Source organism: Electrona antarctica, assembly GCF_951216825.1.
Source record: "Electrona antarctica genome assembly, chromosome: 10".
NCBI lineage: Eukaryota > Metazoa > Chordata > Actinopteri > Myctophiformes > Myctophidae > Electrona > Electrona antarctica.
The window spans coordinates 43612198-43744182 of NC_136791.1; the positions used below are offsets into that span (position 1 = coordinate 43612198).

General features: G+C 42.6%; 2 protein-coding genes across 5 annotated transcripts; one reads left to right on the forward strand and one right to left on the reverse strand.

The window, feature by feature from the left end:
- Positions 1–7712: 7712 nt before the first annotated feature.
- wdr27 (WD repeat domain 27) lies at positions 7713–109635 on the reverse strand. Of its 4 annotated transcripts, none has more exons than XM_079512442.1 (25): positions 109495–109635; positions 108437–108603; positions 106096–106237; positions 105521–105645; positions 103307–103420; positions 102856–102907; positions 101672–101742; positions 101090–101219; positions 100028–100139; positions 98171–98262; positions 95467–95531; positions 92815–92951; positions 92090–92154; positions 83784–83853; positions 83149–83217; positions 82952–83055; positions 82475–82564; positions 74748–74869; positions 72079–72212; positions 69076–69170; positions 67193–67314; positions 61933–62030; positions 46637–46739; positions 38166–38264; positions 7713–8561 (listed from the first exon to the last, which is right to left on the reverse strand). In XM_079512442.1, the coding sequence occupies exons 1-25, from the start codon at positions 109541–109543 to the stop codon at positions 8478–8480; spliced, it is 2511 nt and encodes an 836-aa protein (XP_079368568.1). In that variant the 5' UTR covers positions 109544–109635; the 3' UTR covers positions 7713–8477. The 4 variants fall into 4 exon arrangements, with proteins under 4 accessions (XP_079368568.1, XP_079368570.1, XP_079368571.1 ...); XM_079512444.1 differs by lacking the exon at positions 109495–109635 and adding an exon at positions 109153–109347; XM_079512445.1 differs by lacking the exon at positions 46637–46739.
- LOC306931451 (protein KTI12 homolog) lies at positions 80397–81221 on the forward strand (the record flags this gene model as incomplete). The annotated part of the gene is made up of 1 exon (XM_079512853.1): positions 80397–81221. The coding sequence occupies one exon, from the start codon at positions 80397–80399 to the stop codon at positions 81219–81221; it is 825 nt and encodes a 274-aa protein (XP_079368979.1).
- Positions 109636–131985: the final 22350 nt, after the last annotated feature.

Sequence of the window (131985 nt, forward strand, 5' to 3'; positions counted from 1 at the left end):
CTGTAGGCCAGGGGTGGGCAACTTTGATGATGGAGAGGGCAACTATACTGTATATTTCCACACTCACTCCAGAAGGCCACATTACATATGTCGTCGGGCAGAAATCTCCGTATTTTCACTTTAAAAAAAAATAAAAATGAATGCCCTACTTCGTCATTCTATGTCACACAAAAGTAACAAAAATAGCCGATATACTCTGCGACGCCTTTTGAGCTTGTACTGTAGATCTTTATCTTTCCTATATTTTCGTTGGACATAAAAAAAAAGACGATACATTTTTAAATCTAGTCATTAAGCTACTAATATAGACTGAAGTAATTAAAGCCGGTTATGTTTGCATGTTTGGAACTGTAATAGGTGAAATCACCAACTGGCTGCAATCGTAGGTCGCAGATTACTATGAAAACATCCAAAACATGTCTGTCAGTCCGTCCGTCCGTCCATCATGCCTTGTGACACGCTCCATATATGGCCGTCAGTCCATCAGGCCACACGCTCCATATATGGCCGTCTCCATATATGAAGATCACGACACTGACCTCGTCAAACCCTGGATAGCCATACATGGAGATGACTGGATCATCACCTAGATTTGCATATAGCCGGCCAGAAACCCTACATCTAACCTCAAACCCTTAGATCTCCATATTATGTGCAGGAGCTGACCTGTTCTGACATTCCATTATTGATCCTACCCCACCCGTCCTTCCTCTTCGATGTCCCCCTTTTGTCTGATATTTGTCCATTCAAACTCTAGACGGGCCCGCCTCAAAGTTATTTGCGCAGCCAACCCCGGCAGCCAGCAAAAACTAGAGTTCTCAACAGGCCCGGAAATTAAGGCCCGGCCCTACCTGGGCCCTAACTGGGCTGGCCCGGCCCCGCCTGGCCTTACTAATTAGCACACATTTTACGCCCTACCCGGCCCGAAAATTTGAGGGAAAAAAAGGGGTCCATATATGGTACGGGCATTGCCAGACCTGTTGTTTCAGTGCGACCTTACTGGTATATCAGTACAATCGGATATTAAAGCTGCTATTTTGCGTTTTACCCATTGCTGGCTGTCTGAATACCAAAAAATATATATATAAATAAAAATGTCATTAAAATTTTGACATATTATTGCTTATAGCAGCTTTAACCAGCATTAAGTGAAGCTGGGGGCCGCCAGTTACCCATGTATGCTGTAGGGCCAGGCCCTTGGATGATACATGGGGTCATTGGGGACACAAGTGTCATGTGTTAGGCTAACTTGTAATACAATAACTTCATAATGTAATAACTTCATGTACAGCTGCCTTCTGTCCACTTAGAAACAATATAAATCACAATACATAATTCCTTTTTTTAGGAGGGGAGGAGTGACATTTTATTTACTTTATTTTATGACGAAGGCAGAAACAATATGAAACAAATCTAAGTCTGTAGCAACAAGAGTAATAAACAATAGCAACATCATGCTTTTTCTTCGAGCCATAACATCCACAAAGACAGTGGAGCTGACCTTAACAGATGCAGACAATTGTTCATCTTGGTAAACATTATTAGAGAAGAAACAAATTGCCTTTGAGAGGGAATAAAGTCAATCATAAAACCACTGGAACGTTGGAACGTTGAAAAGTCTGAGGATGAGGTTTAGGTTAGTAGACTAAACCAATGAGCCACAGTGGAGCACAGCTGTGATCTTTGAACAATCTGCAGTTATTCAATCGAATGTGCTGTAATTGAAATGTTATTTAGCTTTGCAATAACGAGGAGGATATAGGCAATGTATTTTAAAGTTACGAACCATAACCTTTTAATGAATAAAGCGCGACATTTTGGACCAATCTGTATGTTAGAGAACTATATGTTAAGAAAGGCCAAGGGATAATGTATGGCCGAGTGGTCGTTAATCAGCCTTATTACACGGCCCTACTTTAATACATCAATTAATAAATTGACCCATAGCGCAACAAAACAAGGTATTTCCTTTGTCGCGCTGGCCGGCGTCTGCCCAGCTGCAGCAGTGTCCTTGCAGGCCGTAAAAGGACCGCAGGCCGTCTATTGGGGAACCCTGAGCTACAAGTGCGACTGTGGCTCAGGAGGTAGAGTAGGTCGTCCAATGATCCATGGGTCGGCGGTTCGAATCCCGGCTCCTCCTGTCTACATGTCGAAGTGTCCTTGGGCAAGACACTGAACCCCAAATTGCTCCCGTTGTGCTGGTTGGTACCTTGCATTATCTATGTAAAGCGCCTTGGATAAAGGCGCTATATAAATGCACCATTTACAGTGCGGCCAGTCCATCCGCTGTGGTTGCATTTGGTCTCCCTGGTCTTCTGTTGAGAACAATTAGCATAACATGAAGCTCAAAATGCAATATGTCGTCTGCCTAAATGGCTTTTCTTTAGGCTATTAGCTCAAACAAATTTTAGAGTAAATCTTTAGGATACTTTTGGGAAAGTATGAAAAATGAAAGTGAGGTTGAAAGTGGTTAAGAGGGCCTGGGCCGTGGCTCAGCGGTCCAGGCACCTTGGCTGGTAATCCAGTCTGGCAGTGTGCCGCGGGTTCGACTCCCGATCCCGACGGCCTTTACTGCATGTCACTCCCCCATCTCTCTCCCTATTTCCTGTCAGCCTACTGTCTGTCCCTCTATAAAAAATATAAAATAAAGGCAGAAGCCGCAAAAAAAAACATTAAAAAAAAGAAAAAAAAGAAAGTGGTTAAGAGGTTTCAAAAACCTGGATATTTTGCTACAAACTGGCCCGACACTTACAACCAATGTTCTGGCAACTAGTGTTACGCACTCCTGTTTCAACATTTTTTTCTTTTCCGCTAACACTGTAGGTCTTTTGTTGATTTATCAGAGTGCTGAGCACTCAAAATGTTTATGCCTTGTAACCTGGATGACACCGCGCGCTCCTAATCTGTATTTCCGTCATCGAGAACAGTCCAGAACTCTTTGTGAAGCAGAGTAGAAGGCACTGATCTCACTGTCTGGACGGAGAACCTGTCTGCACTTCAGTCTGAGAATAATCACAGAGACAAGATGAGATAGCGTCTGTCGGATGGAAACCCCATGATTATGTCCAAAACTGTTACTTTTCCGCATTAAAATAATAAAAAAGTAGCTAAAATAGAAGATCGACAAGCTTTCGTTTCACGCCGCGCTTCGAGCCGGGTTTCAAGCTGTGTTTCTGGCTTGTAGATCTGCTATATACTTGTGTGTGACGCTGTAGTATGATCAGGTAAAAAAAACAAACATTTTGAATACGGAGATAAGAGCTTTCTGCAACGATATAAGATAAGACCTGCACTTAGAAATCGCCAAAGGCAGCAGTGTTTATAAGATACAGTTGCTAAAGTAGGCCTACTGTACATACGGCCACATTTTGTAATGACTCTATAATAACCATTATTATTTCTTACAGCAGTGGTTCTCAACTTTTTTTTTTTTTTCAATGACCACCAACAACCAATGGTTGCGCTACACTTGGAGAATTATCTCACATTAGAAGAAATACTGCAGATCTCGTCCATGAGATCAAATGATCACATAATAAATATCAATTCACAGATAAACATTTGCCTAATATGAAGACATCAAATCTGTTAAAATGTCAGACATTTTAAATGTGCCACTGCATTCTTAGCCACATATGATAAATGAGTTTTTGCAAGATTGGTAAATAACAAACATGCAACATTCAGCACAGAAAACTGATAGCCTACTGTAGCTCCCCTGTGCAACAGTAAATAATTACAGTATAAGACTGCAGCTGCACATACTATTCTCGTAAAAGATGTGAACAATAACACACACACACACACACACACACACACACACACACACACACACACACACACACACACACACACACACACACACACACACACACACACACACACACACACACACACACACACACACACACACACACACACACACACACACACACACACACACACACCTTTATGGGGGGAAATGAACAACCTTCAACGCTATTTTCCCCTCATTTGAAACGCTGCCTGTGTGACTCAACTCAACTGTCCTTTTGTCTGCTGTCATTTTGTCTTCAAATGTTTATTGCCTCAATTAGTTTTCGCCTTGGAATTTGAGGTCCACGTGTACTACCTACAGTATGCAATCAATTAAGGTTTGGGACTATAGTGCCTCATTTATGCTCTGTACGACAGACAACGTATCCCATCTGAAACATGTTGAGCTTCTACATGGGCTATTTTCGGTATGTGAAACCGCTGCACGGCGAAGCATAAATCAAGCTTCTCATTATCTTGTTAAATAACATATTGCATGTGTAAGTGCACGGTATGTGCTTCAGTCAAAGCAGAAGGATGTCAGTTCGTGACATGTACATAAACATTCCACATCCCCTTTCCTTTATTCTATACTGAGCCTGCATGACAACAAAAGAGCATAAATCTTCATCACTAAATCTTTTGGGAGTCGTGAAGGGACACGCGCCTCGTGATGTATATATTCTTTGGTGTATATTTCTTGTTCATGAAGGGGGTGGGTGGAGAGAGAGGTTTGAACCATAACAGTTCTGAACCCATTACAGAGGTCCCCTCTGGCGTACACAAGAAATCCATGAATTACTTAAGACATGGATTCACGAGATGTATATGGAGAACCGGGATGACTGGAACTTGGAAGCGACGATGGAGGGCTTGTCTGAGGACGACCTAGAGCAAATCAGATCATTACTAGACCTCACAACTGCTACAACTCATTTAATTAGGCTAAGGTGGGTTGGCTCAGGGTAAAGGACGACAGCCTGGTTTTCAAGATACTCGTGGGACGAGAGCCCATGAACCACCCCCCGTGGTTCATTGTTTAAGTTTTCTTTAATTAATCCTAGTATTGATTCTTGTATAATGCCTTTATGTCTTGATGAATTGAATACATATAGGACCATAAATGTTAACCTTTTAACATCTAGATGGAACACCAGGGAACGATCTCTGTTGCTCTGTTTAGAGCTGTAATATCATTTTTGAACTTTTAACACCAAGAAACTTGGTTCTTGGTGTTAAAGGTTATGGTGTATCTTCTTGACAAATATATGGTGTAGAGGGAAAATAAAGATGAGTGCCTAATATAGAGGCCTGGGGGATCCCGGTCAAGGAAGTATATGGTTTAAGTTATGTCTCACAGTAACAGGACGTCAGTCAATTCACTCCGTTATCTATAAAGACAAGGGTATGAGTGCCAGATAATGCTTCTAAGTGGAAGGGCAGAATTCCTGGAAGGTTTGGGGGGCCCAACTCCTCGAAAAAACCTCTTTTAAACATACAGTATTTGAACTTTTCCAGAAAACACACACACACACACACACACACACACACACACACACACACACACACACACACACACACACACACACACACACACACACACACACACACACACACACACACACACACACACACACACACACACACACACACACACACACACACACACACACACACACACAATAATATTACTTATCAAGCAGTCCATCAGAGGAAATGGAGGACGAAAACGAAAACATAAATTTACTCTGAAGACAATTTATGACTGCTTTATGAACGTTTTGTTCCACTAAAACTTTGCTCACAGGAACACTAAAGCCCACAGTGACACCCTGCCAGTACATACCTATCTTTACTGCATAAGCAAAACATACAATCAAATAAACAAACAACAAAAAAACATGGCATACCCAAAATCCTTATGCACACATGCTTATCCTGAAGTTCAGCCATCCCTCTCTTGTACATACGATCGGTTCCTGTCTTCTTGGGAAGGAAATCTGGTCAGCATAAATCAGAGATTTGCAGCTGCGTTTTGTCTGACCTACAGTATATGGCACTCAACATTTGTGCCTGTTTTGAGCCGAGATGTTTTGAGCGTTGACATTATTGGCCTCGGTAGAAATTGATACTGCATAATTCAAGCGCAGATCAAATAGGTAAAATGGATCTTAACCCATTTAGGCCTGACGTCGAAATAAAAAAACGTTCGCTCTGAAAGAATATATATTCAAAGATTTGTGCCGCATTTTTACGATTTTTCAAAAATAGCAGACCTACAAGCTCATGAGCTTGTAGATCTGCTATTTTTCAATAGCTAAAGTATAACATAATGCTTAGTTAAAACACCAAAAGGGGTTCCCGTCCAGAATGTGTTATATTAGTGTGTTTGAGGCTGAAATCTGGAATCGTGTCAGTGAATATACAGTAGTAACATGATTCCAACCTCTGTGGCTGAAATCCAAGTAAACATCCATGTCTTCTGTGCAGTATGCAAGTTAAAAAAATGTAATTCCTTTTTGGATTATACAAAGAGTAGCAGTACCATAATAATTTTTATCTCAGGCCACGTCCACATAGAATCGCCTGAAGAAATGTGTGTTCACATGAAACCATGCACTGAAAACGCCACACAACCACTGAAAACGCCTGGAAGTGGCGCTGTAAAGCTGCCATAAAGCAGCATGCGCAAGGGCATACAACCAAGGCCCAAGTGAGGCTCTTCAACGTTGAAGCACTGGGCCCTAGTGGTAATAGGAGGGACTACAGGTGGACCCGTGGATTCATGACCGGGAAACCCGTGCAGCTGGGCTTTAACATCGAGCGCTCGGTTGCACTTCCGCATTTGACCACCAAAATGTGTTGGTCAAATGCGGAAGTAGACGTTCTGAGACGGTTCTTCCGGGTGCTTCAAAACGCCACTGAGCAGCTTCCACTGACATGAATACCGGGGGGGGGGGCATCATCGGTTCAGGAAAGACGTGTATTTGTTGTACACACGCAGACGCAAGGGTTGGGTCTTCAGGTTTGTTCACTCTGGGACCCGGTTTAACACAATCCGATCGTGAGGCCTGTGCCAGTCAAATGCGCGAAATACCAAAGTAGAAGAAGAGATCCTCTGCAACCAGGAAGTGCAGCCCCCCAGCTCACTATGTCCACACACACACAGTGTAGGCAGCGGAGGAAACGTAATGGAGGAGTTTTCGACCGTGCGATGTAAGAACAGAGAATAATAACCTTCCAAAAACTGGATTTTGGCTCATTTTGAGCAGAAAAAGGAGTAATAAGCGCGCACCCGCGTGCACGTCGGATCATATTATTACAGGGCCTGATTCACACCTACATCCCTTCCTGCACACTTAGATCAGCTAACACAGGGCATCTGTCTCCCCCTTCACTAAAACACCCTAGCCAACGGTCCAAGCATCCTGGACTCTTCTCCCTCCTGTCTCCCAAGCCGAGGAATGACCCCCCCCCCCCCCCCCCCCCCCAAGGCATATCACAGACAGAGCATTCAATAATCTTAACCTTTGTTGAGGGCTTTCAGTAGTCTTACAGTAGCGGGGCAGTTACATTTTACCTATTGTAGGGGGGAAAGATTAAGAGGCCTAGTAGACTCAACAATGTATATGTTTAAGTGGTTAAACACACAGTACAGGGGGGCTGAAACAACATGGAGTGCTGGGTAATGACAGTATCTCTCACCGCCACAGAGAGAGTAGCAGTAGTATTGTGTATCTGGCAGCCACAGGGTTGCGCCCAGTTGATGTCATGTTGTGTTGTGCTGCTGGAGACCCATGTGGGCTGCTAAACACAGGACAGCAGGATAAAATGACGCAATGGCTGTTGGAAAAAAAAAACCCTAACAAATCAAGAATACAACAAATATAACAATGACAGGGGACACTTTTTGATAATCACTCTGTATTTGTGAGATGACAACTTTTTATTAGCAAAGAAATTGCAATCAGTTTACAAGCCCACAGACTAAACGGGAACTCTGGAATAAATCTTGCAACCCAAGATTGAATTATTTTAGCCGCCTTTCCTCTCTCCCTCAGGAGGCCTTGCCTTTTGCCAGGCCAGTTGTAAAAAAGAATGTGTTCTTAAAACTAATTTACTGCCACTGACATCTTTGACGTCTATTTTCCCCAATGCCGCTCGCTGCAGTTGACGTCTTTTTAGGTTTTTATTGATTCCGAATGGTCCGAATTGCTGATATCCACCGTCTAGGGGGGAATCAATGAAATGATTCCCCCTTGTCCACTGCCATTATAACTGCAATCTTAAAATGCCCTTTTCTCTGAATTGTGGTTCAGATTGAGGTGTTTGAACAGAACATTGATGTTAGTGGCTCATTACTATATCGTTGCTACCTCGCGGTTACAATATTAACGCTTTGGATGGACATTATCTTTAGGCGATTTTGCTTCCGGTTCACTTTGGGATACATTTTGGGGTCTTCAAAATAAAATACCATCTGGAGCCAGGGAGACTACAGCCTGCCTGGTTAACCTCTTAGCCCAGGGGTTGGACGTGGTCCAATTCTTTCTGTATTGAAAATGCATGCATTTTCAGAGCATGTTTATGATCAATTAATCGATTGTGTTGCGGCAGAGGAAGTTCCTGTAAAAAAAAAAACTCCATGAACTTTTTGTTTTACATCTGATGGAGCCAGGACGCTACGCACAGGACTCAGGAGACAGACTGGTTCCAGTGCTGGGATGAAACACACTCAGCTCCCCATCCAGGGTCCCAGTCAGCAGCTACAAGAGAACAAACAGGAATAAGAAGGGCTTTTATTAAATACTTGAACCCTAAAGCACAAAGCAGATTAAAGATTTGTGTTCATCAAAAGGTTTACATATTAATTTATGCACCTTAACGTGAGAAGTCTTGTTTTTAAAATAGATCAGCTCAGACTCCTTATTAGACCAAGTAAGGTTGGAATAGTCTGTCTCACTGAGACATGGCTTGACCAATCTATCACAGATGCTGAAATTGAACATGACAATTTTACTGTAATTAGAAAAGACCGAAATAGGAATGGTGGGGGGGTATGTATTTTTATTAGATCCGATATAAGTTTTAATCTTAGAACAGACCTCAATGATGACCTCATTGAAGCAGTATGGGTCAACATTCTACTCCCTAAAACAAAGCCAATTTTATTGGGAGCGTGTTATAGACCCCCTGATCAAAGGGACTTTTATCACCGACTTGAAGACCTGTGTGCTAAGTGCACAGATTTTATTTCGGGGGAAGTAATCTTGACTGGAGATCTAAATTCTGACGTTTCCAACTCTATAAACAAGTAAGACATGCGAACGCGGGAAGCGAACGCAGCTCGTAAATTGCAATAACAATTTGAATAAATTACGTACTTTTTTTAGTGTGTGTATGTGTGCGTGCGTGTGTTTTTTTTATTTTTTTTAATTTAAAGTTTTTTCTTTTTACGTTTTTTTTTAAGTTAAGTTTTTTTTAGGTTAAGTTGTGTGTGTGTGTGTGTGTTTTGTGTGTGATACAGCTGCGCCCTCTGGTGGCGGGCCGGTGGTGTTACAGCGTGACACACATACAGACAGACAGACAGACACACAGACAGACAGTTTAGGCCACGTGAAGATCAGATATCTTAAGAATTATAATAGCGATGATATGTCAGGTCTGTTAGGTCAAATTGATTGGTCTCCTGTCTTTAAATGCACATCTGTAGATAAAGCGTGGTGCAGTTTTAAAACGGTATTTTTATCAGTGGACGACAAAATTTCCCGAGTTAAAGTAGTCCGCATGAAAGCACGAACAGACCCATGGATCAATGCTGAAATTTTAAAGGCTATAAAGATTAGGAATGACACTTTCACTAAGTTCAGGAAGACTGGAGACCAGCAGGCATTTAACGACTTTTAAAAACTTAGAAACAAGGTTAGGAGTTTAATAGAGAAAGAAAATAATGATTTTTTTAATGTCAATATATCAAGAAATAAGTCTAACCCGCAAAAACTATGGAAATGCCTGAATCTGACAGGCTATAGAAATAAACCAAATACAAAATCGCGAAACCTTAATATAAATATAGGAGGCTCACTTATAACTGATCGTCCTAATGTAGCTAGCAATCTCAACCACTATTTTACTATACTATAGCGGAAACATTAACAAATAAGTTGCCCAGCCTTCCAGGTTTATATGGAGCAAGTCATGTAGAGTCCTTCTATAACAAAAAGGAGTTCAGGCCGATGCTTTCTCTTTCAAAACAGTGACACAAGATAGAGTTCTAAAAAACCTCAGGGCCCTAAACCCCTCTAAAGCCACGTGACAGGACAATATCCCTGCCAAATTCTTAAAGGATGCAGCTGAAGTCATCACCCCATGCATCACCTTTATTATAAACCAGTCAATTAAACAGGGTTATTTTCCACAGGACTTCAAACAGGCAAGGGTAACCCCAATCTATAAAAAAGGTAGCAAACTGGATCCTGGGAACTACCGACCAGTGTCAATATTGAGCTCTATATCGAAGATCATAGAAAGAATCATTTATGATCAAATAAACTCCTATCTGACATCTCAGAACCTTATATTTGAGTTTCAATCAGGTTTCAGAAAATCCCACTCCACCGATACCTGTCTGCTATATTTGACAGATCAGATCAGGACTGAAATTGATGGGGGAAAGTATTGTGGCATGGTCATGATGGACCTCCAAAAGGCCTTTGACACAGTAAATTATAACATTTAAGCTTAAGGCTCTAGGGTTTGACAATATGTCACTACAATGGGTGCGCTCTTATTTAGGAAGCAGAGAACAAGTGGTGGACGTTAATGGCACAATATCTTCACCTCTTCCTCTAACAAGCGGAGTCCCCCAGGGGAGCATACTAGGTCCACTCTTCTTCTTAGTATACATAAATGATATGCAGTCAGCCTGTGGCTGCAATCTGTATCTTTTTGATGATGATGCTGCTCTTCTTGTCTCACACCAAGACAAATTGGAGGTAGAAAGAGTGCTGAGTTCAGAGATGCTCAAGATCAGTTCCTGGCTAGTAGACAATAGGCTGTCTCTACATCTCGGGAAAACAGAATCGATTCTCTTTGCATCTAGAGCAAAACTAAAGAAATCCCCAGAGTTCAAGGTCGTAGCTGGTAACTATGAAGTTTCGGCCAAGGAAGCAATCAAGTACCTTGGATGTATATTGGACAATAACATATCCGGAGAGAGTATGGCACAGGTGGTACAGGTCATAAATAAGGTTAACCAAAGAGTGAAATTCCTCGCTAGAACATCCTCATTCTTAAATAGAAATGCTCTGGAAATATTAGCAGGGGCTCTGGTCCAATGTCCAAATGTCCAATGATTATGCAAGTTCTTCATGGTACACAGGAACATGTGCAGCTTTGAAAAATAAACTCCAAACCTCACAAAATAAATGAATTAGTGTTATCCTAAAACTCCATCCCAGAACACATCTTCTCCCTATAGCCTCAATTGGCTCAGGGTAGACGAAAGAGTTTCATTAATAAAACTGTGCATGGTCCACAGGATACAAAGCAACATACACCCCGACATACCTTCATAACTATTTTTCTAAGGTTAGTAACGTTCACAATCATTTCACAAGACGTAGTACCACAGACCTTATATCTGTAAATTTCAGCAGCTGTATGGGGAAAACAATATTTTTTACACTCGGCAGCGGTAAGGTGGAATGAGATGTGGAACTAATCCTGCCACACTAATAGTCAGTGCAACACCCCATCCTTTGTCCGCCTTCTCCTCCCACAACACCAACAGCATGCCTGTCCACACATCAACCACTACTTTGCATCCATGCAACTGTCATATTTACAGTACAATACCCATTTATATGAAAAAACGCATTCTTGCGCAAGACCACCAGCCTACGTCAAAATCGTCACCACTTTGCCGAGTTACGCCAACTCCGTTCACTTCATGGGGCCAGTCCAATGGCGCATTGTAGTCTACAGCCTTCACAGTGACACACGCGTTACATGAACCACGCGACCGGGATGATTTTCGACCCCTCAATGTCCATTGTCCAACCTCGCTGCCTCTGCTCCACATCAGCTCATCCCAACTCAATTTACAATTTACAATTTAGGCATTTAGCAGACGCTCTTAATCCAGAGCGACTTACATTAAGCAATAACAAAAAGCATGGCATACATCACATGTATAAAAAGTAGTTATCATGAATCATGCGTAAACTAAGAACGTAACAGTGGAGTATCTATGTAAACTATACATACTATACTATATAATATATTATACATGTGTACTATAAAGTGCTATGACTACATAAAGTGCAATTCTAGAGCTGTCTACATAACAAGCTATAAGTCTGTTTAAAATACTATCTAAGTCTACATAATGTGCTATCTAAGGGGCTAGGCTAGGGCAAGTGCTACGGGCCATGGTGGAGTCTGAAGAGGTGGGTTTTCAGACTACGGCGGAAGATTGGGAGTGAGGCTGCAGTTCTGACTGCAATGGGAAGTGCATTCCATAGTTTTGGAGCCCCCTCCCCCTCTGGCTGCTATGCCGGACACAGGCGAACAATGCACCTCACCATCGACACCATGTCGTGTTGACTACTCTACACTAATAAGGACCCATGACGGCCACCGCCAGCAACAACCCGAAAAACACATCTCTCGCCTATCGCACGGCAAACGCCACACAACTGCGCTTGGTGAACGCAGCTAAAGCAGCTGTCACAACTTCACAGTACACTATGGAGGATTTTTGTATCGCATCGGACCGGGGGGACTTGAATTGACAAGTGCCGTGCGCGAGTGAGTGAGTGAGTGAGTGTGTGTGCGCGCGCGCAGTGCTCATACTATTTACCCAGGGTGTGCGTGTGTCTACGATGGCCAGCCAGCCACACACACACACACACACACCACCTCTCATCGCCACAAAACGCGGATGCGAAGTTCTTCCGCGCATTATTTATTTCCCACCACGGATTCAAAGTAACCATCAGTGACTGTGTGTGTGTGTGTGTGTGTGTGTGTGTGTGTGTGTGTGTGTGTGTTGTGCGCGCAACAACACATAATTTAAGATTTAAGATTGAGACATGGGTGTGATAAATGGGTGTTTAAAAGGGGGTCATCCCAATGTAAACATTGTCAATAAACATATCAACATATCAACAATGCACAACAAACATAAACATAGCAACAAATTGATGTCATTCGGAACTTGTGATGGGCGGTCTCAGATATTTTTTCAGAACTCCTGCACCCCCAGGTGTTCGTAGTAGTTTGGAAAGCCTGTCAGAAATTGAATATTTTTCTGATGTTGGAAAGAGTACGTATTGACCTTAAGCCTATCATCCCTATTTTTGGGGGAACTTTCACGAGTTGTGAGTTTGTAGATTGGCTGTTTTCGTCAAAGGACCCCAGTTTGAGGTCACACTTCACAGAACCCCAATCCACGCTATCAAATCCTCAGTGTTATTTTAATGCCCTCCCGGGTCCATTTGGTTCCATTAAGTGGTTGGCGAACTTGGCGTCCCTATTTTGACAAAAACAAATCCAACAAATTTCAAAAAGGGCTCAAGTAACTTCATGGATTCCATGAAAATCCCTGACTTCATATGGCCAGACTATGAGATCAAGTCATTGATGACAGTCATATTTGTGCATAGTTTCAGCTCAATCCAATGTCCAATGACTTCCTATAAAAAGTTAAATATTTCAAAAAGTATAAAACATGTGAATACGATATTCAGGGATTTACTTCCTTAGCCTACTGGCAGCAGATGCACAAGAAACTTGGCCCTGATTGGTCAAGTGGTTTGTATGAGCGCGCGCACACACACACACACACACACACACACACACACACACACACACACACACACACACACACACACACACACACACACACACACACACACACACACACACACACACACACACACACACACACACACACACACACACACACACACACACACACACACACACACACACACACACACCTAGGCCCATCCCATACAGCCACGTCGTAAAGAAAAACCAACACGCAATACGTCATGTTCAGCTCTGCCTCCGTCAAAAGGTCAGGGATTACGCCCAGGAACTTCATCAACCTTTGCTCTCGCTGTCAACACTTACACTATATTATAAGTGGAAGACAAGAGTTGCACAACACCACACATGCTTCCCTAAAAGAAATCCTGAACGGAAAGCATTAGAAAGGCCACAATGTCTTAAAATATTGCTAGTGGCAGCAAAAAAGGCAATAACCAAGAAGTGGCTGGATAGAAGCCCGCCTAAGAAAGGAGAGTGGACAGCCATTGTACGAAACATATACGAAATGGAGGAACTTACTTTCGCAGTTAGGATATGTACAGAAAAGTTTCACAGATACTGGTTGAAATGGATATTATACATGGGAATAGACATTTTGTAAAGGATCTGTATGAATGAATAAGAGGTGAACACTGTCATTATTCTGTCATTAATGATGTCATTATTGTATCTGTTGTGCTCAAATTTTTGTTTTATTTATTTTTTGTCCACTGTTTACCCTTTGTTTCGTATTTTATTTTATTTTTAGGATTCTCTGTTTTCCCTCTGTTTTCTTTTTCACCTTCCGTCATTGTTTTTCATAATCTTGTACATTGATTTAATTTAAACAACCAAAAAGAATGGAATGCCGATGTATGGTTATCATGAACCCTGTAACTGGGAGCGAACTGACTAAAACGGACTGAAACTGCTCAAAGAGGGTTCCCCTACCCACCTGGAACTGTATGACCCGTAACACAATGAAAGTTGATAATAATGAATGTAACAAATGACTTGTAACAATTACAAAATGTACTGTGATGCCCGATGTGACCCGAAAATTCTGAATAAAAACAAAGTTAAAAAAAAAAAAAAAAAAGAAAGGCCACAATGTGCTCCCCGGATAACATTCTGGATTTTCCACACCTGTCATATATCAGCAAAACCTGAAGATGGCTGGATTGAAACTGGTTATATAACTGGTTTTCTTTTAATGAGTAGCGGGACTTGGGGATTTCGCCAGCGGTAGTCATGGAAAGTCAAGAGTTCACAGATTGATAAGGCCCAATAAAAATGACCGCCACTAGCTCGTTTACATTCATGAAAATCAACAGCAAACACGTACGTGTGTGTGTGTGCGCGCGCACACACACACACACGCACACGCACACGCACACGCACACGCACACACACACACAAGTAATAACCTCTAGACTTGTGCGTTTCTCCTTGAGGAGTGGGAGCATTATGTCATGTGTTCCCATCAGGCAGTGCACCAGACCTGGGCCACGAAGGATGACCTCAACACTCAGGCAGCCAATCAGAAGCCATAGGAATGAGATTCCATCTGGATTTAAGATTGAGAAATGGGTGTGATAAATGGGTGTTTAAAAGGGGGTCATCCCTATGTTCCCCAGGTTCTATGTTCCCCACTTACCTTTAGGGTTTAGGGTTAGTCTTAGGTTTCTGGTTTAAGGACTTCAGTGTTTTGTACTATACAATTGTTATGTATAAGTACAGAACAAAGAATTTTGTTTGTTTTTGCCATCTTTGTTGAAGAGTCTGAGCAATTATGTTTTAGTTTATTTTATGCCAGTGTTAATTTTTAGTTGGCTAAAAGACTAGATAGTTTAAGTAGCCTAGGCAGGCCTAAAGTTCAATGGATTGTTCAAAGACTGAGCTTAAATCAGAATTTACTAAAAGTAACACTAAGACTAAGGCCCTTTCCCAATTCCCCCCTTCTCCATCGCCCTTAGCCCTTCCCCTTGCTGATGCGCGTTCACGTGAGGAGGAAGGGTTATCTCAATTCTCTTTGGAGCGAGGGGTAGGGGCAAGGGCGAGGGTTAGGATCCCCTTCAAACCAAGGGATATCGCGACCAGACTTCAAACGGAGGGACATGACACAGAGGGCGGAAGGCGGACAAGGTAAGACGCCTTTTCAGTCCTTTATTATGGAACTTATGGAAGAATATGATATTAACCAATATTATTTGAATGTGTTAACAATCTGCATCGCCAAAAATATCGCAATCTCTAGCAAAGGTTAACGTTACCTCACTTGAACTAACGATATGCTACGGCGTTGCATTCATACAACGTTACGGTAACGTTACCCATTAATTTCGCATCAGCGCTTTATTATTTTTTATTTACCGCCGGTGCCCCGGTGGAACAACTCGGATGCAAACTACTAGCTTAACTAGCAGGCATCAGTCCGACCCCCCCAGACCACGATATGTCAACATTCTGCAGTTTTGGAGCTCTTAAAAGCCGTGAAATATCCTACTGTACCTACATAACGCTGTCACTGCATAACGTTGGCTACTCGCTGCAGTTATAGCTGGTATGGTATTATCATGACCAATGTTATGCTAATCCCCACAAGTTGCAAAAGTTACATAACTAATTAGCAATGGTGTTGGTTTTTCCCCCCAGGCAAACCAGCTATGGAACAGTCTGCAAGCTGCTGTACAGCCTGTACATTGGATGGAGATGAATCACGATTGTCCTAAATGTTGTTGAATTTGAAACATTATCATTCATATTATTATTAGCATACCACGACTTCCATGATAGAAAATGACTCTGTTCTTAATGATATTAAAAACAATGAACACAGTGACCACAGCCCCTTCTTTCTATACTGTAAATTGTTTTTCCTTTTTCTAACCCTGTAGGCTATTATGATATATAACTGTACCCATTCTATACAAACTGTTAATACAATAATCAATGAATCAGGTACAACTGTTGAGCAGTGTGTCAGAATGAGCTATATCTAGCTGAATTACATTCTGGTGGGCTACCAAGATGAGACAAAATTACAATATATTTATTTCATCATAACCACAGCCATACATATTTACGTTCCATCTCTTCTCCCAAAATAGCCGATCTACAGCTTATAGCAGTGGTTTCCAAAGTGGGTTATGGGGACCCCCAGGGGTCCTTGAGAGACTTCCAGGGGGTCCCCAGCTAAATGATAGTTTGGAACCAAATGGACCCATAAGGGTCCATTTGTACACTCTCAGAGTTAATTAACATTGATTTTACAATATAAATTGGGGATCCCAGAGACAGAAATGCCATCAAATGGGGGTCCATGGACTAATGCATGTCACACTGGTGGTCCGTGACACTGCTAGATTCGTAAAAATATATGGGGTGCCTGGCATATCTCTTCAAATGGGGGTCTGCGGGCTAATTCGTGTCAATTTGGGGGTCCTTGACATGAAAAATTGTGGGGACCACTGGCCTGTAGTGAGCTTGCAGATCAGCTATTTTCTGAGAACAGGTTGTATATCAATATATCAATATCTACAAGGGACGTTCAATATTTAGGGACGTTCCAATTCCTAGGGTGATGATTTATCCCCCTACCCCTTGACACTCATTATGAAGGGACAAGGGGAAGGGCCAAGGGATAAGGGCTAGGGCCAAGGGCTGAGGGGTAGGGTTAAAAAATGAATTGGGAAAGAGCCTTAGTTGCTAAAATACTTTTAGTCTTACTAGAATTACTAAAATTACTAGGTTAGGTTTCTGGTTTAGGTTTAGGTTTATTCTAAGTGGGGAAAAAGGAACCTTTTTTGCATGGTGGGGAACATAGAATCTGGGGAACATAGAACCTGGGGAACATAGAACCTGGGGAACATACGTAGGTACGCTCCCTTTAAAAGGACGCATAACTCATGGTGTCTCAATGCACTGCAGATTAACAATAAGAGAAATGAAGGGCTCAACTCCCATCACAGACTCATAAGATACAGTATCATTGCATATATAAGGCTGTGTTGATGTGTTCAGACGGTCAGCCCAAATATGATTTCTGGCCTATCAGGATTGTTGATTTTCAGGTTTGATCTATCCTGGACAGCAAATACGATTCAAATCTGATTTCTAAAGATGTGTCATGTGTCTCAGTCTGGAGACTCGGACACTGAAGCCTGGTGTTACTCAAAAATAGCCCATGTACAAGCTCACAATGCATCACTTGTACATCAGATTTCTGCGGTGAGCAACATCGTTGAGCAACAGTGTATAAATTAAGCTTTACTCACTCCTATTTTGCGTCGTTACCACAGAAACCAAGATGGCCAATTTCTCAGAGATCGCCATTTTAATTTATGAATATTAAAATTTGTATCACGTGCAAATAACAGTGTAAATAAAATAAAAATGGTGCATTCATATAGCACTTTTATCCAAAGCACTGTACATAGATGTGCATTACACTAACCCATTCACATACACAACACATTCATACACTGATGGTGTAGGAAATCATGCAATGCACCAACCTGCACATCAGGAGCAATAGGGGTTGAGAGTCTTGCTCAAGGACACTTCGACACTAACTCTGGGGGAGCCCAGGATCGAACTGGGAACCTCACTAGGGGTGTCAAAAAAAATCGATTCGAATCGCGATTCCCGTTATGAACGATTCAAAATCGATTCATAATTTCCAAAAATCGACTACATGGTGTTTGTGATATGAAATTTAAGCTTACCCTAATCACAGTAAACATCATGTCTTCAGTCATTTTCAAGTTACTGTAGTCAGTACTAGTCAGTTCAGCACAGCTGTATTGTATTGTAGTATTGAATCGAGAATCATTTTGAATAGAGAATCATTTTGAATCTGGAAACAAAAATGCTTTAATCGTTTTTGGATTGAGAATCGAATCGTGACCCTTTCGAATCGAATCGTGGGACACCCAAAGATTCACAGCCCTAAAACTCACGGTTCCCATCCGGCTGTTCTGCCCCTGAACCACAGCAGCCCCCCACAGTCAGTCCTAAAGATCGGGTTCGAGAAACTGGATTTGCCTGCAGTGTGAGCAAAGCCTGGGACCCGAACAGGTCTGACTCTGCAACTTTGCCTACAACAGTCTAAAATCCTCCCCAGATTATTGTAGACATGTAGCAACATTGAAAAAGATGAAATGCGATTTAGAAAAACCGGAATCTTCACCACACTCGTAAAGTTCAGTGCCCTTCCATGACATACCTTCTATATAACAAGACATATTTATGGAACAAATGCCGAGCTCCATCGGGACAGAGACTCATGCAAACATGCTGGGAAAGGGAGTCACAGCGGCTGAGGTCTGGGGATGACTCAAAGCGCACGCCGGCTACATGGTGGTTGATTTAATCCCCCCTTGGTGGCCATCCCTGCAGCAGCCCCCGTTTCCCTAAACCACAGAGAGCTTTTCCAGCTGGGTATGGAACGCAAGCACCAGGGGAGTGACTTCAACCTGGCCTCCCCGACTTTCCAAAAAAACGTATATAAATATAAATATCTTTAATATCTGCAAGGTCCATTTTGGCGAAGCCTCCCACTTGACCAAATTATTTGACAGCTCGTTTTTGGCATCATCTGTAGTTGAACCCTCTTTCATCAAGCCACCCCATCTCAGGATTCAAATTCAAAAGTATCAAAAAGTAGTAGATCTACAAGCTCATCAGACGCGTTGCGTATTACGCTTGTGGATCTGCTACTTTGATGCTTTCGTGCGATGCTGTGGTATGATCACGTCGTAGGGCAATATTTACATAAAAACACAAACGTTAGAATGTTGAGATAAGAGGTTTCTGCCCGACAGCAACGATGAGCAGGCTAGGCTGTCTAGGACCTGCGCCTGGGCTGGTGAGATCCTTCAGGCTAGGCTGTCTAGGACCTGCGCCTGGGCTGGTGAGATCCTTCAGGCTAGGCTGTCTAGGACCTGCGCCTGGGCTGGTGAGATCCTTCAGGCTAGGCTGTCTAGGACCTGCGCCTGGGCTGGTGAGATCCTTCAGGCTAGGCTGTCTAGGACCTGCGCCTGGGCTGGTGAGATCCTTCAGGCTAGGCTGTCTAGGACCTGCGCCTGGGCTGGTGAGATCCTTCAAAGTTAGGAGGGTCAGAGTGCAGCTCCATTAGCCAAACACAGCTCTCTTTCGTTACTGCCACCTGAAGGCATTAGACTCCTCATCGCACACACATAGTCCCTCTTCCATAGCACAGTGCATATCTCTAGATCTCTGGTTCTCAAAGTGAGGTCTGGGGACTCCCAGGGGTCCTTGAGGGTGCTCCAGGTGGGGTCCCCAGCTAAATTGACCTATAGCTAAGCCCAGTGCCATAGAGTAAGATGACATTGAGGGGGCAGTAAACAGCCTGGTCACATGGTTCATGTACTCGCGCGAGCCCATAGACTCCAATGCATTCCGTAAACTTCCGGTTCTCTCCATTCAATAGAAGTCTATGTAGAAGATCAGCCACCATTGAACATGGCCCCGTGAAGTTGTCGTACTCTGTCTTACTCTATGGCTCTGGCTAATCCCCCCCCCTTAAACTGCTATGGTCCAATCACTGCTAAGCATAACATGGGTTAGACAAACCTCTCCACCAATAGTTTTCCTATATGATAAAACATTGTTTTAAAAAAAGAAATGTCACGCACATATTTTTCCAGTGCATATGGCAGGCCTTGTTGACGGATCTTGAAGAGATTTTGAAGGTCTGGTTCCAAAAATGAATTGAATGTGTGATATTTACATTGGAATGAATTGTTGATGTTTAGGAAACAAATGGAACAAAAACAGTTCAAACACACATTTTTGGGTCTAAAACTGACGATCTACACTTTCTACAGTATAAACTCACTTGTGAGATTGTAGAAATGCGATTTTCAATTTTGTTTTGACAAAATTATGTTGATAAATCTTCTCTTATGGGGGTTCCAGGCACAAAATGACAAATTTGGTTCTGTGGACAAATACTTTTGATGAAGGAAACACTCAAGTAGGCCTATACCACTGCTCTAGTCTAGATCACTCTTTCCCAAACAGGCGGCAAGGTGGGAAAACTATAACTAAAAAAACTATACAAAATATATTGCCAATTTCGTCAACACACACGTGGTGGGCTTACATCGGCTATTTTCTGTGCTCGACTCAGGCACGTACAGTATAAATCAGTCATTCTACTTGGCTGTGCACCGTGTCTCATTTCCGAAAATAGCAGATCTACAAGCTCACAGCTCATTGTAAGCTCATAGATCGGCTTTCCTGATGCAGCTCCACGAGCACCTAAGTATGTATAAGTACAGCATTAGTACTGTAGTGTTCAGATAGTACTCAGATAGTTTTTTTTAGTAAATAAGTAAGTAAGTAGATCTGCTATTTTGGAGACGTTTGTGTTATGTGATGTATGATCAAGTAGGGCATTCATTTACGAAAAAGCACGATAAGTTAAAATATGGAGATAAGAGGATTCTGCCCGACAGCAACAAAATACTTAATTCAAGTAAAAGGATCCCTTTAAGTACGTACAGTACTTGAGTACATGTACTTCGTTATCGTTCCTTTCCACCACTGCTCCAGTGCTCTGACAAACACACGCTTGTGACTCAGTGTGTTTGACATCCAGTGTTTGAGGGGTTCATTTGGTCATGCCAGACATTCATTTAACAATCCACCAGCTATTGATATAGTTGCCGTTCCTCCCCATGCATTCCTTGCATGTTATTCACTTCTGGTAAATCGTTTTATTTTGGCACAGTACAGCATCTTTTGTCTTCTCCAAAGACGTAATCAAAGAGAGAAATAAATAAATTAATGAATACAAATAAAGATTGTTAAAATATCCTTTCTTTTCTTTGTTTGTGTAGCTTTGCTGTTCATTTTGTTTTGTACAAAAAAAAGCAACGTAAATCAGAATTAGAACTTGACCAGACAGCCACTTAATGTTACATAAGTTCCATATAAGTTATTGTCAGTCTCGCTGGCTCAACGCTATGGAAAAAAGTATCACAAATCAACAGTTCAAAGGGTGGAAGGACGGCAACAATTAAGTTTGCAATGTGGGTTGGATTTCCAGCGCTGAACACTTGGATGAGTTGTGGATGAGTTGTGGACATTGTGGATGATAGAGAACGTTGGCCAGGACACCACTGGTATGAACACAAGTAGACAGACAGACACTCAGACAGACAGACAGAACAGAACAGAACAGAACAGAACAGAACAGACCAGAACAGACAGAACAGACAGAGACAGGGCTTTGAAGGTCTTAAAGATAAAGAAGGTCTTGGGGAGATAAAGAACGCACTCCGGCGAAAACAGCTAATCTACAACCTCACAACATCACTGGTTGCAAAAGCCATGGATTTTCTCAAACCAGAGCTCAGAATTGGGCACATTTTGGACGCAAATATGCACCTACAACTTCATCTGTGCGACTCACAAAATACATTTGGGAGTATCTGTGCGACTGTTTCTGTGGTGCATAAACTGGGGGCCTTCATACTTACACTAATAAGTGTAAATGTTGCGGTCCTTGCCATGAACATATTTCCCTACCATGCATTTGTACGAATACTTTCATGTTATAGTGCTAAAAAAACACACGTATATATTATACAAGTTAAAATGAACGGCAATTAAAGATATTTATGGGGGGGGCAATATCTCACAACGGGTAAGGACTAGTGTTTATAAATGATGAGCATACTTAACCCATTTAGGCCTGACGTCGAAATAAAAAAAAACGTTCGCTCTGAAAGAATATATATATATTCAAAGATTTGTGCCGCATTTTTACGATTTTTATAACATAATGCTTAGTTAAAACACCAAAAGGGGTTCCCGCCCAAAATGGGTTAAAGGCGTAGTGAAATGAAAAATACTTTTCACACTTTTAGACCATATCCGTGGTCATCATATGGGCATACCTAACAATGGATGCCAAAAAAAAGGGCAAATTCTCATTTCTGTGTGTTTTTATATCAAAAGTCCATACAAATATTTTTTTAATTACTTCCTGAAAACGAAAACGTGCTGCGTGATGACGTGTCGAGATACACATCAATAAAAATGAAGCTCGCCAGTTTGATTCCTATGCTTCGTTCTCCTCCTCCACAGCTGGTTTTGATTAAAGAACTACTCCGTTTTTAATCTCATTCAAGATGACATCCAGACAGTGTATTACTTGTTTTAAACTTAATCATCACACTAAAATATGTATATAGGTTGTGTATAGGTTAGAAATAATCCGCTGGCTTTTTCCCCATGTCTCTCTGTCACTTTGTTTACAAACGAAATTCACGTGCAGGAAGTCACAGACTTTGAGACCCCATAGCCTGGAGGGATGCAACGCTCAGATTTGTTCAGAAACTTCAGAACCAGCGTTTCAAGCTGAAACTTCAAAATAAAATGTCCACCATTTCCGTTTCCCTACACCTTAAATTATACATTAATGATGCTATTTTCTAAATACATCGAGGAAAAACATAGACCACAAGGGGAGGTAAATGTAATTTTCCCATCTCATTTGTACCTACCTATAGTGTTTGTATTTGTTGATGACATGTATTATTGTCCCCATGACCTTTTTTGTATTATCCTTTTAGCCTTAATGTTTTCACTGTACACGTGCCGTTTACATTTATGACTACTCAAGCATTCATTCAATCATTCTAGTATGTATAGTTACACACGTCATGGACTATACCACAGTGAATAAATCTAGTATAGTTACACAAGCAATACATTTTTGCCTTATAGAGCACATTGTCAAAAAGATCAGCACTGGCTAACATCGATTCTGTCACGATAAGTCTAGTTGAAATGAAATTCAAAGTGGAAACTTTGCCATTTTCTTCCCATGCGTCTATCTTAAGACTCCCTGTCTGGCCATCCATTTGCCCCGCAGGCAGCCTCTGACAGACTCTATAGCTAGACCCCATTTATAAAGGCCCTAGACAGAACCATCTGGGTGAATGGAAGGAGAGAAAAAAAAGACAGTGGAATGCAGATATGATCAGACTCACAGCATTCCACGTGCCTTCTCCAGGAGGTGTGCTTGGAATGCCCCTTGGAAAACTCTGGAGGGCAAAACAAATAGGGAATGCTTATCATGGTTGACACATACATAGGATGCATTCGGCATAGACTTTAAGCAATTGCCATTAACCTACGACCTGTCCTACGTGAACCCTAGGGCCGCTATTGTGGGTGTGAACGTTCTGCAAAAATGGACGATCTACAAGCTCACTATGCGCCGCAACACAGCACATTGTCTATTTTCGGCTGAGATATTAGGTGTAGAGAGAAAAATCACACCCATGTGAAGTGAGGGGCGCTCTTATCATCGTACATCATCATGACGTATAATGGACACTATGCCGATTTGCTCAGACACCGACGTAAAATCCACCATTCATTGTCAATGGGAATTGAATGTTTGTGTAGGACGGAAATCTAGATGCAACCTAGTATAGAGCCCTGAGGGACTCCGCTCAACAAAGTATAATTATAGAGTTCAAGTGGTTACAGTTCACATACAATAACACAGAACAGACTATAGCCGATCTATTATGATTTTACGAATACCCCAAAATAGCAATATTAAGGCATCAATATATAACTACGCAGAACTCATGGTTAATAAGTAATAAACTCCTTAATACTATCAAGGAGTCTGAACGTATATGAAGTATACGGTGCACACACTGCTGTACAATGAAACACTGTAGTCACTCAAGGTGAACACCCTGCGAGGTACTGTAATACGACACCACGATGAACTAACGTACTGTAATACGACACCACGATGAACTAACCACCAAGTGAACTGAGAGACTGCTGTCTTCTCTGCGTGAAACTCCTTGACACTTGAAACCAGTGCCGGTGAGTTTGCAGTTGGGTCCCAACCCTTTACGCCACCACTTCCTGTTGCTTGCCAAGCTCTGTCATGTTGCAGACAGGCCGCTAGAGTTTGTCCCAGCTCAGTCTGTGTCTCACTCCCATGTGAGATTCTGGAACAGGAAACAGAGCCCCAGCTCTGTATTTGCTGTCTGGCCCCAACAGGGGAAAAACATTGTCTGCCCACTGGGATCAGCCAAAGGGGGGGGTGGGGGGAGATCAAATAATGAAAAAAGAGGCGATGATTGACGTGTGCCAAGAACATTGTTAAATGACAAATAGTTACCAATGAAACGATGCAGAAGATGGGGGCTGATGGTACAACGGCTGCGTTTTTTTTCTCCCGCCTGCAAATAGGTTGGATTTGATGATACACACACACACACGTCACACACAGACACTTGGGAGCTAGAGTAGCACTGAAATCGAAAGCCATTGGGATGATTCACTCTTTATGGGCCATAGTCAGAGAGTTGTGACTTCTGCAGACAGCTGCCGGTGTCAGGGAACGGTCACACTCCTGCACTAACTTCAACACATCAATCGCAAATGTACTTGAGGGAAAGTGTCAGGATATCTCTGTCTCTCTCTCTCTCTCTCTCTCTCCCCCCGATAATTGCTGACAGTTATAAGAAATGCCTTTATTTTTTTGGACAAGCCTTTGTAGTTTTGTATTAGCTAGAACTTTCTTTCCTTCAGAAATTCTGAATCAATAGGCTGAATGGATTGTATGCAGGCCATTGCATTTTTTGTGATTTTTACTAAATATGCACAATAATTGTGACTTGTAGTGGAGCAGGAGGGACTAGAAGGCCAAGAGACCAGCGATATATGGTGCACAGGTCACGAGCTGCACTTGAAACGATTTGGAAACCCCATGCTGACGTTTAAAACACAGTGGGAGAATGTACACCTGGTTTGGGGATCATTTGAAGCAATCTTAAGTTTCATTTGATGCTTGCAGCTCATAAAAGTAGAAGACACTATATCGTACCATCTTGCAGTTTCAGTGATAACCGTTTCATTACGTTTAGAATAAACTGAAAAGAAATACAAACAGGGCAGAGCATTCATATGAGCTGATAATGTGTTTATAATTTGCCTTCCAGACATACAAAGCAATGCCCTGCGCATTATCCTTCATGGAACCAAGAGCAATGCAGAGAAAGAATGTCAACCAAATGAAGGAAAATGCTCATCACATGAGACAATTTAAATTGCATTAACCGAACCCCGGGCCACTCACCCTGAAATGCATTAGTCTTCTGTCAATGCGATCCAGAGAGTTCCCAGTGAGGTCACGTTTGGCACACACTACTGATACGTGTAGCCGGTGTGATGTACAGCAATATAGTGGGGGCTATCAACACCTTGGGCTGACACACTGATGTGGGCTAATCCAAAACGGAGCATGGCTCCCAGGCTTTTCCTCCTCAAGTCTGACCCACTAACCCGTTTCACTGCACTCAATGTTGATATGCCGCTGGCTCCAGCTTCTCCCTCTCCTTTTACTGGTGGACATAAAGGAGTTACGGTTTAATTTAATAGCCCTGAAAGACCCTAAGAAGAAGCCAAAGAGCGGGGATGATTTTCATCAGTGGTTTTCAAAGTGGGGCCTGGTGACCCCCAGGGGTCCCTGAGGGGGTCTCCAGCCACATGAGGAGTAGTTTATTGTCACTATAATTCTATTCACTTGAAATGATTACAATAAAAAAACTAAAAGAAAAGGACTATTCTAACAATGTGTCTTTTTCATGAAGAATTGTGGCATTTTGATCAAACAAAACATATTGTCATACCAGTGTCCCTAGGACAGAATAATGAGAAATGGAATTCCATGGCTTAAAGAAAGTTCATTTGGGGATCTGTGAGATGAAAACGTTGGGAAACCTTTGTATTAGGATGACAACATAGTACCGTCACAGCCAACCTGCTCTCTGACTCAATTCTACAAAGATTCTGTGAAATGGAACATATTTATCTGCCAAAACATGAGGGTAAGGTAAGGCATGGCTGCATGGAACCACCATCACCATTAAGTGTGAAAGCACTTTCACAACAATTTGCAAGTTCACTTTTATGGTAGCAGATTTAGATTGCACACAGGGGGGATCGTAAAAGTTAGGTATGTGAAACCCAACAAGATTTTACAAGTTACCAAAGTGGCGTGACAATAAAAGCTGGGATCTCTCATTACTGCACAAAGTAGAGTATGGCTTAAAAGTCCTTGCAGGTAGATGGGCTGCTTTGATGGCCTTCAAAGTAGTGTTGGAGTAGAGAATTTGAACAGCATTATCTACCTTTCTGAGGAGTATGGGTCCATTTGGGTACATCTAACGCTCTCTGAATTAAATGTACTGTGTTCTGATACTGAATAACAGTGAGTCTGCCACTGGAAATGTGACTTTGTAAAGTAAGATGACAAAAGAGCTGAGATAAGAGTAAGACTTAATCTCAACAACATTTCTCCTACACTCATTTTGAGGACAAAACACAGGCGCAGGCGATACATGGAACCGTATTACAACTGCGATATCTCATGACCCTCGTTTGAGTCACACTGCATCGTATCTATGCTTCTTGATCTTGTAATCTCTCCATTATTTACATGTCTGTTTGTTGGCCACACACGAGAGAAGCTAAATACAGGCGCTTCAGCCAGACATTTGATCAACAGAATCGAAGTTAATCAGAAGCAGGCTCCCGAGGCTCGGCCAAACCCTCAGCGGATCAGCACAGGACAACAGGATAGCCTGAACTGAAGCGGAAGATGGAGATGGCTAAATGGAACTGTAGTTCCATTTATCTGTGTTTGACCTGAAATGTTTGACCTGAAATGTAGCATGACATGGCGTGGTATTCATACACTATTACTTAATATACTCTCATGTAAACAATGAACTTATAATCAATCACTAAATGTTTCTTTGAATCAAAAGTTCTCCAATGCTGAAAACCAAATTAACTGCATCTTAATGCTGACCTATAGTGACAATGATATTGACGGAACAACTTTTCCATCTTGTTGCTACTCTGCAGTGCTTGTCTAGTGCAATACCCTGTTTTGTGTAGTTTTGTGTTTTGTAAGTGTTTGTTTTGTGTTTTTGTTTTCTTTTCCCTTTTTTATTATCTGTTAATTACCTTGTATTGACTGTATACCTGTGGACCCTCTCGAAAACGAGATATTGTATCGCAATGGGGTATTCCAAATAAATAATTTCAATCATGACTACTGAACCAACCAGAGAAAGCTTTTCACCATCACAGATATTAAGAAAGGTGCTAATGTAAATTAATTGGGGAGGTTGCTCGTGACCATCAGTCAGTCAGAGGGAACAGCTGTTTCCGGATCCTATAGAGGGCAGCCCATCAAGGTCTTGAAAGAATTACAAATCCTCCTCAAGGTTTCCCAGATTTTCCAGATGCTGAGAATGAACTGTCGTTGTCTCTCTGGCCTATCCACTTTGGCAGAAGAGTTCCATGTGGAATCCACAGGCGCTCCAGTCATCAACAGACCACAGAGGATTAGGGGTCTTGCCATGGTCATATTATAGAACATTAGGGGGTCTTACCATGGTCATAGCTTTTCGCAAAGCCAAACATGATGCAGTGGGGGTTGAATCCATATCTTTTCATAATGAACACGTTTTTATATTCAGCAATATAGGCCACCTTTCAAATCATATGTAAGCTTCACCACCTTTCAACCTATCTTCGTATAATTGGTCCTCACTAATGTTCATGATAAAATGTCACCATTTTTTCCTACTCGGTCGATCTGTGTCTCATAGGAGAGCTGTGGGCAGTTCAGAAACCCGTCCACCGGTGACATCATCGTTAGGCAGATTGTTTTTTAAACACGATTTTAAAATATATATATATTTAGATTTGTATTATCGTGAGAACGATAGCTTCCATTTTCGCATTGCAACTTTTCAGGAATAGACAGCCTGCGGTTTCTATTAGCTTGGATTCCCCATCGATCACGTCACTGGTGGACAGGTTTCTGAAGTGCCCACAGCCCTCCTATGAGACACAGACTGAGTAAGAAATAAATAATTTTATCATGAACATTAATTAGTGAGGACCAATTATATGAAGATAGTTGAAAAGCGGTGAAGTGATCCTTTAATATAGAGCATTTGTTCAATAACAGGGGTCTTCCTGTCTCTCCGGCTCGTTGATAAACAGAAAACACATCTGCCAATTTCATCCAATCAGGAGAGAGTATACCCATTTAACCCATTTTGGACTGAGGTCGCTCAACCTTGTTCCCCCCATCTCAAAATATGCAGTTCCAGGGACCCCCCAGAAGCAAATATTTTAGTTAAAAATGTTCGTTCTGAAATATATATTCAATGATTTGCCACACATTTTAACGATTTTTCAAAAATAGCAGACCTACAAGCGTGCCACTCGGTGGCGCGCTATGAGCTAAATTATAACATGTTTAAAACACCAAAAGGGGTTCCCGCCCCAAAATGGATTAAACAGATTTTATAGTGTTCGTTTTGATCTCGTCTGCTAATGTCTTTGTGTCATCACTTCCAATTAAACATGTTTATCCTAGCCCCGTGGTGCCAGCCTCCAGGAAGAAACCCTAAATACAAAGGGAAGACATCATTGCACATAACAACCACACCAAGGGGTCTAATGAAGTACTGTCACCTCATAAGCACGTGAAAAACTGGAAAAAATAGCTTGATGTAGCCAAAACACTCCCGAGGCAATCGACAACAACTGGATGTATGATTAATTCTAACGCGACTAGTGACGTGACCGCGATGGGCCGTCTAAAACATAATCTTTGCTTAGAATTGGACGGAATGATTTAGATCAAGAGTTATTCACGTTTTAAGATTTTCGATCTGACCCGCTAAAATGGGGGGGGGGGGGACATTTTCGATGACGTCCCAATCGGAAAAAACATCGAATGTTGCACAACAGACACTCCCAGCCTGTGGAGCGATGCGATCGGTTTTGATATCAATAAATCTCCGTCCTTTTATTCATCTCCGTCCTGAGCGCTGGGCGTTCCTATTTGATAGGACGGAGAACTCTGTTTTAGAACACTTTCCCTGCGATTCGTGAGTTGCCCGAGTCATGTTTTCATTGTGTAATCCATGTTTATAACCACCAGACCGAATGGGATATGACTATGAGACGCGTTTTGATGACGTCATCGCAAAAAAGGTCCGTCGCTCAGGCGTGCAAAGGGTTATGGGAAATTGAGCCCCCATTGTTTACAATCAGGGAGAACTTCGTAGCAGTGCGCGGCTGCCGCATCCTGTCTGTTGTTGTGGTCGGCACTTTGGATTTTTCAACACTACAACAAGCGATTACACCGTTTTAAAGTGGATTTTCATGACAAGCAACTCAGCGATCGGTGCTCTGGCTGTTCAAAGGTAACTTTAAACATAGGCAGTCTAGCCTGAAAGACGAGCGTTTAATCCCGGCATTAAAACTGTTAACAAAAACAGATCACTTACCCTACCTTTAATATTCAAGCATACGTCCATTTGAAGTGCATCCAATCTTTCCAACAATTCATCTTTTCAATAACCTCTGCATGGTGGTAACGTGATACAGTGGGCCTCGCTATGGACATCACAAAGTTATTGCTTGAGAGGAGATGGGTTCAGCTTGTATCGCAGTTAATTTAATTTCCTGTTCTATTTGATATAAGATGTTCCACAAACAGTGCTTGCATTGAGTCTTTTCCAGGTAGATGATTTGTTATTCGCATTAGTGTGCTCTTCCCCCAAGCTCCAAACGTTGAGACTCAAACAAGATGATAACATGGTAATACCACCATTAATCACCCGCATCCTTTATTTGGACACGCACGCACGCACACACACACACACACACACACACACACACACACACACACACACACACACACACACACACACACACACACACACACACACACACACACACACACACACACACACACACACACACACACACACACACACACACACACACACACACACACACACACACACACACACACGCACGCACACACACGTATGTTAACAGGCATGTAGCAATTTATCATCAATCAATTCAAACTGGTGACAATTTAAATGTATTTAATAAAAAATGTATCGCGATGCAAACAGAGAAAGAAGAAAATGCAGGATCTTTGTAAGGGAAAGAATAAAAAAAAATTATCCGAAATTTGCCAGGAAAATAAATGTGTTAAAAAAAAAACACGAAAAATCGTATTGTGAACTGTATCGTTGAGTGAATCGTTACATGCCTAATGTATGTACACACACACACACACACACACACACACACACACACACACACACACACACACACACACACACACACACACACACACACACACACACACACACACACACACACACACACACACACACACACACACACACACACACACACACACACACACACACACACTTCCTTTTTCAGTCACTGATGAACAACAGATCTGTCCCTCTGGGTGGGCAGAAATTCTCACAAAAAGGTAGTTGTGCAGGGGTGGAATGCATGTGACAGGTCCCAGCTGCCTGCTAATTGCATCCAGGAAAAACCTCAACAAGCAACTGGACCAGACAGTTTACCACGACAAACTCACTAGTGTAATAAGCAGCCCTAATCTGACGCTCCACGCTAGCGTGTGAAGTGACACTTCAGATCACTTCCAGGGACATGACAGTGCACAGAGAACTGTCGGTGTTAGTAGGGTAGTTCTTGAATATACAGTGTATTGAAAACAGGTGTGGTGATTTTATTTATGGTGTGATTTTAGTTCAACTCAACCCCTACAAGGTTTAGGGGAAAAACAAAGTGCGTGCACGCACACACGCACGCACCCCCACATACACCCCCACACACATCCCATTCTCTAATGTTAACCACTTAAACACTATTTTGTATGATGTTGTTGCACAGCAAATATGGCTCGACAACAAGCAATGCCATGTGAGCTTACTGTATGGATTAGATTACTTGATTCTTTCTACAAAAAAGTATGATAAATTCAGTAGGAACTGGACAGATTCTATGCCGACAGGACTGATTATTGCCATTTATTCTGCACAAGGACTATTAGATAGTTCCACTAATTGCTCCTCGTCATTCTTACCGTCTTCTCTCCACTGCAGGGAAGACAGAAGCTCAGTAAAAACAGCAGTTTTGCTGAGTGGCATTTTAAGTAAACCAAACCCCATGTTGGGCTTTGCAGGAATAAATAAACACCACTCTCTAGGAGACACCTGACACAGCGTTTTCCACTGCCATTAACAAAATGGCAAGTCATGGGATTTCTTGAGGAAGCATATGGGCTCCTATCCCTGCAATAAGACACCAGACACATGCAGAAAACATGGGAAGGTACACTGAGGAAACTGATGGATTTTGGCATCCCAATGCCCTGTTATGTCCCCCTATTCTGGGGACAAACATATACTGTATGTTGTGAGCCTGTAAAATCTTCAATTTTGGTGAAGAGATTTGGTGTATAGGAAAAAAAGGAGTGGACCAAGTATAGAGCCCAGGGGGACCCTGGTCAATTAAGTATACTGTGGGTATAAGTTGTTGACATTATATTTGGTTGTTTCCATTGTTTTGGTGGTTACCTGTGATGTTTTATTGGATACTAGATTTTTACTTCTGAGCTGTATTTAAAACAAAACAATTCACAAACTCACATGTTATAGCCAAGGAAAGTTTCTTTCTCATAACAAAAAAGTTCTTTCGAACGTATCTCGTTACCTAAAAACGATACCTTTCCTTCGAGCAGCTTTGTTTAGCTCCAAACTGTTGACGGAACTTAATACGTGATCTGACCCTATCAGTTATCTCATGGGTTTTGGAACCTCACGTTGGAAAAACCCAATAGATGTTTGGTCTGTAGTGTAAAAGTTTCCTCATCTTTCAGAGCTCAAGGTATGAGCATGTCCTTTCTGTCTGGAGGAGAATGTGTACAAGGTTCTGGTGCAGAGAAAACATGCTCTGACTGATGAAGTGTGTCTTTGAACTCTGAACGCAGATCGCCGTAATCAAGCCAGTAAATGGCCATGGATCACAATTTCCACTTTCAGCCTTTGGGAATCTGAAGGCATCAATGTGAAGTTGATCCGAATGGAACTACACAGTCGATTCGAAACACATGCGTGCCTTAAAGCCTCAGTTCTACTGAGGTGGTGTCACGCGGCAAACATAGCCGATCTACAAGCTCAGAACACGTGACGCGTCCTGAGCTTGCAGATCTGCTATTTTTGCCACATGACACAGACGCTTACAGACCAGAATGCAATAAAGTATAAAACAGACTTAAGTCAAGCTCCAATCTAAAGGCCAGATACAATAGTACCTAGATTACTGGTCATAATAGACGAACATTTGGCGCAAATGGGCAAATATTGTGCGAACATGGCAGATATACAAGTTCAACATACACTGCATCTATTTTCAGTAAAGAGATTTGGATTAGAGGGTCAAAGGAGTGGGCCAAGCGTATAGGGAAACAGAAAAGTGGTTAGAGGGGTTATTTCCAGATCAACAGGAGAGTTTTAACTCAACCATAAAATGTATCCTTTAGGAATTGCTCCACTGTAAGGAAGGCTCTGATAGCTTTGCGGCATTAGACAATGGACGGATGCTGGTTTAATGCAGCATATTTTGTTTCACTTTCCTGTAATGACAATTCAAGATAGACAAAAGTATTTGCACACAGCCTTACGCTTTTATAAGTGTGTGTTGTCTTTGGCGTGGGGCTACCAGAGTGACTGTATTTCTAAGGATATCCATCCCTGTTCAGATCACACCAGTGTTTTTAACTTTGAATTAAAAAAGAGACCATGTTTATTTCAGCATTTAGTCATCCAAGCACAACAATAAAGAACACTGACGTTCAGCACTGACGTTCACTTTGAAACTGAAAACCTATGCTTACTTAACCAGAGTCGGGTCAATACTAGACCCCCTCTACTATTTCCCCCTCTACACAAAATATGTCTGCAAAAAAAACAGATCTACAAGATCACAATGCCATGCTGAAGCGTGTTTCGAGCTTGTAGATCTTCTTTTTCACAGAATATTCACCCCAGGATGCTAGAGTTCATGTGGCCAACTATGACACTTTATAATTGTAATGATTGACATTTTACGGCTAATATATACAGAGATATGCGCGCATGAATGCACACGCATACACACATGAAGCTCAGAGTCCGTTTATACAGCGACACGTGACGTTAGTCTGCATGCCTAAGATCAGATGTAATCAGCTGTCAGTCAGCTGATTGTATCGATCAGCCTAGCTCCTCCTCTGTTCTTTGACTATATATAGAAGTGTCTATTTGTACGTCTCTAAATGTTTTGATGAATTGAACAAGGTGGACCCTCTTGTAAACAAGTGTAATGCTTAATTGGGTTGTCCACTCAGTCACGCCTCATTCGCTCAACAAGGTGGTCCTTTCACAGATGCTGCTGCTGCTGCTGCCAAACTTGCGTCCACCACCCCAGCCTCCACCTTTTGACCAGAGTCTGCATGGCATAGGCCTATAGTCTGCTTGACTCAAGTTAATCCCATTAACAGTCTTGATATGTGCCTGTTCTTGTATGCTCATGGGGGGTTTTGCGAATGTTCTGATTTTGCTTAGCATGCTGCTTCAAGGAAATTCAGAGAATATCTCCCAGTGCGGAGCCTTTAAAGGCAAGTTTAACTGTATACCATGTGTTGCAATTTAAATGTACAATGTACGGTACTACTAGTGTTTCCTGTCTAAAACGTATAGAAGTTGAGTAGTCACACTTGTTTGACTGTTGTTTGGGTGTCAAATGTGCCACCACATTTTGGTGGCAATAAACCTCTTGTTTGAGCCAAATCTGGGTTGAACGTGATCGGTGGAGCTCCCTCTGGTGTTGACGTATTTGAAAGTAGTTTGACAGGAACATGGGTGTCTCTGTGGTGTAGTGAAACTTGTAGACCAGCATCTGTGTCATTTTAGATTTTAGCTATTGTATCTACAGTACAGCTCCTTCTAAAGAAAATATTGTGTAAAAGTTCATTTTGTTCCGTAATAGAGAAAAAAGTGAAACTTTCATATATTCTACATTCATTGCGCATAAAGTGAAGTATTTAAAACCTTTTTTTTTGTTTTAATCTTGATTATAGCATACAGCTCATGAAAATCGAAAAATCCTATCTCAAAATATTATTTTACGAGACCACTATAAAAATATATTTTTAATAGAGAAATGTCGACCATCTGAAAAGTATATTAATGTATGCAGTCAATACTTGGTCTGGGCTACTTTTGAACTAATTATTTCATCAATGGGGCGTGGCATGGAGGTGATCAGCCTTCGTCACTGTTGAGGTGTTATGAAAGCCCAGGTTTGCTTTGATAATAGACATAAGCCTATATTAATTTGTATTGTTCAGGCTTATGTCTCACACCTTCCTCTTGACAATACAACCTAGAATCTCTGTGAGGTTCAGGTCAGGCCAGTTGCAGGCTGGTCAGTTAAGGACAGTAATGCCATGGATCAGTACACCAGTTACTAGTAGTTTTGACTCTGTGGGCAGGTGGAAAAGGAAGATGAAAAATGCAGGTCTAAATGGGTTAAATGGCTAAAGCGAGTGACAGATGGCCAACGGTGGAGGCGACATTGGACTTGGAGATTGCTTTCCAGGGTTGTGTTTGTCCTCCTGATCTTAAGGAATGTGGTATCTACACAGCAATCTTTTGGGCAGATCTAGGCCTATAGATGAGTTACGGTGAAATGATCTTGGCCTGCCAAATTCTGTGGGGATCCCGGAGCGCTCACTCCGAGTGTCATGTATTCTGAGCAGTGAGATATGGTTTCTCCAGCTGTTTCACAGGCCAGGTGGAGGACAGACAGAACCATAGGCTACGTATGTGACCAAAGCTGTATGGCCCAGTAGACTCGGGCTGCAACCGTCGATTCCTTTCGTAGTGATTATTCTATTGAATACTTTTTGGATTAATCGAATGATCTTGAAGCACATTTTTTTGCGTAGATCTGCTATTTTTCAATAGCTAAAGTATAACATAATACTTAAAACACCAAAAGGGGTTCCCGCCCAAAATGGGTTCAATCGACATACACAGGTGTGTGCCTTGAGATTTTATCAATAACACACTGTTGGACAACTGGACTTTGGGTTTCCCCTGTTCATTTAAAAGTATGCAGTGCATTTCAACTTGAAAGTCCCCTCACGAAGATAAATAATAACTAACACCCAATACAATTTAACAAAGTTGCGACTATTCATATTTCCTAAATATCTCCAAGCTATGCCGGAAGGCCAGGAAACGGAGATCATTTTTTTCCGCCCCTGTCCATCTGTGTGTGTGGTGGGCTCCCTACTCAATAGAAGAGTAGGGAGACCACCTCCAAGCACCGCAGATGTACTAGTTACTGTATATTGTAGTAACATACCGTACTCTTAGTACTCTACCACAGGGGTTCTCAACCCGTGGGTCGCGACCCCTCGGGGGGGTCGCCAAAATATTTTAGGGGGTCCACAAATTAAAAAAAATAAAATAATTTTTTTTTTCAAAAATAGCAGACCTACAAGCTCGTAGCGCGCCACTCGGTGGCGCGCTATGAGCTTGTAGATCTGCTATTTTTCAATAGCTAAATTATAACAATGCTTAAAACACCAAAAGGGGTTCCCGCCCAAAATGGTTTAAGGTTATTGTAGCAGTCAATTTATATTGGGGGTCGGGAGGGGGCGGGGCGGGGGTCCCGAGACATTGCCAAAGCATTTCCGGGGGTCCCCGGACAAAAACGTTGAGAACCCCTGCTCTACCATACAGATGGGTCAAAATTACAACGTGGTATTCACCAAAATGTTCCAGATTGCAGCTTTAAGTCTAATGGCCAGAATGGAATCAAACTTTCTGATTGCGTAAACAGAGTGAAAGGCAAATTAATGTAACTTCCACTGAGCATATGTAGAATGCATTGTTGAGTGTGTGACAGACAAGGAGGCTTAGCGTGCTATTTGGCATGGTGTTTGAAAGCTCTCTGTGGAATACCAGCAGATCCCCTCAAATATGTGAATCCAGGAAAAGACTCCCCTACATCCTGACACTTCCTGGCACAGAGGTCATAGAACAGAGAGAGTTACTATGTAACACCTCACTTTGTTCTTAAAGGCCTGACTCCCCCATGCAGTTGATAATAGATACCGTTATCACTGAATTCCTCGGCTCTTCCAAAAGAACATGGTGTATGTTTTTGTAATACTCTGAGGCCATTTTAATATCGGATTAGATATCACAAGGGAAGGTAAATCATCCCATATTCTTGCTCAGGTCAATGCATTAACCTGACGTGCAAAATCACAGTCGCTTCTTTTACAATTGGTACGTTCAGACATATGACATGAGACGGTATTGCATGGCATCGCTGTCGGGCAGAAACCAGCTATTTATTTATTTTTTAATAATGAGTCTGTGTGTGTGTTTTACAAATATTGAACCAATGAAAGTTATTGAGAAAGCACTTCCGACTAAACCTCCTGACTCCATTGGATCTTCAAACTGATCTTCAAACTGATCTTCAAAATCTTCAAACCACCTAACTGGAGTTAGGTGGTTTGTCCCCCATTGACAAAGTCCGATGGGGGAAAACATTTAACATTAATAGTCAAAATCCTCCTAACTCCACTTGAGCCGTATATTTGGGTCATGTTAATATACAGTAGTCATGATAATATAAGGACAGATTCAACTTAACCCATTTTGGGCGGGAACCCCTTTTGGTGTTAGCATTATGTTATGCTTTAGCTATTGAAAAATAGCAGATCTACAAGCTCATAGCGCGCCACCGAGTGGCGCGCTACAAGCTTGTAGGTCTGCTATTTTTGAAAAATCGAAGAACCACTGACATAGAAACATAGCTTTTTCAGAAAACTGTCAGGATATAGAAGACATTTTTAGAATTTCATCTCAGGTCAAAATGGGTTAAGTATCTGACAATGTCTAAAGTCACTGTACCAACTTTGATGAGGCAGTCATTTGAGCTGTAGCCAGAAAAAGTTAATATTTTGGACATACTGTAGCTGGCGTCTGCCTGACAGAAGGAAATAAGCTCCCCATAATCATATATTTTAATGTCTTTTAACCACTTAAACCCTATACCCCCAGACTATACTAGGCCTCTCCTTTTTCTCCTCATATCGCTACATATTTTTGCAGAAAACTGCTGATCTACAAGCTCAGAACATTCTGATGCATTGACTTTTTCATCCCAGAATAGGGATGCTGTTAGGTTCAAGTGGTTATTAAAACTTCGAGGGGAGGGATAAACAAACATGTTTTGGTCCTAGACCCTTCATCAGTGTCAGGGCTGAAACAGTTGCGTCTGATAAATGCCTAAATTGTACATCGTTCTGAAAAGATGGAAAAGGTGTCCTATGAGGACATTCCTTTTATATGTATCTGTGGGTCAACGTGTGACATCTGGGGTGCAAGTGATTCCCCTGAAGATCGTAGGAAGACTGGAGATTTTAAATAAGGGGTACTAGGACCACTAAATATAGCCATAACCTCTGGCAAACAAAATTGTAAATGGGAAACCCGTTGCATTAAAATACGGAGCAGAAAAGGTATAGATGTGCTAATACTACTCACCTCTGGCATGGCAGGATTGAAGGTCACATTGAGGACTGTATCAGAGTGTCTCTGAAGTTTGTGGATGTAGCTACTACTGCCGATGTCATACACATAGGCCTGCAATAAATGAGATGGATAAAATGTACACATCAGATTACAAAGTGCTACCAGACGCCATCTAGCTAGCGTGAGCTCATATAAGTGAGTTGTTGTCTTTTAGCGGTGAATTGTAACCAGTGCAGCCCAGTTCTCCATTTAGGCTGCGAACGCAAGTGATGTGTTTCAAGCCACGTTCTTTCGGCAGCGCCATGGGCGCAGATACATCCAGATGTGGGGATGTTTGTTACCAGACGGCGACTCATCAGATTCCTGCAGCTGTTCTTTATTATAGTTTCCCTGAAAAGAGCTTCAAGTGAGCTCCCTAGGAGGGTCTTTGGGCAGGGAGTCTCCTGTCTAAAGCAGTGGTCCTAACATTTTCATGTCAGAACCACCAAATTGATATGTCCACGCCGGCCCACGGACCCCCATTAGAAAGGATGTTGAAAGAATTAAACAGTAGGTGAGTCTCAGTAACACATAGGACCCTAGTTAGACAGCTTGGGGGGAAGAGGGGGGTCTTTAGGCGAGTCTCAGTAACACATAGGGGACCCTACCCTAGTTAGACAGCTTGGGGGGGAAGAGAGGGTCTTTAGGTGTGTCTCAGTAGCACATGACCCCAGACATGCACACATGGCCTCATTCTTGCCAGATGCAGCAATAAATATCAACAACAACTGAGGCAGGCGGGGGGCAGGGGGTCTGAACCATGACAAGCCGTGCATCATTCATGACACATATGCACATTGTTTGTATGTTGAACTAACAAACCAAAGCTGCAGGTCTACAAATAACTGAGTTTCACGATATGAGAAGTCATTCCGGTTGATGAGCTCACGCCATGATATTAAACCCAAGATGAAAGCAAATCTGCGCGCGGCACGCACGCACGCAAGCACACACACGCACACACGCACACACACAAGCTTTTTCTGGTCAAGTCTGTCATTTGTTAAACTGTACCAGCTCAGTGGCCTTTTGGTTAGAATGTCTGCCCTGAGACTGAGAGGTCAGGGTTCAATCCCCAGCCAAGTCATAACAAAGACCATAAAAATGGTACCCAATGCCTTCCTGCTGCTCCCCGTGTGACATACTACTGTAGTATTAGATTACTGTGTTAGTTTGACGACTTTCAACCTGGTCTTATGTCATGGTGACAGAAGTGCCGCTGTCCCTCAGACTGTTAGCCATGTTTATTTGTTGTCTTCTTCGTATTCGTTTAATTTGTATTTATTGTGTGGATTTCCAACTGTTTTGTAAATGATTTACATTGTGTTGTTTTATTGTTTTGACCCAATGTATCCCCCTTGGGAAAAAGTCCTTGACAAAAGGCCTTAATTGCCTTTTGCCAAGCCAGTTGCAAATAAGAATTTTGTTCTTGGCCTGTTTTGCCTGGTTAAATAGAGGTTGAAGTTTCATTTCATTTCATTTTCAAAAAGCACCAAAACTGTACTTTTTTATACCCCAAAATAGGCGAGCTACAAGCTCACAATGCCACGCAATATGAGCTTGTAGATGGGGTATTTTTGCATCAATAAAAGAAAAAAAAGCCATTTCACAATAGTGGGCTATAGCCAGAGGCTATATGGCTATGTGGGGGTCCTTGTCATGGAAAGTTTGGGAACCCCTGACCACTCTACTAAAATCACATATAATAGGGTATACTACTGATTACTGAAGCATGTGCATTTCCTCTGCATGTCTTGAGCCTTAGTTTTGGTGGAAAATGTGTAATATGATCTTGGGAGTCATTCTAGAGTATGGAGGTCCTTTTTTCCATGATTGTTTTGTGAAATATCGAGACAAGTACAAATGCCTCTGGCTTATGGAAGTCTCAAGGTAGTAACAAATAAGCACGGCACAGCTCACTACCATACGCTCCGTCAAGCTTCCAAGAAACGCTGGAAACGTCCGATCTCGACAGAGATGCTCTCAAATGTCTGTGCTCTGCAGAGTCCACACAATTAATAATGAGCAGCAGCGTTCATATATTATTTTCCGTTGCTTTCACCAAACACATACACCAGAAGAAAGGAGAGATGGATAGGGAAAAGGGAGGCCGTCTTGTGAGATGCTTTGAAAGCGAGTATCAGGCGAAGTCTGGAAAAGTAATTAAAGAGTTCTGCTTCGACATGAATGTTGAATTTGACTTCTATGGAAAAAAGGCCCGTGTCCAAATGCAGATCTGTGAGTCGAGCACGAATTCTGTCCTACCCTCAAGTGGAAGGTGAAAAGTGATATCGGGGTATACGCCACTGTTTTTCTGCCATATCTTCCATCCTCCAAGCCGAATTCAGTAGAGTCGGAACACCTTGCCGTTTTATGCCTTCCGGAGAAACAATCAGTCTAAATGAACGTGCAAGCTGAACAGACACAAACGGGACTAAGATAGCAGCATTTGATCCGGGACTCATCTGGCGAAATGATTTGGCTAACAAATATGTTTGGCGAACGGTGAGACATAATGTAAATCAAAAGGGCGTAGAAGTTTTACATTGACCTACAATACAGATTTACAATCAGAGAAGGGGGTTTTGAGGCATTTAGTTTTGGATTAGTATAACAGTACAAAGCCCTGAACAGCAAAGGTCACATTCTCTCTCCACTCAGTGGTCATCAAATTGTTATGCTAAGATGTGTTAACAGGGCTAATTTACGAAGGAGAACCTTCTGTGAAAACATCTGAGTGAAAGCCGAGTGCACCCTCATCAATTTGACTCTTTTATAGCTCGTAACCCTTTCCTCTTAACCACTTCGTTGACCGGAGTTCCCCTAGGGCTCGCTACTAGGTCAGCTCAACTTCTTCCCTCAAAAATGAATGTCTTTGCCGAAAATAGATTAAAATTGATTATGTTGTGTTCAGTACTGCACATCCTCCCGTCTGCAAGAGAGCATATAAATTGCTCAATAACTGACAGTAAGTAGCCGTGGGGCCCATACGTCAGGAGCCTATCTCCTGTTTCTGTAGTGAGGCAGCTTGATGTACTGGAGAAGTACAACTAAGTATATTTACTCAAGTACTGTACTTAAGTACAATTAGACAGTACAATTCTTGGGTACTTTTACTTTACTGGAGGGTTTCCAATACTTTTATGCCAGAGGCAAATATTGTACTTTTGCTCCACTACAATAATAACTTTTAGCTTTAGATTATTATTACAAGGCACACTAACCACTTCAGACCTATACACATTACAGCCATTTGAAAATAGCAGATCTACAAGTCACAATGCGTCGCGGTGCATTATGAGCTTGTAGATCGTCTATTTTTTATATTTTGAACTTGTGAAATGGGACATTCTGCACAGTGAGTACTTTAAGCTTATTTTGATGATGTCCTGTGTCCAGGTAGCTCAGTCGGTAGAGCTCTCGCCTTTGGACCACAGGTTCATTGGTTCAATCCCGGGCACCGCCAACTCAGCGAAGGAGTAGCACGCCTTGGTGCAGCAAGACGTGCGGGGCGTACTGGGAGCTGATGGTACGGTAGGTGTGGCGCTCCACCTCAGCAATCCATCTCCCGCGTGTTTCCTGGCTGATACCAAGGTATATTAAATGGAGATAAGTCACCGACGTCATTTTCACGCAATTCCAGACGGCAGATTCGTGGCACCATTGGAGCCAAACTGCACCCGGAAATTCGGCAGAATGCACTGGAGTCAATGAGAGCTCAGTGACCAGCTCATGAACAAACATTATTTATGAATGACTGAGATCTTTTGTAAAGTAATCACTTCTGGCAAATAACAGAAGACATATAACACATTATTGTCTGCTGTGTTGCTTTTCAATGTGTACACTGTGTAATTTTATAGAGGTATCTAAAGAGCAAAAAGTATGTTTCTGAACGTGCCAAGTATCGCGAGACTGCCCACCGTTTCCTGTCTGGTAGCCGAATCTCGCGAGACCCCGGAACAGAAACGATACCTTAAATGCCAAAATAAAATGATGTACTGTGCACGCTGTGCACATCGAAAAGCAAGTGATTAGAAAGCAAACTGTGATATGTCTTCTTTCATGTGCCTGAACCGATTATATGACACAGGTCTCAATGGTGCATAAATAACGTTTGTTATGAGCTGGTCCAGCTTGCTCCATTCACTGCTTTGTATACATGTCACTTCCGGTGCGAGATTTGGCTCCCATGAAAGTGTCATGGCGCAGCACTGTCACGCGACCATGTCACTTCCTTCTCAAATTTTCCTTGGCTGATACCATAGAGTATATAAAAGGATAGAGACTGAACTGGCGCGAAGCTCCGCCCCCCCCAGCTATTCATGTCAGTGGAAGTTGCTCAGTGGCGTTTTGCAGCACCCGGTAGGTCTCAGAACGTCTACTTCCGCATTTGACCACCAAATTTTGGTGGTCAAATGCGGAAGTGCAATCGAGCGCTCAATGTTAAAGCCCAGCTGCACAGGGTTTCCCGGTCATGAATCCACAGGTCCGCCTGTAGTCCCTCCTCCTACCACTAGGGCCCAGTGCTTCAACGTTGAATAGCCTCACTGGCCCCTTGGCTGATACCCACAATAAGCCACTCCCGACCTACTTCTTCTTCCTGATGACGATACTTTTGTACCATTACTCAAGTACATTTTAAATACAGGACTTTTACTTAAATGAAGAAATGTTAGTAGCCTACTTTTTCCACCACTGCAAGTACACCCTCTGGACATGATGCTACAGTAGTATGTCACACAGGGACAAGCAGGAAGGCATGGCTACCATTTTTATAGTCTTTGTTATGACTTGGCTGGGGATTGAACCCTGACCTCTCAGTCTCAGGGCAGACATTCTAACCACAAGGCCACTGAGCACAGTTTAACAAATGACAGGCTTGACCAGAAAAAGCTCTCATTGTTCTGTGTGTGTGTGTGTGTGTGTGTGTGTGTGTGTGTGTGTGTGTGTGTCCGCGCACACACACACACAAACGTGTGTCATTCTGCAATGACTCAACACTGTATCAACCTCAAATCACAATGCCAGGCAATGCAACTTCTATAAGAGAACTCCAACTCAATATCTAACATAATGCCTATGAAGTATGAACTAAGGTTAACTAGCACTTCTATATTTATTTATCTAAATGTTAATCTACATTTCATTACATTATTATACAATATCTTTTCATACTTAAACATAAATAAATTAATTGTATTGGACCTTTTACTTAAAGATGGAGTGCCGTGATTGTTGTATTGTTTCCAGTTTTTCACGTGTTTATGAGGTGACCACTATAGGTGAGGTTGTTATGTGCAATGTCTTCCCTTTGTATTTAAGGTTTCTTCCTGGAGGCTGAAACCTTGACAGTCAAACGAGCCAATGAAAAAAACAGTGATATAGTGACATGATTGACATCACAATATCATCCCTTTTTCCATACAACAACAGTTGTGGGTGCGGCTTCAGTTCAGGTGGATCACACCCATCAGGCAAACCAGGCATACTTTATGAACTGGTGGGCGTGTCCACATAATAACAACATTTTAACAAATACTGTACTTTTTTTGAAAAAATTCTTCCTCCTTATATAACAATAATACCTGATGATCATGTTTTAGGGTGGAAAGAAATCATGGCACTCCATCTTTACGAAATGTGAAGCATTACCAAAATCATAGTATAGTATACAGGTCCAGAGATGCAGCAAGATGCACCATTGATATCATTGTATTTATAATATAATGCTAGACTGCCTATAACACTGAGGTTCAAGTTGCTGAAGATGCAGATGTCATAACTCAGTCTGACTTTTAAATGGATACCAGCTCGTAAATTATTTGCACAGAACGTGTCTCGCATTTTATTTTCTATAAAACCGATTCTATAAAAGAGATGAAAGGCAAATACAGTGTCTGTAGAGGGTGTTTTTTTTCCTTTTTCCCCAGGACTTTAGAGTTGTCTCGTGAAAAGGTTACCGCTATACGTGTGCTAGACAGGCTCTGCTACAATATAAAGAAGTGATTTGCAATTTGTTTCCAATTGTGTGTGATAGACATGATCTACGAGCCATTGTTGGGCCGGTACAGTATGTGTGTTTCTCTGTACATCAGGGGTTCTCAACCCGTGGGTCGCGAAATTATCGCCAAATTATTTTGGGGGGTCCCCAAATTATTTTCATTTTTTCTTTTTTTGCAACTGAATGGCTGGAAAGTGGAAATGAAGAGTTTACATATAGTACACGTAGTACATGCGTACACCTTCCCTAATGATTATATCTGGTTTCAGTATTTATTTATGGTGTATTGTCTATTATTAAGGTTATTGTAGCAGTCAATTTATATTGGGGGTCGGGAGGGGGCGGGGCGGGGGTCCCGAGACATTGCCAAAGCATTTCTGGGGGTCCCCGGCCAAAAACGTAGAGAACCCCTGCTGTACATTACACCATGCAGCCATTCTCAACCAGTTGATATTGGGCACGGAACCCCATTTTGATATGACTGCCATCTATGGCACAACGGGTCGCGAGACTCGCCACCCATTGTGCCATATGTGGGTCACAGACCCAGAATTTGTATGGGTTGCAAGTAAAACACACCTTTATTTTTTGTTTCCTACATTTTGTTTATTATTTTTTTCAAAAGATACAAAAAAAAAAAAAAAAATCCTGCAAAAGAATTCCAGAAAAAACTATCCATTAATTAGAGGGAAAAGTGTACTCAAAAGAGCAAATCTGGACTACAGCAAGACAGTGTATCCTCCTTGTGGACAGGGGAGGGCTGACATGAAGGTAGACAGGAACGCCCACAAACGTCACATCCGGTTTTAGCCTTGGGTTAAAGAAAATGGTCTCCCCCATAGGGTTATAACGGCGTACGATCCTTTGGATCACTTTCAGAGCGATTTGTCGGATGATGGAAATATTGACAAACCAAGAAAAATCCATCAGAAGGACATCTGGAACGCAATCGTTCAGTCGCCCTCGGAAAGTTGACTTATTATTAAGTATACGAGACGATTTAGCCATGGTTCACATGGCGCTGGTCTGTCATGGCGGAACTTCAACCTGTTGTACGCACTTTTCCCATTTACAACATTAACGTCTACATAGATGTTCAGATCAAGTGCTCACCCCCAGAGCCACGGATGTTACAATCCTCCTCGGGTGGGTAGAAGTACCGGTATCTTCCGCATTGTTCAATAAAAAGCGTTTTAATCCGATCGGTGGCCATTTTATCAGAGTTATAATGTATCTGCATGCACCGACCGATAGGGGCGCATAGTTGAAAGTGCATGGCCAAAAACTGATTAAACTTTGCTTTTTATTGAACAATACGGAAGATGCCGGTACTCAGGGACGTGGTGGGCCCATAATTCCCGGGAGGTGGAGTTGCGGAGGCCCTCTAGGCGTGCGGCCGAAGGCCGCGTGCCGGCGAAACTAAACACCGACGAATCAAGGGCGTGCAACCGCATTTTAGGTCACCGGACTGGACGTTCGGGAGTTGTCCCGAATTTCCCAATGGCCAGCACGTCTCTGCCGGTACTTATACCCGCCCTAGCCGAATTGTAACATCCATGGCCCTGGGGTGAGCACTTTATATTTGTAATCTGAACATTTGTGTAGGCGTAAGCTGTAAGGACTGTAAATGGTAGCTCGCCTGGTAGAGACACTCTATTAATCAATTCAACTTAATGGCTGTTGGTTTTTGATATTACGTTAAGTCATCAATAATGTTTATAGAACACATTGTAGTGAATTCTAAGTAGTTTAGAGACAGTTGGAACTTGGCACGGAGCCATTATCGTATGGCAAAGTGCGGTCGAAACGAATGGTGTCTGTAGCCTACTTGGAATTCACTAAAACGTGTTCTATAAACATCATTGATGAATTAATGGCTTTTTAAAATGTATATTATGATAAGTTTCAGTGATCATATCTATAGAAAAGTGGCCCATTGTGTTGTGTTGGATCATGTCCAGCAGTCAAGGAAAACATTCCAATCGGACTCTAGCTTGTTTCAGTTTCTAAATTAGCGTTCCTTGTTGAGTGGCAACAAGGATCTGTATCTGTAATCTGGCAAGCCATGACGCCTACTTTTAAATTAGTAGTATTTAAAGCATCTGCGTTTGAAAACCCAACAACCCACTGTTTATTCCGGTTGGGAGAACTCTGAACTTTACCCCAGCTCCACCCCCCAGCTATATTGACACCCCTGCTGACAACGCCGTGTGTATGTATCAGTGCACCAAAGCATTATGGGAATTGTAGTCCAGGAAGGAAGTGAGCCCAGTGTCGATGACATCAGAGACACTGGGCTCACTGCTAAAATCTAAAATATCTAAAACCACATATTACACACATAAAGACCCCCAGGGAAGTGTTCAAAATCTTCTAAATGTCATTCACATATATTTTTTTTGCAAAAAAGGGTGAAGTTTCCCTTTAAGCAGTGACTTACACAGTTGTCTTCGGAGCCTGAGGCGATGAAGCGTCCACATGGCGATATGGCCGAGCCGCATGGATAGCAGCGGTTCACGTGGCTCTCGTAACGACGCACGCACCTGATACGGAGACACAAAGTGACAAACTAATTAAGCTCGCGGATAAATAAAGCAAGCATAATCTGATTTCACAGAACAAACAGGATAATTGTTTGGTGACATCATGTGCAATTTGGATGATGATGTTTGTTTCCCTGCAAGCATGACTCAATGATACAACAAGGCAAGCAGATGTTGCACCGCGACGGACTGCAAAAGTCGAACTATTAATATGTTCCAAGAAGGGTAAGCCTGGATATGTTAACCACTTAACACCTTCAATCCAGGGGACAGTATCTGTGTCATTTTAGATGTTGTTATAGAGGTATGCACATGCATAAAGTGAGTGGCAAAGTCAGTGAGTTTAACGTCGTTTAACGTTGCTTAAAGGACCACTTCACCACTTTTCAACCTATCTTCATATAATAGGTCCTCACTAATAATCATGATAAAAATGGCAATATTTTTCTACTCTGTCTGTGTCTCATAGGAGGGCTGTTGGCAGGGCCCGTCCACCAGTGACATCATCATTAGGCAGATTTGTTTTTGAACAAGATTTGTTTTACAAAAATGTTTAGATTTGTATTAGCGTGAGAACGATGGCTTCCATTCCCCATTGGATTCCCCAGACTGAGTAGGAAAAAAATGTGCCATTTTATCATGATTATTAGTGAGGACCTGTTAATGGTTAATGGTAATGTATAATGATGATGTCACACGCATACCCTCTACTGTATATACAGTATACTGTATAAAACAACATAAGTTATGTCTGCTCACTCTGTGCCTCATTGGTGGGCTGTGGACAGTTCAGAAACCCGCTTTGACCAAACATGCCTACTGATGATGTAATATGTTGTCTGAAGATAGCCTAAAAAAAATAGTACCTGTGCACAAGATGTAACAATAAAGAATAACCTCTTAGCCAAAACTAAGAACACCTTGAACCAATCAGGTGAGGCCTATTAGTCATGTCTGAGGTGGCATGGAACACAGGTGTGTGTGATGCTACGAGGCTCTCCCATCCTACTATAATAGTATAGGCAATCTAAGGTTTAACCTCAAACAAATTGCAACACAAACTCTTTCAACTTTTTTTGTGTGTACGATTGTAATGCACGCAAGTCGAGAACAGTTCGCCCCACCGACTTCAAATTCGACACACGCGTTCCACACCCCCGCAGGGAGGGCAGTTCCCGGTATCGAGTCGGTCGGACCCACGGTTCTCCAGAACCACCACAAAAGGCTCTGGTCAGGCTCTGTCAGTGGGCCTAATCAGCCTACTGTAAATCCCCTCACCTGTGCAATTTCCAGCCTCTGCCTCAGGCAATTGATTGCCATGGCAACCCCACACCTGCCAATTGATTACTTAACCACTCCACTTTTCACAGGTAGTTTGCACTCTTCACACAGGCAGACAGACAGATACAGAGATCTCCATGTGGGACACAGACAGATAGTTAAAACGGGTGCTATGACAAAGGGTTGTTCTCAAGTAGGCCGGTGGTCGACGGGCACATACAGGTCTAGTCTATCGAATATGCTGAACAGTGACGACCAGTATGTGAGAAGGCTTGCCCGCTCTTCTATTTTCTTGGACCTAAAAAGACGCAAGGTCCCCCTGGCGTGTGGTTTGGACCCTAGCTTGGACCCTAGCTTCCTAGGCTTTGGTGTGTGGTCAGACTAGCGGTTTTCGAGTAAAAATCAACTGATCATCAATCCGAACGTAATTCCGACGGAGCATTAGTCCGACATGCGGGAACAACGGTCGGACTACCACTCGGACATGCGCTGCTCGCGTGCTCGCGGTGGTCTAGAGACTGTCGGTGCAAAACGCGATCTTATCAACGTACTGCACATGCTGGGAGCCTATACTGTGAACGACAACCCACCTCATACCCTGACCTAAACCTAACCGCAAGCACGGAGCAGCGCAGTCACTTCCATGTTTCCTAATCGCAGCCAGTAGGCTCCCAGACTACATCTAGATCAGGGGTTCTCAACCCATGGGTCGCGACCCCTCGGGGGGGGTCGCCAAATTATTTTGGGGGGTCCCCAAAGTATTATTAATATTATTGTTTTGCAACTGAATAGCTGGAAATGAAGAGTTTACATATAGTACACATAGTACATGCATACACCTTCCCTAATGATTATATCTGGTTTCAGTATTTATTTATGGTGTATTGTCTCTATTAAGGTTATTGTAGCAGTCAATTTATATTGGGGGTCGGGGCGGGGGTCCTGAGACATTGCCAAAGCCTTTCCGGGGGTCCCCGTCCAAAAACGTTGAGAACCCCTGATCTAGATGGTCTTGATGGGTAACCTACTGGTGATTATCGGTTGATCACATTCGAAGTGGGCGGTCAGACTGGCCAGACCTAAACATGTGCTGCTGGGCCGACGTAGGGTCCAACTCAGAGTTAGACCCTGGAGTGGCTAGGGTCTAACTCTGAGGCAGTGGCCTACAAATGGTGTCAATGACATCAGAGACACTGGACTCACTGCTAAAATCTAAAATATCTAAAACCACATATTACACACATAAAGGCCATTATATGTATAGCCGCTCAATTTGGAGGAGGCGTTGTTTCATCTATCCATGATGTATATCTGCTGTGTCTGACAAGTATGTCAACTATACTGTATGTAACAATGTTTTTGCCTTCTATGCACTTTGTAACTGGCTGTTCTCCTATTGTCTGACTGCACTGGCAGTGTTCATGTCCTTTGTACAAAGTATTCCCGTACTTCTGATTCATGCAGACATAAATGTGTGTGTGTGTGTGTGTGTGTGTGTGTGTGTGTGTGTGTGTGTGAGTGTGTGTGTGTGTTACACACATGCACCTGGGCGTGTGTGCTGTTGATCTTCATAAATGTAAACGAACAAATGGGTGAGTGTGTGTGACGACTGTGTCGTAAAAGAGAGAGATACAACGAGAATGTGCCTGATTCACTAAAGCTGTTTACACCCATATTTTGGGTGTAAAGGAATTTTCCAAACTTCCCATGTTAGTAGTCTAGAATATGTATCACAGAACAAACATGTTGTGCCAGTCCTTCATATGGAATGGTATCAGGACCGGGTTCTACACTGCCATTCAGACTACGGGTGCGTTCGGAAATGCGCACCGGGAATGTGGTCAGTTTGTTGAGCGTGGTGGGCGGTGACGTCACAGAGTGCGTTCAGTGTGCCTTATTTATGAACGACCACAGCTGTGGTCATTCATTCACACTGGACAACCCCGGCTTCAGGGTAGGGTCGCTCAGTGCGGGCACTTGGCACACCCGGTGCGCAGCGCACTGGATTTTCGAACAACGACGCACCAAGAGCACTGAATAAACGAACGACACCAGTGCGTTCAGGGCGCATTTCCGAACGCACCCTACGTGGCTACGGGCCTACGGCGTGCGGTTAAGGTTAGGGTTAGAGACAATAGTATTGAGCGAGTCGGAATGGCAGTGCCTCCGAATGGCAGTGCTTCGGAATGGAAGTGTGTAACCGTTCTACAAAGCACCGGGCATTAGTTTGTTAGCGGTGGTTTTCTCTGGTGTCCAAAAAGCCCATTCATTGAACTTGGAAAGGAAACTGGTGGTCCAATTAATAGGCTATTCATCACTTTCATATGTTTCTTGTTTAACATGATGAATGGATTTTGTGTAGGCGTGTTCATGTTCAGACGTAACATTCAAGACATTTGTTCCAGCACAGTTTAATGACACACACACTGCACCTGCACGGCTCAAACTAAGTTGCAACGATATTTTGTTGTTACAGAATGACGAGGGGTGCTTGCATTTAAAGTTTCATACCGAGACTGCAGTGCATTCAACAACTTCAACGGGACTGTTGGGGAATGTAAATCATAGATTTATTTTGCGTGACCCCCTGAAACTGATCCACGTATCCAAAATACAGGACCTTTACTTGGAGCGGAGCAGTGGTGGGAAAAGTACCGGTACACATTTTTTTACTTTACTTTTTTCAAAATAATCAATACGGCAATGTAGAAATACTCTGTCACATGCAAGTAAAAGTCAGGAATTAAAAATGTACTTGAGTAAAAGTACAAAAGTATTGGCATCAAAATATACTTAAGTACAAAAGTAAAAAGTAGTCATTGTGCAGAATGTCCCATTTCAAAGGTATAAAATGTTTAAAAAAATCTTTTGAAAATAGCAGATTTACAAACCCACAATGCTTGTAGATCGGCTATTTTCAGATAGGCGAAATGTGTACAGAGCTGAAGTGTGATTATTACAAAACATAAAGTAACTATAGCAACTAAAGTTGTCAAATAATTGTAGTGGAGTAAAAGTATTTGCTTCAGAGTTGTACAGGGCTAACCTGACTCCGCCAGATGGGGCAGCAGAGAGTACACTGGGTTCCCCCCTCCCAGTGTACTCTCTGCTGCCCCATCTGGCGGAGTCAGGTTAGTACAGGGCTGGACTGAGACAAAAATTTGCCCCGAATTTGGCCCAGACTGGCCCACCACAACCAGCGCGCAGATACGACTTTTCGGGTCGAGGCCCATACAAATACTTGAATTACAAGCCCTTAGCACTAGGGGTGGGACGATATGGGTTCCTCACGATACGATATATATCGCGATATTAGGCCCTCGATAACGATAATATCACGATATATTGCGATATTTGCGATATATCGATATATTGTATGAAATGTCATCAACGATATATCACGATATCTGCAACTACAAAATACTTGGAACTGAAAAAATGCAGCATTTTGTATTCCCACAAAGCTGTTTGGAGACTTTGGACACATCACCATCCAGTAATTCAGTACTTCTGGTTACTGTGGAATCTGAGTGGGATTTGCTTTATTTTAGCTGTCATGTCCTCCTTTTCTAAACATGTTGTTCATCACTTCATTATGAACAACATTTCAAATTTCAAAAAAAAAAAAAAAAAAAAGGGTTATAATCAATATTGATTATTTATCGCGGGAGGACGTATCGATATATATCGCCATATCGATATTTCAGCACACCCCTACTTAGCACCACCACATTTACAGTAGGCCTACAGCCTAAATGATACAGAACCAACAGACAACTAATTTAACATTTGGCCCAGGCTGGCCTACGAAGAGGGTCGGCCCACCGGGCATTATGCCTGGTACGTCCTGTGGCCAATCCAGGCCTGGAGATGTAGTGGGGTAGAATTAAAAGTACTAAAGATTAGAAAAACTCCAGTAAGGTGTAAAAAAATTAAATAAAAACAAAGAATAGCTCCAAATTTCTACTAAGGTACAGTAGTCATGTAAATGTACTTAGTTACTTTCCACCACTGTAGCGGAGTATTTAACCCATTTTGACCTGGGAACGATTCTACAAATGCCTTCTAAATCCTAACAGTTTTCTGAAAAAGATATGTTTCTATGTCAGTCGTTCTTCGATTTTTCAAAAAATAGCAGACCTACAATGCTACGAGCTTGTAGATCTGCTATTTTTCAATAGCTAAAGCATAACATAATGCTATCACCAAAAGGGGTTCCCGCTCAAAATGGGTTAAAACGTTGTTTCAAACCACTGTCCGAGTAGCCGTTGCCGCCGCCGCAGGGGAACAGGAAGCTGAGCATGACTCAAGCAAAAACACAGGGAAAAAAAAGAAGAAAAAAAAAGACCCTTGTAGGTGAGGAGCGAGCAAGGCCCCCCTACTGTGACTGCTATGCTCATTCATACTGGCCACAGCAGCGTGTAATGGCTTTACCATGCTGCCAGCGCAGGCCAGCCACAGCTACACACAACGCTCTTCCAAAACGGGACAGCTGGGCCCCGCCGCTGTTGTGTCCGGGGGATCTCACAGGTCCTGGGTGAGAGCATGTCTTTGGGCTTTCAGCCTGCTAATCTCATTTTAAGACGGACCCGAAACTAGGTCATATTCAATGGCGGGTGACCGTATAACTGGAACTTAATGTACGCACCGAGTGAGTTGCATTGCGTGGGGGGATGGAAATCTCTCTCACATTGACCGTGAATTTGAGCAATGCTATACTGATCGCCGCTTCTCACTGCTCTACACACATTAAATACATATAAAAGGCATTGATGTCTTGTAGGCACCTATTCGCAAATATAGGTCAAATCTTTGCTGCCACAGAGGGGGACATTTTCAACTCTCATAATGATTATGCATAGTTTAAGCACAGTCAACACTCCACGCCAACGCATACGCAACATATTTCAACTCTTTATTTTGTCTTTATTAAATGAATGCTCTAGTCCAGGGGTTCTCAACGTTTTTGGCCGGGGACCCCCGGAAATGCTTTGGCAATGTCTCGGGACCCCCGCCCCGCCCCGCCCCCTCCCGACCCCCAATATAAATTGACAATAACCTTAAACCATTTTGGGCGGGAACCCCTTTTGGTGTTTTAAGCATTGTTATAATTTAGCTATTGAAAAATAGCAGATCTACAAGCTCATAGCGCGCCACCGAGTGGCGCGCTACGAGCTTGTAGGTCTGCTATTTTTGAAAAATCGTGAAAATAAAAATTTAAAAATAAATCTTTTTTTTTTTTTAAATAATTTGGGGACCCCCTAAAATAATTTTTAAAGGAAAGGTTGACAGCTGACAGTGAACCATTTTTAGACCACTGCATAGGAAGGTCCAATCCTCTTGGTTGGAAATTGGAACCTATAAAACCTTCTGAACCCACCAGAGTCTTGAGAGTCATCAAGATAATCAGCAGGGATAATGGTGCTCATTAAATGGTTGTTGTCGGGCAGAAACCTCTTATCTCCATATCGAAAATGTGTTTTTCTTGCCCTACTCGATCTTGCTACAGCGTCACACAAAAGTATCAAAAGTAGTAGATCTAGAAATGTGGTGTGAAGAGGCATGTTTTGAGTCTTAGATCTGCTACTTTTGCTATTTTTGAATTAGAAGTTTTGGACACCCAACAGAGACGATATTAACTATCTGTCTAAATCAACACCTTAAATGACAGAAAAGTAAGCTTAACACTACTGTACCACACACACACACACACACACACACACACACACACACACACACACACACACACACACACACACACACACACACACACACACACACACACACACACACACACACACACACACACACACACACACACACACACACACACACACACACACACACACACACACACACACACACACACACACACACACAAACAGAAGAGCAGGGATACATCAGAGAGCAGGGATAGTTATCCCTGCCTCCCTTCTGGCTTCAAAACTATGGAATACACTTCCCATTGCAGATTCACTCCCAATCTTCCGCCGTAGTCTGAAAACGCACCTCTTCAGACTCCATCTTAGCCCATAGCACTTGCCGTAGTACTTGCCCTAGCCTCGACTTCCTACAGGCTTATGCATAGGCTCAATTTATGTAACTTAAATAGTACTTTACGTAGACATAGCACTCTATAGTGTATACACACATAGTTTCCTTAGATAGATAAACCTTGTGGTTTCTGCCTGACAGCGACAATATAGCATGCATGTGTATTTGTGAAAGTGGTTATAAACTGAAATGCCTGTCCAATTGTGTAATTCTAATAAAGCTTTGCTTCATTAACAGTGAGGATAACCAAACAAACTGAATTCAACACAAACCATAGTTGTTTTTGTTTTTTTACTAGACAGCCATTTATCAGCACTGTTTATCGACCGGCACAATATAGTATAATGAATTAACTCCTTTAATGATGTTCCCCAGACTAAATAACAATCGTTAATTTCCTTTTTGTCTTGCGAGGGGAAAAAAGCTGTAAGGACCCAACCGTAATGAAAAGGTCAAATTAAATATGAGTGGCATTTAAATGGGCCTCATCTTGAGAGAGAATGCAGAGTGGGTGTTTACTTAGTACGTACATTTACGCAAGTACAAATATTGAGGTACTTTTACAGTTTTACTTAACTTGCCAATGTCCCTGTACTAAATATTTGACTATTTAACTCAAATACAATTAATTGAAAACCTAAGTGACTATAGTTACTTTGTCTATTCTAAAATAACAGATCTACAAGCTCACAATGAGCTTGCAGATCTGCTATTTCAGAAAATTGAAATCTGCTATTTTAGAAATGTTGGGATAAAAGTGGAAAATTGAAAACATTGAGTACTTTCACTTTTGTACTTTTTGATGGCAATACTTTAGCACTTTTACTGCGAGTTAAATTGTGAACGTATAGGCCTTTTACAGTAGGCCTACGTCGCAACAGAATATTTCTACATTGTGGTATTGCTACTTCTACTACTAAAAAAAAAAAAAAATCGCAGTACTTCTTGCACCACAGCTTACAGCCTCCTGCGTGATTTTATGTTCCTCTCTTGCCTGCCAGGCACATTTCTAGACACTTAGAAGTTGGACTGCGGGAAAGGTATACTCTCACTTCTCTCCAGGTTCGGCCTGCTCCTCATTAGAACAACGAGATTACAAAGGCTTACCAACGGGCCGATAAACAAAATTATTTTTAAATACCCTCATATTTCCTGGATGTTTGTGTGATAGCTCAAGCAAGAAGCAACGGCGCGTACTAGTCCTCCCGTGGCGCGGCGGTCCACATGCCATCAAGCCCAAGTTCTCTGGACATTTGCTTTTGTTTTGTAAACGATAAACTGTAATAGCAAAAATGTACACGGAAAGGATTACTTCATGGCTATATGTGTAGTATATAATAATAAATAAGTAAACCCAGAAACTAGGTGCATAGTTAGGATAAAAATAATAACCCCACTGTTAAGAATTAACTTTGTTAACCCATTTTGACCTGGGAACGATTCTATAAATGTCTTCTAAATCCTGAAAAGGCTATGTTTCTATGTCAGTCGTTCTTCGATTTTTCAAAGATAGCAGACCTACAAGCTCGTAGCGCGCCACTCGGTGGCGCTCTATGAGCTTGTAGATCTGCTATTTTTCAATAGCTAAAGCATAACATAATGCTAACACCAAAAGGGGTTCCCACCCAAAATGGGTTTTAAAGCCCTACATTACCAGTGTAGCCTAGCACTCCTTTCTAGCCTGATTGTGCCAACTGGATCAGAGATGACAATAACGAGATACAACAACAGTAGACCTTTACTGTAGATACCCTACAACTGTTCACAAATCAGTGGTTCATAAACGTTCTTCATTTCACGGACCCTAATTTTTGGTATGCATTATTACGCTACGGAACCCCCATAGGCCATAACTTGAGTGTACAAAATCCATGTGTGCACTCTCAGAGTTTCAGACCTGTAAGGGTCCATTTGTCCAAGTATCAATGATTTAGCTGGGGACCCGGTTGGAACTGGATCTGACCCATTGTGTCCAACAGTGTTGGGCAATATTACTCAAGAGAGTAATATGTTACTTATTACATACTGTATTAGTCCTTAAAAAAGTAATATTAGCCTATATCACTTACATTACATGGAATCAAGAGTAATATATTACATATTATATATATATATTACTTTTACCCCCCCCCCCCACCCACAACAAAATGGGATGTACAACACAACAATTTTTTTAGAACTGAATCCAATTGTTTTTAATAAGAATAAGTCATAAATCAGCCTAAAAGGTGATAAAATAAAGCAGCCATCTCTCTTGACCTTTTAAATGAAATGTTTTCAAACGGTAGCCAACAAATCCTGAGAAATATGTAATATGTGCTATTTTTTTTACAAAGTAAATGGGTATAATATTAGTAGTGTAATACCTTACACTACTCGTTATTTCTAGTAACTAGTTACTGCCCAACACTGGTGTCCAATAGATATGCTTCACTAACCCAACAGCTGTCTGTCTCTCTATAGGACTACAACAGCCATGAATTCATAACCACTTGAACGCTAGCGTCCCTATTGTGGGGCGAACACTGGCAGAGAAAAGCTCACAAAGCTATTTTCGGTTAAGAGATTTGCAGGGGTCTGCAACTTAGTTGCAGACCCCTGCAACTAAGTGGTACCTCCAGGGTTTAAGTGATTAAAATAGGGAGGATGAACTCAAATGTCGAATGTTAATTTACAATAGAGTGAGAATATCAGCCATTGCTTTGAACGAGGAAAGCACAGGGCCATGGGCCCACACCAGGCATTCGCATTGGCTTGTAATGTAAAAGTACACATTAGAGATGGATATGAGAGCTCTTTGTGTACAAACTTAATTGGCCGTGTCTCTCTCCAAAGGCAGATTTAATTAATCTATTTGACCGTGTTGAGATAATTTCATTATCCGTTTTCTCAGAGCGGAATAAACACTCCCCCCCCCCCCTCCATAGTCATTTGAGATACGGGTTGCTGAGACATACAGTTGGAGGCCATCGATATTGTCCTTTTCTTTTTGCTGAGGTTTGCGTGATCTGCGCAAAAGGACAGTTAACCCATTTTGGGCGGGAACCCCTTTTGGTGTTTTAAACATTATGTTATAATTTAGCTATTGAAAAATAGCAGATCTACAAGCTCATAGCGCGCCACCGAGTGGCGCGCTACGAGCTTGTAGGTCTGCTATTTTTGAAAAATCGTGAAAATATTTATTTCAGAAAACTGGAGGATTTAGAAGGATTTTTTAAAATTTTGAGGTCAGGCCTAAATGGGTCAAATAATAAGGGACAATATCGGTGGCACCCAACTGTATGCCTGTGGCCCTGAACAAATGGAAACTATCTGAAGTTGGTCTGATATTTCGTGAGCATCTACAGTATGAAGACAAAATAACTGATACGGGACCAATATCATGGACATCTGTCACCTGTGCACCTAGGGTTCGCTTTATTTGGACAAAATTAATAGCAGACATGTCTCTGAGACTTTTGGACAGATCGTTGACACTATAGGGAGTAGAGCCCGGCCGATATATTGGTTTGGCCGATATATCTGCAATGCAACAAAAAAAAATCTAATAAATAGCAGACCACTAGTGTTCAAATTGGGATTGGCATCAGACCCAAAAATCTGGCATCAGTCAGGTTCTAACAGGGAGTGTCTAAAGAAAACAGAACCTTGACCTAAGCTGCTCCCATCAGCGTTATGTCTCACATATATATAAAAAGTGACACTAGAGTTTTGTGGGACAAAAGTTGTCATTCTTTGGTCAGCGTGTGGAGTAACAAAAACAAAGCAAAGATGACGTGAACGGGGAACTGTGCAACTGGGGAGATATTTCTTTCAAACATCCATATGTTTTCACCTCGGAGGAGTTACGTCTGCACTGGGCTGAACGATGACAGGCTTCTGAACCAGAAGTTGACCTGGAAACCAGGCACAAATATTTATCAGAGTGGAAGAAGGGGTTTTGACGGTGTCTGAGACGAGTAGATGAACATGGAGGCAGTCTCAGACATAAAGGAATGAAAGACTTAAGTAACGCCTTGTGCTGGGCCAAACCAAAGGTTTAAATAAATCCATCAGGGCCTACTTGAATCGTCATCCTTATATGGCATCCAGCTGATAAAAATCCAAAGAAAGGAATGCCATTCCCAGTTCATGTTCACAAAGAAAAGAGTTGTACTTATCAGCCCTGGAATTTTAGTATTAGAAATGCTGATTAATACAAGGTCTCACTCATATTGACTATTGTATAGTCCTGTGTGCAATGTCTATAACTGAGAACTTGCAGGATTTGTAATTCATTCTTAGCCCTACTGTATATCGTTGCTGTTGGGCAGAAACCTCTTATCTCCGATTGTTTAACATTTTATGTAAATTATTTTGTCAGATAGGGTGAGAAGTTCAGTCACACGAGAGAGACTCGGAGTAGAACCGCTGCTCCTTCGCCTGGAAAGGAGTCAGCTGAGGTGGTTCGGGCATCTGGTTAGGATGCCTCTCGGGCGCCTCCCTAGGGAGGTCCTCGTCACCTCGTCACGTCCCACTGGGAGGAGACCCCGGAACGTCTCGGAATCCCGTCTGGAGCACTCTGGTGGAGCTGTTGCCCCCGTGACCTGACTACGGATAAGCGGTTGAAGATGGATGGATGGATGGATATTACAGTGTGTGAACAAAGTAGCAAAAATAGCCTATCTATGTAACTTATCATCTTTAAACTATATGTAGGGCTAAAAATGTGTTTTTGTGTATTTCTAAGCAAGACAATAATAAATCTGTGGGATGGGGTGATGGCTGATTTAAGCAGTCACATCTGGCCCGAGTCAAACTAATTGGACTCAGAGCTAGGAGGTGTGACTACACACCTGTTGTGCATCGATGCACAACAGGATAAATCAGTCATCCCCACAAACATTCTGGAAGAGACGGCCTCTGTCATGGCAGGTGGGGTATATCTGCATCTGCATTTTATCTTGTTTATTTCCTGGCTCTCGACCACGTTATACACCAAGGCATGGCAAGCAGTTTGGTGGCCACATGGAAATAAAGAAAACCTTTAACTTGAAACCGGCCTCTGTACAACAATTGAGTCTGTCACAAACGCTATTTTAACCAATCTGTACGGTAGGTAGTGTATGTTAATACAATATAACTTTGACAGAGAGGAAAGAGGCCGCACAGCTCGTAGTCACGATGCCATAAACATTTTTATTTTCCCAGCCTTTCGGCAACAAGTTGCCTTCTTCAGGGTCCATGAAGAAGGCAACTTGTTGCCGAAACGTTGGAAAAATAAAAAAGATTCTATTGGGACTTTAGACCCTGGTGTCGGGTAGAAAGCCTTACTGGCTGACATGCAGTACTGCCCGACACTCATGAGCGCAATGTCCCCTGGGCTCTGCATGGCCAAGTGAGGACTGCCTCTTGGTTGGCAGGTACAAAGAACATAATTGTGTCCAAATCGGTGACTTCCGTTGGACCCGCAGACCCCGCGGAGGTCGGTGTGGGGGTCCGAATGTGTTACTGTTAAATCAGTGCGAGGTTGTGTTACAAACATACACGCAATAATCATACTAATATGGGAGGGGGGAGAACACAACGGAGACAGCGCTTCTTTCACCTGACAAATATCACTATGTGATCATTTCTTGTTTTACTTTCTTTACATGATGATTTCCTGTTTTTCATAGAAATGTATATTTGTACGTCTTTAATTGTTCTGATGAATTGAAAATGGAGGACCCTGTCTCATAGTGCTTTTCATGGTTTCATCCCCAAAGTAGCAGTTTTTGTATTGACTTTTTTTCGTATGAAATGTACCCATTGTTCTTTCTTTTCAAACAATGGATTCAAACCAAAGAACAAGATTCCTTTACAGGATCTCCTCACTGGTCAACAAAAACAACTTGAAGACTTTAACAGGAGCCCTCGTACAAGGTTTCTTTGACTATGCATGCATCTCCTGGTACCACAGCACCTCAAAGGCCCTTAAAACTAGGCTCCAGACTTCCCAAAACAAACTGGTCAGGCTCCTACTTGGCCTCACCCCCCGAACCCCTGCCCACTTTGACAGGCTGGAATGGCTTAGGGTCGACGACAGAGTACAGCATATTGCAATGGGTCTGGTCCACAAGATTTGATACACCACCAAGATACCCATGTACCTGTCTAGATACTTCCTTAATGTTAACGAAGTCCACACCCACAACACCAGAGGGAGTGCAACAAACCATGTACAACCCAGATTCGGCACAAACAAGGGACTAAATTATTTTCGCTCCTATGCCACCAAAACGCCCTACCAACAGTCATTAAGACATGCAAATCCCTGGACTCCTTCAAAACCGCTCTCAAAGGGCACCTACGGACGGCTGCAATTCGAAACTGGCCCCCGTAAAATCTGAATCCCCCCCCCCCCCCCCCCCCCCCCACCTTTTCCCCCTCACTGTATATTATTTTCCCTTTTTACCTCCTTTATGATGAATTCCTGTTCTGTTCTTTGACTATATAGAAGTGTCTATTTGTACGTCTCTAAATGTTTTGATGAATTGAACACGGTGGACCATCTTGTAAACAAGTGTAATGCTTAAATGACCACTTCACCACTTTTCAACTTCTCTTCCTATAATTGGTCCTAACTAATGTTCATGATAAAATAACACAATTTTTTTCTACTCAGTCTGTGTCTCATAGGAAGGCTGTGGGCAGTTCAGAAACCCGTCCACCAGTGACATCATCGATGGTGAATCCAAGCTAATAGAAACGGCAGGCTTTCTTTTTTTGAAAAGTTGCAATGCAAAAGTTGAAGCCATCGTTCTCACGATAATACAAATCTAAATATATTTTAAAACTAATCTTGTTTAAAAAAAATCTGCCTAATGATGATGTCACTGGTGGACGGGTGTCCGAACTGCCCAAAGCCCTCCTATGAGACACAGACTGAGTAGGAACAAAATGGGGGTGTTTTATCATGAACATTAGTGAGGACCAATTATACGAAGATATGTTGAAAAGTGGTGAAGTGGTCCTTTAATTGGGTCGTCCACTCACAGTTAACAGTCTTTGTATTGAGTTTGTGCTTGAAATGTACTGTAATTCTGCAAACTGTTAATAAATATTTCAATCAATCAATCAATCAAACATGGACGTTATGGATTGCAGCAGCAGTGCAGGGAGGCAATCTTGGTACAGTAGGTGTTTTGTTTCCTCGTTTTACCGTTCAAATGGGTAGGGCGGGATGAGTTATGGGATATATTAACCCGAGGCCGATTCTACAAAGGCCTTCTAAATAAGTAGTTATCACACTTTCAAGACTTCTCTACAATGTTTACAAAATAGCAGATGCAAGCTCGCAGCACTGCACGACATGACGCACTGCCTGTGATCTACTTGTTTTAATAGAGAGTATGCGCATGCTTAAAGTGAATGGCACATCGAGTGGCAAAGCAACAGGAAAAGTGCGTTTAACATTGTTTAATGTTGTTTAATGCAATCAGATATGACTTTTCTGTTTGGTGTATAGGCTGTCAAGGCCAGAAAGTAGTTTTTTGCCACTCATTAGGCATTCCTGCATAACTTCCGGGTTTGATGATGATGTCACACGCATACCCTCTATAGCCAATGCCAACATAAAAAAATGACACGGATGCTTTCCCGGTTTTGATGGATAGTTTTGTTTTCCGTTTGGTTAATGCATTTAGACCTCGTTTCCACACAGTGTGTTCTGTCCATTTATACAATTTATCTCTATGGAAACCCTATGTGACCCTATGTGACGTGTGCAAAACTCCTCCTTCCTCGACATACGTAGGAAGGTATATTTAAAAGATTTATTTTTTGTAGGATTTAAACCACATCAGGGGACATGTGGACAGGAACTTAAAGTACAAACCTGAGCGTACGGAGGTCCCAAAGTTTGACACCGTCGGTGACTGCACTGGTGAGGAAGAGGTTGTAGGAATCTGGAGCCTGCGTGCTGAACATGGAACCCTGTGGATGCAGCAATCACACACACAAAAAAAAGCCTCCACTACATCAGCACATATACTTGTAAATGATCCGTTTAACTCTGAACGTGTACACAATATGTAACCAAATGCACCCATTGGGAAATGGGTTAAGATGAGCCTTACATTTTTGGAAGAACAATACAACGTTCAATACAATAATGATGGAGCAATGCACACATCATGTTCTCATACACCCCTGGAAACAAAAAAAACATTTTGCCTAGAAAATGTAGTTCACAAATCATTGATCGATAGCTGACAGTGCCACTGAGGGTGGGGTGAGTTGATCTACTAAAAAATATGACATTTCTCTATGTTCCAAAGCTATAACCTTCATAGAATACAGTAAGTCAAAATGAATGAAAAAAAAAAAAAAAAACAGCTTTTCTCTCTTCATAAACAACCACTGCGTGAAAAGAGGAGTTGACGGGCAATTATGGGCACTGCATTTTGCCCGTAAACCTCAAGTTTAGCAGCATATACAGTTAACAGTTTAAGTGCCAGGGACGTTAAGACGAGCCCGTTTTCACTATGTACTGATTGCCAGGGACGTTTTTTTTCTTTTATTATTTTTTTTTCTTTTATTATTATTTTTGAATCCATGTTTTTGAAAATTCCTCTAATCTGGTGATCAGGTTATGACATGCACATTACATGCACAATAGAATTACATTTTCTTTCTTTTATTTATAATGGGAAAAGTGGCACCCCGGACCAAAACTGGTGTCCACCCCCTGGCACCCTTAATACACGGTAATATACAGGTGTGATGGTACAATTCGGGAGTTTACTGGAGTTTGTTGGACAGTTTAACGGGAGTTTCCTGTAATATACACATCCGTATTCCATGCTTTTTGCACAGTGTACATGTTTTTAATAAGCCATGTACTGGCAATGCAATGTACAGTAAACTGTAAACTACCTTGTTTTTACATGACAGATTTTTACCCAGTGGCTTGACTTACCCCGTTCTCCCAAAGTGTTTATTTAGTTAGATTTGTACGCTCTGTATTACAAATGGCTAAATGAACACTGAGGATTTGGCTGTGTAGCTTTCATTTGCCAACAGACAACATATCATTGCTTCAGGACAGGTACAATAATAGGATAGGTCGAGAGCCACAGAGAAAGTCAACAGTAGGCTTCAGTGCATCTAGAAGAAAACCTGCTCCATTTCCCTGCTGGAATGGAAACTCATCTGTCACTACATTTGTCATTCTTTTCCATCTCCTGTCCAGCATTCTGGGATTCAGACTATAATTAGACTGAATTCAAAATGACTCAATAAAACAAAGCAACATACTGTAGCAGTCTGTGACTATACAGCATGCGCCGTCCCTTGACGTTCACACGAAATTATTAGATTGCATGATGTCGGAGTATGCGTGCGTGCATATGCGTGTGTGTGTGCGCGCGTGCGTGCGTGCGAGCGACATGTGTTTGCATGCGCACATGCACGTGCGTGCCTGCGCATTGTTTGGATTTCCAGTCGGAGTGTGGGAAAGTGAAGTCTGAGAGAGCATTTCCAGTTCCATTTTCCGAGAAGTGCTCCACTCTGACAATTTCCAGGTGATCTAGGCAGCGCCGAGACGACGGAAAGTTGAAGTGGGAAAAGCTACTTCACACTGTAGCTCCTGCTGATGTTTGGTGAGCATGGGGACAGGGATGGGAGGGGGGGGTGATGTTATGTGTGCCGTCTCCAGGCAGGGGCAATCCCTTATGATCCTCAGGCATTAAACCCCCCTGAGGCATCCAGGCGAAGGGCCACACGTTGACGCAACGGTCAAGCTGAGTCAACACACCGCAGGCAGTCAGCGGTGCAGTGCACACACAATAGCTGGCGTGACAGCGAGCGAGCAGGCAACCTTGGGCGCGAGGAGAGGGGGTGGGCGCGTAGTTGGGTTGCATGGGGGAGAGACGGCGTCCCAGCTGAGCGCACAGTGGCGGGCCAGCTGAACGCACAACGGCCGACCAGCTGAACGCACACAACGGCAGGTTAAGGCATTTAATCCATGCCATGGTTGTAGTGTGTCTAGTTAATCCAGGCTGCCCCCTGGGTGACGTACTGACGGACCCCTCTGTGCACGTCAACACGTGAGCACTCTACCCAGCACTGTGAAAACGCAGAGTGTTCATTTAACTCCAAGGGGGGAAAAGGCACTCCTGGGGCTTCTTAGGGTCAGTGGGATTGAAATTAGAGAAGCATTTGTGGGATATATAGAGAAGAAATAAGGGCTGGAAATGTGTGGAAAAGATAATCCTCCTTATTGTTAGCAATGCAAAACTGGCTTGAATTCCTATGACATGGGAAGAAGTCAGAAATTGCTTTTCACCGAATAAAACGCAACATGCTGAATTAATTTGACAGCTATAAAGGAAAATTGGAATAATATGCATCAGTCTTGTATAATTTATTGGACAAGTATGTGTTTACGGCACACATGCAGTATTTCCATATGGTGCGATGTAGAAACAATCCTTAATGTATAACATCGCTCATTATGTCAGCTTGTGAATTCACTGCACTCCCTAGTTGTTAAGACACCAACTATCTGTGTCCACATTAGTCCAACGGTACATACAGTGGGAGTAGATCCACAGAAACCCAAAGCACATCATGGAATGCAATTACGCAAATGGCCATCGTCCAATCTGGAATCTCCTCCTGCCATCTCCCTTGTCAGTCTTAATCCTGCAGCACCAGGGATTTATATCCATACACTCAGCATGATGAATAACACTCAGGATGGCTCGACCCGTCCGTCTCTCATGGAAAAAACTTCACATAAAGGATTTATTTCCCCCCCCTTCGCCGAACGTCTCCTTGTTCGTTCACGGCACGCCACAACCCGACACTTTTATCCCCCCATAAGAGATATATGCTTCTTATGTAACACTCATAGATGCCTTATGTAACGTAACGCCTGGCATCTGCCAAAAAGAAATCAGACACTCCAAAGGGAAGCTGGAATATGGGTGTCACAGAGAAGAACGCGATGCCAACCCAAGCTTATCCTTCATGTTATGAAGGGCAACCTTTTTATTTGAACCACGCGAAAGCTAGCGTCCCGATTCTCCTGCAAAACGTTGGCGAAAAGAGCTGATCGACAAGCTCACAGCATGTCACAATTTGTGATCTGCAATTTTGTCAAAGATATAATTGAGGGGAAAAAGGAGGACCCATTCACTGGGGAACTCTGTTCAACTAAGTAGCCTATTAGGGTATACGATACGTGGTTAATCTCCAAGAGGCGTACGTACGCGCAAATAGGATTACATCACAAATATAATTGGTCCCCACTGCCCCACTCCTTGGGGTGTTTTTTTGTCACTGTATATTTGCACACACGTGACGTTTTTCCTCTGCATTTACCCTTCCTATAACCAGTGAGCAGCCAGGTCTTGCTCAGGGACACACAACACATTGCTGGCCTTGGCCTGGCATCGTACCTGGAACAACCAAAGGGCTCTGGGCTGGCTCCCCATGCATGCAGCCTCACTAACCACTCATACAGTATGGGTGGGCGCCCCCATTGCTGCTGTCCAAAATTAATTACATTTTAATTCATATCACTACTATAATTTACTACTTGGGCAAGAGATTCTTGCTTCCAGTAAAGTGGAGTGATACCGAAAAGGTTTAATCACTGGAAACTAGCTTCTAGCCATACGGAATTCAAACCTTCATTCCAATGCTGCCACCATAATGCATACTCTGTCGTACATACTGTAGTGTTGCCTGCTGAAAATAGGCCGTCTACAAGCTCGTAAAGCGGTGCAGTGCAATGCATTTGAGCTTGTAACATTTTGGCAAGCAACACTGACATAATGGCAAGTCTAAATCAAGCTCTATACTGTAATAATCTCTATACTCTTCCCAACTCTAACAGTCTTTAAAGACTTAAAAAAAGGCTGTCACTCAGGGAATTATTGTAATTTCCATCTTGATGACTTTAGTGTGAACTATATCTATGCATGGGAAGCAATGGAACACAGGCTACAGATCCTTTATGCAATGTCGTTTCTAAAATAAACATCAAATGACCGCAACCAGGCTGATGTTGCAGTGACATTACAAAGGACTGAGACTAGATTTAAAATGATGCTTTGACATTCCCATTTTTTGTTAGTTATTTCCTTTATCAGTCACATTGTAGGGTAAAGGTTTGTTCCATAAGGTTTGTTATTTCCCTGATTTGATGTAAGGCAGAAACCATGCAGTTTGCAACACTGTAATGTGGTATAGCTGCCTCCAAGAAATCTCTGTGCAAAAAAAGTCCTTTTCAAACCGAACAAACGGAAGCACACAGTGGCGGCTCCAGACCATTTTTACTGAGGGTGCTGAAAGGGAGCTTGACTATTAAATGGAGGTGCTATGTCCCGTGCATGCGCACGCACTGATTTTTTAAGATGTTTTTTAAAGTTTTTCTTTTTAAGTTTTTCTTTTTAAGTTTTTTCTTTTTAAGATTTTTTTTTTTTAAGTTAAGTTGTTTGTGTGTGTGTGTGTGTGTGTGTGTGTGTGTGTGTGTGTGTGTGTGTGTGTGTGTGTGTGTGTGTGTGTGTGTGTGTGCGTGCACGTGTGTTTTTGTGTGTGATACAGCTGCGCCCTCTGGTGGCGGACGGGTGGTGTTACAGCGTGACACACACACACAGACAGACAGACAGACATGATCTGCTGGGTCTCATAGTAAATGCTCACTGCGTTCGCAATTAACCCATTTTGGGCGGGAACCCCTTTTGGTGTTTTAAGAATTATGTTATACTTTAGCTATTGAAAAATAGCAGACCTACAAGTTCATAGTGCTACGAGCTTTTTTTGAAAGATTGTGAAAATGTGCCTGAAATCTTTGAATATATATAGTTACAGAGGCGAGTTTTTAACTAAAATCTTTGCTACTGGGGGGGGGTCCCTGGAACAACATATTTTCAGATGGGGGTTGGCGGCCAATGTCATATATATTTGGGGTCCTTGACATGAATATGTTTGAGAACCACTGGCATAGAAACATGGGTTTTTCATAAAACTGTCTTAGAAGACTTTTTTTTTTTCTCCGACGTCAGGCCTAAATGGGTTAACTTACGTACATAAACATCTAATCTGCATATCCTTTAATATCCATATTATGGTTCATATTGGCTTACCTTGTTTTGTGTAATGCAGTGGATGGCTCTGCTGTGGGCGTCAGACAGTTCTGATGCAACAGCGCCCTTGTTCATGTCAAACACCTGAATGGAGCGATCAGAACCGCACGCCAGTACAATGTCTTAGGAGGTGCTAAGGACGATGATGGTCAATCCAATACAGGCCTGCTGTACCTAATAATAGTACAAATGTATAGCAATGATATTGACTAGAGTGGTGCCCGTTGGGCACTGCAGGCCTACTTGGAACGATGCAAGTTGGAAATGAATGCCCCACCCAGTTATTATCTTGTGTCCCTTTTATGCCCAATTTGTACAGTTAAATGAACAACTGGGGATTTTACTGTATAGATACCAGCCAATAAGAATATAGTACATTTTACATATCCAATATCTATATCCACAGTTCAAGACAGAACAACTTTGTAAATTGTTTCTATGGATGTTCCACTAACTTTTGTTCCTACCTGAAAATGTCTTACAATACAGAGGAGACAAATCTACTCCACTGCCAAGCACACCGGTAAATACTGGCTATAACCAAAGAACGCTATTCGTCCAAACATACAGTACAGTATACGGTAGCTCTAAATGGGCTCCACGGTTCAGTGGATTTATTAGAAAGCGAATGTATTGTAAACCTTTAACAAGGAAAAATTAAAGAGACTTGGATCATTTAGCGGTAAAGTCAGCTGTGGCGGCTGGGCTGGGCTGGGGTGGGGGTGTGGGGGGGTCTCATTATGCAGAGGTCTGTGGTTGATGAGCCCTCCAGTGCATGAAGGAATATGAGTAGTATAGAGAGTATACAGTAGGTTTCTAGTTTTAATTTCAATTGATAAACTAAAGCCACAGATTTAACGAATAAACACGTTGCCGTCAAGTGTTGTAAAGATGCAAACCTTTTAAACTCATTAAAAGGAATACAAAGTTGAACTATTCTGTATGATAGAGCAGGGGTTCTCAACCTTTTTGTCCGGGGACCCCCGAAAATGCTTTGGCAACGTCTCGGGACCCCCGCCCCGCCCCCTCCCGACCCCCAATATAAATTGACTGCTACAATAACCTTAATAATAGAGACAATACACCATAAATAAATACTGAAACCATCATCATTAGGGAAGGTGTATGCATGTACTATGTGTACTATATGTAAATTCTTCATTTCCACTTTACAGCCATTCAGTTGCAAAAAAAAAAAAAAATACATTTTCTTCTTTGAAAATAATTTGGGGACCCCCCAAAATAATTTGGCGACCCCTCGAGGGGTCGCGACCCACGGGTTGAGAACCCCTGTGATAGAGTATATGTGAATACAATAGAACTAGTACATCTGCAGTGGTTGGAGGTGGTCTCCCTACTCTTCCAGTAAGAGATTTAGAACCTGGACTCAAGTAACGCTGCCTGAAGCTCATGAACACAATGCCAATCAGAAGCTACTAGAGGTCTCGATGGGCCTAAAAAAAAACATATGGAATATATCATGGATCCCGAGGCTCGGCCCGACCTGACTAATTAGCATACATTTTTGTCCCGGCACAAAAACGTTGGATGACTGGTAGAACTTTGGTCTCTCACTCACAGGCCTCGAGTTCAAATCCCCAGTACGACATAAAGGTTAATTCCCAGTGTTAACCCATTTTGGGCGGGAACCCCTTTTGGTGTTTTAAACATTATGTTATAATTTAGCTATTGAAAAATAGCAGATCTACAAGCTCATTGTAGGTCTGCTATTTTTGAAAAATCGTGAAAATATTTATTTCAGAAAACTGGAGGATTTAGAAGATTTTTTTTTAATTTTGAGGTCAGGCCTAAATGGGTTAATTATTAACACATTTATTACAGCAACACATATATTACAGCAACAGTAAGTATAAAAAGGATACAGGAGAAGAAATCGTTGATTGCAGACATGGCAGTGATTTCTGTTGCTGGTGTCTCAAGGCATCTGACCAGCTTGAGGACACTCCTTTGCTGATATCTGTGAGAGAATTATCATCATTTTCTCTATTAACCCATTTTGGGGGGAACCCCTTTTGGTGTTAGCATTATGCTATGCTTTAGCTATTGAAAAATAGCAGATCTACAAGCTCATAGCGCGCCACCGAGTGGTCTGCTATTTTTGAAAAATCGAAGAACGACATTTCTTGTCAAACAGACATTTTTAGAATCTGATCTCAGGTCAGAATGTGTTAAATAGACTAGAACAGTGGTTCCCAAAGTAGGGTTCCGGGGACCCCCAGGGGTCCTTGAGGGAGTCCCTGGGGGTCCCCAGCTAAATGATAGTTTGGAACCAAATGGACGCTCATGGGTCTGTAACTCTGAGAGTGGACAAATGGAACCAAATTGACCAGTTATCATAGTTAAATTTACAAAATAAATTGGGGTCCCAGAGATATAAATGCCATTAAATGGGGGGGTCCGTAGACTAATGGATGTCAAACTGGGGGTACTTGAAATTAAACGGGTTGAGAATCACTGCTATAGAGCTGTAAAAATCTTGTCTTATGGGGGTCCCTTGCATATCTTTTGGCTGATTAGTGCCAATTTGGGGGTGCTTGACATGAAAAAGTTCGGGAAGCACTGGGCTAGAGAGAGGACACAGTGGCACAGGCAGTAGCGCTGTCGCCTCACAGCTAGAAGGTCCTGGGTTTGAATCCCGCTGGAAAAAAGAAAAAAAAAAAGCTAGAGAGAGCGCAAAGCATGAACAGAGAGGAGCACACATGACATGCAACACAGGTCCTTGACTAGGAATTGAGCCAGACACATTGTGGTTATGTGGTCAGCATTCTTACTGGCTGAGCCAACAAGGCACTCCAACACTGGCTTAACTATTCTACCACCTGACGGCATCAAATACTCGTGATCCAGACGTGAGGCGTTGCTCACACTGCAAGCAAATCCGATTAGTTTCTCAAATCTGATCTTTAGGACTGACTGTCCACACTGGCACTGCTATTTGCAAATTGCAAATGATGAAATAGGATTTGGTTCTTACTTACCTACACTGTTGCTTTCTGAAAATAGAATCTATTTTTTTCCGTCTATTTTCGGAAAGCGAACGTGTCATAGTCTACTGGAAGCTCCCATAAGTCCCATGTTAGACCCAGAAATGTTGGTTAGTATAAACTTTTGATTCAAATGTCATCTATAGGCTTAGAAGATGATATTAAACTTGGTTGCTAAAAGTTGCACGCTGAGCAATTTGAGTAATTAGCATAATGTGACCATACCATTAACAACCTGTATAAAGCAAAAACATCAACATTTCATTATGCTTTAAGTACAGTAGCATGTGACATGTCAAACTAGGGAGTTTTCATCGTTCTAAATTCATTCCAAGCATTAGTTTTGCACAAAAAAACACTCCTTGGGCTAAAAACGTCCATAGCCGTCATCACAAATGTGATGAGGTCAGCATATTTGGGTGGCTATTGCTGAATTTCCTCCATTAGGCCTATAGATAACATTTATATCATAAAAGTTTATACTAATCACCATTTCTGGGTTCATGAAAATTCCAGTAGACATGAGAAACAATTTTAGAAATCTTTAATCGTAGCTCAGACCACCTAGAAAAGTGGTTCAAATTTCATGTTCAGAAATCAGTTTACATGTGGGTTTTATGCATGCTGTTCAGACTCCAGATTCTAATCTGAAAGCAATCTGATTACGATCTCTCATCCCTCCAGCAAACTGAAACCTGGATAAGCCCAGGTCTGTCCTCCTGTCACACCGACGGCTTGGTGACAGTTCTGTAAGTGTTCACACAAGTCGCGTGATAACAATACTGTTCCACTGATTGGGACAGGAAGAAGCAACATGCTCTTGCTGAAAGAGTATCTGGCCCTTTGCTTTCATTTCCCTGGCCTGCAGTGAAGCCCTGACAGCTTACAGTACACAGCCGGGCAGCCTGGGTGGTGTTGAGTGTCGGCGCTGTGCTTGTGGTGGGGGAGAGAGACACTGTGCTTGTGGTGGGGGAGAGAGACACTGTGCTTGTGGTGGGGGAGAGAGAACAAAAACAGCTCCCCAGAGTGCCCACCGAATCAGCCTTTGATCTGTATATATGCTCCCAATGAGCAGTCTTAATTTCATCGACTAAAACTATGACGAAAACAAAAAACAAAAATAAAAAAAACGAAATAATAATTAAGCTATGATGACTAAAACTGAGACTAAATATATCAATACCTTGATGTGAAGAAATTTGGAACCACTGGAAGCAAGCCCAAATAAGCAACTACTGTACACTTTAGAAACAGGCCCCAAAAAAAACAACAACCAGCAACTACCAATAATTTATTTACAAGCGACTTTACAGAAAAACAAGCAAAAGGTCGCTTATAATAAGCAGACATGGCAACACTGGCTGAAGGAAGTGAAGCGAACACACAAGCCCCCCAGTGCCTTTCTGCAGAAACAGGTGAATATGCGTATAGTATGCCGTGGCAGAATGTGTGAAAACAAAGCGTATACCGTCTGCTAACCATTCCATCCATTATCTCTGCATGGCACCCCAGTCTATCCTTAGACCTGTTCACACGGGGAACAATTAAGGTAGACTGTATTTATAGTTTAGCTAGCCATGTATGTGACGTGTAGGCAAGTGAATCTGAATTTGATATATATATATATATATATATATATATATATATATATATATATTTATCTTTGTTCTCTTTTTCATGCCTCTTTAATGTTTCGTTTCTTACTCTGCTGTTCTCCCTCTCCCCCCACCACCCCCTTTTCTTAGTTCTTAGTTTATACGCAAAAACTAATTTCACACACTTCTTTAGGCTACATCTATAAACCAGAAATGTAATAATACAGTAGAAGATTCAACAAGTGCAAATACTGAATATGTGGTATATATTACTAACTCTACTCACCTTTTGATGTCATCTCGCGTCCGGTCAAGGTGACACAGGTAAAGGTACAGAGAAGGCCCCGACGCCATTAACAGGAACTTGTCCAAGTAATACAACTGAGCAGCCTTGATGGGTTTGGAGAACTTGTCCGCACTCTAAATAAGAAAATAAAGGAATATATAAATGTACTAATTATCCACTACAAGCCATTCAATGTCTCCTGGTAAAAGGTTCTGTACTAGCTCTGCTTGTATTTCCCTTGACACCAAATCTCTTCGCCAAAGATATTGTAGTTTGTGAGCTTGTAGATTGCCAATTTTCACCCCAGAATAAGAATCCCAGTGTTCAGTGTGGTTAATATAAATAAGTATTAATGATTTTTATTAAACTCTAAGGGAGCAACTATAAAATGTATGTATGCTACCGTAGTCTTTACACTCTGTCCCATGAAAATGATTTCAGGCTGAGAACCTTGCTTGCTGACCACAGTCTCAAGGGTGTTAGTGCCCAGTGAAATCAGAGCTGAATTCTAATAGAGATGTATTGTAGAATAAAAAGCTAAAGTTGAACCCGAAATAAAGATATTAACATTTAGTTCATGAGTTACAGTATGGGGGCATGACCACAAAATGCTGTGATTTTTTGAGTGGTGTAAACCACTCCTACAACTGGCTTTGTTAGTGCAGAAAAAATGAGCATGGTTGCTATGTTCACCCTGTTCACCCGGGTGTGATTTCATTACGTCAGACATGATTTCATTACGTCAGACAGGCTATATAAGACCTTACACCACTCAGTTCACACGGGTGTGATTTTTTTATTGTTAATCCGCTCTGCCTGAAAATAGACTCCAACGCTGAACATGAACCACTTAAGCCCTATTTACTAAATAGCCGATCTACAAATGCACGTTGATGATTGGTTACTTTGGCTTTTTTGTTATTGGTATGACATGCCCAAGGATGCCATATATTTTCAGTGCCTCATAACATTTAAAAAAAGCAGAGGTTTTACACCATTTCTGATAACACATCGTCTCCACACTACACACTAACTTTTACTTTGGGTGTGAAACTAAGTTCAATGGTCATTTTAGGGTAAAACAAATATATGCATGATTTATACAGTTGTAATGCACTGAAAATATCAGCCTCTGCGAGCTCACAACATTGGTCGGCTATTTTCGGCTTTATGGTTTGGGTTTAACATGACAAAAGTAATTCATAAAATAGGCATCCTAAAATGTTGATGTCCTCACAAGTACAGTAACACATTATGTGCGTGCGTGCAGAGTGGTAATATGGTACTCTTCAACTCCCATGGGACATGGCGAGGGCCTCTCTTAGGGCCAAAACACAAACCACCTGAGGGGATATTAGTGTATGATTCATCAGGCACTTACCCAATTCGGATTTATGGCAGGACGACGCTTCAACTAACCGTGATACTTTTTAGCTGACAAAAAGGAAATGAAACGAAGTAGCCTACTGTGTATTCAACCAAACGCTTTCCTTCTAGAGACTATCTTCATCTTACGAATGAGAAAAGCCATGTGTACGTTGGCTTCGCCCTGACAGAGCTGCTCTCCTCCTGCATGGCAGTTTCTAAAATGACTTCCGTTTGTTTGCCAAAAGGTGTTTCATAAGATGAAAATCACCCCCCAAAAAGCTGCAACTTAATTGAGCCAAGCTTCTAACAGCCTGGGCCCCGTCTGAAGTGAGAGGAGAGGAGCCCCAAAGGTCAGCGTCGTCAGCTAGGTGGCAGTGACAATTTTTTATGGGGCGGCCATGCAAGTGAATGCCCTGTTTTTTTGTTTACCTTTCCTACAACTTATTTATTTCTTCAATTTTCCAGATATTTTAAGAAATATTCCCCAAAAATCTAAAACGAACGATCAGCAATTTTGGCTTTCTTACAAAAATAAAGGGCTTTAGTGGATAATTCATAATGTATTTTGTTTGGGTACCGGGGAAAACACCAAATTTCTGGCTTTGAGGACAGACCTATGCTTTGACTTGGCCATAGATCCAACTGTCCCGCTAATGCTTTCTGGGGAAAGTGTGAGGTCCAACGAGGAAGTGAGTACATGCTCAGTGATCTGGACACGTGGAGGTCACAGAGAGCCTCGCACATGAACTTTGTGAAAACGTCCCCAGAAACACATCTACTCAGCCTCATTAAATGAGCCCTCTCCCCCGTTCCATGAGCCTATTCTGATTAGGGTAGGACATCGTCAACGTTAATGATTTATATAATGTGTTGAAGACACTTATTTCGCCGTGTCAACATCATAGACACCTCTGTCATTATTCACACGAGTTCCGTGTTGAAGACGCTAGAATGGAAACCACTTGCATGAGCCCCATACTATTTCATTTTCACAACACATAAGCTCTTTAGCAAACAGAAAATACATGTTTAGGTTGGTAGGCCTACAGTATACACATCAGGAGAGAGAACCCCAGAGAACCCCCCCCCCACCCCCACCCCTCCCCGGGAGGGGTGGAACCCAATGCAACCCAATGCATCCCAGCTGCACAGCAGTTGGCACTCAGCACCAAGGATTGGACTGGGAGTAAGTCCATGCGACATACTAGCATCATGGCCAGGGGGTGTATTTGTACATGTGACATACTAGCCAGCCCCCCCCCCCCCCCCCCCCCCCCCCGAACACTGAACAGGACATTTACCATAGAAATGACGGGTTCTGCATTGTCACAGGGCCAGATTTGTAGTGTTTGGTCCTCTGATGCACTGAGCCACCACTGTCTGCTGTGGCTCCAGCCCACACTGCTCACTGCCTTGCCATGGCCTGCAAACACACACACGCACAAACGGTTGACGATTACCCTGCTGGAACTACAGTACAGTGGGTGTGTGACCGCAGTATTCAATCATGGTATTGTTCATACAGCCAAGCAGACTGAGGAGTAGAGAGAGGTTCATTGTGACCTCCTGGTCACCTTCCACTGCTGTCCCGTTATATCTGCTGCCCTCTTGTGGAGGGTGTATGTCTTGTGAGTTGTGACATACACTGGTGCGCACCAACGCCTGTCACAGTAAGGCTGGATGAAAATCAACAAAGATTTTCTCCATGCATTGGTGTAGCTCAGGGGTTCCCAAACTTTTCCATACCAAGGACCCCCACATAGCCATATAGCTTATGGATGCAGGCCCCCTATTATGCAATGTCTTGCAAAAATAGGTTGTGTACAAGCACACGTGTTTAAAAATTGGGATCATTATCATTATTTCTAAATTCTTAACAAGCCCAAAATATGGGATGCCAGGTGGAAAGTGGTTAACCACTTGAACCCTACAGTCCCCGATTCTGGGGGAACATTAGGCAGAAATAGTCGATCTACAAGCTCACAATACATCACGTTGCGACTCGTTGTGAGCTTGTAGGTCGGCTATTTATGGCAAAGAGCTTTACTGTAGAAGGAAGTACAGAGCCAACTCAGGTCACTTTCACTAAGGAATAAGTGGTTAAAACTGGCACAATAATTGTATGAATTGAAATCCAATCCAACTTTATTTATAGAGCACATTATAGAGCACATTTAAAACAACAAAGTTGACCAAAGTGCTGTACAATTAGGCAAAGCAGTAATAAAACATAATATAATACAGTAATAAAAACATAATACAATACAATCAAACAGTCAGGAATACAACATTAATCACGGTTTAAAAGCCAAGGAATAAAAATGAGTTTTAAGATGCGTTTTAAAAACAGGTAGTGTTGGAGCCAGCCTGACACGGCTAGTTCCACAGTTTAGGAACAATGACTGAAAAGGCTCGGTGGCCTCTTCTCTCACACCTTGCCTTAGGGATGACAAGGAGCATTTGATTAGCTGACCTCAGTGATCTAGATGGAACATATGGTTTTAGGAGATCGGAAACATAAACTGACGCTGATCCATTTAGAGATTTCAAAACAAACAATACAATCTTAAAATGGATTCTAAAACGTACTGGGAACCAGTGGAGTGCAGCTAAAACGGGAGTAAGTGTTCATATTTCCGGGTCCTGTTAAAAGTCGTGCGGCAGAATTCTGAACAAGTTGAAGACATGAGGGAGGCTTGGGTGACGCCGGCGTAGAGGGCATTAGAATAATTGAGGCGAGTTGTAATAAAAGCGTGTATCACTCGCTCTAGGTCCTTAAAAGATAAAACTGATTTAATTTGTGATAAAAGCCTCAAATGATAAAAACTAGATCTAACCACAGCATTTATTTCTGTATCAAGTATAAAAGCATTATCCATTTTAACTCCTAAATTGGAGACCATGGGAACCACAAAGGGTTGAAGTGGGCCCAGGTCTAAGGGGTGAGCATTACTAATGGCACTTGTCCAAATATTATTACAGTTTTACTTGCATTAATATTTAAAAAGGTTTAGGGCCATCCAGGGTTTAATATCATTTAAACAATCAAAGAGAGGGGACTGGGGGCTGTTGCTGTTTCTATTTAGGGACATGTATATTTGAGTCATCTGCGTATCGATGGTAGGAGATGCCATGTTTTTTTTTAAATGAGTCCTAGGGGGAGAAGGTATAGTGAAAACAGGATGGGGCCAAGAATTAAACCTTGGGGGACTCCAGATGACAGGGGGGCGGAAGAAGATGTATGATGACCAAGTTTGACTGAGAATGATCTATTTGATAGGTATGATTTGAACCAGTCTAGGGCAGTATCCCTGATACCTACACTGTGCTCCAGGCGTGATATTAAAATATTGTAGTCTATCGTGTCAAAAGCAGCAGTTAAATCTAACAGTAAAAGGATTACAGTGTCACCATTATCTGTGGAAATTAAAAGATCATTAAAAACTTTAAGCAGTGCAGACTCAGTGCTATGGAAAGCTTTAAAACCAGATTGAAAGGTTTTGAGAATGTTGAGCTCATTTAAAAAAAGACTAACTGTAAAAGTGCAGTTTTTTCAGAAGCTTGGAAATTGGCCGATAGTTGGATAATACAGAGGTGTCCAGGTTGGCTTTTTTGATTAGGGGTTCCACAACTGCTACTTTAAAATGTGCTGGTACATCGCCTGTCGCAAGACTGCTGTTGATTATGTTATGGACTGAGGGTCCAATAGTCCCCCAGACTTCCTTAAATAACGGCTGGGGATGGGGGTTACTCTAACCCATTTAGGCCTGACCTCAAAATTTAAAAAGAATCTTCTAAATCCTCCAGTTTTCTGAAATAACTTGGTGGCGCGCTATGAGCTTGTAGATCTGCTATTTTTCAATCGCTAAATTATAACATAATGTTTAAAACACCAAAAGGGGTTCGCACCCAAAATGGGTTAATACTAATAGTGGCTATTTTATCTATAAAAAGGCAGAGGAAACTTTCGCATACCTCAGGGGAGGCTTCCAGACATGTGGATAGGGGAAGATTTAACAATACTTCAATAGTTTTAAATAATACTTGTGGTTTATCAGCATTTGTTGAAATAGAGAAATATTTGGTTTTTTCAGCCTTGACAGTAATTTGATATATTTTTTATCAAACAGATTCTGAGGAATGTTTAAAAAAAGTTAAAAATAAATGTGTGTCTCTTTTCAGTTACCTCTATTTTCCAATTGTCCCCCTGGGCCCCAGATTGAAAACCAACTGGCTTAAGTCTGGCTTTTCCGACGCTGCTGCTGTGTGTGTGTGTGTGTGTGTGTGTGTGTGTGTGCCCTTTCATTTCATCTCTCATTTTCCCCGCCGCCAGTCTCTGACTTTCTGAGAAGACGGCATGTACCGAGCACCTCCTCGAATTCATGCTTGCTTTGGTATGTAACCAAAGAATGCATTTCTGGTCAAAAAGGGAAAGCTCTTTATCTATGGGCTCTGACAGCGATGGCCCACTCAACGAATATTTGGACCGGTCCGTCCTGATGAAGTCTTTCATCTCAGTTCAAGGATCTGTTATATAATATGTTACACAACCCAAGCAAAAATAAAGATAGGCCTAAATCAGTGGTTCTCAACCTTTTTCTGGATCAGGGCCTGTATACTCGAAAATCTTGAAAGCATTCGGCAACCGGATGGCTGCCGTGTTAAGTGATGGGTGGGCCACGTGCATTTTAAGAGCATGTTTACTTTAATGATCAATCAATCGACTGTGTTCCAAATTGGATCAATGGAGCTACAGTAACGTAGTACACCTTAAGTTCACTTTTAGTTCGCGTTTAGTTTACTATGAAAACCTGCAGTCAGTCACACTTCATGTCAGTCAGTCTGTCAGTCACTCATGACACGCTCGACGCTCCATATATGGCCGTCTCCATATATGAATTTCACAACACTGACCTCATCAAACCCTGGATAGCCATTCATGGAGAAGAATGGATCATCACCTAGATCTGCGTATATGGAGCCGGTCAGCAACTCTACATCTGACCTCACGGACAACATGTTGATCTGATCTCAACAAACCCTTAAATCTCTATGGAGCTGACCTGTGCTGACATTCCATATGTTGATCCTTCCCCACCCGTCCTTCCTCTTTAATGTCTCACTTTTGACTCTAGACGGGCCCACCCCAAAGTCATTAGCGCAGCTGGCGAAAACTAGAGTTCTCAACAGGCCTGAAAATTGGGCCCTAAATGGGCTGGCTCGAGGCCCTGCCTGGCCTTACTAATTAGCACACATTTTACACCCTACCCGACCCAAAAACATCAATAAAAAAAAGAAAAAGAAAAAAAGGTCCATATATGGGCATTCCCAGACCTGTTGACCTCAGGGCTGGTAATATAAATGTTATTATCATTAAAATCGTAGTGTGTTGCCAGTTATTTACAGGTTGAGAATCACTGGCCTAAAGGTTCCAGTTGACCTGACAGTGTCTTTCGTCTAAAATGTTTACACAAATCTAAATCTGACAGCAACAAACTGAATGTTAGGAGGAGAGTCGGGAGACGTGGATTCACTCAACACACAGCACACAACATAATGGGTGGCCCACTTGTGGAGGCGTTTGGATACATTTCCTGCGGGTAAAAAAATGATATGAATGGGTGTCTTCGCTATTATTGTCGCTGTCGGGTGGAAACCTTAGTATGTTCAAAACATAATATTTATAAACCCCACAGACAGACCACTTTCAAGTTCAACCTGGCATCCCTATTTTGGGCATATCATTATAGATGAACATTTGACACATCCTTTATTACATTCGCCGTGGCCCTGCCGCGCTCCGTTCCCGACGCCAGCCTATCGTTCTCGTGCATTGAGCCGTTACTCGCTCATCCACAACTGCTCTTGAGCATCCGCTGTTTCGCTATTTCCGTGTCCTCTTCCGCTTATTCCATATCCGCCGGCCGAGGAACACGAACACACACACACACACACACACACACACAGACAGACAGACAGACAGAGACACACACAGCCTCCGCACTAGCACGCTTGCCAGATCTCCCTCCCCCTTTTCACACAGCAACTCGATGTTTCCCTATACCTGAATCACATGACACGGTAGCCTGCCAAATATATCCACATGTCGCTGCAGAGCAAATTGCGCAAAATACTGTCCCTAATATTCATTACGCCAGAAGCATGCTACCATAACCACCACCGCACCACAACAAACAGGGTTGCCAGAATTCACAAGCAATGAAACGTCATAATTTGGCCACGGTTGCCAGACTTTGTGCTAACACCAAGTACAAGCAATCAGGTAAACATAAGCTGGCGGACGGACAGACTGTATGCGCACACAGCCTATTTAGGCATATATATATATATACACATATACATATATATATATATATATATATATATATATAACAGATGCCTATGAGTCTCACTGCACATACACAACATATAAAGTATAAACTACAGTACACTAGGGCTGGGTACAATAACTGCAATATTGCGGTTATGCAACGCATAGTAAGACTACAGTAACAGCACAGTAACAGTACAGTAACAGCACAGCCAACCCATAAGCCAACAAAGCACCGTGAGCTTGTAGAATGTAGATCTGCGTTTTTCACTACATGTGTGCTCCATTGTCCTACGACGATAGTATGAAATAGGATTCATTTACAGAAAAGTATAAACCGATGAAATATGAAGTTACAAGGTTTCTGCCCGACAGTGATATGTGAAATTACTCTCCTCCTATTTTATTATGGATGGGAGTCAAAGGAGAAATTGGACAGCATTTATAACAAGATGGGGCAGAATATGTGGCCAGTCTATGACATCAGTACTAGCCTAGTCATCTATGACATCAGGGAGATTACTCCCAGGTTAAATAACAACATGGCTAGTGAAGCAATTATTCTCCATCTACTTAAGAAGTTATGTCATCAGTCAAATAATAATACCTAAAAGCAACTATGCCGCTTATCGTGATGTGCGGTTATCCCTGTAGTGGTAAAACACGAAGGGCAGAAGAATTAAAAAAGTACTTTGAACAGAATACAGACAAGAAGGTTTATGTAGTAGGCGACAGGACGGCGGGCGCCGAGAAGAACACCGTTTACGCAGATTCACAAAAGGAAAAGAATGTCAGAGCGTTTTTAAGAGCTGAAGCGGAGAGGAGACTCAACAAGGATGATGTTGTAATATTGGACTCGTTAAATTACATCAAAGGCTACCGATATGAGCTTTACTGCCTCATCAAACACACGCAGACACCTCACTGCCTGGTGTACTGTCTGACCTCCGCTGAAGTGAGTTCAGCATGGAACACAAACAGGGACCCCGCTGATCGACTCGCCCAGGAGATCTTAGACGCGTTAGTGCTGAGATTTGAAGCTCCCGACTCCAGAAACCGATGGGACAGTCCCCTTTTCACTGTCCTAATGGAGGATGTGCTTCCGTTTGAAGCCATCTCTGACGCCATTTTCAAGCGAAAAGCACCACCACCAAACCAGTCTACGCGGAGTCAGCCATTGTCTTCTACAAACCTCCTGTATGAACTGGACAAGATCACACAGGATGTCTTGATGGCAATTCTCAATGCACAGAAGACGAGTCTCCCTGGAGATGTCATTTTAGTTCCAGGAGCTACAGAAAAGATTGAGCTCACCAGGAGCTTCAACATGGCAGAGTTACGGAAACTGCGGCGCCAGTTCATCAGCTATGCCAAGATGCACCCAACAGAGAATGTTGGACAGATTGCAAACATGTTCGTGCAATATTTAAACAAGAGTTCTTAAAGCAATTGTTTAATTGTTTTATATTTTTTTGTCTTAAAAGTTAAATCTTTAAAATAATTAAAAAAATCACACCCGTGTGAACTGAGTGGTGTAAGGTTTTATATAGCATGATCAGCTGTGGTCTGACGTAATGTCTGACGTTAAAGATCTTTGGCTAGGTAGACTCGTCTTCTGATGTGATGATTTGTGACCATGAAGTTGATTCAGCTGGAGTTTTTGTCCGATGTGAGGTATTATATAAGGTAAGGTATTATATAGCCTGATCAGCTCTGATCTGACGTAATGAAATCACACCCGGATGTGATTTCACAACTGGCTTTTTTTGTGCAGAGAAAATGACCATGGTTGCTACGGTCATCCAGTTCACCCGGGTGTGATTTAATTACGTCAGAAATTATTTTGAACATAGCAACCATGCTCATTTTTTTCTGCACACAAAAGTCAGTTGTAGGAGTGGTTTACACCACTCAAAAATGTATGATGTAAGTCCTATGACGTCAGTCATCTATCACATAAGTACTATGATATCTTATCAGTCATCTTGATAATATTTGATTAAAGTTTCAGCTCAACATCCATAGATTTCCAGTATAGGATTTCCAGTTTTAAAAAGTTAGTTAGTAAAATGTTTACTTCCTTGGCCTACTGGCAGCAAGAAACCTAGGGCTGATTGTTCCAGTGTTTTGCAAGATTAGCCCAAGACATGCAGACACAGACCCTCTTTTGGGCTCCCACAGGAACCATACACTGACACCACATAAGACAGGAACGCCCATAAACGTCACATCCGGTTTTAGCCTGGGGTAAGAATTTTCTATGGCTGCCAATGCAACTTGGTCCAATCCTTAATCACATACGGACAAACATCTATGCCGATGCTATCTAACTTGCGGAGGTAGCGTGCCTTGTCCACGGGCAACAGATCTTTCAACGTATGGCATTGCAAATACGTTTGATAATCGCTACTCTACTCAATATTGTTTTGAAAATGCCGCAAATTGCATTGCAGTGAACGAGCGCAAATCACAACTTCCCCCGGGGGTGGGCGGAGTCACAGTTTGAGGTGCTGTTTACGCGCCGTGGTGTCAGTGTATAGCGGGAAATGGGGCAAAGACATCCTAATTTTGCAATGTGAAATGTTGAAAGGTCAGGCCAACCGGAGGGAACTAAAGCAACCAAAAATCCCTGCAGACAAAAGCTCTGTTCACACAGAGGTTTGAATGCAGGGACACACAAGCACACACCACATGCACCTGTGTAGACAGCTGGTTTGCCGGTGAGGGAAGACTTGTATAATAATACTGAACCGTCTCCAAGTCCACAGAGGATGTGTTTCCCATTGCCTAGGAACGACAAGAAAAGAGACAATAGTTTCATTATAATTTGATGTGGATTTGAAAGCTATAACCACTGCAACCCTATTTTATACTTAATACCAATTACCATGGTGTCAGGTAGCGGAAATAGCCAAACTACTGTAGATTGGCTATTTTCCCTAGTTTTTGAACATTTTAGAAAGAAAAAAAAGTTGACCTTTTTAGATTTATTACAACATATATAAATAAATCATATGCCAAAAATATGAACACGAGTTTGAAAGAAACATTATGAAGTTAGAGCTACAGTCTTATTGTTTCATCCTGGACTCCAGGACTACTACACATATATTTATGATATTAATTTATGACTGATTATGTACAGTATTGGTGGCTGCTGCAATGGACACTCACCTGAGTATTGAAAGCAACAGACTGGTTTCTTGGCGATGCTTAGTTTAGTGTGTGGAACACTGGGTGCAGTGCTGTTTGCTGGATAATCTCTGAGCTTCCATCCTCTGACAAAGATAAATAAACAGACGTCTTTGTTCTATGAAAAATGATTTATTTGCATGTTTTTGCAAAGACGGATGGTTAGAAGGCCTACTCACATTTTCTTGTTAGTCTTTGTAGTGTGTGAAGTCTTCTGAATATTCGTCTTGGGTGAAAACATATTTCTTCTGAAAAGCAGCAGTTTAAAATGTGCACTGAGGTTCAACTACTGTACTGACATTTATTGTTCCTGTCATAACAAATGTACCAGTATAAATAAAGGATTTGCATTAAAGTCATGAGTTAGAAATGTTTGCGTCTGTTTGAGATGGAAATCTTGAACTCAACTCAGGAATCAGAAAAAGTTTGTGTTTTCCACTGAAAGCCAACATGAATAATGGTGCAACATGCACCCCTCCACCAATACATAGTGGGAGTGGTCCAAGCAGAAGTGGAAGCCCAATTAGCTGCACAACGGTCTCGCGTGCCAAAAATAGACGATCTACAAGCTCAAATTGCATTGCGTTGAGAGCTTGCACTAAAAATGGCTGATCTGCGGATCAGCCATTTTCTGTGTGCGATGCCAGCACGCAACTAAGTATAAATCAGGTTTCAGTGTTTATGCTATTCATTGACCTGGCTCCAACAAATGGAAATATTAAATAATCAAAAGTCAAAATGTGGAATATGAATCCTCCCTGAACGCTAGTTTGTTAGGAGGCCACCGGCAACGCATCCCAGTCCATGGACCTACCGAGGAGAGCTGGTGTATCCTGATGACCTCACATTGGAATGGAAGACCAGGGGCTGTTCCCTCACACCTCCTACGTCGAAACATAAGAAAGATAATGAGAACGATTTGTGAATATGAAGTACAGCTACAGCAAGAAGATGATACTCAAGCTAAAAGTAAAAGGATATACTATTCCAACTATAAAGATCAAAGACACTATTGAACAGTCAGGTCCTTTTGCTCTTACTTCATACTTGGGAGGGTGGGGTTTACCACTCCCCAGAGTATGAACCAAGTCAAAACAATCAAAAGACCTGCCGTCTCTGGTTTACATCCGGTATCTGCGTGAAGGAGACGTCCGTCCACGTTTTTAGGAGACCGGAAGCAGGGTGGAGTCTATTCATTCCAATGGAAGAGTGAACGTGAACACATTCTTTAGCCCCATTAGCCCACTTAGGAGACAATTTGTAGGATGTGTGTACCAGTTTGCCTCTAGTGGCACCAATTAGGATGGCAGATGTTCATAAATTAACCACTATTTGGTATGAAGTTAGCCTGGTGATCAGACTGAAGCTGCTTGGAGCAGTCCACTGAGAGAGTGGGCGAGGTCTGAGCAGTCTACTCAGGGGGGCTATATTCTGGATCCAGGCTAGTAATAAGAGCAACATGGCTGTCTTCTGACAATGCTCAGTAGTTAAAAAGCCTTATATAGCAACTTCTTCATTAAACCTTACTACTGTCCATTATTATTATCATCATCATCATCATCATCATCATTAGGGAAATACAAATAATTTTATTGGCATGTGATCTTCGGGGGTTGTGAGAATGGAGGTCCAAACCTGTGTTGGCTGGCCACTTAGTAAAATCCTGAGTGTTCGTTACGGGTGCATTTGGTTCCATTTTGTACACTGTCAGAGTCAAACGAACACTGAGGATTTAACAGTGCAGCTCATGCAGCCCAGGAGACAACTTAAGTGCATAAACCACAAACTCTGTGGGACTGAGCGGATTCCTCCTCCGCCCCCCCATTCGCTTGTCAGTGCCTTCGCTATACCAGTGAGCTCAGTTTTTCCACGGCCATTAAAATGCATGTGGCTTTCCAAAAGCAATCCTCCTGAATGCAGGCAGCGTCATCCCTGCCTGGTAACTCAGCAATGGAAGCTGCTAGAGAACAGAACTGAACCATTTCATCGCATTAACACCAACTCAGCAGCTACTTGTGGCGGTAAATCAATAACAAGTCGCGTGGTTATTGAAAAAGAATGCACAAAGCTCACTAAATTAAATAATGTGTGGTTCGCCTCCACAGATTATTTTTCGATACGATTATCCTGCTTAAACCACGGGCACTTACTTGCCAATGAAACAAAACTCTTCGAAAACCTTGCAATAAATGCATCACCTAATGCTTACCTTGTAGATTGTCTATTTTTGGCGTGTGACACCAGCGCACAATGGCGTATAAATCAGGCCTTACTACTACTACTAAGTGGGAGGAGCCGTACTAACAGAAATGAGTCAGTCAGCTGACATTAGGCATGTATTTTATACACATACTGTATACACAAACGTGACACAATGCAGCAGTGGTCTTGAGCAAGACACTGAACCCCCCCAACTGCTCCCAATGAGCAGGTTGATGTCTGCCATTGGTCTTTGAATGTAATACACATTGTTAAGTGCTTCGGACAAAGGCGCTATATACCGTAAATGCAACCATAAAAGCTGACACTCTTTTCAGTGAATCTCTTAGTTACATTGTTCTTGTTAAATTTAACAGAGCTCTGCCAGCTCATTCAAGCCTAATATCTCCCCTGGCTAATCCCGGGATATCCCGTTGTATAGGTGGTAGAAGTTTGGATTCCCACACAGGTTCAAATCACATATAGGACTGTACCCGACAATGACCATTTAGGCTGAAACTTGGGAGCATAAAAATCAATCTGAGGATATCTTTCCTCATGCACTATATTTAGGACGACTCACTTGTCAATTTTTTATCCTGCACCTGTTGTTGTGATGTACTTGTATTCCCTTGGTTGGACTAACTGTATATGTAGTCTATGCTGACACTGATGCCAGAGGCTGCGGGTCAGATGATACTGTGCTCAGAGAGGAAACTGTACTTCCACTCGCAAATCAAACACCTGTAATCAGGGAACCAGCTACATATACGTCCTCCATCCCTCCATAACATCCCTCTGTCTCTTTTTGACCAGAACCTTCCAACTCATGAAGTTCTGTTCCGATAACTTTCCATTATTACTAGAACCACCCCTAAACAAAATAATAAAAACAGTTTAGAAAAATAAACTAGGTCAAATTTTTAAAAAAGGTTAAAAACTAGAAACTACGGTAGACAAACAAGAAGTGGGAGGTGGGGAATAATGTAGGGAAAGCAAGTCTGAAAAGGTTGAGTGTGCTTTTGAACATTTCGAAGGTGGGAGCAGCTTTGATCTCTGAGCTGGGAGTGAGTTCCACAGTGAGGGGGCAGCCACTGCGAAGGCCCCGGTCACCCCAGGTTCATTTGTTGGACTTGTGGGGTTCCAGTTGACAGTGCTTGACCTGAGGGAGCGGGTGGGGGCATGGCGTTCGATGAATTCAGAGAGGTAGCGGGGGGCCGGATTGTTGATGGCTTTGTATGTGATGGTGAGTATTTTGAAGTTAATTCTGTACTTGACAGGGAGCCAGTGGAGTTCACGTAGGACAGGTGTTATGTGGTCCCTGGATCGGGTTCTGGTGAGCAGGCGGGCGGCAGAGTTTTGAACATACTGTAGTTTTTGGAGAACCCTGAAGGGGGAGGTACGTCATTGTGGCAGGGGGCCACAGTCTAGGTCAGGGGTTCTCAACCCGTGGGTCGCGACCCCTCGGGGGGTCGCCAAATTATTTTAGGGGGTCCCCAAATTATTAAAAAAAAGAAAAAAAATATTTTTTAATTTTATTTTCACTTTTTTTCAAAAATAGCAGACCTACAAGCTCGTAGCGCGCCACTCGGTGGCGCGCTATGAGCTTGTAGATCTGCTATTTTTCAATAGCTAAATTATAACAATGCTTAAAACACCAAAAGGGGTTCCTGCCCAAAATGGTTTAAGGTTATTGTAGCAGTCAATTTATATTGGGGGTCGGGAGGGGGCGGGGCGGGGGTCCCGAGACATTGCCAAAGCATTTCCGGGGGTCCCCGGCCAAAAACGTTGAGAACCCCTGGTCTAGGTCAGGGGTGGGCAACTTTGATGATGGAGAGGGCCACTAGATTTCGACACTCACTCCAGAGGGCCATGCACATCATCTTACTTTGATGCAGGTCCTCGAAAGTATGCAGGCGCAGTAAGACCCGGTGGCATCCTTTGAAGCCATGCGTTTTGCGATCACATGATCAGGATGGCACATGTTGTGAGATATGACAAGCATCCATCCTTTCAGTGGCCTCACGCCATATGCTGGGCCATTTGTGCATGTACAACTTGGGGTCTTACTGTGCATGCATACTTTTGAGGACCTGCATCAAAGCAAGATGGAGGCCATCGTACACGTCTTCGCTTCCAGACCTCTCTAAAAAAAAAGACCTTGCTGTAGATAAGGAACCTAATGTGTTTGTGCTTTCTGTTGCAGGGAGGCTGGGTCCAGAGCCACACCCAAGACCACACTCTCTGGCGTTTACACCAACGTGGTTGAGTGTTTGTCAATGTCACTCGGCGTCTGATTCATTTACTGTTTCTACTTTGTGCTGGATTTGGAACATTCAAATAAAAACTTCTGTGTTGTATCCCTCCTTTGCCCCTGACTGGATTTGGGACATTCAAATAAAAACTTCTGTGTTGTATCCCTCCTTTGCCCCTGACTAATTGGTCAAAGTCATAAAACATAAAAAAGAAATAATGAGATTGTTGATTACAATCTCATAATGCGTAGATTGGCCATGGAAAATATACGTTCTGGATTCCCAGAACTCAGGCTCTCCTGATCAGGGCCCAAATTAGGTTCTAAGAACCTTACCTGACAACTAACAATAGCATGGTTTGTACCCAATATCTATCTATAAATGCACCAAGTCTCTGTCTGTCTGTGTACTGTTGTAATCCACGTATCTCGAGAACCGTTCACCCCACCGACTTCAATTCGACACATGCGTTTCCACACCACCACAGGGAGTGCAGTGCCCGGTGTCGAGTCGGTCGGACCCACTGTTGTCCAGAACCACCCATACCAGGCTCTGGACAGGGCCCCTGCCCAGCGTCCATATATGGAGCGGTCCTGTTCTGACATCATTCTGACATCTGCATAGACTCCATATTTGGGCATGCCTGACAAAGAATCCATATATGGGCATACACGGGACACTGACAGACGATTTCCAACGATGCAAGTTGGAAATGAATGCCCCACCCAGACATAATATCTGGGTGGAGCATGCATTTCCAACTTGCATCGTTCCAAGTAGGCCAGTGCCAAACGGGCACCGCTGTAGAGGCTCCAACGGGCACCGCTCCAGTGCATTTTAATGAGCAACACTGACCATGCTAACAATGCTGAAACAATACGGCAATCAACTTCAGCCCTCACGCTACTGTATATCAGTAAGACATATCTGGCTCAAAAAGTGTAACAATTTATCATCACCCTCTCTAAAAGCCAATGCCTTGGCTTTACGACATGATTGTAGCATATGAGGGTATGTGGCGACAGCAGAAATCAATCCTACAGCTACGGTTCATTTCATGTCAAAACTGTTACATCAAATTGCAGCTGTCAATCAGTGCTTGGACTTGGATTCCAGCATTGTGCTCAATGGAGGAAAACGTTCCATTCCTGGAGTCTCATAATTGCACCTCTTTTGAATGTATGCACTTTTTGTAGATACCCATGGGAATACAAGGGGCAGAGCGAGGGGCTCTGTAGGAGTCAATGGATGTTTGTGGTTTGGGGGTCTGACAGTGCATGCACACAGCAGCTCCGGTCTCGCCGGGAGATCGCCTACAAGTCTGGCACCAGCATCTCCTTTCACTCCAGCTGTGGTTGAGTCGTGCTCTTTAATTCTGGCTTTCTCGACTGTCTGTAATGGCAGCATGTAAACCGCAGCATAGCTACTGTCTCCAGCAGAAGAGTTCAGAGCTGCCAGGAGCTAATGATATACAAGTGTACCAGAAATGGCCTTACAAAGGATCTATTGGTGCCCATTTCACACACACACACACACACACACACACACACACACACACACACACACACACACACACACACACACACACACACACACACACACACACACACACACACACACACACACACACACACACACACACACACACACACACACACACACAGTGTGTCAAGTCTTTACAAATATTACCTAGTTCACTATGCATTCATTGTAAATGCCAGGCCCCAAGGCAAGATCTGTCTGTGCTACAACTGCAAACCACTACACTGAAATATGCAAGTCCATATTTGGAGGTCAGTATGATGTCATATTGAGAACATCAGAGATTCTCTGGCAGAGGTATTCTCCCCCCTGAGCCTCGTACCTGACGCGTAATTATGGATCCCACTGCAGCTCCAGGAAAACCCCGCCTGTATGTTTTAATATCAGTAAGGAATCTCCTGTATTGGCCAATAATGCTATTCCGGCTTTTTGAGTGGTGTAAACCACTCCTACGACTGGCTTTGTTAGTTTACGTGTCTGTCTGTCTGTGCTCAAAAAATGAGAATGGTTGCTATGGTCACCCAGTTCACCCGGGTGTGATTTCATTACGTCAGACATTACGTCAGACCACAGCTGATCAGGCTATATAAGACCTTACACCACTCAGTTCACACAGGTGTGATTTTTTGTATTATTTGCACTGGAATAAGGTGTGTAAAATTTGATTTGGTGTGTGTGTGCGCGTGTGTGTGTCTACTCCGAGTCTCTCTCCCGTGACTGAACTTCTCACCCCATCTCTAAGGGAGATGCCAGCCACCCGTCGAAGAAAACCTTATTCTTTCGGTTATGACCCACACTTCATGACCAAGGGGCGACGGTGGCTCAGGCAACCGAAAGGTTACGATCCGGTTCGAACCCGGGCTCCCCCAGAGTTAGTGTCGAAGTGTCCTTGAGCAAGACACTGAACCCCTAATTGCTCTGGTTTCCGCTGCCATCGTTGTATGAATGTGTATGTAAAGCGCCTTGGATAAAGGCGCTATATAAATGCACCATTTACCATTTACCAAGGCTGAGAGTAGGAACGAAGATTGTGTGTGTAATATTAACATGACGCTCGTACTTAGGCCTATGTGGATATATATGGTTTTGTAGCATTATTAGACCTTGATGGCCAAATGCCCACTCTTCCTTAGAGCCCACGGTCAAAAAAAAAAAAATCACGCCTGTGTGAAGTGAGGGGCACTCTTGTCGTCGTAAATCATCCAATAAAAAAATCACACCCGTGTGAACTGAGTGGTGCAAGGTCTTATATAGCCTGATCAGCTGTGGTCTGACGTAATGTCAGTGACCATAGTAACCATGCTCATTTTCAAAAAATGAATATACTTCTTCATGAATCAATTTGTCAACTGATGTTATTATCTTTTAACCATGATACAATGTTTAAAATAACTCTTTATCTTTATAAGCCCCAAGCTGAATTAAAACAGTAGTTAGAAAAGCCGATTTGCTCGTCCACAGTATATACAGTATGACGTATATTCTCCATTCATTGTCAATAGCATTTAATGTTTGTGTTGCCACAAAAAAAAGTTGATTTGTTCAGACAGGAGGAGGTGCTGATCGTTCAGTAGGGGGTGCACGCGCGCCGCAAAATGCGCGTGCACGCACCTCGTGCACGCGCATTTTCGCTCGGAAAAGTGGCTTTTACTGTCCCTCTCCACACGCATGAGCAAACTGATTCAGGCAATTAACTAGGATAAGGCACCGATACTGTGATATACAGCATATTAAGCCTAGTAACAGAAATCTGTTTTGATTAAAATTATTATTATTTTCCCCACCTGTGCTGTGCCCGGGGGGGAGGGGGTGCTCCAGCCCCCCCAGCACCCTACTTCCCTCAGCCATGGGGCAAGGTTTTCCTGTGGTTCTGAGCAGCAGGGGGCAAGGTTTTCCTGTGGTTCTGAGCAGCAGGGGGCGGGGTTTTCCTGTGGTTCTGAGCAGCAGGGGGCGGGTTTTCCTGTGGTTCTGAGCAGCAGGGGGCGGGGTTTTCCTGTGGTTCTGAGCAGCAGTGGGCGGGGTTTTCCTGTGGTTCTGAGCAGCAGGGGGCGGGTTTTCCTGTGGTTCTGAGCAGCAGGGGGCGGGGTTTCCCTGGGGTTCTGAGCAGCTGGGGGCGGGGTTTGCCTGGGGTTCTGAGCAGCTGGGGGCGGGGTTTGCCTGGGGTTCTGAGCAGCTGGGGGCGGGGTTTGCCTGGGGTTCTGAGCGAGCAGCTGGGGGCGGGGTTTGCCTGGGGTTCTGAGCAGCTGGGGGCGGGGTTTGCCTGGGGTTCTGAGCAGCTGGGGGCGGGGTTTGCCTGGGGTTCTGAGCAGCTGGGGGTGGGGTTTGCCTGGGGTTCTGAGCAGCTGGGGGCGGGGTTTGCCTGGGGTTCTGAGCAGCTGGGGGCGGGGTTTGCCTGGGGTTCTGAGCAGCTGGGGGCGGGGTTTGCCTGGGGTTCTGAGCAGCTGGGGGTGGGGTTTGCCTGGGGTTCTGAGCAGCTGGGGGCGGGGTTTGCCTGGGGTTCTGAGCAGCTGGGGGCGGGGTTTGCCTGGGGTTCTGAGCAGCTGGGGGCGGGGTTTGCCTGGGGTTCTGAGCAGCTGGGGGCGGGGTTTGCCTGGAGCTATGGTGGAATCCATAATAACGCATACCTGACACCTCACTGATGTATGAGTGAGGGTTTCAATTAGAGTTGAACTCAGTCTAGACTTTTATTAAGTTATTATGTTTCGGACAGCTATGAGGTCACAGGGACCTTGTCCTTTGACCACTGAACACCTGCTGTACTTCTAATCAGTTCATCCCTAAAGGCGCAAGGCGTTGCTGAGATATGGCGTTCACAACAGGATTGGGATGGATTGGACAGTCTCCAGTCCAGCCACGGCTTAACATATTTTATTTAACCACTAAAGTCCTACTCTAAAATGTTCAACAACAGCCGACTGCGTTGCAAAGCGTTGTGAGCTTGTAGATCTGTTACTTTTCGAACATGTTTGTCTATAATGACATGCCCAAAATAGGTATGCCAAGTTTAGACAAGTTACAAATTGGGACACTGCATTGGGGCTGCATAATTCCTCAAAAAGGGTAAAAAAAAAAAGAAAGTCAAATGACGGGCTCTAGTTTGAATCACAACAGAAACGCTGCAGACCTTTCTTTGTGGGTTCCTTCTGTTTGAAGGCAGCATGCAGAGGAGATTCCAGCAGTGGGGGAGCACTGTAAATGAGACAGAGTTACTGGAAACCGAACAGGCACAGCATTTTCCATAGTTATGGATTATTATTAGTCCCCTCTCATTCTCTGCGCAGCACTATAACGGTCGACTCGTGAAAAACCAGAGGACGTGGATGTTTATAATAAGCTAAATTAATATGGAAATGTCAGTGCTGGGTCGGGGGTTCTGGGAATGAGGCCAGGTGTAATGTAAGCTATATCCACATGCCCTCACACTGGAGGCCAGTCAGGTGCCCATAGAGCCCGAACCATGCCAGAGGTTTGGGTCTGATGGCGTTTCCATTTTGGAGAGTCCTAGAACACCCATTACTGATGTTTTGCTATACCGATATTTTGAAACATAAAATGTGCCTTGCTGAGACAGACAAAAAGAGCCCTCATTGTGTGCGTTTGGTTAGGTCTTGCTTGCGCAACAAGTTGGCATCTGACAATTACACCAAAATGTTGCTACTGCTCCGTAATTACAGGTTTACAAAACCAGAGACGTGCAGGGGCAGTGCATGCTGAGCTACATGGCGATGAAATGATCACATTCTATTCCGTTTCTGTTATTTACACACGTATATTTGTGAACATTCACCACAGTATGCACAACACAGAAACCAGGTGACGTACAAATAGACACTTCTAGTCAATTATTACCTTGGGACCACTGTGAGGTCTTCACCTCCTGTCCAGTTCGGCCTCAGGAGGTCACGCAGGCCGTCTACGGAGTCTGGCATTTGGACCTCCAGCAGGACCACACAAGGAGCGAACATGGAGCTCACTAAGCACACCGTCTGTGACCCAGGGCAGAGGAGGCACATTTAAGCAAGCATATAATTGATTAACCATTTAAGCCATATTCTATACTTTGAGGGGCGCTAGCCCCTCCTATGCCCAGCTTTCCGGGTTTGTGTAAACGCAAACATTGAAGACAAAAGTGAAGACGGATGCAAATTGTGATTGGCCGGAATGCTTGGGTGAGAGATGTGCCATTGGTTGAGCATCCCATAACGATTGCGCCACGGGTACTCCATAGCGATGATTTGATTGGCTGAGCAAAGTATATACATTGTAAGATAAAAGTGAGGGCAGAAGAGTGAAGACTGAAAAGTGAGAATGAGATGATGTATGATGATGTATGATGATAGAGCGCCCCTCACTTCACATGGGTGTGATTTATTTGTATTGTATTGTTTCTTTGTATTGTATCGGTGATGCAAAACAAACGGTGACAAAACAAACATAAAATTATCTTTATTGTTAAAGGGACATTTCACCCTTTTTGCAAAAATATATATTATGTTAATGACGTTTAGAAGATTTAGAACACTTTCCTGGGGGTCTTTGTGTGTGTAATATGTGGTTAGATTGTAGCAGTGAGCCCAGTGTCTCTGATGTCATGGACACTGGGCTCACTTACTTCCTGGACTACATGTTGTCTCAGTAAGACAGCCCTCCCCCTATCGACGGAGGAGCAGTGCACCAAAGCATTATGGGAATTGTAGTCCAGGAAGTAAGTGAGCCCAGTGTCCATGACATCAGAGACACTGGGCTCACTGCTACAATCTAAAATATCTAAAACCACATAAAGACCCCCAGGAAAGTGTTCTAAATCGTCTAAACGTCATTAACATATATGTTTATGCAAAAAGGGTGAAATGTCCCTTTAATGGCATTTAATGTTTGTGTTAGGGACAAGATGACATACATTTTCCCTTCATTGTCAATGGCGTTTTTAAAACAAACATTGAACTAAAAACAAACATTAAACCTGTATACTCAAAAACTGAGAAATAAATGAATTATTAAAAGTTTAAAAAAAAAGAAAAATGGCATTATAGTGTTTGTTTTTTAAAGAATAAGAAACCAATTAAGCTTAGGTTGAAAATTAATGTATAGGCAAAAATAAAGAGGAGGGCAAGAGAAGGTATGAAGCTTTTACTTTGCTCCGTAAGTAGCACATAATTGCATCGTTGCTGGAGCAGAAACATTCACTTTACTTCAGCATGCACTGCAGGGCAGGCCACAGTCAAGCCTCGTAAAAGCTTTTACATTTCTCATAATCTTGGCCTTGTGAAACCGTAAACTGCTAATTGCAGTGTTATAAAAATACCAAAAGTTTGATGCATGTGCATCACTGCATCCTATGATATTCAAAGATCAGTATAGGAAACAAAAGCAAACATCCACATGTAATAAGTCTACAAAATGTTCTAGCAGGAGAATCTTCCTACTTGTATCCTCAAGTAGGAAGATTCCTCTGTCTGTCCTCATCCCTTTTTCCCCGCAGCAGTTTGACCAGTCTGGCTGAAATTGCACACAGGCATTGACTGTGCGACTGTGGCTCAGGAGGTAGAGCAGGTCGTCCAATGATCCATGGGTTGGCGGTTCGAATCCCAGCTCCTCCTGTCTACATGTCGAAGTGTCCTTGGGCAAGACACTGAACCCAAAATTGCTCCCGATGTGCTGGTTGGTACCTTGCATGGCTTCCGCCGCAATCGGTGTATGAATGTGTGTGTGAATGGGTGAATGTAATGCACAATCTATGTAAAGCACCTTGGATAAAGGCGCTATATAAATGCCCCATTTACCATTTATTGACCATTGGCATATTGTTGCTGTCAGGTGGCAACTGCATGTCCAAAACTTTCCAGGAAAACAAGAAAATGGCAGATCTACAAGCTCTAAACTCATTTTGAGGGTGGTTCTACAGGATCTGTAGTTGCAGTCACGGTCCCATAGCCTGGACAGACAGTGGGTGGAAATATGAGTATGGACCGGTGTTGACAGCAAATTTTAGAATAAAATTCACATTTTAATCATCTGAAATGTTTTACTTTGTATATTTTTAGTCAACTAAATATCATGAGAGTTTAGTCGACTAAAGCTACAGTTGATTTAGTCTCGACATAAATCAACTTGGCGGGCCTCGATGGCATCGTAATGCCTGATTTATACATTTGTGCCGAAAATAGCCGATCTCCAAGCTCACACCACGTTGCTCTGCAAAGTGTCGTGCGCTTGTAGATCTGCTATTTTCGAAGCATGACACCTGCACACAACCAAACGTAAAATGACTTGTTAGTTCTACTGGATCTCTTCTCCACCACTAGTCCCTCCAACATTTTAGTCTAGTTTTTATTTGTTGACAAAATGTCAGTACATTTCGTCCTAGTTTTAGTCTATGAAATTAACGAAAGACTAGTGTTAATAGAAGATTGAGGTGCAGGTACAGTTGTCTAATGTCAATATATATTCCACGACTTTATGCATTTGTTGTCAACATACATTGATATTAGAGATACTTACGCTGTTCTGTCTTCCTGGAGAGATGGACCATGACCCTGCCATGGAGATGCTGACCTTGGGGAACTCTGTGAACAAACAACACACATATTGTACTGTATGCACTAGGGCATTCACTTCTAGTCATTTTTACTAGTTGACTAGTTGTTTAACTACCCATTATGTAATTTGGAAATAAATATTTGTACATTTAAAAACTGTGTACATTGGTGACTTTAACTATAATCTACCTGATCTTGAGGCCTACAAAATCAGGAAAAAAACGTATTATTTATTTTCTTATCAACTAGTCAACTAGTACCAACAAGGTCGACTAGTGGATTTACTAGTCGACTAGTAAACTAGTTGACTAGTTGCTTAATGCCCCAGTATGCACCCTAGCTGTATCAGGCATTCTATCGGGGTGCATACTTAGTTTAGACTAGTCATTGGTTAGACATGGGTTAAGGTTAGGTTTAGGTGTGCTGCCCCGTGGGAGTTTAGGTTTAGGGTGAGGGTTTGTGGTTGTGGTTGTAGTTGTAGGACTAATGGCTGGTCTAACCAATGACTAGTCTAAACCAAAAACTGTCTAAACTAAGTACTATCTCCTTGTTCATGGCTATGTTATGGTTATGCATGGTTCCATTGGTGCACGCTCAGTTAAAGGGCACTATCTAACCTTTTATTTTTTTTAATGAATACACATTTATGTTGAAGGACAACTTTAGTTTTTTTCAACCAAGGTTCACGTTTTAGGTTGTTAGAGAAATTAAAAGATGAGTGTACTTTCTTTCGTTTTAGGGATTTTAGCTGTTTTTGACAGGGGGGCGGGGGCATTCGAACATGGGGCTAAATAAGTCTTTTTTTAACAACATTTTATGGCGATTTATTTTTGTATTATTTATTATAGTCCTACTAGACCCCAAGAAATTACATCTGGCCACAAAAGATCACAGGATCTACTAAATGTGAATGAGGCCTACTGGGGGGAAGCCACATTGTGTGTCATAGGCTCAATATGTCAGTTTGACACATTCAGTAGATCCCATGATATTTTGTGACCAAATGTAATTTATTGGGGTCTAGTAAGACTATAGTAAATAATAAAAAAAGAAATCGCTATAAATATTTTGTAAAAAAAATACATGTATATTTAGCCCCATGTTCGAATGCCCCCGCCCCCGTCAAAAACAGCTAAAACTAGAACTGCACTGTCGAGTACCTACTTGCTTGTTGCACACAAGTAGGCCATAAATGGCCAACTAGTGCGCAAGCAGAGCGCGCAAGTGCTGTCGACTGCTACAAACTGTCAAATCTCAACTTCTCTTTGAAAGAACGATTGAAATATTGAATTATTAGGTTTAGCTATTTGCTACGTACCTAAGAATGTAATTGGTTTTCGATGGTGACGTAATGACGATATGTTTTAGTGTCGGGAGGATTAGAGGTAATGTTCCTATGTATATGTATATGTAATTTGTAAGTTGATTAGCGGTATACTGTGTTACTCTTGATGCGTATGCACCGTCCCAGCAAATGACGTCAGGGTATAACTGGTATAGGTAGCTCTCAATGATCACTAGCTCTCAATGATGACGTAATAAATATATGGATTAAAGGACCCAATGCCAGAATGTAATTGGTTTTTGATGGTGACGTAATGACGATATGTTTTAGTGTCGGGAAAATTGGAGGTAATGTTCCTATGTATATGTATATGTAATTTGTAAGTTAATTAGCGGTATACTGTGGTTACTCTTGATGCGTATGCACCGTCCCAGCAAATGACGTCAGGGTATATCTGATATAGCTAGCTCAGTAGTCAGTACATAATTTGCTGGGACGGTGCATACGCATCGTCGGGCGAAACTAGTACTTGCGCGCTCTGCTTGCGCAAGTAATTCCTAAAACGAAAGAAAGCAGCAAATTATTTTTTTTTTTACACAAAATACACTCATCTTTTAATTTCTCTAACAACAACAACCTAAAACATGAACCTTGGATGTCTCGCTGCCCTTCTATTGAGACATTTAGGTCATGTCAAATGCTGCGTTCACACAGGCAAATACAAGACACAAAGATGCAAAGCTACACAGCGTATTTGTATTTTTGAGGGGCGCTAATGTTCGTTTTAAAAACGCCATTGACAATGAAGGGAACATTTACAGAAACATTTACATCATATTGTCCCTCATTATGTCATATTGTCTCTTTATTGTTAATGGCATTTAATGTTTGTGTTTGCACCGTTTGTTTTACATCACCATTACATCACCTAATCAACATGAGTTAGACTTTAATATATTAGTGCCCCTCACTTCACACAGGTGTGATTTTTAAGTTGAAACCAGCTCTCAACGTTTTTGTAGCTTTGTTAGCAGCTACAGTACAAACGTTGGATGCATCTTTGCATCTTCATGTTGCTGGCTTCCATTGACAATGAATAGTAGACTGTATCTTTGCCCATGTGAATGCAGCAAAGGATCATGTCTCACCTAGTAGACACAAATTTTGACCTGAAGGTCACGATTCAATTCATCCCCCGAGCACACATATTAGCTCAATGGCAAAAAAAACTAAATATCAGCACTTACTTTCAAGAGGTAGAAGAGGAAAGTTACATACGTGCAGCTTTAAGGGTTTTACTGCATAGCACAGAGTATGCAATATCCTCTTGGCCCAACGGTGGACCCTGGCTCACAGGTTGGGAATCACTGGCATAGCGTACCTTTAAAATATATGACAGCGAGGAGGTCTGAGGTTGCCAGGTCAACCAGGTACAAGCCATCAGAGCTTCCAATCCACAAGCAGCCGTTTCTCCTGCAAGGGACCCATAGGAAAGCAAAACTAACTTAAATTAAAATGGCAGATCTATTTTCGAGCGAGATGTCGTACGACAACGTATAAAATAGAAATCACACCCGTGTGAACTGAGTGGTGTAAGGTCTTATATAGCCTGATCAGCTCTGATCTGACGTAATGTCTGACGTAATGAAATCACACCCGGGTGAACTGGGTGACCGTAGCAACCATGCTCATTTTTTCTGCACAGACAGACTAACAAAGCCAGTCGTAGGAGTGGTTTACACCACTCAAAAAGAAAGAAAAATCTGGTTTGTGGTTAAAGGAGGACTTGGCTTCAAAAGGCATCTGAGCAGGGAAGACAATGTAACCACATACTGAAGGAAAACATGCGCATGTGATGGAATGGCAAGCAGTGCACACCATGGGACTGAGGTTCGATCCAAGTCTGGATTTTCCCTTCACTTAATGCAGTGTAAATCATGTAGGCTTTACACACAAGATGATGGAAACTGTTGCCATCTCACGCTGCCTACAAAGATGGTGGGGTGAGGTGAGGTGAGGAGCAGTGAGGAGAAGAAAGATTTTTTTCTTTTTAAAACCTCTTTGACACCATATCAACCAAAGTACCGTATCCCCATAAGAAGAACTATATTGTTATCTAATCTGACCATTTCACCTGCTAAAATCCCTGACACAAATATGCACATTTGGCCATGGTGGTTAGCTATACGTATCCACTGTAGTGCAGGCTGAAGCCTCTGACTGGAACGAGAGTAGAGTGTAGATGGCGCTTTGAGATAATTTGTCCTAACATAATAAATTAAGGTCACAGACTGGGGTCTGAAACAAGTTCCTCCTTAAGCTGGCAGCGTCAAATGTTTTGACAGCGTGAAGTAGTTAATGCCACTAAGGTTTCCTCTGAACATTATGGAAACACGCATAGCCATTAAGCTGTACTAATAAAGAAGACGTGCCTTTAAAACTGCTGCCAGACTTAGTTGACAGCATGACATTAAGTGTAGCTATAGAACATATAGCAATATATGTATTATGACATACTAAACTATCATTTGGATGTCCGAATATATATTAGATTATTTTCCCGGAACAATTTGGGCTTGCGACTGTGGCTGTGTCAAATAAGTGCGCAAAACAAGTTTTAGTTGGTGAAGTCACATTAGATGACAAACTTTATTGCACCACAAGCACAATATTATGTTTAGATCAGTGGTTCGCAACCTTTTTAGGCCTCCAAAATAATCATATTTGAACTGGGGACCAACCCAACCCACCCTGACAAGCACACGGAATGTAGGAGTTGAGGCATTACATTTAGTTCGACTTCACAGATTAATATTGTGAAAATGGCAGCCCCCCCCCGGAGATCATGACCCACAGGTTGAGAGAACCACTGGTTTAGATTAGAATGAGCTGCATACTGTAGGTCAGGGTTCCCCAATTCATTTTCCTCAAGGGCCATATTTTTACTAGGGAACCAGGCTGGGGGCTGAGTCCGCACGTGCAAAAAATTGGGTTTTTTATTTTTTCATGAATTAATAAAAAATTGTTCTCAACCAGTGGTCCGGGGACCACCAGTGGTCCTTGAGGGGGTGCCTAGTTTGACATGCATAGGCTACTGACCCCCATTTAATGCCATTTATTTATTTATTTTTTAAATTCTTCCAGGGGCCACAAGGGGGCGCTCCGCGGGCCGCAAATGGCCCGTGGGCCGCCTATTGGGGAACCCTGCTGTAGGTATTATTCAAAAAGACTGTCAAACCTGTTTTTCTCCATATCTCTAGTGCCAGTCAGCGAGCTGCAAAACGACATTCTGAGGACAGGTTTTGAAGTCTCCACTATATCAGAATGTGTTTGCTGTTCTTGCATGACTCCTAGAGGGACACATTTATATACAGTAGTTACACCAATGTAAAGGGCAGTGTTCATTTTGACAGTAAATTTGGATTAACTCATTTACTCATTTTCTTCTTGGACATGCATTTTGGCACAGTGGCAGGTTAATGCGACCGTAGGTCCCAGATTACTATGAAAACCTGAAAAACCCTTCACTCAGTCAGTCACGCCTCGTGACATCACGCCTTGTGACACGTCACACCACCATATATGGCCGTCAGTCATCATGCCTCGTGACATGCTCCATATATAGCCGTCTCCATATATGAAGATCACAACACTGACCTCATCAAACCCTGGATAGCCAAACATGGAGAAGACTGTATCACCTAGATCTGCATATATGGAGCCAGCCAGCAACTCTACATCTGACCTCAAACCCTTAGATCTCCATATATGGAGCTGACCTATTCTGACATTCCATATGTTGATCCAGCCCCACCCGCCCTTCCTCTTTGATGTCTCCCTTTTGACTGATACCTGTCCATTCAAACTCTAGACTTACTCGCCCCAAAGTTATTAGAGTAAAACTAGCGTTATCAGCAAGCCCGACCTGTTCTGACATTCCATATGATGATCTGACCTCATCAAATGCTGTACACTCAAGACACGCTCCATATATGGCCAGACCTCATCAAACCCTGTACACTCAGGACACTGCCCCCGCTGCCACCCTTAGATCTCCATATACATGTAAGGACCTGACCTGTTCTGACATTCCATGTTGCTCTGACATCAAACCCTGTACACTCAAGACACGCTCCATATGGCCAGTACAGAATTCATTCCATATGTTGACCCCCGCGCGTGCATGCGGAGGGGGTGGATGCGCCCTCGCCCCTCGCCCTCAGGGCGCTGAATCCTTTACCGGAACGGCGTTCCGGACCGTTCCGGTCCACTTTCACCCCTGCTTGTTACTTTGACACACCTGTAACACCACCTGGCCTGTTGGCAGCAGCAGTGTCGAGCTGCCTTTCAAGTCTCTTTTGCATCTTCTGAAGGTCCATCCTGGTAACCAAGTGACACTTGTGGTCATCAGGGAGAGAAAAGCACCACACCTAAAGCAGAACATGGATTGACTTGTGTTAATTAAGGGGGGGTCATCATTGGGTTTTGGCGATAGTTATCATCCGTATGAGAGGCAGTTCATGGTAGGGCTGAACATTTCATCGAAAACTATTAAAAATCGTGGTTTCATGATTATGTCATTGGGAAGCTTGCCAATAAATTCAAGCATCTTATTTGGTCAGCTGATGCACCTTATGCTCATCGCCTTGGCATTAATCAAGCAGAACATTGTACAATCCATTTCCATAACAACCACTGTCACCCCCTCTGGCGTCCCCATTTACGTTTCAATTTTTTCCCCCAAACATTTTCAAAAACACCCAAAGCACAAATCAGGCACACGTGGTTAATAATCTTGATTCTTAAATAAATAACAAATAATCAAGATTATCATAATATGCTAGCCACGAGGGATCAGCCGTACTTTGTGCATGTGACTGACCTGTCCCTCAGAAGAGCCAGTGATGAGCTGCCTGCTGTCCTCCAGGAAACACACGCTGAGCAATGGAGATGCTGTGCAACACAATACACACACGCTGAGCAAATGGAGATGCTGTGCAACACAATACACACACACACACGCTGAGCAAATGGAGATGCTGTGCAAAAATGGTTCTCAACAACCCCAAAGTAATCATACTTGAACTGGGGACCGCCTCCCCCATCCCGATGAGCACTTGGAAATGTTCTATAGATAAATAGTGTGAAAATAGCTGATCTATAAGCTTACATTAATGCAAGGCGTTGTCAGCTATCAGCTATTTTCAAAATGTTTGCCTTTTTCTCGGGTAAAAGGGTCCTTAACATTGGAAATGTGCAGATACTGTATGTTGGTTTGTTTACTATCGAATGAGAAAACAACATTGAACATTAAGCTGATCATCTGGAGACCCCCTGGGAGATGCTGTGCAACACAATAGACACACACACACACACTGAGCAATATAACAAACTAGACACACACACACACTGAGCAATAGACACAACTAAACACTATATATAATAACCTTAAAGGAGAATTCCATGCTAGAAGGCTTTCTTACCTTTATTTGTAGTTGTTACGTCCCCACCAAAGAGCTCCAGTTGTTATTTTGTGCAAAAGTGCATTATTGGCCAATTCCCCTAATATAAGCCCTAGCTCAATGTGGGTTGGGTTTTGTGCTAATTCGCTTATTTCCATCGAAATAAGTTGTAAAGTGTGCCGATTGGGATACTATTTACACTATGAAGAGAGGACATATACAAAAAAAAGATTTTTGAGCGATGGAAATAAGCGAATTAGCACAACACCCCAATGCCCCATTCAATTCAATGCAATATGGGCTTATAGTAGGGGAAATAGCCAATAATGCGCTTTTGCACAAAATAACACCTGGAGCCCTTTGGTGGGGACGTAACAACTACAAATGAAAGGTAAGAAAGCCTTCTAGCATGGAATTCTCCTTTAACATCAGAGTCATCAGACTAGTTAGTTAGTTATCAATTTCTGTATTTTTGCAACATTCAATAAATGAATAAGTGTACAATGTATTAATATCTCATAGTGAGATTGAACAGTGACATAAATGCATTAAATTCATACACTTTACACTACATTGACATTCACGTTTCCAGTTCATATCATACCTGAGAGGACAAAGGACTGGTAGTAGACACATTCTGTTGTTAAATCCCATACCTGCAATAAAGGAATACAGCTAAGTATCCGTTCTACGCATCTTGCAACACAATATGTCACAAGTAACGCATTTCCTTGTGCAGTGTAGCTACATATATTAAGTCAGTGGTTCTCTAACCTTTGTATGTCAAGGACCCCCAAATTGACACTTATTAACCCATTTGAAAAGATATGCCAGGGATAAGAGAAGATTATTAGGGGCTCCATTTAATGGCATTTCTATCTCTGGGACCCCAATTTATATTGTAAAAGCAATGTTAATTGTTACAGACAAATAAGGGTCCATTTGGTTCCTATCCATCTAAATTTAGCTGGGGGCCCCCTGGAGCTCCTTCGATGACTCCTTGTATAAGTAAAAGTTCTGTTTGACAGGATTATCTGAATTGTAAACAATAGTACCTTGAATGTTCGGTCCTCTGACGTGGTAACTAGAATGTCAATGTTCCAGGGACAGAACTCTGCACATGTCAGTGGACCCAGATGACCAGTCAATGTACACATCACATCCTCTTTCTGGAGATGAGAAAAAAAATATGACAAATTCATTTTCATTCCGTGGGGCAGACTTAGTATAGTGCAGTGAGTTCTTGAATATTTGAATTTCAAGGACCTGTACAGGACCTGTTACAGGCCTGTAAGGGTTCATTTTGAACCTGACCCTGGCCCCAATTTGAGAACTAGCTCAGTGGGTAGGCCATATTGTATTCAGAAGGTCACCGGTTCGCCTCCCGGCCAGCCCAGTACTAGTACGTGTCGAAGTGTCCATGAGCAAGACAATTAACCCCTAACGCCCTGCACTGTCTCATGCTGTAGTAGACTATAATCGATCGAAGAGGACGTGTGCTTTTGGTTGTGCATGTTTGATAATTATTTGAGTTGTTAACTTTGTTTGCTGTTGTAATTACAATTTTGATGAAGGCTGGATAGCCGAAACGTTTGTCCCCGTTCAAAAATGCAATAAATATTTTGAACTGAAGTAAATGGTGCATTTATATAGCGCCTTTATCCAAGGCGCTTTACATAGATTGTGCATCAATTCACCCATTCACACACACATTCATACACCAATGGCGGCAGAAACCATGCAAGGCACTAGCCAGCACATCGGGAGCAATTAGGGGTTCAGTGTCTTGCTCAAGGACACTTCGACACTAACTCTGGGGGAGCCGGGGTTCGAACAGGCAACCTTGCGGTTACCATCCAGCCACTCTACCCCTGAGCCACCGCCGCCCCTGGTGTGTGCGACCCACTACCGTTATTGTCTCCACCAGGCCGAAGGCATGGGGAGAGAGTATGTTTTGCACTCTGTCCGTCCGTCCGTGTGTCCGTCCGTCTGTGAACAGCTAATCTCTGGCACCGTTGACTTGATCGCAGCCATACTCTGCACACACACTCCCTGAATGCCAGAGCTGAACCTCTGCCCCAAAGTTTTCACATTGGCCTGTTATAGCGCCACCAGGAGGCCGCTTTGTGCAAAACAAATGTTTTGACAGTACACCTACAGATTTTGTCCAAACAATTGGTACACAGTCTCTCTAGACGAGCCATTCAACGAAACATGTCTTACAGATTTTCAGACTCCATCCTGATTGGCTAAGATTGGCTTCCAAAGTTCGCAGGAGTGCTCCGTTTCAAACAAAATGCTGCAAATCATGAACACATCGTGTGATTTCCGTGAAATTTTGCACGCACAATACCACTAGGCCGAGGAAGAAATGCCACTTGAATATTTTCAATTCAGCCTCATGGTGGCGCTATAACTGGCCGATTTGTGTTTTTACCTATAACTGTACCGATCTGTGTAAAACCTTGTATGCACACTCCCTAGAGGCCAAGGAAAAACCTTTGCCTGGAATTTTGCACATGTGCTCTTTATAGCGCCACCAGGAGGCCGACATATGAAAAACACATTTTCTAATATTACTCTTTCAGATTTCATCCAAATTTCACGCAAATCGGTACACATGCTCTCCATAGTCATGTCGTGATCATGTGATTTGTTTGATTTCTCATAATTATCCATCCTTATTGGCTACGTTTGGCTTCTAAAGTTTTCAGGAGTAGCCCGTTTTGTACCCGTTTTGTACAAATCGCCACAACTCCTCAACGCAGCATCCGATTGCGGTGAAACTGTGCATGCATATTCCCACTAGACTGAGGAAGAAATGCCACAGTTTTCAAATCAGCCTCATGGTGGCGCTACAACAGGCCAAGTTGCGACACACACACACACACACACACACACACACACACACACACACACACACACACACACACACACACACACACACACACACACACACTCCTATCCACCTGGTGGAGACCTGTGCCCAGAAGGGCACTTTTTCTAGTTTTGATATGTTTTGAACGGGTAGCGCACCTACAGTCAGAGCGCGGTGGTCACATGAAGAGTAATTACAATTTTGAAATGACTAAATAATTTGTGCAGGACATCATGTTCGCATTTGTCTGCCTATAATGCTGTCTAACCCACTGCGCTTCTTTGATAATTACAATAGAGCTTAACTATTTCTCAATAGACATAGCCCGCCCCCCCCCCCCCCCCCCCCCCCATGGAGCAGTTTGTATGATCTTCTGTGTTACATGTCATACCTTGGAGCTCAGTATGTATACAGTGTTTCGAGAGCAGGCAGCTATGCGCTGATCAGACAAACTGAAAGCAAGGTAGTCCACTTCACCCAGTGAAGTCCCAATGATGGTTCCAGCTGCAATCCGGCCTGTAAACAACAGTAACATTTGCACTGCAGTCCATTATGCCAACTGGCAATACTGTAAGACAATACCTAACAAATAAAAGGCTAAAGTGAATTTAAATACAAGATGCCATAATGAACATGACACAGGTAACCCTTACAAGACAGCTGATAGCAACTCTTAAGTTTAACTTTGGGTGCCCTCTGGTGGTGACCTGGGACCATGGCAGGTGTAAAAACCAGACTAGCGCTGCAGTTTACACAAATCTCAGAGGCATTTCAAAGGGGTTGTTCAACAGTTAAGTGGCAAATTGTTGCCATAGTGATTACAATGCTGTTTAAACCATTGTTGAACTAGAAATATAATGACAAAAACCTGATATTAGTGAATCAATTTAGGAATTTTAGCCTGTTAATGCATGTTGACTGACCATGGCAAACAGAGACATGTTTTCAATCAATGTCTTTTCTTACCCTCTGCTGCTCTCTTCTGACAGCGCTCAATATCCCACACTATGATGTAATCAGCCGAGGCAGAGCACAGAAGAACTGGGTCTTTACCTGTTCCAAAAACCATGGCACTTATGTCCCCATGGTGACCTGTAAGTAGTAAGGGCTGCAGCAGACAATACAGACAAATAAATGTAAAACAACTGCCTGTATTAGCCACCTAAGCCACATATACGTCATTGTATGATGAATTTTTTTTTAACATTGTTTGCAATGTTAAAACATTTCTGGCCATATTAACATTTCTGTTTTCGTCAATAACCAATAATTATCGATGTCTGTATAAGTTCAAATGTTGTCCTGTTCCTCTGAAAAGGGCATAGCCTATAAAACACTGAATTTGAAAAAGCAATGCCAATTACAAAGATTTCCAATTTGTTGACCCTTTGGAAAGCTTAGTCAGAAAACACTGATTGAAACGGCAGAAGGGGTCATCAATATGTCTGCATATGGGCCGTGGCAAAGACTTGGTATCATTCGGGACAAATATTAGATGTTCTGTTTTACACACCATGTTCTTATTGTGATCATAATTACCCAATTGCTGAATGTCAAGTCTCCAGGTTTTTCTTTAGAATATGTACTGTGATTTACTACGACACTATGGCATATGAGTCCACAAATGGTTCTCAAATGTTATATTTTCAAGGACCCCATGACTCAGTGTGTATACAAATGGAACCATATGGACCCACAATGGTCCATTTGGTTCACACAATGGCATGTGCCATTTGGCACATTAACATGAATCCAACATATTAATAGAAAATAAATTGTGTAAACAAACATTAATTTACACAACACTGTTATTGCTGTGAAAGAAGTCTATGAATAATGAAGTTATTTATTACATCTGTGAAAAAGTTTAATCTGCAACACAATTTTATGCAATATGGGGTCTCTGCTTCATCTCGCGACTCTCATGACACCTTGGCCTGGAAAACGTTGAAGACCCCCGCAATGATTACCTTAGCCCCTTTCGGAACCCTCGGTTACCTTTTCTGAAGTTTGGACGCAGCACCCTAGGGTCCCTGACAGCTTATTCTGCCCTCCATAGGATGCAGATGTACATACTCTCTGTTCACGGAGATCGGTAGCCCCTCTCGGGACCCTACGTTAAAGTTTTCTTACATTTGGATGACTTTACACGTAGGGTCCCTCTCCAGTTCGTAAGCCCACAATAGGACGCAGCTGTACATAACCTCCGTTGCGGCCGTGCTGCGTTTTTTTTTATTGGGGTTAGATGTTTCAAAAGAAGCATATAGGTACCGCCTCCAGCGCCAGGTTGGCTAGCTGCGCGTCCCTACGTTCCTGCCTGATCGCTCTGTCACCACTGTAGCCAGTGTCGATGCTGGAGGCGGTACAATGGGATGTCAATAAGGAAGTCAAGGGAGGAAGGAAGAGAGAATTTCAGAGCTGCCAAAATGGAAAATTCTCTGACGTTTCCGTTGTCTCCTATAGCTCCTATATGCTTCTTTTGAAACATCTAACCCCCATCAAAAAAGCGCAGCACGGCCGCAACGGAGGTTATGTACAGCTGCGTCCTATTGTGGGCTTACGAACTGGAGAGGGACCCTACGTGTAAAGTCATTCAAATGTCAGAAAACTTCAACGTAGGGTCCCGAGAGGGGCTAGGAGAGCGGCGGCGCCGCTTGAGTGTTGGTGAGATGTTTCAAAGATGCATAACACAGCTATAGGAGACAACGAAAACGTGAACGAAACCGCATTAACCGCCGATGCCGTTAAGTATTTTTAATCTTTTTATTTTATTTTGGCTTCTCTGAAATTCTCTCTTCCTCACTTCCTTGACTTCCCATTGTACCGCCTCCCGCACCGAGACTGGCTAGCTGCACGTCCTAGTTACTGCCTCTGATTGGCCGACCGCGTACATGCAGGATGTTTATAATGCTGTTGTGTCATGGGAGGCGGGACATGGGAAGTAAGGAAGAGAGAATTTCAGAGAATACTTAACGGCATCGGCGGTTAATGCAGTTTCGCCCACGTTTCCGTTGTCTCCTATAGCTGTGTTATGCATCTTTGAAACATCTCACCAACACTCAAGCGGCGCCGCCGCTCTCCGTGAACAGAGAGTATGTACATCTGCATCCTATGGAGGGTGGAATAAGCTGTCAGGGACCCTAGGGTGCTGCGTCCAAACTTCAGAAAAGGTACCCGAGGGTTCCGAAAGGGGCTATGATTACCCTATAGTATACTACCAGGATATACAGCCATTTAACACTTATCTTTAGCTAAGATAAATATCATGCACACCCCTTTTAATTGCCATAAGGATTGTCTCACTCACCTTCTTGCTGGTGTTTGGGTTACTGTAAATGAGCAGTTCTTTGCAATTCAACGGTATGCAACAATGCGAGGCACAGCATGCGAGCTGCCGGTGAGACATCAGTCTGTCACAGGTCAACGACAGCATCTCAGTCATCATCATCATGGGTCCTCTCCACCACAGACGTTCTAGGTTCAGACGGTTTCAAAAGAAAACGATGCCATTATCGATATCAAATGTAATACCAGCTGGGGAGGGGTCGGGGGAATCCAATCGCAAATGACTGGCTCGTTATGGTGCTAAACAAAGAAGTCTAACAGTCAAGAAGACAAAGTTTGTTTGGAATTGGAAGGACGTCCTGGCTGTAATACAACACGTTGGTTGCCATGGCAACGCAGAACAACATGAATTGTGCTTGCTCTTCTCGATCAAACCACAAGATGACAACCTAAGCCAAAACGAGTCCCACCGGTACGTGACTTTTTCTGTGCCAATCGCCTAGTTTAGCTGAACCTCCTCCTCTCTCCTCGGTTTCCTTTCACTCTATCGTATTCGTATCATAAGCTAAATAAAAAGACACAATAGGTGCATTAAGTGCTTGAGTAGCCATTAGCCAACCCACTAGCAATGCAACCAGGCTCTTTGTATGAAATCTTAATGTTTCCCACCCCCACTACTCGAGTAGGCTATGACTATAAAGAGCAGAAAGAAGTTGACACACAGCCAGTGCAGTGTACCAGAGAGTCAACTGCATGGAACAGGATCGACCTGCTAGAGTTTCGTTTCAAGTCTCTTGCACTCTTTCTGAGAAGGTACTCTTTCTTGCCCTTCCTCTTGGATGATGTAAAGCCTGGTGACGCGAGGTTATCTTGGATGTAGTCTGTAGTGTAGGATAGCGTTACCCCAGTTGAGAAAGCAGGTAGGGATACGCTCTGGTCCATGAGGGACCAGAGCTACATCCCTACCTGCTTTCTCTGCACCATTTAAGGCCGTTTCCAAATGTTAAAATGTAAAAGACCAATATTATTATGAAGAAAACAAGATGGTAAGACCGCTAAACCAAATAGAATAAAGTTTACCTTCAGAAAAAGCGTTGTTTATGGCTTCTGAATGTACGTCTTTTAACATGTAATGTCTATGGAGTGACGTCACGTCAACGCCACTAGGTCTGGAAAGGGGGCGGGGAATGGCTGTGAGACAGGCCTAATCTGATCAGATGACAGCTGGTGAATATTCTCTGTCAGTGGCTAGACACGCCCGCACACACACACACACACACCACATAGGATATCTCATCAAAGGTGATTATAAATATTGCCATAGTCCACTCCACACATAAGAAAAAGAAAATACACATTTACGCTACATTTTAGGACTATATGTGGTATTGTATTGCTATAATATAATGAGTGCTTCAATTCGTTGTTCTGTATGACAGAAAAACAGTAGGCTACCTACCTAGTTGTGGAATAATACTGTCACAGACAGTAGATAGTCTTAATGTCTTATAATCACATAAATAATTTGCATAAATTGTGAGGTTGACGTTCACCCTTGGCCTTATATGTTACGGACAATCTGAATGTTATAGAAGATGCCACTTCACGCTGGCCTGGTATTTATTTATTGTATGAGTTTGTGACTATGACAGCTCTCTTTGAATGAGGATGCAGGTCTCTCTATGTAACTAATACTATGAGAACAATATATGTAACTGTGAGCTAATCTAATTAGCAATACTCTACAAATGTAAGTATAGGGCTACTGTATGGGGTGTCCATATCTTTTTCAAAGGGTGCCAATTAAGTGCCATATTTTAAAATATGAAAATACCTTAGGACAGTAGACTGCATCTCGTGTCATACTGTACAATGTTAGTACCTGAAAGTAACATAAAGTCACAAACATATGCTTCACATTACAATGATCTTAGTTAAGTACAGTATTTGAGTAAATGTACTTAGTTACTTAAGTTCACACCAGTCCATGATTAGGGGGCCTGGCCGCACTACAGCAGTCACGCACCATCTGCTGCAGGGAGACATGCTCCGTGCATTCACATCAACGGGGCTGCTCCAGGGGATACCAAACGACTCGCCCCTTTACCAACTCGCCCGCGAAAAGTGTTAATTTAGTATCTCCTTCCCTCTCCCTGCTGAAATCTGAAATTAATTTGTATACAGATTGTATAGTAGTTGATCTCTGTACTCTGTAAAAGCAAGAAAGATTAACATGAGACAGAGACGGTGACTGCTTTCTTTCAGTGCTTGCGTAAACAATCCACTTAGTTTTATTAAACACATTTCTTCCATGTAGGCAGCCCATGTTTTTTAATAGGGAATGCAAGGCTGACGTCACGGTAGGCTGTCACGCCTACCGGCGCCATTGTGATTGTGATGGCCTACAAGCCCTACATATTAGATGTGCATCAAGTGTATAAAGTTGGTGTTTGAGTGTTTAGTGCAGTGCTAGAGCTCTTTCAGTTCGCCAAAATGGGATTTATTAAGCCTACTGTTGTGTGAAATACAACAAGTAGGCTTCTCACCATCATTTTATCAGAATAAAGGGGATAAAATAGATAATGGACTAACAACGTTTCACCGGTGCATTAATCTCACTGCCGCCTTCTTCTTTCGTGTAACGTCAGAGGTCCAACTCGGTGTCGTGGAGCCACGCCCGCATCTCTGGTCCCAGGTCAAAGAGGCTGGCTTCCGAGGGTGGTCTGTATAAGGGGCAGGTGTTGATGATATGGTCGGCGGTCTGCTCAGGGTCACCGCACTCGCATGCCGCACTGTCCGCTAATCCCCACTTCTGCATCGATGCATTGAAGCGCCCAACCCCAGTTCTTAAGCGGTTCAGTGTGGTCCATTGCTGGCGAGGTAGGTCATCTCCTCCTATGGCGCCATCTCCTGGTTCCCAGATGTACCGATGCATGCGGGAGGGCCCGGCTGACTCCCACTCCTGCTTCCACGCTGCTGCCAGCCATGCATCTCTGGAGATGTCCTCAGAGGTGGAGTTGAGCATCTCCTGTGCTGCCCTGTTGTAGGGGTGACGAGACCTGAGTCTGCTTGGAGGCGCTGGAGTTGTGGTGGTGCCATGCAGGATGTGCCAGTCCTGCTTTTGGGCTTTCCTGGCCAGGACGAGGGTGGCAGCCTCCCGTCGGAGGCCGGCCGGAGCTATTCCAGCAAGGACTGGCAAGTGAGACACAGGGGTGGGCTTCAGGCATCCCGTAATGATCCGGAGGGCGTTGTTTATTGCCACATCAACCTTTCTTGCATGGGGGCTTCTGCTCCAGACTGGGGCGCAGTATTCCGCTGCCGAGAAGACCAGGGCTTGGGTGGATATACGCAGCGTCTTAGCGGAGGCTCCCCAGGTTGTTCCAGCGAGGCGGATCAGCGCAACCCTGGAAGTCACCTTGGCCTTGCCGCCTGAGTGTGACTCTCTCTCTCTCTCTCTCTCTCTCTCTCTCTCTCTCTCTCTCTCTCTCTCTCTCTCTCTCAAGCTATATTATGGATCTACTTTTCTCTCCTGATCTCTCTGTCTCTCTCTCTCTCTCTCATATATCTCACACACGTTATACATTCATCATCATGCTATTATATCATGTCCATAGATATACAGAGTGAACTCAACAATTATAAATTAATATGATAATACCGTTTATATATTCACCAACATGAATTATGTTACTGCTATAGGTAGAGTAGTGGGGCGAGATGGAAAAGGGGCGACCGTACCCGTTACCGCTCCAGGTAGCCCTGGGTGTTCACATCAGTGAGGGCATGAGCAGGGTGCTGCCTGTTGTTAAGGTGGTGGGACAATGGCTCAGTGCATACTGTGATTCTTGGCGCATTTTATGAGTGTGTTCCCGACATCACATTCAACAGAGTCTAGTTCTTTTATGGTGGACTTTTGCTTGTACCTAAAGGTCGACATCACCCATTTAGAAACTATCTTGGTCGTCACTATGCTCATTATAATATGGCACCTTTTTTGTCTCAGAGGAGGGCTGTTTATTGTTCAGAAACCTGCCTACCAGTGGCATCATCAATGGGGAATCCAAGGCAAGCTAATAGAAACTGCAGGCATTCTCTTCTTGGAAAGTATGCTATAAGCATATGCATGCTAAATTTCGCATAAAAATAAGATTAAACTAGAAAAAGTGCTCCTCAGAGTGCCAGGTCAGGGAGATCAATATGAAAAATGGTGCCATTTCATCATCTGCCTTTCACGACAATCGTATGCTACATTCATGCTTTGCGGCATTTTGTTGAAAACAAGCCACCCCTGCAAACTTTAGATGTGAATCTTAGCCAATCAGGATGAAATGTGATGACTATAAAGATCATGTGTACCGATTTGCCTTTGGCCTCTAGGAGTCTGAGTGTGCACTGTGCATACAAAGTAAAAAAGTGTGTTTTGCAAGAATCAGCCTCCTGGTGGCAAATGGAGTTGCGACAACTCCATTCACTTCATTGGGCCAGTCCAATAGAGCGCCACAGTCCCGCGTCACAGTCCCGCCCCCTGTCATGACGACGCCAGGCCCAGGAAATGATTCCCAATGCATTTTTCCCATAGACATTTCAAAAAGTATTTATTTAAAGACGGTTACGCTGTGGACAAAGCCAACTCGAGTTGTGACAGCTCATGACAACAAACACAATATTTTGGACCAAACAAATAATTCCAAAGAAGAAAAACAACAACAAAAGTGTACGACGGGCTTTGTACGACGCTTAAAAGGTCTTTAAATAAATACTTTTTGAAAAGTCTATGAGGAAAATGAACAGAGAATAATTTCCTGGGCCCTGGTAGGGGGCGGGACTGCGACGCTCTATGACGGCTCCAGGCAGCCATGAGAAGCCTAATAATAACAAAGGCCTTGGACTGGAAGTTCACGGAATGCACTGGACTCCATGGGAGTCGAGTAGACAAGGCATGAACAAACATTATTGTTAATGACTGTGACCTTTGTAAAAAATAATCAATTTAGACAAATGAAGGAAGACATCACAGGTTACCACCGGATACCTTGTGTTTTGATTTGTAAATGGTATCATTACATTGACGTCTCGAAAGAGCACAATAAGAGTTTCTGCAATGCTGCAGCGGAGTGCCTCTAGGTTTCTGAGCGGGCAGTATAGCCTTTGCCTTTCAGTCACTTCAGTTAAGCAAAGGCAACAGCCCAGCTTTAATGATCTTAAAATCACCTTATTTTAGATCTTTTTTTAGTAATAGTATAACATAAACATTACAGAGACTTCAGTTGTCACTGTACAATACTTTGAAAGTTGTAAGGTTGCACACAGTGACACATGAAATTGCTGATATGTGCGCCGCCCTCATTTAAAACAAAACAATTTAAAACTCCAGCTTGACACTCTCGAGCGCTGCATGGGTCACATGACTGCACAGTTTTCTGTCCCGTCATTCTCTCTCTGGTGGCGCTATAACAGGCCCATCCAGATAGTGTACTTGTGTGCACAGTTTCACTACAATAAGGCCAACAGTGCCGGAGATTAGCTACATATGACTGGCAGAATGACACGGACGGACGGATGGTGAAAAACAGTCTCGCCGCGCTTTCGGCCTGGCAGAGAAAACTATAAATGCACTCTGTCGAGCTTCTAACTTGTGCCTTGCACACAAGTAGGCCATACATGGACATAGACATGCCTATCTCTTTAAAATATAAAAAATCACACCTGTGTGAAGTGAGGGGCGCTAATATATTAAAGTCTAACTCATATTGATTAGGTGATGTAATAGTGATGTGAAACAAACGGTGCCAACACAAACATTACATTCTCTTTAAAAACTGCTCTCAAAGGGCACCTACGGACGGCTGCAATTCGAAACTGGCCCCCGTAAAATCTGAATCCCCCACACACCCCTGTTTCCCCTCACTGTATATATTTCTTTTCCCTTTTTACCTCCTATGATGATTTCTTTTTGACTATATAGTTGTGTATATTCGTACGTCTCTAAATGTTTTGATGAATTGAAAATGGTGGGCCCTATTGTAAACAAGTGTAATGCTTTATGGTGTCGTCCACTCACTGTTAACAGTTTTTGTATTGAGTTGTACTTGAAATGTACTGTAATTCTGCAAACTGTTAATAAATCAATCAATCAATCAATCAAATTGTTAATGCCATTTAATGTTTGTGTTAGGGACAAGATGACATAAATGTTCCCTTCATTGTCAATGGCATTTTAAAACAAACATTGAACTAAATACAAACATTAAACCTGTGTATAGACGAAAGCCATAAACAAACATTTAAAATAGAACTTACACCAATAGAGGGTATGCACATGCATAAAGTGAATGGCAGATTGAGTGGCAAATCGACTGGCAAAGTGAGTGACAAAGTTAATGTAATGTTTTTAGTCATTTAATGCAATCAAACAGGACTTTTCTGTTTGGATGTATGGTCTGTCAAGGCCAGAAAGTAGGTTTTTCCCACTCAGTAGGCATTCCCGCATAACTTCCAGGTATGATGATGTCACGCGCATACCCTCTATAGAAAACACAATTATTTTCCTACAACAACTTTTTAAAATAAATACCTTAGAAAATGTTCTTGCAATATACTTTCCACAACATGTGTTGCATATAAATATCTATACAAAAAGATACTACAATGCTAGTATGTGAGTCAGGCAAATCAAGCAGGTCTATGCACACCAGGCTTCAATATAATATAACGGTCTATATAGAAGGTAGCTCATAATAAATCGTCTGTGCATACTCCCCTTTCAGGAGCTGCATGTGGCTTTGCTGTGGGAGCATTCAAGTTCAACGCACTTCTACTACTGTAGCTCCCCTCCAAGTCCCCTTCCTTCCCAGCTGTCTCGGTCCCTTAGACCAAACTCGGGTGCAGGATTTAATTGGCAAATGTGTAAATAGAAACAGACAGTATCAGCATCCATGGATTTTTTTACCTATGTCAAATCAATTTAATTTAAGCAGACTCCAATCAAGTTATTGAAACATCTGAACTATGTCTATAGATCTGTTCGAGATACCCATTACAATGTTCTAAATATTTTACGTTCCCTATACGGTATATAACTTTGAAACTCAATTTGGTTACGTCATCCACATATGTTACACAAACATACATAGTTACGTCATCAGCCAATCCCTGATTGGCCGAGCGACGCCACCAAAATACGGAGCCAATCCAATCGGTCGAGGGGGCCATCGGCATACGCAGCAAGCTGCCAACTTGCGCTCTGATTGGCCGAGCGATGCCACTAAAAATACACAATCCCTGATTGGATTGGATACATACACACACACACACACACACACACACACACACACACACACACACACACCTGTACATAACACATACGTAACCTTAGTTACGTCATCAGCCAATCCCTGATTTACCGAACGACACCACCGGCATACGCAGCCGATTACAGTACTTACGCGCTCTGCTTGCGCAAGTAATAACCAAACCTACCTACTGATCATGTCACTGCTAGGCAGGTTTTTGAACCGTCCACAGCCCTCCTCTGAGATACAGAGTGAATCACAAACGGAGGATGGGTTGTCCTACTCCTACAACTAAGCTCATACATAGTCTGGATTTTCGGTGGTTAGGTGACCACCGAACTACAACATGACGTCACAAGCCGCGGTGAAGAGCAAACCACCGCCCCAGCCCTTCTCTCTGTTTTTACTCACCACCGCTCAACGTTATTTCAGCTCCGGTGGTCAGCTCACCACCGGAGTGGTGGTCACCTCATCACCGAAAATCCAGACAATGAATGAGCCTTTAGTCTAACGAAGTCCATATTTGGCACGGTTTGTGCCATGTCTATGTTACGTCACACCCCAAGCACAGGGTCTATATAATGGCAACCAGTAACGGGTAGAATAAAATGTACAGGAGGAACCCCAATAACATAACGGTGCTTATACGGTACTAGGCCGTAGACATACATATAATTGAAATACAAAATACAATTCATTTGTAATTTGTATTTCATAGCTTATGAGTTCTGTATTTTGGTTTTTAGAAGTCATAGCAAATGAGTAAAGAGGAAAAGAGCCAGGATGGAGGTATCCAGAAACAGCCAGAGGATGGGGACTCTGAGGCAGATATGGAAATGTACAGGAAAAACTACTCCTTTACCAATAGTGAGGTCAAACGTATTGACACTGAAAACCAGCGGCTGCTTCGATTCTTGTCGAGCATGTCTCCCAGGACTGGCAGAGCACCAGTTGTCCCAGTGAAAATCGTTAAAAAGGAGGAGGAGCAGCTGGCTAAGCTTAAGAAGTCTGAGGACACCAAGTCAAAAAAGGTAGTCTCCCACGATGACACGACTAAGGTTAAGTCAAAGAAGACAGTCCCCCCCGATGACAAGGCTAAGTCAAAGTCAGATGACAAGTCGAGTAAGGACACCACTAAAACTAAGTCCTCCAGCAAGGCTCCTTCAGAGAAAAGCAAAAAAAAAGATGCAAAGAAGGCGATTTCGGATGAGAAGACAGCACAGGGAAAAGCGAAAGCAGAAATGGAAGTAAGTGGACTTAAAGAAGAGATGAATGTATTGCAGGATGCCATGGAAGCGGATAAAGCAAAGCTGGAAGACGAGATCTCGGACATGCAGGAAAACCACGACTTGGAAAAATCAAAGCTGGAAGACGAGATGTCGGATATGCAGGAAGCCTTGGAAGCAGATAAAGATAAGCTGGTAGAAGAGATGACGGACATGCAGGAAACCCACGATCAGGAGAAAACAGACATGGAGGACAAATTCAACTTGAGGAAAACGCAACTGAAAGAAGAGATTTCTGACATGCAGGACACTCACGAACAGGAGAAATCAGACATGCAGGAAACCTTCCAAGAGAGGAAAGAACAGCTGAAAGCAGAGAAGAAGGAATTGGATGAACAGATAATTGACCTTGAAAAGGAGATTGAAGAAAAAAGTCTGATGTTGACTGAGAAGGAAGAGGACATCAATGTCCTCAATGAAGAGAACACCAACCTCAAAGAGCGTCTGTCTAAGAAGGAGGACGAGAACATTGCCCTTGCAGATAGTCTGGATAAGAAGAATAAGGAGAACATTGCCCTCAAAAAGAGCCTGTCTAATAAGGAGGATGAGAACACAGCCCTCAAAGAGAATTTGGCTGAGACCCGCAAAGCCTGGGAGGGTGAAAGGAAGCAATGGAGTATTAAGGAACACAAGATGATCAATGACCACAAAGAGCTACAGAAGAAATTGGACCTCACTGAGGAAGATTTGAAGAATGAGAGGAAGAAAAATGAGACTTTGACTAGGAAGTGTAACGATCTTAAGAAACAACTGGAACTTATGCAGGAACGAGTGAGGACCTATTACAAGGACAGGAGAATCCAGGCTGAAGAGAGGAGACGCCTGGATCAAGACAAAAGACACCAAGCTGAGGAAAGAAGACGCCAAGATGATGATGAGAGAAGACGCCAAGATGATGAGAGGAGACTACAGGATGAGAAAGATATGGAGGACAGGATACTACAGGATGAGAAAGATGCAGAGCAGGAAATAGAGCGCATCACAACTTGGAAGCTGCAAGACAGTTATGAACAAAACAGTTCGGAAGGAACAATTAAACCATCTGACACCTCTGATGAAGCACCACAGAACCAGCAGGAATGAGACCGTTCTGAAGAGTCAAATTAAGGATAATAGTATACACCAGGAAAATGTGCTTTCTTTGACTCTTTGTCAATGATAACCCTAACTTATTTTTTATTTATTACTTTTTTGTTGTTCCCCCTTGACAGGTTTGGAGGCCTGGGCTCGGTGAGGGTGGGGGGACGGTGATTGGGAATAGTGTTTTGATTATTATTGATTGCAAACTCATACTGTTGGTTCTTGACCTTTGACAATGTTTTGCTTTTTTATTATTAGATCGTAGACTGTAGTAGAGAGACAGTAATGTGAGGTCAGAGAGAAGGGACACATGCAAGTCATGCTAGGATTCCATTTCGATCCGGGGTCCTCACGACTCACAAGAAGCATGTTATCCGTACATTAACTGGCTGAGTCAGGCGTGGTGCCCCTCAACTCCAATGACAGCATTGGCCTCCGCTGTGTATACACATCCTCTAGAGTCTAGAGAATGTGTCTTCAACCGCTAAGATGTCCAGCATCACCAAACAGGACCACATGGGATCCCCATGGTCTTTTTTATTATTCTTTACAATAGTTTGTTCTGACTTTATTAGTCTGTGAGTAAAGAGGAAGGGAAAGGCAATTAAGAGAGTGGGATTGACATGCAACAAAGGGCCTCAGAAAAGATTTAGCCTTCATAAAAGTATGCACGCTACCAGGTGAGTTACTGGGGCATCAGACTAAAGTCTTTTTTTCTCCCCTTATATCTATTAGGCGAGGTTATATTACATATATGCATACACATGGAGATATAGCAGTGGTCCGATATGCCTATACTGTATATGGTATATGGAAATTGCTGGTGTCAACTAGCTCCCTAGTACTTCGGTTGGTGATGGGTATCTCACAAATACCTTGACAACAAGTACAACGCATATTGCATTACCAGGTGGGGAAAGCATTCCCAACTTGCATCAATCCTAAATTACTAAATTATCATAAATAATTTATATATACTAGACCGGTGCCTGGCTGTAGAGCACAGAGTCGGTAATGATGGAAGTTGGAGATCCATGCCCCACCCGGCTATATGCAATACCTGTTGTACCCATGTCAGAGTACCCGTTCCCCTGTGTCCCATTATTCCTACAGTGTCAGGCATGCCCAAATATGAAGTCTGTTGCCTAATCTCAGTGTGAAACAATGCAGTCTACCATGCATGGTTTGTGTCGAATTTGAAGTTGTCGGGTCAAACGGTTCTCGAGTTACGTGTATTACAGTCGTACACACGGACAGAGACGTGGTGCATTTATAGTAGGATATCCTTAGAATTGGCTAATAGTAGGACCGGCGGGCAGTCAGGCACACAGACCACATTATCCCGATATGTCACTCATCCATAATCATATAAGGAGTTCCCAATGCAGCTATTCTCAAATATGGAGTGTCTTGTCTAACCTCATCAATGTGTTAGTTAGTTAGTTAAATTAGTGGTGGCCAACTCCCTTATCCTGTGCCACTTTGATTTTGCATGTACATCTTGGTTTGAGGGCTTGATTAAGTCTGCTCAGGGTTATACTAGGGATGGAACCCAGAACCCATATAGGAAGGAACCAGTTCAGAGAGCTGAACTGGCTCCCAGTAGAATCCAAGGTTACAATGGCTAGACTAAACATGGTCCATGAAATTAAATGCAGAGAGGTCCCAACAGTTTTAAGAACATGTTTCAGGCAGGTAAACGAGGTACACAACCATTTCACCAGAGCCAGTATTGCAGATGGTGGTGCTCCCTGCTTTTAAAAGTAAAGTGGGCAAAGGCTCATTCATATAGGAGCCACACAGTGGAACAGCCTGTAAACCAGTGTTAAACTGACATCTAATTTGAGGACATTTAAACAGAAGACTAAACAATGGCTACTGGAAAAGGTTCCCCTATAAAGGGTCATATTAGAAGGATGGATAGGGACGTACTTGTTGTGTTGTGTATGTAATGTATATGTACTGTTATTGTATTTGTGATGTATTTTAAAGTATTGTTCCTTCAGTGTGAGAGGACATCAGTGGAAATAAGTCTTTGGACTTTACTGTGAAATCCTTGAATCGCTGATTATAATGTTGTATTATGATTGCTTTTCTAAATAAATCAAATCAAATTTAAAAAAATGTGTCGTGATTAAATCAGGCACAAACAAATCAGTCTGCTCCATCCCTGATGAGATCAGGGACCTCCATATACGGCAAAAAAGGGAAAAACAATATTAGAAATAAAAATATATATTATCAAAGTTGGTATTGTGGCTTTATACATTCTCAATTACTTAATAATATTAATAACTTGACTTTTTATATAGCACCTTTCAAGAAACCCAAGGACGCTTTACAATACAGAAATAAACTAGAAAAAGTGCCCTTCTGGGCACAGGTCTCCACCAGGAGGATAGGACTGTGTGAGATGTTTGGCAAAATGTTTAGGAGTAATATAAACATGTTTGCCTCTGATGGCAATTGGATGATTTGAGGCATTTTGTTCCAAAAATCAACCTGTTGGTGGCGCTATAACAGGCCAATGTGAAAAGGGTGGGATATATTCCTCAGCCTAGTAAGAAAATGTGTGAAAGATTTCACGTAAATTGCATGCTGCGTTCATGATTTGAGGCTTTTGTTCAAAACGGGGGAATCTTGCAAACTGTGAAAGCCAATTATAGCCAATTAGGAGGGAATATGAAATATCGGACAGATCCGACTTGAGCACATGACCATAGAGATACTGTGTAACGATTTGTGAGATTTTTGGACAGAATCTGGAGGAGTAATATCCAAAAATGTGTTTTACAAAAGTGGGCCTCCTGGTGGCGCTATAAAAGGCAGATGCGGAAAATGCAGGTCAAAGGTTTGTCCTTGGCCTCTAGGGAGTGTGCATGCAACGTTTCACGCAGATCGGTGCAGTTTTAGGTAAAAAATGTGAAAGGCTGCCTCATGGTGGCGCTATAACAGGCCGTTCTGGAAAATGCGGGGCAGAGGTTCATCGTTGGCATCCAGGGAGTGTGTGTGCAAAGTTTGGCATCGACCGGGTTAACGGTGCCGGAGATTAGCTGTTCACAGACGGACAGAAGGACGGACACACACACACACGGACGGAGTGCAAAACATACTCTCTCCCCATGCCTTCGGCCTGGTGGAGACAACAACTTGTATGAGAGGGAGAGAGGTGCTGGAGTTTCTTTTCACAGCTTTGCGTGCGTGCGTGCGTGCGTGCGTGCGTGCGTGCGTGCGTGCGTGCACGGAATGGACCCGGAATCCACAGCTTTGTGTGTTTGCGTGTATGAGCATGGAATGTGCTCATCTGATTGGATGAGCACGGAATGTGATGTATGATGATGTATGATGATAAGAGCGCCCCTCACTTCACTGATTTTATCCCTATCCAAACCACTGAAAAAGTGGAGTTAAGTGGTTTTTGCCAGACAACGACAATATCATATATCTGACATGATATATGATAGTCATTGTCAAAAGACATTTGACTATTTAATTTATATGATTTATATGATGTATTATATATCTTATTACACGGCTTGGTTGAATTCTGATTGGTCAATCGCCAATTAACCACCTCCGCTACGCGTCAGTAATCAGCCTGTCTGTGATTTATCTATAAACAATGACCACTCAGCCATACATTATATTATCCCTTACATATATCATATCAATTAAATCAAATGTATATTTTCCACATAGTCAAATGTGATTATTTTTGTCATGATTCACCAGGATCAGGCTTAAAATAATGAATATAGATATTTTCGGAAATCTATATCGGAAACATGTATGGGCTTTCGATCGTGGCACCACAAGATGGCCGCCACTGCTAGTGATTGCAGCGATGATGCAAAGATGAAAATAAGCATACAAATCACACCCGTGTGAAGTGAGGGGCGCTCTTATCATCATACATCATCGAATTCCGGACAATCACAATTTGCATCCTCACTTTTGTCTTTAATGTTTGTGTTTGTGTTTACGTAATGTTTGTGTTTACACAAACATTCAAAACTGGGCATTCATTGTCAATGGCATTCAATGTGTGTGTGTTTGCACAAACACTCAAAGATGGCCATTCAATGTTCAATGGCATTTAATGTTTGTGGTGGGAATTGGGAAATACACTCAAAACTGGCCATTCATTGACATTGTCAATGGCATTTAATGTTTGTGTTATAGGACAAAAGCTGGACATAGGAGGTGCTAGCGCCCCTCAAACATAACAGAAATTCAGAAATTCCCACCTATCACGTACACCACTGCCAGTGCCCAGAAGTCCATATTTGGACAATGGTTTGTGCTACATCCGTGCATACATCACACCTAAGTCACAGGCCTGTATAATGCAGTAGAATGCTTTCACAGTACCCTTTATCAGACTGCACAACTACAGAATTAATATTTTGTGTATATATAATTCATATTCACATTTGACCGTAGCTCTGTATTTCAGAGGCAAACAAATTAAAGCCATGGATGCGGCCGAGCGCATCGAAGAGCTCCAGAGACTACTGGCAATGAAGGATGAGCAAATACGACAATGCCAAGATGAGATTGAGCAGCTCCAGTCACAACTGAGTCATATCATGGAGGTTCACAGAGCCCAGGCCGAGTCTAGGAGACAAGACGACGACGAAATGAAGCGGATCATGGTCCAAGAAGAGGAAATAATGCGAGAACAGTCAATACTGGAGGAAAGGATGCGCAACAGCAATCACGAATATGACTGATCTTACTTTAGGGACAGGATTATACAAATGGCAAAATGTTCTCTCTTTTGACAGCCATGCTGTTTTTACAGCAAGGCTCTGCATGAGCCATGCACAGTAATAGTTACCTTAGCTGAAGTAACTTAAAACACGTCAGTCAAACTATTACATTTCAAGGATCCCCAGTTTGATATTGGGCCACACACAGACCCCCATTTGATATGTTTTTTTTAACTCCGGGACTCTATTTATGTCCTTTTGTATTACGTTAACTCTGCTTATGGCCGATTATGGCTATCTATTAGAGTTACAGACCTGTAAGGGTCTATTTGGACCCCCTCGTGGCAGACCCGCCGTTGAGAACCATTGAGTTAAACCACCTAGTTATCTCAAAGTAATTTCTTCCGACTCTACTTAAGTTTGATGGGTTTTTTTGTTGTTCGAAAGCAGAAATCAACCTGTCCAAGACCACTAGTAGTATCGATACCAAACAACCTAGAGCGAATCATGTGTCTGTCCGCCTGGTGTCCGTGGCTAATCCCACAAACCACTGGACCAACCAGTGCCACGATTTATTGTGCACACTACTGCCAGTAGGCCACATTAGCACTACCATATGTTTGATATTTGTTGTAATATTTAACTTACATTTTATACTGGAAGTCAATGGGTCTTTATACCAACCTTGAACACCTGCAACAGATATTGTATATTTGTATTTTTTGTATTTTTGTATTGTTATTAGTAATGTGTTTTTATATAGCCTAATTGTACAGTATATGTGACTTTACTGTGTTTACTGTAGGAATGAATACCAGCACTCATGTTATATCCTTTAGGATTCTTGTTTATTTTTCGATTTCCCCCAGCAGGCAACAACAGACGAATGGACGTTTCGGCCAAGAGGCCTTAGTTGAAGAAGGCCTCTTGGCCGAAACGAAAAATAAACAAGAATCCTAAATATATATAACGTATAACGTATAAGATATAACGTGAGTGCTGGTATTCATTCCTACAGTTTATATCTTCCAGAACCGTGCACCCGTTACACTATTACGTGGAATTACTCAACTGGGTGCTTGCTCTCGCTTTCTTCTTCACTTTACTGTGTTTAACCTTGACATTCCTATTTCTGAGGAGCATGTCTATGTCTCTGTGTCTATGCCTCCAATGCATGGCTTTTGAAGATTACGTCATATGGCAGCCAAGTCTATGGGATTTCTAATGTTTGTTTAGAGCACTTGATGCAAATTGTTTACCAGACTTTTATGTTTGTAGAGCATTTATGACCTAAATCATTTGTCAGCCAAGTCTATTGACTTTTAATGTTTGTTTAGGGCATTAAAAGACGATGTAAGACGTCATGTGACGATATAAATACAGTGGGTGTCCCTCACTTCACTTTTAATCTAAGTGTCAAATCAATCTCATCTTCACCAGGCTGAAGGCAAGGGTGAGATTAAGTTAGTGTGTTTGTCTTCCGCTAGTGGAAACCGCTGGACCGATAAACGCCAAATTTATTGGGCATGCTGCCAGTATAGGTCAAGGAAAGAATGTACATTTTATAATGGAGGTCAATGGCAGTTGGATGAGAGAGAAACCTTGCCCGAATTTGAGATGACCGCCTATGTCATAAATTATGTCTACTGAGTGCAGGCACCTTTCTAGTTTATTTACCCCTCTACCTTATTTTATTTTATTTATTTTTGTTGTTTCCCCATGATAGGCATGGAGACCTGAGCTGGGTGAGCGTGGGGGGATTGGGGCCGATGATTGGGAATCGCTTTGCGTGTCCTGACGCATACCCATACACTGTAAAACCAAAAGGAGTATAGGAAATTATTTTGGTATATTCTCTCAGAGAATTCTTTTTCCCTTTTTTGAGTGGTGTAAACCACTCCTACAACTGGCTTTGTTAGTTTGTCTGTCTGTCTGTTCGTACCAAAAAATGAGCATGGTTGCTATGGTCACCCAGTTCACACGGGTGTGATTTCATTACGTCAGACCACAGCTGATCAGTTTGTATAAGACCTTACACCACTCAGTTCACACGGGTGTGATTTTTGAGTGGTGTAAACCACTCCTACAACTGGCTTTGTTAGTTTACGTGTCTGTTCGTACCAAAATTGTTAGTTTACGTGTCTGTTCGTACCAAAAAATGAGCATGGTTGCTATGGTCACCCAGTTCACACGGGTGTGATTTCATTACGTCAGACCACAGTTGATCAGTCTATATAAGACCTTACACCACTCAGTTCACACAGGTGTGATTTTTTATTAGATAGTGTAGAGACAGAACATGTGAGACATGACTGCAGAAGTCTGATTCTAACGAGTCCCCTCAAGAGTCAAAAGGCACAATGTGATACCTACACCTATATATGAGCATTCATTAAAAAAATGATGCATCGACGCATCAATTTCATTAACACAAGTCGATTCAAATTAGGAGAACTGTTTTCCCCATATTATTTTTGTATATGTGTGCATGTGTACAGAATTCAAACTGTAGGATTGGTTATTGTCACGGACATAAGTAATTATTTCCCTTTGCATCAGAGTTCAGCCACAGCCTTAATTAACAACCTACTGTGTTCTCCTTTGATGTGCTGCAGCGTGTCCCACTAATTGACTGGCTGAAGTTGAACTGTGTCAGAGAAGTACAGAAGTGCGCAAACTTTATTCCCAAACTATATCCCCCCCCCCACCCCCCGTGCTGACAATGACTGTCCTGTTTCTGGTTTAGCTTTACGCGCGGGACGCATTCATCTCTCCATCTCAGTGCGGGTTGTTTGCATGGCTCAGAAAAGAAGAAGCTTGAGGACATTATGGGGGAGGAGAAGGAAATGTTGTTCACGTCGTGAACGTGGAAGGTAACAGCAGATTCAATTGTATTCTGATTATGTGCCAAACTGCTGCTGGCTGCTATAATTGCGACCGCAGGTCGCAGTTACTATGAAAAACGTGCAGGAAACTTATCACGCTGCTTCCGTCACACTCTTCATGTAGCGTTTCAGTCACGATGCTGCTGTCCCACTCTTCATGTAATGATGCTTGCCGCCGTGCGTGCGTGTGTGTGTGTGTGTGTGTGTGTGGGCAACACGACACTACACACACACACACACGGGCGATATTTGTTTAATGTGTTTAGTTCGCCGTTGTTTGAAACGTGCAGGAAGCCTGTTATGCTGCTTCCGTCACACTCTTCATGTAATGCTTCAGTCACAATGCTTCTTGCCACACACACACGCGCGCGCACACGGGCGATACGCCACTACACACACACGCGGGCGATATTTGTTTAATGTGTTTAGTTCGCCGTTGTTTGATGATAATCCGGCTTTGTCGCGGACATCGTGGCGACGGCGACACGTTATGATGACGTAAGTGGAAATCAACCCGTCCACTGGCTTGCAAGGGCTTCTGGGAAAATGAGTTCAATGCAAGTGAACGGGTGAACAACTCGGGCTTCTCGCCCTTAAGGCGTATTACTGGTGTTAAGTATACCTATGACCTATATGTCTTCTATTTAATGAAGGTACACAAGGTATTTACTTGCGCAAGCAGAGCGCGCAAGTAATAGTTTTTGTCCAGTGCTTCGTTTGATGCGTACAGTATACGCCGTGCCAGCGTATGACGTAATGACTAAGTTTGTGCTTGATATGGCAGTGGTGTCAGATTACATACATGTATACATAGGGGCATTACCTTTAATCCTCCCGACACTAAAACATATCGTCATTACGTCACCATCGAAAACCAATTACACCCTGGCATTGGGTCCTTTAATCCACATCTTTATTACGTCATCATTGAGAGCTAGTTATACCAGTTATACCCTGACGTCATATGCTGCTACGATACATACGCATCAAACGGGGCATACGCAAAGTAACCACAGTATACCACTAATCACCTTACAGATTACATACCGGTATACATATACATACTACATAGAGGCATTTCCTTTAATCCACCCGACACTGATCGACATATACGTCACCATCGAAAGCCGTCACTCATCCGTATTTGACAGTTTGTAGCGGTCGACAGTACTTGCGCGCTCTGCTTGCGCACTAGTAGGGTGCAACAAGCAAGTACGCACTCGTCAGAGTGCAGTTCTAGTTTGTATTGTGTTCATATGGCTGGAGCGGGAAGGATGTGCTGCGCTGCGGGCTGGAGCGTGCCGCTGTGCTGTGCTGCGTTGCGCTCAGTGTGCTGTGCCAATTATGCCTCGTCTCACTCTTTTGTTAATTGCCGTTAATTGTTTTATTGATGTGTCCCGTGCCTTTGATAGGATTAACCATAATAAGCTCTTTATGAAAATGAAACAAAGAGGAGTGCCTGGTTTTATTGTGAGGGTCCTGGCCTACTGGTACGCCCACCAGACCATGCGGGTTAAATAGGGTGGGAGTATATCAGCTCCATTTGGTGTAAGCAATGGCGTGGCCATCTTATTTAATTTATATATGGCTTGTCTGCTCAACTGAGAACCTGTAACACAGGGTGCATGGACGGAGAAACATTAGTAAACCATCTGATGTATGCATATGTCCTGGTGGTCCTCAGTCCCAGTAGTGCTGGTTTACAACAGCTCCTTGACATTTGCTCTAAATATGGTGTGCAACATAATATAAAATATAATGCCAGCAAAAGCGCTGTTCTAATATGTAGAACTAAAGAGGACAAACGCCTTAACTTTCCTATGTTTAAACTATCAGACAATAGTCTCGAGGTCTGGAATAAGTAAATATCTTGGCCGTTTTATTACTGATCAAATGACTGATGATGATATACAGACAATACAGATACAGTTGATATACAGACAATGTCGGAAGTTGTATGCTCAAGCAAACGCTATTGCCCGAAAGTTCAGTCATTGTTCCACTAAAGTGAAAGTGTCCTTGTTCAAGGCATATTGCACACCGCTTTATACTGCACACCTGTGGTCATGTTGTAAAAAATCTAGCATGCACAGGTTGCAATTTGCATATAATGATGCCATGAGAATACTCCGGCTTAAACAACCCAGAGGGGGAAGTGCTAGCCAGATGTTTGTCATTGCTGGAGTGAGGACTTTTAAAGCACTCCTAAGAAATCTAATGTTTAAGTTTATGAAAAGGCTGGATGTGTCGACAAACAGTATCATCGTGGCGCTTTCAAGACCCTCAGTGAGCTGTTCACGTTATACACCAAGATTAAGGGTGCACTCGCTAAAATGCCCGTATGTTCTGTCTGTGGGTTAAGTTATGTAAGTTATGTATTTGTTTTACATTCTTTTATGCTTTTATTGCCTGTTGTATCTCTTGTATGTTAACCCCGTGTATGTATCTCAATGGACCTGAGTCTGCTAATAAAGTTGAATTGAATTGAATTTTGTTCTCTATTCTGGTCTCTGTGCCAGTGTGCGTGTGTGCCTGCACAGTGTTTACTATAAAATGTATATGTTTTGATAATCAGCGCCTTGCCATAGATACCTACAGTGTGTACTAGTGTCTAGCTATGTCTTTTCTAATGCTTCTGTACCATATTGGAGAGGCCACTATGTGTGCACACCATGTTTAGTGGCTCTGTTTGCCATGCTCCGTATTTGAGCGAGCGCACCCCCATATACGCACGCACACGCACACGCACACACACACACACACACACACACACACACACACACACACACACACACACACACACACACACACACACACACACACACACACATTATAAAGCCACTTCACCACTAACCTAGCCACTGATTAACCATTTGAAAATAGCCGATCTACAAGCTCACGCAATATGCACTTTTTAGACTTAGATAGCATTTGATACAGACTTATAGCATGTTATGTAGACAGCACAATAATTGCATTGTATGTAGTCATAGCACTTCATAGTATATATGTACAGCATAGTATAGTATATATGTATAGTTTATATGTACAGTGTCATTATATAGATATGTTCTAGCTACGTTCTTAGCTTACGCATGTTTCTTGATAAATGCTTTTTATATATGTGATGTATTCCCATGCTTTTTGTTCTTGCTTAATGTAAGTCGCTCTGGATTAAGAGCGTCTGCTAAATGCCTAAATTGTAAATTGTATGCACACGAGCTTGTAGATCTGCCATAATTTTCAAAAGATTTTGTATACATTTGAAAACTTGAAACGGGACATTATGCATAGTGAGTACTTTTACTTTTGGTTCTTTAAGTACAATTCAGATTTAGATTCAGGTTCAGATGGTGCCATCTTCGTAGAAACCCAATTTGTTTGCGATGGTTTTTGAGCAGTGCCAACGCTCCTATGACTGGCCGTGTGTGTCCCTATGCATCTTCAGTATGTCTGTATGTCTGTTTGGGGTACCAACAGTTGCACTACCACATGGAGTAGTACAGAATACAGTACTGTACTGTCCTCTGCACAGTACAGTACAGCCTACAGTACAAAGTAGTACTGCACAAAGTACAGTACAGTACAGACTACTAACAGTACTACAGTACAATAGCTTCCACTCCAATGACTGAGTACAGTACGAGTACAGTAGTACACAGTACAGTAAGAGTACATTACGAGTATGAGTACAGTACATAGTACAGTACGAGTAAAGTACGGGTACAGTATGAGTACAGATTGCATTATAAAGTACAGTATGGTACATGCCTAACTGTATGTATGTATGTATGTATGTATTTGGTTAAAATGGGTAAGGTTTTAAAAAAGGCAAAAGCATGCTCTGTTGCACTGGCCTAAAAGTGGGTCCTCTAAAACTGCTTCAACTTCTGAGAATGTGTGTTTGGTTCATTAGCCACCAGATGGCATACCTTATAAGTATGTATGTATGTATGTATGTATGTCTGTATGTATGTATGTATTTAAAAGGGGGGCTTTTTTGTAAAATCCCAGCCTACAATACCTTAATATGTTTAAAATCCAAAGTAAGGTTACCAGTGAAGGGAAACCTGCCTATTCACTGGGGACTATGCAAGGCAGAGGTGTCCACCCCCCTGAGTCCAAGTTAAACTAGACCGCATACCTAATGCCCATACAAAAGTTACCAATTGCATAATTGAGTACTACAGACGAAAAACAGTTTAAGTCCAAATTTTATTCTGACCCCTCCACGAAAAGGCCTCGTTGTCCTGAACCATTATCCATAATGTATACATTATGGATAATTAGTGTGGATGGATAAAAACTATCAAAAGACACTGTGTAGTACGTATAGGTATGGTCGGCTTGAATATTAACTAGTACGCTCTTCTGGGAACTTATAAAGTAAGTATGTAAGTATGCATTTATAAATCATACCACTATACTGAAAAATGGACAGTAGGGCGTTCCACATTTTGGTGGCATAGGAGCGAAAATAATTTAGTCCCTTGTTTGTGCCGAATCTGGGTTGCACATGGTTGAACTCCCTCTGGTGTTATGGGTGTGGACTTAACATTAAGGAAGTATTTAGACAGGTACATGGGTATCTTGGTGGTGTATCGAATCTTGTGGACCAGACCCATATTGCAAGATGCAGTACTGATCTGTCGTCAACCCTGAGTCATTCCAGCCTGTCAAAGTGGGCAGGGGTGAGCCGGGTGGGGTCAGGGAGTGAGGCCAAGGAGTAGTCTGACCAGTTTGTTTTGGGAAGTCTGGAGCCTTGTTTTAAGGGCCTTTGAGGTGCTGTGGTACCAAGAGCTGCATGCATAGTCGAATAAACCTTGTACGAGGGCTCCTGTTAGGGTCTTCAGGGTGTTTTTGTTGACCAGTGAGGAGATCCTGTATAGGAATCTTGTTCTTTGGTTGACTTTTTTTTATTACGTTGGTGGCCATTTCATCACCGGAAAGATTAGCCTCCAGGATGGAACCTAGGTAGGTAATTTACGTGTGATAATATTGTCACCCACTCTAACAAAGAAGCCTTGCTGAGATTATGTTCCAAAGAGAATGGATTCCGTTTTTTCCAGGTGTAAAGATAGTTTGTTATCAGGTGCAGATTCTACCGAGTTCAGAGCTGGGGCCTTTTCAACATGCAGTTTGTACTTTGTTCCTGTCTCACACATCAGCAGTGCAGAGTCATCTGCGAACAGGAGAAAGTTGCAGTCATGTCGTTTAGATATATTATGAACAGTAAAGGTCATAGTATGCTTCCTTGTGGAACGCCACAGCTCACTGTGAGGTGGGGGCAGTGTTCCGTTCACCTCCACCATCTGTTCTCTCCCCTCCAGGTAGGATTGCATCCAGCTAACTGATGTGCTATCAAAACCAATTGCTTTTAGCTTGTATTGCTTAAACAGTATGTAGTGGTTCACGGTGTCAAAAGCCTTTTGGAGGTCCAGCTTGACCATGCCGCCGTATTTTCCAGCATCCACCTCTTGTTTGATATGGTCGCTCAAATAGAGGATGCAAAACAGCCACACTAATTTACAATATTTTCACTAATGCAATTGACAGTCAAATAGCTGGATTACTCATCAATGACACTAGTGACCATCTCCTTGTCTTTGCCATTTTCCACCATCATCTCAAGATGGAAATCAAAAGCAGAAATAATATCTATAGGATAACCCGACATACAACACCCGAAGCTATTACTGCCCTTAAAGGACCACTTCACCACTTTTCAACTTCTCTTCCTATAATTGGTCCTAACTAATGTTCATGATAAAATACCACCATTTTTCCCTACTCAGTCTGTGTCTCATAGGAAGGCTGTGGGCAGTTCGGAAACCCGTCCACCAGTGACATCATCGATGGTGAATCCAAGCTAATAGAAACGGCAGGCTTTCTTTTCCTGAAAAGTTGCAATGCAAAAGTTGAAGCCATCGTTCTCACGATAATACAAATCTAAATATATTTTAAAACAAATCTTGTTTAAAAATAAATCTGCCTAATGATGATGTCACTGGTGGACGGGTGTCCGAACTGCCCAAAGCCCTCCTATGAGACACAGACTGAGTAGGACAAAATGGTGGTGTTTTATCATGAACATTAGTTAGGACCAATTATATGAAGAGATGTTGAAAAGTGGTGAAGTGGTCCTTTAAGGTGGACCTCAGTAGACAAACATGGAACGAGGTCTATGATGCAAAGGATCCAAACAGATCCTATGACACATTTCTGACAACACTGCTTGAGTTGTATAACAAACACTGCCCTCTAAGAAAAACTTTAATTACACATAGTCACAAACAGCAATTCTCAATAAAGTATT

Excerpts from the sequence above, each read along its gene's own strand:
- wdr27 (XM_079512442.1), bottom strand. The coding sequence starts at position 109,543 with ATGTTAAAAGACGTACATTCAGAAGCCATAAACAACGCTTTTTCTGAA. Across the intron at positions 101,743-102,855 it reads CCAGTCCTTTGTCCTCTCAG|CATCTCCATTGCTCAGCGTG; the intron begins GTATGATATGAA and ends TGTGTTGCACAG. Across the intron at positions 69,171-72,078 it reads ACGCGAGATGACATCAAAAG|ATATCAGCAAAGGAGTGTCC; the intron begins GTGAGTAGAGTT and ends ATTCTCTCACAG.